This window comes from Syngnathus leptorhynchus, chromosome 2 (genome assembly GCF_054491065.1).
Source record: "Syngnathus leptorhynchus isolate UIUO chromosome 2, UIUO_Slep, whole genome shotgun sequence".
Taxonomy (NCBI): Eukaryota; Metazoa; Chordata; class Actinopteri; order Syngnathiformes; family Syngnathidae; genus Syngnathus; species Syngnathus leptorhynchus.
The window spans coordinates 7651664-7795842 of NC_141196.1; the positions used below are offsets into that span (position 1 = coordinate 7651664).

Below are 144179 nucleotides of genomic sequence, written 5' to 3' on the forward strand. Positions count from 1 at the left end.
TCAGCAGGTCTGTGTGAACAAAAACTTTCTTCAAATTAGGTAAACTTGGTCTTCTCTTTCCTTTCTGCTCCCCTGTATGTATGTATGTCTATAGTTGCCCTAGCCACCCAGTGCTCTATGCAGTGAGAAAGTCATTAGTGATAGTAGTTTGTCCAGGGATTAGGGGGCTAAAATGGTAAATACAGCGAGGCTTTCAGCTGGCAGTCAAAGTGGAGAAGAAAGAAAGTGAGCGGCACAAAGGCAGACAGTAAAAAAGAAAGTGAGACGGCGGATCCGGTCAGTTTAAAGGGGAAAAGAAGAAGAATGCGACCTCCCTGGCTGCTCATTAAAAGTTGAAGCAATTCAAACAGAACTGGTGGCAGCTTGCGCTCGTTTCGGCGGGAAACCAAACACGGAATAAACGCGCTGACTTTTCCCACTTGCGTTGTTGTCCGACTCCAGAGGAGCTAACAAAGGGCGGTAGAGACATTGTGGGGAAGGTGGATATGCGTGAACACAGGAATTCCATTCATAAAATAAGAAAATAAAAAAATTCAGATAATAAAGCAAAATATAGTGGGCAAATAAAATCTATTGTTGGATGTTGCATCCAGTGTTACACAAATGGAAGAAAAGCAATTATCTCAAACACTATAGATCCGGTGTCCTTAAAAATCTATATTTGTTTACCTCACTCTATCTTTGCATACTTTTCAACTTTAGTAACCATTTTGTTCTACTTTTGGTCTATCTTTTCAATTTGTCATTTTAAATGACTATACGAATAAAACTCAGCCTATTCATTCAATATTGTCATTTAAAAATGTTGTGTAGCATACTGTGCACGATTACTGCTCCCGTACTTTGCCCATTTAGAACATTTTATTCTGCATGTCATGCATGTCATGTTATTATAATCACACTCGGCAGTACAGTTTATCTGTAGTACGTAATTGAATTAGCTGTTATTTTATTTGCTTTGAATTCAGAAATAGTTTCATGAATGTGAAAGTAGGTGGAAGTGCTTAACCAAAAACCAAAGAAAACTTACCAGAAAAATCTAGCAATGAGAAATTCATGAAAATCAGCCAAGCGTTTTTTATTTTTTTATTTTTTTAAATCAACTCTACTTGAACATATCGAATAAAACCTTGGTTTAGCAGAAGAAAGATGGTGATGAGGAGGAGTGGATGAAGGAGGGTGTGAAGTCAACTAAGTAGCCTGAAAAGACTTTTGTGTACACAGACAAGTGGGGGGCCTCCAGCCTAAACGAAATGAACTCCGACAGACTGAAAGCTTTTAAACAAACTGACGTGCGACGCGTCAAAGTTGGGCTCAGACCGACTCCTAAATCCCCCAAATAAAGATTTATGAGCTGTGTTTTTCCTTTCTCTCGTTAGATGACGTCCGAAGCAGCTAGCTTTCATTAGCTTGATGCTTTTACTTGAAAGAGAGGCAGCTCAATTGGCCTGATGGCTCGCTATTAGGTTTGATGTCGGGCCGCTGACCCGAGCCGAGGCGGTCCAAACGGTGCCCGGTCGGCCATTACGATAAGTGGAGTCAAAGGCATGGCGGTTAAACGGAGGTACTGCCCCATTAGCCACTGCGGCGGGAATGTTAATGGTCAGTATGAGAAGGGAAAGACTTTTGGTGGTTACGTCCATTAGATGATTGAAAGCACACTGTTTTTGCACACTTAATTGTGGAACTCGTTAAGGGAAACAAAGACAAGAGCGAGTTTTAAGGCAAAAGTGCTTATTTTGCTTTAGGGGCTATAAAAGTTTTCAGCCATCTTTTTTTGGACAGATTTTTACTGCCTATTACTGGAAGATGGCCCCAAACTGACTTGGGATGAAAGACCGGGTTCACCTTGGACTAGTCGCAAATCTGTCTGTTTGGGAGAAAGCCTGGGGAGAACACACAAAACGCCACATGAGCAGTTGAACGACTGCTAGATTCTAGACGCTAAGGTGATGACAGCGGAGAAGACGTCGGATTAATCGGTTAATTGTCATTGAATTTATTTTCCAGTTGCCACTTTGGACATGAAACTGCAAACCTTGACCAGTCAAAAATTTCTCTTCAAGGTTCAAGTTGCGACCGTTCTGCGTGTTCAAGTTTAGCATAGCGGACAGTCCAAAAAGGAGAAGGAAGTTGCGGGCGATCGGTTCCTCGCTGTATTCTCAAGGCGGTTTGGTTTTGTCTTGTTCTGATCACGGGTTAGCAAAGGGGCAAGCTTACAACCCAGCGGTTGTGTGTACGTGCGTGCACATGCACATGTCCGTACATTACCCTTAGATTATGAGAGCGTGGGTGGTTAAAAAAATGTGAAATAAAGGCAGCTGAATGTATGCCAAAATGTTGATACGGTACGGTAGAAGACTGCGTGTATCTCAAAGGCCTATTTACAGTTGAAGGAAAACGATGATTAAAGAGAGAGAGAGAGAGAGAGAGAGACGTGACCTCGGTGGTGAGCATGCCGCAAAGCACACACGCACGCACGCAAGCCGCCTCGATGCTTTTGTTATGTCGTCGTCTCATTCCGAGTCGTCAACAACAATACCTCACACGCGCTCGTCGATATGCATTTGAGCAAAGACGTAAAATGCTACTCGGGTGTAACATTGTCACCACAAGAGAGTCCATTAGTGGAAAAAGAGTCGAATTGACGGCGTCGCCACAACAGGGTCTTTTAGATCGAAACCCGGACCCCCCACATCCCCCGGCATCAACCTCAACACTTTTATGATCGAACTACAAAAGAGACTGACGAATAAAAAAAAGGGCCAACTTTTTTTTCCCCTTACTTTTTGTCCAGCTTTATTTGTCTACACAGTCTGGCACTGGTTGCGACTCGTAAGTAAATAAAAAAAAAAGGAAAAAGGGACAACTTTTTTTTTTTCTTTACTTTTTGTCCAGCTTCATTTGTCTACACAGTCTGGCACTGGCTGGGACTCGTAAGTGCGCTCATATTGTTTTATTAAACGTCCTTACATCAGATCCAGTTTCATGTGTTCCCAATTAGCCATTTCATTTGTTTCATATTGCAAAATACACCGGTGGCAATTGGGCTAACAAAACAAAACAAAACAATGATGTAATTGCGGTCGCAATGAAAGCGAGGAGGCAAAAAGGGCATAATCGTGCACGCACTCGATGTTTTTAATCAGTTCTTTTACCTCAAAGTCTCTGACCGTGAGACGCAATGAGCCAAAAAGTGACATAGTCTCGCCGTGTTGTTTGATTGTTGCCAAGCAACCACATCGAAACAAGGTTCCTTAGCATTTTACAGTTTTTTTTTCATTGTAAAGTCTGCTTTACACATAGGTATCTGTCAGTTTTGTTGATTCTCTCTAGACTCAGTTGCTGTGTAAAGAAGCATTTGGGGGAAAATTGGGCTAAGCCTAATTAGAGACGGCACCCTTATTGAATTATGGAGGCTAATAATCAGAATCTCATTCAAACACAAAACCTAGTTTGAAATTTGAGGGAATTCTGATTATTTTTATTCAACATCCAGTGTGACGTCTTCTTTCTATTGCAAAAGGTCCTTCGAGAAGTTTTCACAAAGACTCACAAAATTGACCCCCCCCATAAAAAAAATATATATATCACAACTCTGGTTATAGAAAGGGAAGCACTGTAACGATTGTCCGGATACATCGCAGAATTGCCCCCGCCCCCGCCCAAATGCAACAGTGACCACAAGAACGTCGTCCGTAATTGCTTGTTTTTCTATATTGAAAAGCAAACACACTTCATATGGTGAAACGCTTCCGATCCCACGCTAACCCCGATTAGCCGTCAAGCCCGCATCTGCTTTGCTGCTCAATGGTTGCTAATCGTGGCCAGGATGATCTTAGCAGGCAGGTCCTGTTGAGAGCTTTCCCGCCGGGCTGTTAATGCACGGGTCAGCCACCGTGAAAAGTGCCGTAAAGGACTTGAAGGAATGACAAAGTTGATCTCTGCCGGGAGAGGAAATCGACAGGAAAGGAAAGTCTCCAACACACTCTCGTAATAACGCAGCACATATATTGTATATGTTTTTCATATATAACAATCACTCACTCACACAGACACACAAAATACACACACCCCTGTACACACTCATGTCATTGAGCGTGCACATCAAAGATAAACAATCCAACACGTCTGGAGGAGCACTTTGTTCGGCCTTGACATGCATGCTCGCCTCATGTCACACGCCAGCAGCACTCAAAGCAAAGCATCATGAGATTCATACGCCGCTACGTGTCTGGCATCTGCTGCGTACGACGCTTGCTCTTGACCCTCGACAATGAACCGAGTGTCATTACGTCAGCTCCAGAAAAAGTGTGTGAGGGTTATTGCTGTGACATTGAACTACAGTAACAGGAAGCAAACATGACTGCAAATCGTGACGAATTGTAATCATTTACAACCACTTACAAATAGATTACAGATCATTTGATTGATAAAAAAAAAAATAATGCACCAGAAGTGCCGCAACCTTTGTGTAATTTCCCCTAACAACCCAGGCTAAACTAAGTTCCTTCCAACGTATAACTAGATGTCCTCAAAATACCTCCTTGACAGCATCTTAGTGTAGAGATTTGAACCCAGAACCTCTCAACTGTGAAGCAGGAGTGAGAACCACTATTTGCCATGCCGCCTAGCTTAAAAAGTTTTGCTTGAGGGGAAAAAAAACACAACACAACCAAAGTAGTAGAAAGTGAAAATACACAACCGTAGCAATGACTACAGAGATGTTATTATCCGAATGACCTTTTATTGATTTTTTTATTATTATGATAGAAATGATGGGTCTCAAATGTTGGCTGTTACCACGAGTTTTTTACTTCATTGGCTTATTATGGGATGCAATGCAATGCAACCAGTGGCTGTATTACACACACACACACACACACACACACACACACACACACACACCTGCATGCACACCTGCACACACACACAAACGCGCGCACACACACACACACATGAAAGGAGGCCCATACTTGTCTTTACATTACTGCTGTTCATCGAGCCATTCAAGTCCAATGCTCCACAACAAAGTGTATGTGCTTGTGTGTGCGCATGTGCGTATGCGCGCGTGATACATATCGAAATTAAAAGGGGTCAGTCCCGTTTCCGTGTGCCCGGCGCGTGTTTGCAGGTATTAGACCTTCCCACCGGGTTCAGCTTTCACTCAGCACATTTGATTAAAGCACCTCCTCCGAGCACTCTTTCATCTCAAAGGAATTTTTTTTTTTTTAATTCCTGTTCCAGAACGCTCCGAGCGGGGCTCTTTACCTACAGACGGCAAGAAGCCGCTACTATTACTTAGGTCTTCCTCAGGAATTAAACGAGTGATTAATTGAGTGCCAGTGTGCCGTGGAAGTGATTTAAAGTAGTACAAAGACCAGGAAACACTTAAGGAGGATTACAGGGGAGGAAGGAAGACATTTTTTTTTTTTTATTGTCCATTAAGTCGCATCCCAAAGTGAGCCATTAAGTGTTCGGAGTTAAAACAAACAGATCCTGATTTACAGATTATTGCCATGCAGTGGCCACCAATGGTCAAACTACATTGGAGTATTTATTTTGAAACAAACCATTCTAAATTATGACATAAACAAGTCTTATCACACACTACATGTTCTGTCCACACACAGAGCTGGAATGAATGTGGCTGAAACTTCACGACCAGTTTGGAGTTTTCAAAGCCAAGCCGGACGAGTGTTGGTAGCTTTGCTCTCTGCGAGCGTATCAATTCTGAGAGCTCATGCTGACATGTTAAAGTCCCGTTTACGCTTGTCAAGGCGGTACATGGAGGCGGCTTGACGGGAACTCGAATCATCCCAAATATTTGCAGAGGAGACAAGTGAGAGGATTGTGGCCTCCGGTTGGCTGCATGACCACACGCTTGTTTGTGGTGTGGCTCGCAAAGTCTTCAACTGGGAGGCAGGAAAGACAAAGGGACTATCTGAGGTCCAATGCGATTTAAGAAAAGTTGACATTTTTGGAACTGTTATACTGACCAATAGTGTGTATGTGTGTGTGTGTGTGTGTGTGTGTGTGTGTGTGTGTGTGCGTGTGTGTGTGTGTGAGAAGAAGAATGAAAAGAAAGAAAGAAAGAAAGAAAGAAAGAAAGAAAGAAAGAAAGAAAGAAAGAAAGAAAGAAAGAAAGAAAGAAAGAAAGAAAGAAAGAAAGAAAGAAAGAAAGAAAGAAGGCTGCCTCCTGAGATGGATACATTTTCAAATGATCACGTCTGAAACATTCCTAGGAAATCACAATTTCCCATCGCTGCTTAGCAATTTTTTTTTTTTAGAACAGGCTAGTGGGCTACTCAAGTGACCCCTTTAGTCGACACTCACCTAAACAGACACACACCTGCACAAAGCTATACTTCCACACTTTCATTCACAAGCCTACAAAGTCAAATTCACACTTGACAAGATGCCTTCGTAACTGTACGCCTGCACAAACAACTTTATTAGTGTACAACTTCACGGCATCATACTGAGAGCTGATTCTCCTCTTTCCATTCTTTCATAATAACCCAAATGTTGCGTGTTTGTTGATCTATCACCAAAAATATGCTCATCTGAAAAGCACAAGACAACCAAGATTTTTTTAGAACCATTGCGGGATGATTCGAGCCACATGAAGAGCATTCAACTACTATATCTTATCTTAGCCGCCACTCGGATTTTTCCGGGACATTTCAAACCTTCCTCATGATGTTTCGACGCCAGCCAGACGTCGTGAAACCGCCACTGTATATCTACAAACGCATGACTTCCAGCTTGAGACTAACACGCATTCTTTTCCGCACAGCGGGGCATCTGAGGTCAAACGCAAATCCAACTCTCCTCATACGAAAGCCTGAATGGCAAAAAGTGTAATGAAAGGTGAGACGCTTTTATAAAAAAAAAAAAAAAAAAAAAAAAAAAAAAAAAAAATGCATACGGCTTCTTTTTGAATGTCACCAAAAATCCCAAAGATTTGCCCAAATTTGCGAATGTAATTTTCAGATGCTTATTGAATGAAATGAGGTCCAAAAGTTATCCTGATGTCACCGCACGAGATACACACTAACAAACTCAAATCAACACACACATGCACACGCCTGATTCGAAAAACAGTTTAAAGTAAGACGGGTACGTATTAGCGTGCGCCATTCCTAATCTAATCCATATAAACGCGCGGTCGCTCGCTCCACAAAGTGCCAGGAATAAGTGTGTGTTACTGTAGGACCGCCTGTGTGGGTTCGAGAGTTCTAACGAGATGGTGTTCATTAAAATCAGAGCAGCCGAAGAATGCAGCGGCAGTTGCCATTCATAACATTATTGCATTTCTCATACACGCACACATTGTCAGATCACACACACTGCAAAGCAAAAACACACACACACTTTCCAGGAATTATTCGTCCCGCATCAGTGACGCCTCTTAAAGTAATAAACTAATCCAATTTAAGGTAACAATGAAGTTTTCTGCTTTTTAATGACTTGTGAATGATGATCTTGTTATTGCTGTATTAAATATACTTTGTTCACTATGTGGATACAATAAAATCAGCATCTCAATCCAAACCCCCAAAAACATGCTCAAACGTATGCCAAAGAGACAGGCTGCACCCAAAACTACAACCGCCTTAGCCAATCAGAAGCCAGCAGAAAGTCAAGATCACATGATCAAATTCATGGAAGAATACAAATACACAAGACAGCTTATTACCGCTGATTATGATTGCTTATTGTTGCCGATAAAACACGCATATTCTTGTCTCGTATCAAAGGTGCCGAATCATATCTCGTTAAAACCGGCCACATGTTCCGCAGATTCCTGAGGATGAGAGTCCTCGTCTCAATTCTAATTACAGCCACGTGGGTCTCTCAATGTTTGCATGTGTGTAAAGTTGAGTCAAGAGGGGCAAATATGGAAGAAATGCAAACTATGCCACAGAGAGGCTGCAATGACTAGCAATTATTCTAGACTTACGTTATAATCACAGCAGTGTCCATGTATACTTCTTGCGTGTACCCGATCAGTTAACCTGACACACACACACACACAAACACAACCGCACACACACTTCAATATATCTGCGTATACATACTATGCTCATTCATACAAACTGACACACACAACTAAATATTTACAGATTTCAATGCACACAAACAGACGAACACAAGCTCACCACACGTTGACACAAACACACAAACACACACATTGAAGCAGGTGCGCACACATTCCTTTAACACGTAACATTTAAGACACACACACACACGTGCATTGTTACACACACAATGAGGAAATAAAACACTGACAAACACAATAAGGGAGAAACATTCACATACAAATACCTAAACACACACTGAGACACATGCACACACACAATGACATGGTCATCATCCGGCGCCTTGTCACTGAGGTGAGGCGCAAGCGTTTACATGCCTACATCTCGTTGTACGTGCACGCATGTGTTCAGAGATCTCGATGGTCTGATCTGCCAACACGCCCTCCACAGCCAACTCTGCACCTTGTAAAGCACACACGTGTTGTCCATTGGCAGGGATGACTCGCCCACCCACTCTCCCCAACATTGTCTCCTTTGCCTCACAAAATCCAAACCTAAACTCATTAACAGAATTCAAAAAGCATCTGCCCCATCCCCCACCAAAAATATAAAAAATAGAACCCTTAATTTTAAGAGCAGTTTGCAATTTACTGTAAACAAAAGGGCATTAAAAAAAAAGATGAAATAGCACAATATGGATAAAGATAAGTATGCAAAGTAATGTCGTAAAATATCATGCTGCTCTCTCTTCTGGTAGGCCTGCCTTGGCCACCTGAAGGCAGTATAATACAAGCGTGCGGTTACAAATGAAGACAGCACAGACATTAAAACTTGTTCTTCGCAGAGGATAGAGAATACATGCCTATCCATTTTTGCCTAAAAAGAATTCTAACACTGTCAGACACATAGATGCTATTTCTTTGGCACAGCTATGTCCCCACCCCCCGTTATGTGCTAGCATTAAGCTAGCGGATTCAAAAGCTAATATATACCGTTCTTTTAAAAATACATGCAATTCTCTTTAGTTTGTACTTTCAAGTCAAATGCAAAAAAATTGCCCGAAAGTTATCATTTCTGGTCCCTTAATGCTTACAACAATAAAGGTATGAATTACTGGTTGACTATTTATTTATCAAGTGAGGCCCAACTTGTTCTTTTTTTATTTGTTATTCTTGAGGATTCTTCGACGAGCATGCTAATTGGTCAGGAGTAGACAAGCACCTTCTGCCCCAGATGGCATTTTCTCGTTCTTTTTATTCTCCCACACATTCAGCTTGTCAACGCCGATAATGATGACGATGAAGATGCCTTCGGGAGATGCGTTAATTAGCAAGGATGGGGAAAAAACAAAAGCGAGCAAAGTTAAAGGGGTTTTGTTTCAAGAAAATAGAAGGTTTCAGCTCATGTGTCCACATCAACTAAAAAGTATAATTGCTGTTTATTTATGAGGAGACAGCCGTTGCACGATTGCAAAGATAATGGCGTTGACTTTACTGGAGAAGGTGGACGTGTACAGCAAAGTGGCAAACTGGTTGATTGTCTGGAGCGACGACGGAAGCCTTTAAAGTATAATAACAAATAATTTTTGAAAAACTGCTAAATACAAATATAAAATTGATTATCATACAAAAAAGTGCATTTATTTAATAATACAATTAACCTTAACCAAATTTTATTTTAAAAAAATGAAAAGCTCAACTTTATGTTTATTGTATCTTAATGTTTTTTTTAGAGTAACATTAGCCAATTATAAAATGAAATAGGCGAAAAACGTTAAATTAACATTGCAGGGGTCGATTCCCCCTATCTCAACCCTTGAAGGAGCAACTAAACAAGCAACTGTTCCTTATGGTTCTTTAATCTCCTTTCAAGTGTTTTCTGTAGACGACTAGTTTACGTGACTCACCTGATTTGAATAACGTACACAAACCGACAACTTTTTAAACATCTTTAATTATCTCGCTCCACCTATTAGTTCAGCCAAATTATGTGGCTGGTACGTGAGGCTTGTATACGTCGATTTGGCTTGACGCAAATTCTCCAATTATAAGAAACGCTATTTTTGACTATTTTTCCTTGGGCCGGTAAATGTTTAGCAAACGTGAAATGTCTTTTAATAACTTGGGCAGGTAGAGTCACCCCAGAAGTTGCATAATAGAACCCCCACCACCACCAAAGAAAGTCAAAGTTGTGTTTGCGGCGATGTGGGCTCCGGCGTGTTTATGTGTCGGCAAAGTCCGCGGTACACGCTCTCACTGTACGTTTGCCAGCGTGTGTATAAATACATCGCGTCAGGATTTCAAGTGGCTTTGCGGTGCTCTGTATTTAGAGGTCAGATCCGCTCTCCCGCTCCATTCATGTGGCCCAACTCTCGCTTAGTGGCTCGCTCGCTTTGGTTCGTCTTCCAATGTCTCATGTTCTACCTACGGCACATCACAGTCTTTTGGATGTAAGATCATGTCAGACGACGTTTGAATACTTGGAGATTCCAGCGACTCGTCTGCTGAGCATGATCTGCACCAGTGTTGGTTCCATGCTGTGTATTTTTGGCGTGCAGGGATGGGTTGGCTTGGGAGGAAAATTACTTCCTTAAGGAAAATGGTTATCAAACAGCAGCCCTACCAATGATGGGGACAAAAGCAGCCTCAAAGCAAGAGTCACGTGGTGGACTCCAGTTAGACTTATAGGTTGGTAATTTGAGGACTTGGGACTTGCTCGGGTAAGACATGAATTTCAAAGGTCTTAGAGCCATGTGGGTTGCAATAAAAAAATTATATGAGATGCTTATGCAGTGTAAGTCACTTACACACTGATTTATTTATTTTTTCAATATTTTTTCATATTTTGGAGTTTGTATCATTGTCATTTTCTTGACCATTGCCCGCTTGTTTTTAATTTTTTACAGACAATTCATAGGTAATGTTTCTTCATGTCTTTTGAATATGTTTTGGAATTTATTTATTTTTATTTATAGTATTAAGTGGTATTCATTAAGATTTTTTTTTTTTTTATTAATTTGTCAACTAATTTAATTTTCAAAACCTGCCGAGTTTAGTTAAGCTTCAAACAGGATGTAAAGTATGCTGCAATTGTAATTGTAATTCTATCCAAGGGGGTATTTGGATGAAAACTTGTCCCAGATGTGTTATGAAGACATCTGGGAACTGTTGCAAATTGCGGAAAAAGAAACAAAAAAAAAAAAAAACCCACTGCAAAATAAAATTGGGTGTCAAACATCAAAACATGTTGAGGTAATGAGGCAAAAATGTGTCTTGAAAGTCCCAGCAAAGACACTTTGGCCTGGCTTTATTATTACTTTTTTTCATCCATTTGTGATGGATGAATGTGGATTGCTGATTGGTTTTCCCGCCATGTTTTTGTAAAAAAACATTTGCACACAGCAGCGGAATCGTGACAGATCGGCCTCATTTGTAGCAGTCGGACTCGACTTAAACAGAATCAATCATACGTCGACATTTGGACAAATACGCGTTTATGCACAAACACACGCGACGGTCCAAACACCTCAAGGGTCCTCTTTAGCGCCAACACTACCCAGTGTCGTCTGAAGCCGTAATGATGCCGGACAGCCTCCCGAAACAATCCCACTGGCTGGAGTCAAATTAAAACGACAACACGCAATATATCAGCCGGCAACGTGGAGAACAAACACACGAGAGGTTTCAGTGTCCACTTTTGGAGTCACATGAGTTTAAGAGACGATTTATAAACGCTTCGGAGGAAAGGCGCAGACAGTTTCCAGGAACGGAGCGCAAGGTCTGACAGCCTCCGATGTCATCATTACATTATTAGTACTCGTCTTGGCAAAGCAAAAGCGTTCACGCAACATGTCTAGCTGCGTCGAAATGAGTCATAAATGTTTTGAAGTGATCACGACTCAAATCAAATGAAAAATTTCAGGTACTTTTCCAGTTTGTGTTGCTTCATGTTGACATCAGTTGGAAAACATTTTGCAGGATCGAAAAGAACATGTAGTGCGCAATGACCACTAGAAATCAGATTCGGAAACCATATGTCGATACTTCCGATACCAACTCTTGGCTAGAAAATAAATGTTTGACACATGGACGATTTAAGTTAATTACCAACTTTATGGGGGATGGGTTGTTTGCGTAAAAGAAAGAGAAGAAAAAGTTGAATCCAATTGACCAAAGGAATGTGGTCCATTTTCTCAAAATCAAGTTATTTTTGACCCTATTCTTTTAGAGTGTCAATATATTTCATTGTGCTTCATTTATGTACCATATTTTGTTATAGTTATTTGATACGTATATAGTTTATATATAGTTATATAGGCCTGTGGAATAATTGGAACTGCAACTGACGACGAGTCTGACATCAGCGCCGCATTTACTTACGGAGTCAGCTGAGTTGTTCATAAGTGACTCAGAGGACAAAGATTTCGATGGATTTAATGATTTGAGGTGACACAGATGGTTCGATAAACTTATTTACGTTATAGTTATTTGAATAACTGTTAATATGTTAGTTCCTCTTTGATGTGTTTATGTAAAGTTAGCATACCGTACCGTTCACTGTTGCCTATTAATGTCTGTTACTGGTGTTGGATTTTGACATATCAATTTTTTCCCCCTTTATTGTGCATTTTATGGCTGGTGTGATTTATACTCCTGTGCGACTTAAACTCTGAAAAATACGACGGTACTTCATAAAAAAAGGCTAAATCCAGGGCAAATTTAGACACTCCAAAATGTATTCTATTTTTTTTAAAAACATAAATCATGGAATAAGGACTACACATTTATTTTTGTGTTTGTGTTCATTTTTATGTCTTGTAAGACTGATAATGATTGATAATATATAACAGCATTGAATCACTTGGATATGGAATGGGAATATATTGCTGTCAGTTAATTTCTTATATGTAAATTAAACATGTTTTTGTGTGTTTTATTATTAATGAGATCCTTTTAGAAGTATTTTTCTATGTTTGTCCCTTTTTAATTTTTGTAGTACATGTTCATCATAAAAATTGCAAACTAAATTGTAGTAATTTTATTTGTTTCCATTTTAGTTTGTTAAATTTTTATTAATTCCATAATATTACTTTAAAAAAAAAATTGTAAATGTATTTTGTTTTGGGGGGGGTTACTTTTTTTTGCTCACTGGCATAGTGATCCTCACGTTCCTGGAAAACAATCCAATCTTGTATCATTTCTGCTGTGTTGAAAGATGACTGGGCAACGAGGTGTTGTCAGGTCATGTTCAATCTCAATCCATGAGTAAACCAGATCATGAGTCTGTTCTGTTGAGCAACATATTATCAAATGTTTTCTGTTGTGTTCTTTCCCCTGGTCTGCCTCTCAATTGCTTGTTCCCTTCTTACACGATCCCTCCCCATTCATCTGCCCTCGATCTTCCAGGCAGCAGGGTCTGCTTTCGATTAGCCTCCTCGTGTAAACCCAAATTGTGATTAAACAAACGCTACGTGAGTGCATTTGGCTTGGTACCAAGTTGTTCTCTCTGGCGTTTACACGCGCACACAAAATGCACACGAACATGCATGGATATTAGGATACGTGTTGAAACGACATGACGTGCGCAAACATAAGCAAATATGTACATGCCGGGCCCAGACACAAATTATGTACATGGCTGTGTCATCAGTGAGCAGCCTAAAAATACACATTGAACAGACACTCGCTTGTAAACAGATTAATTTGAACCTGACTTTTTATTTATTACAAGAAAAAAAAAAAGTTGTCTCCAACGACCCCCCCCCACACACACACCATCCCGCTCACCTATATTTGTGCGCCTAAATCACAACCACATGCCGCCTCTGCGCTATTTCACAGCAAACATAAAAATTCTTTGACATTGGAAAGGAAAAGAACCCCCGTACAACGCCTCTGGACTGAAGACAAGCTGGTTTGTTTTAGTCACACGTTGCAAACGGACAAATTGACAAGTGGCACACAAGATGTTTAACTTTTAGCCTCCGGGTTACTTTTGCCTGTAAATGTGGACAAAGTAGAAAGTGCATCGGGGCTCGCAAACAGGCTGCCAACTGGCCAAAGGATGAGGTTTTCCTTTGGCTCGTGCTCCAACACTACCCAAATTTCATTTAAATCTTACTGGCAGCGTCACCAGAAGGCAACATGGCCAAGTCTGATCTCAATAGACCTGAGGGGCGTCTGCAAGGATTGTTTTTTAGACAATGATTGAGTCAAAAATCACCATAAGGTGTTTCGGTGATTTGCTAATTTAACCACAAGAAGGATTATATGTGAACTTCAGATTTATTCTATTCAGTAGATGTGATGCTGTTCGAAATATTTGCCATATATCTTTAAATTAAACGTAACGGACATGCAAACCAAATATATAAACTTGCTGACAGGGTGGATAATGTCAGGGGGGACATTTTTGGCTAATGTTGACATTTAGTGATGAACTTTAACTTAGCAACATGATTCGACAACCTGCTGATATTGCAATTTGAATTTCTGAATTTCTTTATATAGCAACGATAATTCACTATAACAGAGTGGACAAAAACCAACTCCACACATGATGACAATTAAGTGTAAATATGTATTATGCAACAGTTTTACTCTCTGTTCAGAAAGACAAACTGCTGGGTCATAAACCGCAGCACATTAGGGGCATGAAAGAGTAAAGTGCTCAGGATGTCCATTTCTAGCTTTCTGTTGCATCACGGACGATCGAAGCTAAGGCCTTCTCTACACATATCCTTTTTTTTTTTTTTTTTTTTAACTAAATGAGCCAAATACTTCCCAATCAGAAGAAACATCAGATTCCTGACGTTAGTCTCTGGTTACGACAAACGCAAATCTGCAAATCTCCACTGTGGTCGGAGTTTTCGGAAACCTTCCTTTCTAATGCAATAAACTCTCCGGGGATGTGTGGACAAAAAATATGTCCCGTTTAAAAAAAAATAAAAAACAGTGACGTGTAAACAGGGTCTTAGCGGTCAAGTGTTTGCCGATGATTTGTTTCTTACAGCTGGAGAACACAGTGTGAAATGCAAACACAATGGCGCAAGGCAAACGCAAACAACAAAAAGCTTCCTGTTGTCTTTACATGGGTGTGTGTGTGTGGAGCTAAGGGTGCTTCAGAAAGCAAAGTAGGCAAATGTCAAATGAGGGGATGCATTCCCTCTCACCAATCGAGTCATCGGTCCTGGCCAATTGCAGGATGTGCAGTTAACACCCACTTCCTGTAACACTAACCGATGCATTCCAGCAGGTAAACTGCAGCAGCGGCGGCCTCTGAATGGATAATCAGACCAGATTAAAAGCAGTTTCCTCGACTTTGCCCATTAAATTAATTAGGAGGAAAAGACATCTCAAGTGACCCTGACGTGCTTCCATCACGCTCTCATTCTTCTCTCCGCTTGACTCGTGTGTTTACAGTAAAATGGAGGTTCCCCGCGTTCACATCTGGAGGCTCAACTGAAGTCCACCGGCCGGACTTGCTCAAAATAATTCTGGGAAATCACGCCGAGCTCTGGGATTCACGACAAGGTTGACATATGTACATTGAGTATAAAATTGTAATTTACCAAATTTACTAATATAAAGCAGTACAAAAAATGGATGGATGTCAATAAATGGGTAAGACTTTTTTAATTGGGGATCGTGTCACAGCATGTGATTTTTTATCACAGCCTACGAAGACAATATTTTATTGTAGGGCCGTTACAAGTACCGACACTAAATGGCCCGCAGATGTGTACCAATTCATTTCATTCCTTATATCTTGTAGTGGACATCTGACTATTTTTCTGCTAATTATCGGATCATCCATCAGCCTAAGAAAAATAAATAAAAATCAGTCAGGATGAAAATTATTGTTAATATAAAGTAAGGGTCATAAACACTCTTTGCAAATATTGGATGAAATCCCCACACAGCCAAAACCACAGATTCCGGTCCACAATTCATCTTTATCACCATGTCCATTTTCAGTTGACCCCCCCGCTGAGCACCACATGGGGCAACTGATCCCCCCGCCATCCATCAACTCGCCACCACCCACTGCCCCCCACCCCAATTCGAAGATTCCCGCCCCAGCCCCCGATTCTTATCATCAATCATCACCACAGTAAACCAGGCATGTCCTATAAATAGAGACGACTAAACTTTTTTTGCTTCTTTCTAAGGACCGCCCACCCACACCGGCCCATGCTTGGTTTATTTCCCAAACCCAACTCTGGTATTAATCTGGCATGATAGCTGAAGAGCAAAGACAGAATTTCCCCTTCATACGTCCTGCCCCGCCCGCCGTCTCTGAACCTCAGACCGCAGGGCTTCAACAGGAGGATTGCGAGGTAAATCATATCACGCTGCCGTCGTTTGACATTCAAACCAGAAAGCCACCAGCGTGTGACTTTTTCATTGGCATCTTCTAGAATCCTACTTCACCTTTCAAGACCTTCATCAAATCTATCAATGTTTCCTTCTTTCAAAGTCAACAAGTGTGGTTGAAATTCTACTGCTTGCACCTCTCAACCTTCATGACATAATCACTGATCTGATTTGTTTGGACTGGTAGCCAAGTCGTAATTTCAATTTTATTGTTGTGAAATTACGATATTTGTTCAGCATTATAATGATGCAAATAGATTTTGATTTACAATTTGGGATTTATAATTTGGGATTTATATATATATATATATATATATATATATATATATATATATATATATATATATATATATATATATATATATATATATATATATATATATATATATTACATAAATGTCTTTGTATTATAATACAGTACTGGAAGAATATTTTTCTGATTTAGAAACACATTTTCATTCATTTCCAATGGTGAAAGATTGGTCCCACCTACAAAAAGGCAAATAGGTGTGTTTTCACTGAAATCATCTGAGATTCCAAAAGAGCCTTGGCAGTGGTACCGGTACTCGGACCCTAATAACGGATCATAAAAGAACATTCCAATGCAACCGTTATGCAGTAGCAGCAGAATTCTGGCTCGAAGACAAAAAACATCGGCGGGATAAAAGGCTCGGTCAAATGGCAGCAAAAGACGGGGAAAAAGCCGAGAGAAAGAAAATAAAGGGCAGTAGAAACAGTCCAGACACTGTAATTTACTTTGTGCTGATGGCAACTTCGGGATATAAAGAACGTGAAATTTATAATGTTAAGTTTGGAAGTGTGCTCTCTACTCGCTCCACCTTTTCCACTCCTGCAGCCGTTCATGTTTGACCTGTGACAAATGGAGGCCTTTCCACTTCAATTAAGGCTTTTAGGGCCAACGCTAAGCAAAATCACACTGTCACTCATGAAGAACAAGCGAGCCCGAAAAAAAGCAACACGCTGAGCGCACGTGAGCGAGCCAGCGTGTGTTTATGCGGAAGCCGCAATTGACGTAAATGACAGTTTCCCGCCCGCCGGAACGCTCAGGTTTGCCGCCCCGGGCAATAGATCACACCTCACCGCAAATCTGCCGTACGGCATCGGCGCGGCCAGAGTTTTCGTCTTTCTGGGGCCTTCGCACACACGCTGGGGATTACTTGGATGAAGCGCAGAGACGGGGATAAATCTTTGAATGAGAGCAGCACTTCCATGTATTTGAATTTACTGCTTTGTGAACAGCTCTGCGCTATAAATACAGGAGTAGAATTAGCATTTTCAGAATAAAAGTCATCTAACGGAGACTTACGATGCTTTGTTTGGGTGGGACTCAAAATGAAAGTCCACCTTCATGTCTGCATACTTGGAGTGAAAAACTCTACTTACCAGTAAAAATGTTTTCTCTGAAAGTCTCAAAAAGACTGGAATAGTCTCAACTAGTTAAAAAATGATAGTATGGAGGAAAGAAAGGGAATTAGTTGATTAATTAATCACTTGGAATTCGCATCTGTGCGCAATTGTGGGAAGCTGGAGTGCAGTACCGACTTTGGCCTGCAGAGGTGCCACTGAGTTTGATTTCTGATCAAGAATGACAGGTCAGCTATGCAGTTTGTTACATTTTATACGAGCAAAAACTTTGAAAAATGAAAAATGTCGTTTTTTACTTTTAAAATGTAAAGATGCGTAAAACTTTCTCTAAAAAAACAATTACATAAAAAAGGTTTTTATAATATATCAGTAAAAATATACTGCATATTGAAAAGAATACTTTTTTTCTCCAAATATCTCAAATATATATTATCATGTAAATCTTGTAAAAGTTCATCTTTGACTTTTTTTTTTCAAAACCTAGAGTGATAATAATTGGATGAAAACAGGAAAAATGTACACAAAAGAAAAATAAGAACTTATCAAATAAGAACTTATATTAAAGCAACCACTTTTGTGCAGTTTTCCTGTTACATGCAGTCCAATTTGGCTTTTATGTTGGAAATCCACAAACATGTCACAGCTGCAGTGGTTCTTCCAGATTTATTTGAATGACGTAAAGACTAACTGTCAAGTTGAAGTTGTCCCATGGAATAAAAGATATCTCGTCTCTTCTCAAAGCAAAAAAACACAAGGTGAGAAGTTCAGCATCATGCCAGTGGTGGTATTTCCTTTCCCCACCACTCCTAACACTCATACATGGACAGTATATCACCATATGTGTGCAATCTAAAATGATTGCAGACACACAATCAAAAGCAGGACCAAAAAATGTAAGCAGCTCTAATGTTTGCCTCAACCTTCATCATTCCCAGGATGGAGGCTAAAATAAATAGAATTCCGGAAAGGAAGAAAAGATGGATGGAGCGCAGAGGGGAGGAAGTACACCTTTGGGATGAAACACAGGGAGGACGTGTCGCAGTCTGACCTGAACGTACACTCCCATCGCTCCATATTGCCCAACCAAACAGAAAAAGGCTTTCTATGACACGATCCAACATCTGAACCGAGCGGTGGAAAAGCACGAGAAGGTTTAAATGTGCGTACTCACAGTCGGCCCAGTTTGGGATTGGACTGGAAAAGAAGTTCTGGGAGCAGCGTGAGTCTGTTCCTGTTTAGTCGGCTGTGGGGGGAAATGGAAGAAGATGGATCAATGAATAATGGATAAACAAGGCAATGGAGAAATCATTTCAGTGGAGACGACGTGGGAATAAATCAGTCCTACTTGCTGTGGTTGAAAGGTCAGCCTGACTGTATGTGTCTTGTGTGTGTGTGTTCGTGTTAATATGCCATTGTGCACAATATAACGGATAAATATTTTGCATCAAAGCTTCAAACGTAACAAGTGTATTAGAGTCAGGCCCGTAAATATTGGGACACCGTTATATTTTTGTCTCGAAATCAAAACCTGGTGAGAAGTTCAAAATCGTAGCCAGTATGTTCGATTCTATCATGGTGTGTTAAAACTACAGCGGCGTCAACTGTTTACAAACAGCAGCTTCTCGTTGTTGTCGACTAGGAGATAGTGTGTGTTATCTAGACACCAAAGCCTTTGGCAGAGGAAGGAGGCGAGAGGATGTTAAAGGGCACAAGGTCATAAAGTACTTTGCAGGCTCAGCACTGGAGAAGACACAGACAACAACCTTTGAACCTGTGTCAACGTGATAACAAGACCCCTTTCTTTCACCCCTAAGTTAGTTTCCAAACCTTCTGGGAGTCAAACAAACAAAAACTCAATCCATGCAGGAATACATGATCAGTAAGTAATCGGTTTTAGGGCTTCAGTTATGGAATGAATTTAAGGCCTAACTGATGAGTGACAATGAGAATGTAGTCAGCTGAGTGTACTCTGAACTGCCAAGGCGTAGGGTCGTAACAGCTCGTGTATCAATTTGCTCATTATGTGCTCATTTTGTTACCGTTTGTTCCATCAAGCGATTGAAAGTGCAATCACGATTAATTGATTCAGCCCGAATAGATTTAGTTCTAATTTATTGATTGGCATTCGTAGGTATGCATTTTTTTTAAACTGTACAAATGTTTCCTGTAAAGTATTTTGCCGAGAAACTGCCTTCTTCACAATGTGGAAGTCGTGGCAGTTGGTTATAAGTTGATTTTCTTTAGGCCACCGCCAACTCTGCAATGTGCTTGAATGATGTTACTTTCATGTGCGGACAAAGACGGATGCGCTCGCCCGCGGTGAAGACAAGATAGCACCCCACCTCCCTGCCCTGATGCCGCCATTAATCATCCGTCCCTACCACGATGTTCACCTTTCACCCCCGTGGGGCATCACATCAGAGCGGCTATCAGTGAGGTTTTTTGATTACCGTTTCCAGGAAATTTTGGCATCTGGTGTGGTAAGCAGTTCTGGGATGGTGGCCTATCTTACAAAATGTCTTTGCCTATAATTGCTGTTTATATTTTGTATTCACATATAGGAAGCATACTAAAAGAATTGTATTTGTATATGATTCTTGTATAGTAATCAAAACACTTTTTACTGCCGTCAGTTTATTGTTGAGCAGAAAAATTGGTTGACTCAAAAAGTACTTCGAAATTATAATGAATCCCCTTTCATCCATATTTGCTGCACCCAGAACCCATGATTGGTCACTTTTTATTTGTTTCTGTTCGTGAATTTGTTGACAGTTTCAGTAAAACTATTTCCGAGTAAAAAAAAGAATGTTTCCAGTTAAATTTGTGCCCTCCCTTGGCCTACTCCTTCCATGAACTCTGACCTTGGCCTGACCCAACACATTAGGGGAGCCTTTTAAAGTGCTACTCAGCGCCGGCTCACCGAAACAAACACTATCACGACGTGCCATCTCCACTTGAGCACACATGTTGCTACCACTCAACTGACATGCGGTAAAGACATTTTTTCCCTCCTCTTCAGATCTGCAGATTAGATGTCAATCAAATCTTTTTTTCTTTGTATTTGTCATATCCTCATATGGTTCGAAACGGTAGTGCACAATTCTGAGGAGAACACTTGTAACAAGCCGCATGACTTAATCGTCGAGTAACAAACTGCAGAAGGGAGGTTATTTTTAAACTCACTGTGACTCACAGGCAAATTTTAAAACCAAAGCCTGGGTAATGGGGTCAATGAGCTAAGCTAACCAATTAGCCCATTACATATGTTTTGAGAACATTGCTGAAAAAGAAGCCGGCCGCAATTAGTTATTTTTCCAAGGCAGCAAGTAGTTTTCTTTAAAAATAAGGTCGAGTTAGAGAAATGGAAAGGTTTGGTGGATCAAAGTGATTTTTTTTTTTTTTTTTATTGCACTACAGTTCTTTGAAATTGGGTACAATTTGTCAATAGAGTATGAGGCACAATTATTTTTATTTTTTTAATTACAACTACCATTTTATTACTTAATGCTTGTCAGAGTCGGCCCATTCAAAGTAACTTTTTAGAGTCGAATGTCTTGGGTATGAATGAGATTGGGCTCCTTACAGTCTCTCCAGCAGTCGCAGGTCTTGGAAGGCTCCTCTTTCGACGACACTGATTTGATTGTCCTCCAGGTGACTGCAAAAACACACAAACACAGTGAACAACAAAACATTATTGAAATTCAGCATAAGCACACAAAAAAATGAGTGTAGATATCATATGACGACTCATCTTGCATCTGGATACAATTGATTAATTTAATTTATTCCAACTAAGTAGTTTGGAAGGATTTCATTCATGGACAGATGTTCTCAGCTGAGCCGAGGAAGAGGGAAACAGGTTGAATTTCTTCCTTCCGCCAACACAAATAGAAAAGTCAATCCGGTGCCAAATCGAAATGGAGACATTTCCAAGGAGGCGATTGCACTTTTACGACCAAAGAATGCTTGGAAAAACAAAAATAAGACGACGCAGTGATTGAAAAATGAATCTGACATAACGCAAAGGTCGACCGTGTTCAATGTCACAAGGCGGCGAGCCAAAACAAGCAAATATCAGCTCATCCCTCTTTTGGATATGTTCAATCTTCTTTCATCCCGCCCTCGATCCATCCATCTTTCAACCGATTGCCGCTAACGTGTATTCCCGTCATCTACATTCAGAAAGTGCTCACTGTCCTTTTTTGTGATGAACACAAATACTTTGCATTCCGAGGAGACTGGGTTAAACACCAATCACTTTGCAATTTAATCTCATTCGAATCATTTACTGTGCTGTCTTTGTGACTCCGCCGAGTGTTTAGAGAATTGTGCAGCTGGATTTGGATTAGATGGACAACGGCGGGACCTCCATTTGTACAATAATGAATTTGCTGTAAAAAAAAAGAAAAGAAAAATGGGCCTTAAAATTCAAAAACAACTTGGCAGTTAGACAACTAGCAGAGCCTACGTTTGTGAAAATTAGGAATGTTATTGTCGTCTGTGGACAAAGTGGAGCACATTTATAAACGCTAATGCTGGACGCTAGAACGCTTTCTGACTGCAATAACTTTCTTAAAGCGACCACCGATGAATGTGTTTCACCTGATGTGCCAGAGGAAAAAAAAAAATCTGATTTGGAATCAACACCAAAAATGGATCTATAACAATAGGTGACTTGAGGCTCTGGTTAAAAGATTAAAAAAAAATTGGCTGACCCGTGTTATGTGACTGATAATCAGTACAATTGAAAAGCAAAGTGAAATGCGGGGGGCCTCGGACACCACCTAGAAGAACTGAACTTTTTTGGGGAGGCACTGTCATGTGTATGTTTCCTACTCACATTCGATGTGAGGGCTGACTAAAGACAATCAAGGGGGGGGACAATTCTGCAACCTCAATAATGGTTCTTAAATTTTCTTTCACAAAAAGATTTCAATAATTGTCTTGTACGTTATAGGTCATAAATCAAACAAACGTAGCACTTGAACATGGATGTGTAGACGTTTTAGATATTTTTCTGTGTCGGCCTCATAGCTGCAAATGTGTCGCAAATGTCAAATTACAGCGCACATATGCACAGATTCTATAAAAATGATATACTAAAAAAAAAAAATCTCTCAAAAATTCAATTGACCAACTAAGTGCAATGTTTAAAAAAAGATATGCAGTGATGTCACACTCCAGAACACGGGAGACCCAGAAAGGAATTTGACCAACACTTGAGGGCATATTTATCTTGTTTTCACTAAATGGGTTCAATGTGAAGCACACACTTTTACCGACAAATCCAACATGCTTTGGAGTTAGTCATTTCCTCCGCAATCTGGAGCAAGTCTGTTGCCTTCTAGTATGGCAAGTGCTGCTTTGTTGACACACAGCCTTTGTACTTTTTGACTCTTCAAATTAATTGGAATGTTTGTATTTCTGTAATTATTTTTGCACAGCACACCAATTGCCAATCAATTTAATTTGGCATCTTGGCGATGAAGTGCTACTTCCACCAGTGAAAATACAAGCCATGCTTTTACAGTCTTTCGGGGTGTTTCTTCCGCAACTAGTAACCGCTCGCCTTTTCTCAACTCCCAAGCTCCGCCCCTGGCCGTCACGGCAACAAAAGCACATGTCTACGTATTTGTGACATTGTGGATTGTTTTGCGCCGCGTCTATTTCAATCAATATCTTAGTGGAAAAACACGAGAAACAATCTTATAATGCATCAATGCTCTAACGTTGTGGAAACGCTCGAAGGATATTTGGGTATTCCAGTCAGGAACGTCTGCCATCAACAAGCACGTTTAATGGTCACGATCACACAACGATTTAAAGTCAGCGGGGGAAAAAGCCACACTTGTTTTATCTCTCCATGCGTACAAATGGTAGTGTTCATTAAGTGCATAACATGTCGTGTGTGTGAGTGTGTGTGTTTTTGAGGTAGCACTTTTCTCAGACTATCTTCACTTCCACAAACCATCTCCTGGCCAATTTGCAGAGATTTACAGTGGGGAAATGTCACAGCAGTTTCTACCCAACCACATGAAAAAAAAAACCCGCCAAGCCATCTCTCTCTCGCTCGCTTGCTTGCTCTGTCTCGTTCTCTCAATCTCTCTCACAGACACACACACAGGCTTGTCCACATCGAGTCCCGCCATTCGTTGCAGATATGCAGGGGCATACGAAAATGGCTCGCACACAAGTTGTCACACTGGCCGACGTGAGTGCCAAAAGCCGCAGTGGTCAACAAATGTGCTTACAAATGAAAACACACACATGCATCGACTTATTTCCACTTCTCAACCCAGCTTGTGCAGCGGGTGTATTTTTATCTGCCGGCCTGTGGAGTGCGCCTCTGTGATTATAGTTATTATAGGCCCGCGTGCACACACACACAAGCACGCACACACACACACACACACACACACACACACACACACACACACATCTAATAGGGTAAAAGAAGCTCATTCAAGCATTTGTCTTTCATGGAAAAGCCAATGTGTTCTTGTACAGCCCAAATTCCTTGAAATAAAAAGTAATGATGGCAAAGGTTAAGATAAGACAAGATCTCTTAGACACAAAACACACACATGCTGGAGTGTGATAGAAAGTGGGAAAGTTGGATGGATGGATGGATGGATGGATGGATGGATGGATGGATGGATGGATGGATGGATGGATGGATGGATGGATGGATGGATGGATGGATGGATGGATGGATGGATGGATGGATGGATAAACTCACAGAATTCGAAGGTTCTTGATGCCGGAGAAGTCCACTTTGGTGATCCGGGTGATGTTGTTTCTGTTCAGATCCCTGCAGGCCAAGAAAGAAAGAAAAAAAATCTGTCATTAAACAGCAAACATCAAAAGCACATTGAACAGGCAAAAATTAAAGGTTGATCAGGTTCAACGAGCACCAACAAACAGTAAACGTCTTACAAAATGGAGGCCGGCGGAGCGTGAGAATGCCCGGCGGCCGTGGAGCCCACACACATGCATACCATCGCACGTGCAAACAAAGTCCAGCCCTAACCCAAAAAATGTTCATTAAACACTAAAAAAGGCAATAAGACTTTTTTTTCCGCTGCACAACTTCAAAGCTGCTCATGTTTCCTGCCTGTCAGTCAATCACGTTCCGACGTATACATCGTGTAGAATCAAGTGTGTGCGTGTTCATCGGCTCCCTTTTTACGTCCGACTGTTTACTGAAACGCCGTCGCACGGAAAGAATTAGGCCACATCCAGACAACAAAAGCAAATTTTCCCTCTTGTTTCACATACATACACACACTCACACTGTGTGTATGCATGTGTGTGTTTTGTGTGTGTTGTATATTGCCGTAAACAGTCTGGCTTTGGCCGAGGCAGCTCCCTGCCATGTGTGCTTTTCATAACACACCTAAACATTTATAAATCTGATTTAAGCCCCGTCTTAGGTTTCAAGGCAGCTAATAGGAGCCATACTGAAATCTCAGACGTAGGCCACTGGTCCAAAGTGAAGTCCAGGGGGGTCCGCCGCGAGATTGCCGCACAAACGTACCCCAAGTGTGGGCGGACAACAATGAGAGGTAGAGGGGATTGGACTCAAGCATGCCTTCTCAATTTTTTGGGAGCAAAGCCACACATTAGATTGATGTCCCACCATCAAACAAATATGTAACTAAAAAGATGTACAGCGTGCTCATTCTATGACTCATAAACAAAGAAGAGTTTCACAACTACTATTAAGTGACTCAGTATGCTGCAGTAGTATTTGTCATTCTTCACAGAGAATGAAAAAAATATTTTCTCTTCATGCACTGAATTTGTTGAAATACTTGATAATACTGCTACACTTTGGCATTTTGTGGTGATCGTTAGCATTACGCTACGTGGTCTGCTTTCATACAACATGTATTTCTTTTTAAATTTTTATTGCGACTAACTGACTTCAACTTAGAGCGGCAATAAATAGGTGGAAGTCTCTTTTGTCAAACTGCTGTTTGAAATGAGTTTCACTGCCACCATACAGTATCTGAGTCCCAGCGTGCCGTGGTTCTAATGTGCCTAATGGTACAGACAGTGATGGAAATCTGGAAAGAATCACAGAGGAGGTTGAAGGTGAGGCCTGGGGAGCATTGTGCCCCTGAAAAGGTCAAATGTGGTGAAGCTGAAAGTATGACATGAACGCCGCGGGAGGGAACTTGCAATACACACACACACACACACACAAGATTTACTTTTGCTATTTGTTACAAGGCAATAAAAGCAGACCGCTTATTAAAACACTTTTAAATTCTGCAAGAAAATGTGCTCTTTAAACTAACATTTTGTTCCGACAATAGATACCCCTCCGCCCGTTTTGATCATGTCTATCTTTCGCTCGTCCTTACTTGACTAAACACTTTGTCCTTGCTTTTTTCCTTCCTCTCTAATCTGGTTTGCGTTATCTCAATCTCTCACTTTTGGATTTACAGTTGGCTACGTTTTCCCCTTTCTTGTCTTTCATCATCACTCCATCCTTATCTCCATCTTGCTTGCTATGGAAACTTGTGCTCCGCCGCTTTGCCACATTCAAACAAACACACGAGGCCAGGTGGAAAGTGGCATAATAAATAGAGTCGTGGAAAGACAGGATCTGACCTAGAATCTCGGAAGATATTCTTATGGCTGTGTTGTTTTTTTTCCTTTAGAAGCACTGATACATAATTTCATGTGCATCATTAAAGGTAGCTTGACTTATTGGAGGGCGCCTAGAGTTCACAAGCCAATAACACAATTATTATTTTTTTTAATTCAGACCTTAACTGATGATGCATTCAAAGGCAGTTTGGAGAAAATTTGAGGGGGTGCCAGTCTTAAGTCTAAAAAATAACGACATCAAATAATAGAATAAATGAATTAATAAATGATGACTCCCCATCTTATTTGTGCACTGTGAATTAATTAATGAACAAAACAAAATTGGAATATGTAGCAAATCTCTGCCGGCCATCCAAAATATATTTTGAGATTTTCAGCAATGTCTGGAATTAGTTTTCAAATACTTTTATCATTGGGAAATAAATATCAATAAAACACAAATAGAATGCTAATCATTTAAATTAAATATAATGAAGTATTACCGCTCAACTTTTACAATGACATGTTGATTAAAAAATTTTTAAAACTTTGCCTTTTTTGGAGTAGAACAGAACAGAAAAGAAATATGAAACGTGATGACGACCATAAAGACAGAATCGCAAAGGCGACAATAATATGCTGCACAATCATTTTTAATGTCAAAGCTGACTTCATTGGTTAAGAAAGAACCCAGACTGGACGATTCTCTTCAATTATTTTAGGGACAATTTGTTTCAAAATTGGAACAATTGTTGCACAGTATAGGCAAGAAGCATGCTGGTGTTGTGGCTACTGTGTATTTGTGACCCGCCCTGCAGTAAAGCTTCACTCTCACTTGAACTTGACCAGCTGGCTGTGTGACAGCGCTAACAACTACTTGTTCACATTCATGTGTGTGCGTTTATAACAAGAGGTGGGAGTCAAACGGCAGGTGCTCTCGAGAAGTAGAAACTTCACGACCCAACCACCAGTTGAGTGGCGCGCACATGGAAAGAAAGAATGGCAACAAATGGCAACACAGGCGACAAAATCTCCCAAGAGAAGGGGAGATGGTTTGATGTTGTGTCTCATCTCCAACATGTGTTTGCCTTTTCTTGACCTTTGAGCCCCTTTGCTTCCTTTCTGTCTGAGACAAGTTTCCTCTCTTGGATATTTCACTCTTCTGAGGAGCACAAAAAAAAGTAAGAGGAGAAAAAAAAAATGAGATTCTGGACTTCCTGCACTAATCTCTTGTTATTTTTTCCACAAAGCACTTTTAATCGTTCCTCCTTTTCTTGCCCTCAGATAGGTATGCTCAATTTCGCCCGGGACAACTTGGAACCAGGCAAAGGAATCCTAATTGCCCACTTCCTCCCCCTCAATCCCCTCGACCGGTTCTCCGACATGTCCGTCACCAGAGAAGAAAGGGCTGATGTCGGGCATGAAAGTTCAACTGGCGGGTTTTGTGATGTAACATTAGCTACTCACGCTAATGGTAAAGTGTTCAGGAGAGGAGAATAAGTTGATACACGAGGTCTCTATAACATCAATTCACTCTGACAATTAATCAAGTCAGATGAAAACAATCCAACTAAATTATATCAAACTGTAGAAGAACAAATGCAAAGTCCCACTGGAAGTTTGAAAACATTTCCCTTTACATTTGATTATAAGTGGAATTAATTGTATCATAATTTCAATAGTTTCCCTTTTAGTGTAAAACGGGTAAATCACATCTTGGTGCAAGTGGACTGGATCACAAGTATTCTAATCAGAGTGTCATATAATTGAAGTGAACAATATTAAATTATCACTCGAAGTAATCATATCGTAATTAGAGTGAAGTGAATTGTAATGCACTTGAGGTCTATATAAATGAATTGTCTGCTGCAAATAAACCCTAAGCAATGGAAAATGTATGATTAACTTTTGAAGAGAATAAAATACTACTGCACGACATCGTGGATGTGCAGACAATTCAGAAGACAGTTTCAAAGGGACCATTGCTAGAATCTGAGATTGAAAACAGATGGAACTGTTTGTGACGGCCAGAAGTAAGGATCTGAACGATTTCAGCCACCCGTTCAACAAGAGTAAAACAAATGGTGGAAATGCTCCTCCAATCTGCCAAGACAACCTAAGAACAATCAGTTGGGAAGTTTGGAATTTCAAACGTCAGCATTGAGTAGATGAAACGAGTCTCAAAGACAAAAACCAAGCAGAGGTGCAGTCTTAGCTTTGATAATCATTACATGCTTAAATGTTGGGAGACGTTTGGATGAACACCTATGATTTGTTTGTAAAGAAATGCATATTTGGCTCCAATGGAGAAAAAAAACATTGTAGCCAGGTTCACAGTGTCTCTCACATTAAGCACGATCGCGTCCTACTTCTTCCAAAACAACCATCCATAAAGGCCAGCGAAGATGAATTAATTCATCAAAGCGATTTTGTCATTCATATAATTCAACGTGCAGATCAACCACCATCACTTGGCCTGGTAGAATATACAGCGCGAGAGTAAACATTTGCAAACACCACTGAGAGGGATCTGCTCTGCGGTTTATTGCCGTCACAGCACGACGGCAAGATTGTTCCTTGTGTCGCCTTTGAACATTTCTCAGAAGACGTCTGCCGTGGACCCTTTCAGCTGAACGGTCTCGGTGCTTTGTCACTGGCCGGAATGCCAAAGGAAACGAACGCAAACCCGAGTTGACCTTACATACAAAAACAGATGAAAGGCAAGACGGGACATGAAAAAGATGTAAAAAGTCGGTCATACTGTATTTTTGGGGACTGCAGTGTAAAGGCCGCTAACATATTTCCTTAAAGGGACAATCCAGTCCTGGGTTGTTTTCACACTTGGTTGAGTGGAAACGAAAGCTGGTTGATTGCCTTGCTAATGTAGTTTACTTCAAGTCAAGCGTGAATAAAGGAACTGGGACAACTCTTTCACGAAGATATAAATGGCAAATGGACATCTGACAACTGCTTGTGTCCATTTCAATTCCTGAAACGCTACATTCAATCGGGAAAATTAGAAGAACCAACTGGAAGAGTTGCAGTGTGTGAAGCAGTGTTGTTTCGCACTGCAATTTCTACAATATCGTGCATTTAAAATACGCTGAAAAAATTTGCGGTCCATGATCAAACCGCGTTAGACATAAACTCGCAAAGAATCGAAGCGCGTAAAATCGAGACTTAGCTGTAGTTGGCAGCTTGTGTCAACACACATTCTTAACTGGGAGCCCGATCAGGATTAAGCAGAACAAATCAAACCCGTCAACTGTTTTGTGGAAACATCACTTCACTGCCCAATTTCCAATTGGTGTTGACTTCCCTTACTCTGTCACTTGAACGCATCTTGCACATTCAGCGTCTTTGTTCCATCACGGTTTACAGCATGATTTTTATTTTTTTTATTTTTTTATTGTTATTGCCCTCAAGCTCCCGCCCTTTTGCCAACACCAATCCTGCTCTGCCTGAAGAAAAATAAAGTCATCGTTTGTTGACAAGAACGACGGTTGTACCACTTGAAAAGAGATCAACCCTGGCTAGTGTCCCTTTCTTTGAGGTTGGCGAGCTAAACAAGCTTGTAAAGTGTCGCTGTGATTGGTTAGCGCCGTCAGAATTTATTGGGTGACTCGCTTCTGTCTGGGTTTACACGACACCGACGTGGTGGTGTTTGGACTGATGGGAGACTACTCAACACAAACGTTTGCTCAGTGCAGACAAACAATGAATGAATTGCCAAGGCGATAATCAAATAATTGATGACTAACAATCAATTGGGATTAATTGATTAGTAGTGTATTGAAGCGTTGAGTTCCGACAGAATGCAATTCTCGGTTGCTACCTGCAGAGGCACTGTTGATTCAGGTTGCACTAGTTTGCAAAAATCCATGGCATCATGTAAACTACTGTATCAGATTTTCATGTAGCATTTAAATGAATAATTAAAATAATCTAGAGGCCATTTTTATCATTCTAATGTATAAATACATTTATGTATTCATTTTTGAAAATAACAAAGATAATAAAATACAATTAGGACAGCAGTTAATGTGACATCTATTTCATATATGGCTAATACTGTGTGATAAAATGAAACAAAATGGATAATCTAAAAGGCAATAAAAAATTAATACTAATCAAAAAAGGTATATTTTCTGTATGAACCTCGAATAAAAACAGCTAAAAAAAAGCAACAGTAATCTGTACAGAAGCTATTTTTTTAAAATAGGGTTGGTTTTACAAATTCTCTGAATCAACACAGTCGATCTGCAGACAGTGCAATTCTACCATGTTTTTAAAAAGACTGACTTAAAAATAGAAAAAGCTCAACATCGCAAGGTGTTGACAAGAAACATTTCCCTATCTGAATTGACCCTTGACCTCAGCTACCTAAAACATTTTGAGAAATCTCTTGCACTTCCTGTGATCCAGACCATTAATTAATACCCACCGGCAGCTGCAGAAAATGAAAGCGAATGAGCAGAGGGGAAAAGAGGACGTGTTGCTTTGGTGACAGCCGCCAAACACAACAGTGGCTTGTTAATGTCATATAAATTCAAACACACACATTCAAAACAAAGACTTCAATTATTTTCACTTCCTGACAACTTTTCCATCAAAAAAATATATTTTTTGAGCCATGATAATCCGTGTCCATATATGTAAACAGTGTGTGGTTGAGATATATTTTGGCCGTCTCTTCTATTTGTACTGTAAATGACGCTTACACCTAATCATGTGATCTCAATGCGATCAGGAAAAAGTTTAGTCAAAATAAGGTAGAATTTGGAAAACGTTTGTTATCACAATTTACAACTGGTCATATTTTAGATTACGGAACAGGTCAATAAATAAAAAAACAGTAGCTTATTTCTTTCATTATTTTAAATTCTGTATCGGTAACTTTATACGAATCGCCATCAAATTTTATGAGCTCTCCTCTGGTAGGTTGTTTTTGCAGAGTCCTGCTAAACTGCTCACAGAAATAAGAGCAATTAAATCAACAGCATTTATATTTCTCCTAGTGGAGAAAAAAAAAACACAGTACCTGCTATTTTGATTGGCCGTGGCGTCAAATCATTCACTCGCAATTTAAATTTCAAATCTTACATCTGCGCCAGTACGTGGGAGTCTCATACTCATGTGTGTTACGGTTTCCCAGAAAGCCTGAAAACCAAAGTGCTTAAGCCAGCTGGCCACCCGAGCGGTGCAACAAGTCATGAAAGAGAAGGTCAGCTGGAGCGTCACCCACTGACCTACAAGCGCAAAGCCAAACTTTTTGTTTTGGCTTCTGTGCATCAAACCATTTGTGACCAAGGGATGATCAGCGGGGTAATGAATAAGTAGCTTGTGGCTTTTTATGTCGTAGTACTTAAAAAAATAAAATGTCTGCAATAGCAATAAGGCTCAGCGATGACATCAGCGCCACCCTGCCCGGGTTCTCGCTGAGGCGTCCCACAGACACGCAGAAGTGCAGCACAAACAAAAACATGGCCAACGCTTCCAAAACTCAAAGTGAACACATTGCGGTCAGATGACATACTCTGTTAAAAAGTCTAAACGGTCCGTGTGGTTGTTTAACTTAATCGAGTCTCGCACAGATTCCGCTCGCCACCGTTGGAATGTTGCCGCCGCCGAGCTCGGAGGAGGGCGTGGCGCTGATGGAGGCTGATCACAGTTAAGTGGAAATAGTAGCAGGATGGATGTTTATGGTAAACTGAAGGTGTGCAATGTAAAGAGTGCTTGGAAAATAAATAATTCCAAGATATTTCTGGGCAACTATTTTCAATTTGGATTTATTCCTCTCCTATCCAGGCAGTCGATCTGGTCTCCCGTGGTTTTCAATATTCCACGGCAGGTTATTCAGGGGTTATTTTCACCACCATTGACTTTCATTCCCACTTCCCTCCCCCTCTCAACTTGTGTCTTGAACTTGCAACCACTTCTGGGACTTTTTCTTTTTTTACATTAGTATTCTCCAAGTGCATACATATGGTTTGAACTAGCAATAAAAAGGAGCGTAAAAATAGTAGTAGTTGTAGAGGTAGTAGTAGAAGTAGCCCCGACAAATAATTTTTCCACTGGGGGTTACATGAGAGTCTCCTTCTCAAATGTCATATTGTAGTATTGAATTGGGAGGGGGTGTGGACTATTGCGACCCAACAATGTGACCCTCATTTCCACGTTCTAGAAGTTGCCCGATTGTTGGCTGTCTCAAGTATACTAAGAGATTGATTTTTTCTGATGATACACAAGATGACAGCCATAAACCGTACAGTAGTGATGGGTCCATGAGGCGTCGTGTGTCATCCCGACACATTGGAAAACTGGATTGACACTGTGCCCCGACACCCGCTGGACCTTAAAAATACTACAGGCATCGTAGTTGACAGTAGTGTTGGCTCGTGAATGAACGATTCGTTTAAAAGAACAACTCCTTTCAGTGAACGTGCACATTACCAAAAAGGTTAAGGTTAACTCTAGCCCTAACCCTATCCCCAACCCTAACCCAACCCAAACCCTTGCTCTAACCCAAACCCTAGCTCTAACCCTAGCCCTAACCCCTAACCCTAGCTATAACCCTAACCCTAGTGCTAACCCTAACCCAAACCCTAACCCTAGCTCTAACCCTAGCCCTAACCCCTAACCCTAGCTATAACCCTAACCCTAACCATAACCCTAGCTATAACCCTAACCCTAGTCCTAACCCTAACCCTAGTATTAAACCTAACCCTAGTGCTAACCCTAGCCCCAGCTCTAACCGTAACCCCTAACATTAACCCCAACCCTCACCCTGTGTTGAAATTTTCCCGTGATAAAAGAGTTCATGGGTCCCATTGGGATTTGAACTCAGGGTTGCTGAGGTGGGAGTCAGGAAAACTAATCACTACACCATAGATCCATGTTGCTGATACTGAAAGATTCAGTTCACTTAAAAGAACTGGAATGCACATCACTGATTTGATGTCCTAGTATATACATTAATTCATTTAAGTAATTATAAAAATATATATATATATTGAGATTTAAAATATTTTATTTCTTTGTTACAGTCAATCAATAATGCGAACATGTAAGAGGACGCTTGTGCACTGGGATTTGTGTTTTACAATTTTTTATTAAAAAAGAATACGTTTTGCCAATGTCTTAAAAGTAAGCCTGTTGCGTTTTTTTGGACACAATTTCTCCCACCGTTAAAAACACCCACTCACACGGGACAGATGAGGCTGGAGTGCAGTGTGGTGGGTCTTTTGATTGTCCCACTCTCTACCTTGGGGACGGCAAAAGATCAGATATTGTTTTAGCAGACCCATCCCATTGACAATATGCTTCCTTTAACAGAGCTTTGGCACGCTTTCTTGACAGACTATACTGCTGCTCGTTCGGTCACGTGACTGTTTTTAAAGCTTGATACTACAATTGTTTTGGATTTGAAATCATACTTTTGCACTTAAGTCCCTGGTACAAAATCCATTAGGTGTTGTGTTATCTATTATTAAGGCAATTCATCCCAGTTAAGATGTTCAAAATCTTTTAAACAATAACCAGCTCATGACATACTAAATTTAAAAATCGCAAACAAAGCCTCTTCGGATCATGTTCTTAATTAAAATATGCTCAAAATTAGAAACAAGTGTTGCTGGAAGCACATCGGGTGACAATAAGCTGATGCCTCGATGTTTTCCATTCACCGTTGCAAATAAACAGCCACCAGGGGACCAAAACCACTAAACATCTTGTGTGCTTAAGCAGGATTTTGTGCCAGGCTGTGAGCAAATATGACAAACGTCGTCATCCAACGCTATTTGCGGGAAGGTGGAATGAGATGGGACAGCTTTGGTACTTTCTTACCACTGATTCGGGATGATCACATCTAGTTGCTCTCTTTGTTTGTCATGTGCGATCTTCTCTTTTGTACTATTTTAGTGTGAGCTACGAGAACCAGAATTTCCTGAGGGAGCAATCCCAAGGGATGAATGAAGTTGAATATAAATTATCAAATTGTGGAATAAATATTGTGGGTGACTGCAACGGATTAATGGCATTACCATTCATTTGAATAATGAAAGATGATCTGAGTTTTGAATTACACTGATAATTGACGCCATCCCCATTTTTTTTTTTTTTTTTTTAAATAGCGACGAAGGACAACTTTTGTCTAAATACAGCTACATTTCTTCGGCACCAGATGGTGCCAAAACAATCCTGTTATTTCACAAAAAATCTGCGAGTAGACAAATGAGTGCAGAGAAGCAAAAATGCGGAGTTTTAATTCATAAGGAATAAATAAGACAACACACATTCAACCAGCACTACAAACAGCCTTGGACGACGAGAAGTGTTAATGCATCATTTCAGAAGGGAGAACTGGTTGCTACAACACTCCTTAATATCCCCCCCCCCCCCCACCCCGGGGGGGATGTAGGACCCTCAAATCCCACCTTTCATCACAGCCTGCTCTAATTATTTATTTTGTTAGAGTGTAAAATGACTTCAGGGGATTGCTGTGTAAAAGCCTACAGGTCCCGAAAGGTCACCAAACAAAAAAAGGAGGGCCTCCAGGCTGGTGCTTTTATTATTACGTTATTTGGTACACCTGCACAAAATCATGGAATGAAGGTGTATTACAAAAGTCTCAAGTTTTAAAATGCGTTTATGAGAACAAGTTAGATAAATGCTTTTTTGGTGGCCTCATCAGCACCTAAATGTAGTTTTTTTCTTTTGTTTTATGTTTAATCACCGCCCAAAGCTTACTCAATAGCACTTTCTGGAAAGTTAAAATAAAAAAAAAAACTGAGCCAGGCACACATCAAGCAGCCTCAAAGATCCAAGCTCAAAACTGAACAGGAAGTCAGCCATTTTGCTTTCAAGCTGCCATTTGGCAAAATTTCAAAACACGATTTTTGACAATTCCAACAACAGCATTTATCCTACTGATCTCCAATCGGAATGTTAAATGTTAAATTATCACAAATCCCAGATTTACAAAAACCCATGATGGCTGTTTGCACAAAAAACAGCACATCATCTTTGCACAATATTTTTTTTTGAACCCAGCTCTTGTATTCCCTTAATAATGCCTAATAAAGTGTCCAGTGTTTGCTCATGCATCACAGCATGCAAATCATATCAGTGCCTCACTCGAAACTCTTGCACTGATTGTGTTTGTTGTCTCTGGCTGTGTTGTGGATCGCCTGCAGGGGCTTTCGAAGAGGGGGGGGGGGTCTCGACCATTAGCATGGATAATCACTTCCATATAGCTTTGCAGCATAGGTGTACGTCTGTGCATGCAAGTGTTGCATCATCGCCCTTGGGCTCAACAGGTTGGGAAGGTTTCCAACTTTTTTCACCCGTTAACAAAACCTGCTATAACACAACCATGCAAAACAAGTGTTTTAATACATTTTTTTTACAAACAAAAACTCTCCAAAATAGTGACTGGTTGATAATGACTAGAATAAATAAATTAAGCAGGTTGTTCTAATAACTGGGTCCATTTGGGTTTCAACTATGACAGCTCGGAGAACCCTGAAGACAAAATTATTATATCATCATTATTTTCTTATATTTAAAATATATAAGTTATATAAGTTGGACAAACTTTCAAATCTTTTTTCAGCCAAGCAACAAAATGAAAAAACAAATACAATCCAAGTCAACCCTGTTTCATTGACTCTAAATTAGAATAAAAATACTTTGAAAACTTGTTTCCACTTGCTTTTGCAAGAAAAAGCCTTTTTTTTTTAATGTTAGGTTTAGAACAGTTGGAAAATGTTTACTATTACATGGCATTTTCGGTTTTCACCAAATGACACCCTAAACGTTCTTCCTAAAAATTAAAACCTGGCCTTAATCTTAATGTTTGATTCCTAAAAATAAAAGAAAACAACAAAACTTCGCAACTGTTTCATTGACTTCAAATTGCAATGAGCGATTGCACTCATGATTTGTCCATCACTCCATTCTAAGCACAATTGAATTCTGGGGGTGCACATAACTTTTACGTACCAAATCTATTTCTAAGCCTCCTAAATTCAAATGTAAAATTAAAGGGGACCTTTCAGTTTCACAATCGTGTGAAGTAATACATGGTGATTTGCGCAAATTTCAAAGACTTAATACTTTGGATGCAAACTTACAGGCGCTCAGCCCCACGCGGGATCCCCTTCGGTACCGTCTTGAGCCCCAGACCCTGACAGTCCACATGGGATCCGGAGCAGCTGCACTTGTGCGGACATGTGTGCACGCTCGACACGATGCACAGAACCAGGACCAAGGCCGAAGAGAGAGCCCAAAGCCGGTTCGGTTCGGCCCCCCGAGACATTTTATCCACTCAGATTGAATTAAAACAAGAAATCCCCACGGCTCAAACTTCGCTCTCCAAGCGTTTAAAAATGATCAAAAGTTCCACCTAAAGATCGGAATGTGTGGAACAAACACACTCCTTTTTTGTAGACAAAGTTAAATCGTGTTAAAAAGGAGCAAAACGCAACAAAAACGTGCTGTAAAGAAGTTCAAATTCATCCCTCAAGTCGATGCGTAAAGTCTCCAAAAGCGATTTCCTCCATCCAATCCGGTAAGTCATCCAAAACGTCTCCTTCGGGGGAGGTAAAATGTTTAGTTGGGGAGGGGAAATAATAGCCAGTAGCATCCCATCCACTGACAGCAAATAAAAGAAGTGATGTCATGAAAAAAAAAAACATAAAAGAATGAGAAAGAAAGAAGAAGCAGTCACCCGGAGTGAAGTCGAGAGGGAAGTGGCGCAGCGCAGACTGGTGCGCGCTGAAGGTTTGGAGAGCGCCCCCCCCCCCCCCCCCCCTAACACACACACACACACACACACACACACACACACACACACACCAAACATCTTTATGCCCCCCCCCAAATATAATGTCGTAACTCCTTTCTGTTTTTCTCCCTCACAACACAAATCTTTTCTACCCCTCGATCTATTCTAGGCGCATTTTGTGCGCCATTCGGCTTTTGTTTTTCAGACCATTTTAGCCACATGTCAAAATGAAATTATTTAAAATGGCATAGACATAATGTGTTGTTTGTATGAAAAAGCACTGAACATGTCCATTTGCATTCCACATTGAGCTCAAAATACCGATTCATCGTTGACGTCTTTCACATTTTTAATCTATATTTGTCCACTAGATGGTACTCATTCCCCCTCAAAGCATGCAGCCTAATTATAAGGATATTTTGCAACTGGAATGATTGATAACATAATTACTGAAAACAAATTGGATAAAACAGCATTTAAATATGAGATAACTTGGATTACTTATTATTCTACAATAGATGCAACTGTAATATCTTTTTGATACAAGAAGACTCACATTTTCGTCACCATTATTGACTGGCTGAAACTTCTGCCTTCTAAGAAACCAAGTAGTTTACCTCTAAAAAAAAAAAAAAAATAAGCTTTTGAATATGACTTCTAACTTTGGAAAATCTATCCACTTCGTCAATGTTGGTGAGCACAAATTAAATCTATTGCCAAATTTAATTAGATCCAGTACATAAAAATGTCAGAAGTGGTGTGATAACCAGATGGAGGCTATTAAATGTTTAAAAAAATTGTCCGAGTCAAATTAAATATTTAAAATGCCAGCGTTCAATATGAAACACGTTAAACTATCATTAATATTTTCAACAAAATCCTGCTGCCCCCTATTGGTCATTCCTCCATAGGCACACGCCAAGATGTTGAGCTGCTCATTCAAATTAAAGTTGTGTGTGTGTGTGTGTGTGTGTGTGTGTGTGTGTGTGTGTGTGTGTGTGTGTGTGTGTGTGTGTGTGTGTGTGTGTGTGTGTGTGTGTGTGTGTGTGTGTGTGTGTGTGTGTGTGAGGGGGGGGGGGGGGGGGCGTTAAACCTGACTTGCCTAATGAAATCTCATTAATACTGCAAAGCCCGCAAGCAACAAAGTCAGTCATTGAGTGCATCACGGCCAGTGCAAGGCTAATTAAAACATTTGTTTCTCTGATGTGTGGACGACTGATGAAACCCGTTGCAGCCCCCATTACGCTACCGGTTAAATTGCTTCAATCATAGATTACACAACAATTACTGATTGGGTACAACTTTCAATAAAGCAATGACTTTTCCAAGTCATTTATAGTGCAAAACGTGGGATTTCAGAAGCACGAACAAATAAAAGTTACACTTTGTAGACATGACAGGGAAAAGAAAGAGCACTGGAAGTTGACTTTGCTGCCACTAGTCGCCCCCCTGTGGTGACATCACAAAAAAAGTCCAAACTCGCTCATGACATACTTTGTCATACACTATGATTGATTCAACTGCAAATTTTTTGCCTCCAAAATGTGGTTGAATTTCAAATTTAATGACTTTCCAAGTGTCCAATGTATTATTAGATACCTTTGGGACCATGTCAGTCAAACCCAAGCATGCCTTTTTTCTTGACAGATCAGCCAGCCTTTTACCCACAAAATCTGCAACTATTTTCTTAACTGCATGCCGTCCCTCCAACATTTGATTAAAATTTCCCCCTTGCACCACAGCCACTTTTATTATTTCAGGCACATGTGAAAATTTAGTCAGAGCTCAGCAGCAGGGGGACTGCAGAAGCGGTTGACTTGTATTCCCTCAACATCCAACCCGAACCTCCCTGCTGCCCCCTGGCATGATGAGGAGATTAAAGCCGCTCGGAGTCAACCGGCTCTGCCCCTGAGGTTGCCCCCCCCCCGCCACTCCTACCCACCCTCCTAAAGGGCAGCTTGCCAACAAGTGCGAACCTTCCAATTTAGCATCTGAGTACGTCGTGTGGCCTGCTAAAGTTTGTAAATCAGACCATTTTAATACTTCACAGAAAAACACTATATCCCTTACAGATATTCAGAAATTAGGCTTAGGCACATGCACAAACCTCCCGCAAGTAAATCTCACGTGGCCCATACTTGAATTTGCATGTAAAAAAAATTAAAATAAAAGACATGTTTTTATGTTTTAGCTTGAACACTTGTGATCAGGCATCACATTGTTTCATTATCTTAAGAAATGTAAGATGTAGGCCGAAATTAAGATAAAAAGTAACAAATTAAAGCAGCACTGGCACCTGATAGGCTAAAAAAATGACACCTCTGCAAAGGAAGTTCTACAAACATTAATCAATGCTATTCCAAACAAACACATCAGGCTCTTTCCGTGCAAATTGGCTGGAAGGGATGTAGCAGGGAGAGGAAGTGTGTAGCTGGTTTCAACACAACGTGAAAGTCCATTTACTTACTGGATCTGCATGGTGGTCTATGCTCTCAGAGTGCCCCTGGAAATAATGTTGTTAACTCCACTCTGTCTGCGCTTTGGTTTCATTTAGCTGATTTATCTTGCAATTATTGTGCGCTACCTCTGTAAACACAATGTGTGGAGAAACAGTGCTGATTTGCAAGCTAACTCAAACTCAGAAAGCAGATTTGAAATGTTGGTTGACCAGCTGATTGGCTCTGGAAAGAAGGCGGGGCACAAATAAGTCACAAGACCAAGGTAACAGGTGTGATGAATATATTAAAAAATATCATAAATATTAGATACATATATATATATATATATATATCTTTGTGTGCCTGGCATGTGAAGAAATTGACAATAAAGCGGACTTTGACTTTGATATGTCATCTTTATGATATTCATATTAGCATTAGCAAATATTTATGATATTTGTGCGAGAGCCTATCCCAGCCGTCATCGGGCAGTAGGCATTGGATGGATGGAATACTGGTTTTAGAGACTGAAAAACCAGATTTACTCAAATGAAGGAAGAATTGATAATACTTCCATCCGCAAGGTCAAAGATGTCGGATAAATGTGGTCTTTAAAAGCAAACAAGAAATGAATGATGGTAACCGCCAAAAAAACAAGTGGATATGAACCATTCCTTCTTTATTCTGACACAAACCGCACCTCGGTGTTTTGCGCACATGAAACCACTCGCTTGAACACACATGTCATTAACTTTTGAGGCTTTGTAAAATATTCGCTCAGAACCTTTTGATTCATGATCACGACATGTACACTTTGGCCTGCCAAAACCAAAAACATGTCGAGTTCTTGACCGGATGACACAAGTAATCATTTGTGACGCTGCGGCTCTCCCATTTCTTTCTTCTTCTTAGAGACTTGATTAGCGGTGATACAAAAAAAACAAAAAACGGTGATCTAAAATGGACAAAGAATTGAACCGGAGTTCTGTCACGTACAAATGATCCAAGGCTCACTCGGACAACCTGTACAGTAACTCAACTTACAATTGACCCGATGAACAACTTTTTGGAGATACAAGCTATTATTTGGACATTTTTTTGTCTTGAGCTCACAGCAAAACTTGGAGTTTCGGGGTGGGGGGGGTTATTTGCTAGGTTTGGCATCAAAAGCCTGGAAGAGCAACGCAGCTGTAATATTCCAAATGACCCATTTTAGGCTCTTGTCAATCACAATAACATGCCAAAATTGTCCCAATGTCTCAATAAGATACAATCATTGTCCTTGAAGGATCGACATCTTGGCACTTTTTTGTCATAAAGAAAGAGAAATATTATGATATGTGCAACAGTTAATTACAACTAGAGCTGCATTTGGAGTATTCTACCCTCTATCCCATGGATAAATCGAGGACAGTAATCGGATTAAAAATTATTTGCATTATGACTGTAAGGACAATGTGCAGTCGCCACCCTCTCAATCTCGTGTTGTATCAGTGAAATTGTTCATTTCAATTTATTATGTGTTTTGATTTATGACAATTTGTTTTCTAATGGATCAGTCATTATAATCCAATTAAATAAATCTTGACGGGAAGATAAAAAAAATAGTGCCTACTTTGAAGTCTGTGAAGCAGGGTGGCAATAGTTTGGGATTTTTTTTATTTTTATTGCAGTTATAGTTTTTATTTCATGTTTGACTTTTGTTGTTTAATTAAATTTGTTTTAACTAATGAATAAAATGGTTTTCACTTTTAGTTATTCCATTATTTTTTGTAACTCACAGTAACCTTGCTGTGACGGTGTAACTCATTTTTCTTCCATTTGATTATCCTATTACAATTTTAGTTTGTACGGAAATGTATATGGACATCAATGATTCAAAGAGATGCTTGTCGTGTGGCGCATTGTACATTTCTCGCTTAAGATTCTAACCAGTCGACACACATGCACAAACATACGCAAGAACACACACTCACATTAATGTCTAGAGGGCCAGTTAAATCATGGAAAATGCATCCGCTGGGCCTCTGTTTTATTAAAAGGATATTATTTTTGCCGCTGCACCGTGTCCTGTTTGATTAATATTCTCATTTACGAGAAGAATATGACACACTCAACAAGTCGACATGCTGATTACATTGACATCTACGAAGCTAATAACGTTACGCTTTTTGGCTGATTTTTATCCTATTCCATCCTTGAATGTAAATAAAAATATATGTTTTTTTGAAAAGGAATGTCATTTTGAATCATTTGTATGTCTGGTACATGGGAAGGAATTGACAATGAAAAGCCTCCCCTTACACTTAAATATACGTAGTCTGAGTTGTTAGTGGTAGTTATGGAGTCATTTCTAAAAAGTCATTTATCTTAAAATGTCATGTTTTAAAATGAGTTTGAAATGATATCGATATGTTTTAGGATCATAGTTTTTTATGATTAATATAGGGAATAGTAGGTGGTTATAATTGCGCAATTGACCCTAACAAATGACAACCAGCACAATCTTTCCTTCCCAGTGAAGGCCTGCAAGCACATAGAAGTAAATATTGGTGATATTTGTGCAGGTCCATTTTGACTAATGTCTAACGAGCCGTGTGTTCGGTGATTCAACTTTATATTGAGAAAAGACACGTCAATGAATTTCTCGCAATTTGTATGCATTGCAACACAAGAATGAAGCAGAAACTTGAGAGAGAAACAGCCACTGTGTGACTTTTTGAGCTTGTTGAGTGGCAAGTATCCAAGAACAATATTTCTGTTCGCATTGGCAAGTTTCACTCCCATGCAGAAAAACACACACATGCATTGAGAACACGGTTTTGCACAAGGGAAATTATAATGTACTTATGGAGAGAGACAGAAAATAAACAAGAGTTTGTGGCCTACAGTGACGGGAAAGACAAGCTAATGTGCTGACTTGTTGAACACTAATGATGTCTGTGTGTGTGTGCGTGCGTGCGTGCGTTTAGTGCAGAGGTTAAGGGGTTAGCCAATAAACGCAGAACACTATAAAAAGACAATGAATAATTAATTAGCTGATGGATGAAGTTTGTGTACAACACTTATGAATCTGACTTCATTCAAAACTATGGTAGGAATTCTATGGAGAGCGAAACTCTTATTGCTTCTCATGGCACAGTGAAAAATTCCAAAGTATCCTGTTTTGTATCACACACACGGAATGTAAGATTTGGACACAAATAGTGGGATCTGATGGGAAACGTTCCCTTAGCAAAAACCGATGCTTATGTCAAGAACAACTAAACAGATATGAAGTTAAGCACAGACAGTTATCGGGAGGAGGTGGTTGTTTTTTAACATGTTTAGACTACACAGGAGAGAAATATTTGGGAACGTCATACAGAATGGAAAGGAAGGAAAAGACGTCATTTATCAACGATATAACTTCACCAGTCTGCAAGCTTAATGCTAACACACAAAGCAAAATTCCATTGGCGATGCAGTGGAACTAGAAATCTTACAGGTTAGTCTATTTGTCAAATTTTTACTGTAGATGTCTTCTTTGTGTTACACCATCAAAAGTGTCTGTATTATACTGCCCCCCTGTGGTCAAGTCAAAAGAAAGGGTTGCATCAATTTACCTTGTCTCGTTCTGTTAGTGTCTGCTGATGCTTTTTGAATAGAGCTGCTAACTGGCTTTTTGTTTCCTTGCTCTTTTTTTTATTTCTTTTTTAGAGGGAGGCCCATTGAATCAAAGCAAGAAATCATGAAGCAAAAATTCTTTTCTATTTGATTGTGTACAATATTATGTAGTACAATAATAAATATTCATTTTTTGTTGGTGTTTTTTTTCCTGAAGGGCTCAGTGTTGAGTTGCAGGGCTAATTTTAGAATAAATCAACTCATAAGTCAAGGCATTACTGTATTTGAAGTTTGGCAAAATGTCCATTGCATCTGCCAGTTCAACGGATCGCCTTCACTAATCAGAAAATTTAAACCCAGCGTCCCGGTTATGTGGTGATGCTTCCATGAGTGGGAAAACGATCAATGTTTTTACTCTTTTGTATCAGTGCTTGTACTTTTTCTTGTATGCTGCAATATTTAATTGAACGTCACAGATGTATTGTTACTAATTAACTTTGCTTTACTGGCAAACTGTCTATAATGTCTCCCTAAATGGAATGGGATTGGCTCCTATTAAAAGTCTTCTAGAAAATGGATGGATTGAACCTTTTTTAATTTTCAGAAGATATTCTCTTTTAACCTCTCAATTATTCAAATCCCACAATTCTTCATTCGACTTTGGCATTCTCCAAAGTTCTATCCCGGGACCTTTCCGCTTGGCTGTTTTTCCCCCACAAATTCCACTTTGGAGTTTACGCTTAGGAATGGTTTGAGAAGCACCTGACAACTACGGCAGCACAAACTTGAGTTATTGCTGGATTGCTGTGACTTTTACTTTCATCGCTAGAGACACATCGGATGTCAAATTTGAACCACTTTGTCACAGCAAAAACATTAAAGTCTCAAGTAGTCAGAAAGTCCTTGAGCAATTTTGGACTGAATGAAAAGTTTTGAAAGCTAAATATTTGCATGTGTCCTCGAAACGACTTCCATCCGGCTACTGCGTATCCAGCACATGACTTAGCAAGGGTGTGACACTGTTGAATGCGATACTGTCCTCTGTGTGTGTTTGTCAGTCAGTCTATGAACAAAAAAATACAACATCTGCCAGTGGGACACTTGGGGAAAAAATATTTCAGAAAAAAACACATGAATTGTTTTGTCATATTCTGTTTTCAATATGATGGAATTGAATTTGACAAAAACGTTGGTTGCATCAAGATTATCATTGAAGGCATCAAGCGGGAATAAAACCAGATGGGTTTTTGCCTTGCTATCCCAAATCCTTGAAGGTTTGAGAAAAATCTCTTTTACTAGCACGTTCTCAGCCCATTAAAAACAAAAACAGGCCTATTGAATGAAGGCAAAGAATCACAATGCAAACCTTTCTTGGTCATCGAAATTGTGAAAACATTATTAAAAAAAAAAAGACAACTTGGACTGTGGCTTTTCATTTTTCTGTGCACTTTTGCTGGCTAAAACTTTGTGAATAACTGACATTCGACTCGGCACACTCGAGGCAGAACACCGCCTCCGGAAGTGGCGAGCTACCTCGGGATCAAACCAGGAGATGAACGGGATTGAAAAGTCCCTGGGTAGGATTGGAATCTTGGCGAGGAAGGGATCAAATGTTTTCAAGAAGAGATCGCCGTGATCAGATAAAGCCAAGTCAAAGTACAAACTGTGAGTGGGAATAAGGAACAGGGGATTTTAGGTGTCAGGAGGGAAGGGATGAAGAGGATGAGGAGGAAGTGGTTGCGGGAAACTCCCTGACACTGTCAAGAGTTGAGGTTTAAAGTTGTTTTGGGAACATGTTGACAATTGTTTAAGTGGAAAAGGGGCACAATAGTGATCAAAATTGAAAAAGCTTCAACCCAAGTCATTACCTTAAAATGGAAGCATGTGGAGCATCTAAAGCTTCAATCATAATTGTGGAAGAAATATCTGTTTTTTTTATTCAAACTGGATGACACACCCTAACCTTCTTCAAAGGGTCCTGGCATTTATTAGGGTGAAGGCAACTTGAAAAAATAAATTGGGGGAAATATGAAGACTTGACTGTCAAGATTGTCCATTTTAGATGCAGTGTTTATGTTTTTTTTTTTTCTTTCCTTCGAATCAAGTGAGGGCCATGACTCGTCTAACAATTAATTTGGGCTCGGCAGCTATCAGATTGGAGGGCACGATTTGAACAAAAACGGTGATCCGAGACAGTGAGATCGCAATCGTCTGATTGTAATTGCATGTTTATTTTTCAAGTCGATGAAGCCCCAAGTCATTACGTTACGGCATTTGTTAGAGCAGAGACCCCCAAATGAGGAATAAGACATACTGTATTTGTGTTATTAAAATCGTCTTGAATTTAGTGCAGTCTTAAGTCTAAAGATTTGAGGAAATAATGTAAAGTTACATCAATATTATGTACTATTTTAAGTGAAATTTCTTTCCTCAAGTCATGGATGCACCTGCTGACTAACTGCCGCGTGGTATCTGAGCGCAGGATGCTTTTAAAAAGAAAAATGTAACGTGTCAAAGGTGCAGTGTTCCTTGATTCAAGTCAATTCATGACGATTCAACGTCGATGACAGCACTTTTTCTTCCTAATGCTTCGAGTACATCACATAACCATATACTATTTAAAGGGATGAACATTTGGAGAATAAACCAAAATCAGCTCGGGATTTAGTTCTAAACATTAAGACATCCATAAGTCATGTTCAAAACACCCAAAAGTGCTTTAGCGTGTCAAAAGTGTCCACGTTTAAGGAAAATATGAGAATTAACATGATGTGAAAGTGTGTTCCCGGAATTAATATTGTTTCCCCCCCCCCCCCCCCCAACACACACACGCACAGTGGTCTTATTAGGCAACTACAGCTGTGTAACAGGAGTGTTTGTCCTTGGCGCGGCCGAGAGGAGATGACTGATAGCGTCGCACATCAACGCAAGTTCAGGAGTCAGCGCCTCAACTAATCGAGGCGATGAAACAAATGCGCGCAAGTCCAAATGTTTTCCGCTGTTAGCTTGTTGCGCCGCTGACTTTTAAGAGCAAAACGTGAAAGAAAGAAAGAAAAAAGCTCCAGATTGTTGCTTAATAAGAAGCATTTCAACTGAGCAGCTAAATGGTGTTTTTGTAAATGGGCCGTGCATTTTGGGACTTGGGCCTTCAGTGTGGACCTGCTCAATTTACCGAAATTGTCAACCCTTGCGTATTTGCATTCTGAATTTTTGGAAGCAAACCACCGTATCCTTCGATTTTACTGTTGAGCTTAGGGCCAAAGTCATCTCAAATATGAAAATATTGCTTTCACACCATCTTGCGTCATCTTGAGAACAATTAATTAAAGAAATAGTGAAAGGCGGTTCATACCCATATCAAAATGAAAGGTAGCGCTTTGTCACCATCTAGTGGCATCTACAGATAATTACAAACCTTTATGGGTGGACACAACTACGTACTCTCCGCAGGGTTATGGCGCACGTTGTAATATATTTTACAAATATTCCACCGAAAAACAACATAACAGCACGTAACCGTGCCAGGTACATCATCTGGATCAGTTCAGAATGCTACCCCTGTGTTGAGATCAGATTGGGTAAATGAAAAAACAAAAACAAATGTTGTACATTGTAAGTGCCGGTCAGTGCTTCTGATAGTGTTTTGAACATTGTACTTGTTACGTTTCACAGGATTTTGTTTTTTAAGGAAGACATACAGCGCTGCATTGGCACAATGACATTTTTAAGAGGAAAAATAGATGAGTGTAATGCTGCGGGCCATTCATTGAGTGCACAAACGCATGTACTAATCAATTACAAATACAAAATACAATAAACTCAATTTGTGGCTGTAATGTGACGCCATTCTTCAAGGCTACAAATCACAATGCTCAAGAGTTTGACTCTACTACGAGGTCCCATGTCCATTTCAAACTCAACATTTAAATCAAATTATCCAAACATGTTTGCAGGGCCAAAGGTGGTGTCCGGGGGGTTGGTTACAAAGGCCTTGCCGGCTTTTCCTCTCCCAGGATATTAATGAGGAAATGACGCATACAAGGAAAAGAAGCAATGAGCGATGGCAATTTCAGGCGAACGAGGGTCAGTGATTAATCCCGCAAAGAGTCTACTCCGCTGGGAATTCCATCAAAAGAAGCGGGGGAGGGCGGGGGCAAGAGGGTTTTAATTGCCGATCCCCTCTCCTTTCCCAAATTGCTTACCTACCTTCATGATCCTGCCTTCCCGGTTGTTGTTTGTGGTGGGGGGGACGGGGGGCTCCAATGGAATCCAGCAGGCCTCACGCACACATTCACACACCAAAAATGACTTTCAGATGTGGAGTAAAAAGCAATGCTATAGGTGTCTATCCATGGTCTTAAAATCCCCCTTAAGTCTTAAGTGCATTGTTATTATTCTTGCATTTCGACATACGGTACCAGCGGTGTTTAAGTGGAAGGTGTTTTTTTTCATCAGGGATTATGCGTTGTTGCAATGACTCCCACTGAAGCCTGCTGTGTTTTTTTTCAATAATAGTTAAAGGCAATTACACTGCCTGTTATTCGATCTTGGGAGCGGAGAAAAGAGGTGTCTATTTGAGGCGAGGTATTTATTTATTCAAGTGAACCTGATAATTCATAGCGGACAGCTTTTATTAGAGGGGTGGCCACAATGGTATAGGAAATACAGCATCTGTGATTTTCTTTGTGATTGTGTTGATATTTTTTTAGTTGGCAATACAACCGAAATATTACAAATGTAGGTCAGTGCTTCTGGTAGTGTTTTGCCCTTTCTAAACCCCACCGGAAGCTGGTGATAACTCATGACATCATTATCATCCAATAAATCTGTTTTTCAACAAGGTACACCCAAAGCGACATCAAGGTATATGACGAGACGGACTATCAATAACCACGCGTCCTAGGTCAAAGGTGATGTCATGTTGCTTTCTCTTCAGATCAAACAGAAGAGAGGTAGGGGGTCTTCCATGGGGAAGATAAGATGCGGGTGTTTGATTTCACATTCTGGATGGATGACTTTTACAAACAAAAAAAAAATGCACGGCTGAGACGTACCTCCTCAGACGCCGTCATATGGCCTTTGTTAGGACTGTTTGATGTCTAGAAAAAGATGTGCAAGACACTGCTGTTGAAGAAGGAAAAATGATTGTTGAAAAAGGTACGATACATCTTTCTCACATGATAAAGTACTGCAAACATTCATAGTCACTCGTCAGCATTCCATTTGATTTTTGTATTTCTTGGAACGTCGGAGCCACAAGTTGTTATCTGAGCCTTTTGGGAGGGCGATATCATCAGCTATGGAACGTTGAAAATCACATTCCAAACATAGATCAAAGGAGAACAGGGAAGGAAAAGTGTTATGAGTGTAACGTATTGCTTGATGTTAAGATAGACATTCCAGATAATGTTGCGGGATGGGTGGGGACTGACAGGGCTGAGCTTTTATTTTTTTATTTTTATTTTTTCAACGGGCAGAAATGTGGAAACATGCTCCTATGAGAATTTTGTAGGAAGTAGCACTTAACGGTATCATTTTCTATTTTCCAGTGCAAAAAGTTGGACTCTACGGACCGATGGCAATAACGCTTGTCAATGACGTTATTGTATCTGGCTATGTGCAAAAATGTCTTCATGCATATCTTCAAGCATTTCTGCAAGCTGGTTGAAAAATTGTAACCCATTCTCCCTGGTTCTCCAGCTGCTTTGAAACAACCAGGGGAATGCTAGGAGCTGCGCTAACTTTTCATGGAGTGGAGGAGTCAGTCCTCTAATCTTCTATGGAGGGAATCATTTTCACAAAAGGACAACAAGAAATGAGTTACATGTGAAAATGTTGAGGCCATGATAACCATTTAACTTCTCCATCATACATATATTATGAATTACAAGATTACAATTACAAATGAGTTGAAACACAACATTTATGAGGGGCACTGAAACTCGGTGTGATGGTGTTTATTATGAAAATTAGCCACAACATAATAACAAAAGTGAGGTAGGAATGTCAAGTTCACAAGCATATTTTCAAAAATAAGCATATTAAGATTTATTTTGTTGTTTTTTGGGGGATTTTACTCTTGATGGCTTGGCTGGAAAATCCAACTATCTGTCTACAAAATGTTAAAAAGTCTCAGTTGCCTTGGTTACTTTAATTAATCGAAGTTTTCACAAGGTTCAACGTATCCGCAGTCTGCTGTGCATCTTGCATTTGGTATGCTTCTCATTAGCATTAAGTCATAATCAAGGCGACACCCGCTGGGTTTATCCGGGAGCCCCAGATTTCACACGAGCTTCTTTTGCGGCCTCTTTAATTGTCCTGACTCCCTTGTGAGAGATGTGCTGTGATTGGTGGAGCAACACTTTTAGCTAATCAGATGTGTTTTATAAGTCTAACAATGGCAACTAAGCGGTACATGTATACATACCACATTCTCGTTTGCCTTTAAGAGGTTGTGGGAAAGAATCTTTAAAGAAAACGTTGAAACCTTGAGATCAGTTTTTTAACGGGCAGAGTGGATTTCGGGGGTATGTAGCACCTTATTAGCATGTGTTGTATTTACATCACATTTTGGTGATGAATATGGAGTCTCAATTTGCGTTCCTATCCTAGTGTAGCTCCTGTTCGCAAGTCACGTGGTCTCTGGTCTGAAGCCTTCTTAACTCACGGTTATTGGAGTAACCTAAGCTAACAAGTTAACTCTTATACTCAGCCAGACCAGCTTAAATTTTTTTTAACCTCTCAAACACATTGTATTGCTGGCAGGACATTTTGCTGCTCCACAAAGCATGATAGGTGGTTGGCTAGTCGAACGTTTTCGGTAAATTGGCTGATTGGAAGAAACTCCTGTGTCCTCATCAATCGTTAAAAGTTGACGCGACGTAGTAAAATCATTGATGTGCAAACAAATCAAAATTTACTTCTCCAACTCTAAAAATATGTCTTTAACCGTTTCCTGTTTTCGAAGGTTTGTGTTTTATTTACTTTTCCACCATATCTTCACCCAAATTGTAGGTCTTATTGTTTCACCACCAAATGATTCAACAAGTCTTACCGTACACAAGAAATGGCAATAAAAGACTTTCAGGATGCTCTCAAGAGAGGAATTGACAGACTTTCTTCTTGTTCTCACTCCTGAATAATGCCCAACACTTAAAAGTTCAACTACTTTGACTCTACTCTGCATGCATACGTGTGTCCATATGTGCCTTGTGTGCACCTTCACAGTGAGTTGCAACAATCCGGGGCACCATTATGTTCTCTGGTAGCCGGCAGCGAGTGCAGGAATGGTTTGAGTTAGGGGGATGGAAACAGCGTGACCCAAGAACTACAAGAGAATAAAAACTCTGTGACAGCAGAGGCCAGAGTGCGTTTGCATAAGACTCATTTCCACCCCCTAAAACCTCCCTGCTTACAAAGTGCGTTTAATGCAAAACTTCTGGCATTTTTTAACTAATCAAACTTTGCTTTGCTACGCCAGAAGAATCCTAGAAAATCATGAATGACTCCATTGAACACTGGACTCCATTGAACACCATGTGCACAAGGAGAGTGAAACAATTGAAACACAATGGCAGAAACTGTAAAGTGGCATTTAAGGAGATTATTACACACATTTGTTTCCGATGCTTGCATGTGAATATTTACAAGTAAAATTAGATTTTTGAGGGTTATTTTTTGGGCCCGATTCCAATATTTAACAGAATTAAAATTACAATGACCGATTAATTGTCAGATTAATTAAAAATTAATAAAGTAATGTATTTAATGTTTACCCGACATTTGCAATGATAAAGTCATGAATTACGGGGAGAATTTATGTGAATGATGCCCTTTAGTTTTTTTTTTAACTTGTGGTCGGACTGAATAATTTTTCTAAACCAATTTTATGCAGAAGCCACTAAAATGTTTGCTGTTGTTTCTGTACAATGTGAACAGCAACAATTCAATTTGAGCTTGTTTTTGCTATTCATCATATTTAGATTTAGGAATGTCGACAGGGTGGGCGGGAGAAAAGGGTCGATGGACCAAACAATAAAAAGATGGGAAAACGGTGGAGTACAGAGACCGTCAAGATAAACGAGGAGCAATGGGAGGAGGAGGTTTTGTTGTACTCTAGCTGAAATTGTGAATCGGCTCTTCCTAGGAGGGTTTCAATGCGGACGCACTTGTGGCCATAGACCACCTGTTTCCTCTGAATGCATTTCAACATTCTGACCTCATAACTGGTTCCAGCCTTTTGCTTTGTGTCCAAACGGTGTCATTGTTTATCACAGCTGGGTTGTATCACCCACTTGAATGTAAATTACCTTCCAGGTCAAGAGGAGTGAATTGGGTTTGTCTTCACCAGCCTATTTGTCTCTCTCTGGAAGTTCAGGCAGTGGGTTATTTGCCGGAAGGTAAAAGTGAGGACTAGCCGGGTGGTGTAACGTAGCAGTGGGGGCATGAAGAATGTGTGTAAGGACACAAAAATGGTTTCTCCCAAACCCAAACATTCCAGCTATGAAGCAGGAAATGGCTTGTGGGACAAAAATATTCCACAAAAGCACTTTTTTTATGTATTTTCTGTACCGCCTTGCATATTTCAACAGCAACTCACTGATTTGTGAGTGTCTCCAATGGACAATATTGACAAGGTTGAATTGCATTTGATGGGTTTTTTTTGCCTTAACTGTAAAAATAGCTCCATTTTACCTCTGTGACTTGCCAATCCAGCCATCCATTTTCCATATGGTTCAGCTTTTTACAATATTTATAAATCATCTGTGGCTGAGCTTCATCATGGTGTTTTCTCCCTTTGAAATAACAATAAGAATGGCATTATAAATTATGAAAAGACAAATATTTGTCTTTATGTCAAGACACTTGTGAAGATCCAAACAACTTCTATTTGAAGAAAATGAGAAGAAGCAAACCCTTGAAAAGCTCTTGGACCCAAATTCCGAGGTTAGGACACTACAAATGAGTTTGATGTGATGTCAGGTTAATCAGTATTGGATGAAGCATTTTTGAAAAGCGTAATGAGGAGGCGCTGGCTGAATCAATTCGGTGAGCTGGAAGAGATATTAATGGGAAATAGGTATTTCCAAGTAGTACGTGAGTGGTGAGGTGAAAAACTAAACATGCATGTCTGGTCTCCCTCTTTGGTGTTGTACCTTGCCATATGTCATAAAGAAGTAAAAAATACTGACAAAAAGTTTTTAAGGAACTTTATGTGTGTTTGCCATCTTGCATGTCTTGGATTTTGCAGTCCTTCATCGTACAAATCGGCGTAAAGCAACCTTTTGTTCATTCACTGGAGGGAAGGACTTGGCTGTTTCAAATGACGGTGCTTTAAATGTTTGAATAAAACCTCTTGACCGCAGAATGACACCAAACAATAGTGTGTGTGTGCGTGTGTGTGTGTGTGTGTGTGTGTGTGTGTGTGTGTGTGTGTGTGTGTGTGTGTGTGTGTGTGTGTGTGTGTGTGTGTGTGTGTGTGTGTGTGTGTGTGTGTGCGTGTGCACGTGTTTTTAACTATTAATTGACTTTAAATGTATCTGACATGTATTTAGAATTGGGGGACATGATCTTGGTTTAATGTGTCGTTGCATTGATCTGGCTCACTTTACGCCTCTTTCTTGGCAAGTAATAACACATTATTGGAAACACTGTTTTGCACAAAGCGATTTGTTTGTGTTTCTACGCGCCGTGCTGCTCTTTACGTGATTTATTTGACTGCATTGCAGGGCTCGGCTCCAGTTTCCAGGCAGTTGAGCCAACATAAACCTTGTCACAACTCTGAATTCCTGCCTAGGCTACAGCTTCCAGGCAAAGCTACAGAGGATCAATGCCAGATAAATACGAGAGATAAGCTCTGGCAGCGCCCTACATAGCACACGAGTTGGGCAAAGAGCGCCAAAATCATCACTCGGGTATGCCACTTGAAACAAGTCGGAATTTGATTATATGACAGTTATCTTCGATTCTTTCCAATGTCCGTTTTAATAAATGTCCTCCCAAGCCCCAGCCGTGTCATACCAAAGACCCCAAAAAAATGGGACCCATTGCCTCCCTGCTTGGCACTAAGCATTAAGGGTTAGAATTGTGGGGTTAGATCACCAAATGATTCCCGAGCGCGGCACCGCTGCTGCTCACTGCTCCCCTCTTCCCCAGGAGATGGATCAAAATCACACGGGGATGGGTTAAATGCAGAAGACAAATTTCACCACACCCATATGTGTGTGTGACGATCATTGGGACTTTAACTTTTTAACTTTAACTTTATTGACTCAACTGCAAAGGGACCAGGCATCTATTAAAGACAAGATCAAGTCAAAACTGTTTTGTACGGGGCATCCAGAACATTTAGTAGTCTAGTCTGAGCATTGTATTGTGACTGATACTGTTTTTGTGGAATATGGATGAAGCAGAAAGACCCACCTGTTTTTATTCATCTCAGGGGGCTGCCATTTTTCTACTAGTTTAGTGAAAATGGCACCACAGTGACAGTAAAAAAGCAAATGACTGCCCCTGAGATGGACAAAAACAGGTGGCTTTTTCTGTTGAATTAATTAATTCAACAAATGAAATATTAATCAGAACACATCATATTGTAGAGAAAATGTTGACTTGACCCTAACCCTAGGTCTAACCCTAGGTCTAACCCTAACACCAGCCCTAGCCCCAACACTAGCCCTAGCCCTAACCCCAACCTTAGCTCTAACCCCAATCCCAGCCCTAAACCTACCTCTAACCCTCAGCCCAACCCCAACCCTAGTCCCGACTCTAACTCCAGCCATAGGTCTAACCCTTACTCCAGCTCTAACCCTAACCCCCAGCCCTAGCTCTAACCCTAACTTTAGGTCTAACCTTAATCCCAGGTCTAACCCTTACCCCATGTCTAACCCCAACCCTTGCTCTAACCCTAACCCTAGCTTCAATCCTAACCCTAACCCCAGCCTCAACCCTCACCTTAACTCCAGCCCTAGCTTTTACCCCAACCCTAACCCTAACCTCAACCCCAGCCTCAACCCTAACCTCAAACCTAACCCTAACCTTAACGTCAAACCTAACCCTAACCCCACACGTAACCTTTGCAAATTTTCCCATCATCAAGTATTTTATGTCCTACTGGGATTTGAACCCGCTGCGGTGAGAGTCCAGTACACTAACCACTACACTACCTGTAATGCATAGTTTATGTGATGTATGTGTTAGTATCAGGGGCCCTGATACTAACACATCACTGATTCAGGGGCCATCCATTATTTTATTTTTTTAAGTCATGAATGGCTCCACAAAGGAAACCATAACTACGCTGTGGGACTGGGCCACAACAAAAAAGAATTTAACACATCTGCTCTAAATGGAGTTGTATAGAACAAAATATGGTAAATAATATTGGGGTTTTTAGGCCAATTAAATTAGTTTGAGTCGCATGGTTTCACAACATCATTGCTAGCAATATCTAGCTAGCTAGCTATCTAGCTATTTCCCAATTGACATGAGGTTTCAGTAGGTCAGATGCTGTTCCGCCATTTGAGACATGCTTCCCCTGATAAGCCTAATTGCCATCCTCGGCTTTCCCCCAAATTCTGCTGTGCCTGCCTGGATCCTCCATTTGTCTTTGTGTAATGAAAACCCCTGAGCCCTACAAGCTGCAGTTGCCCTAACCCTAACCCTATGTAAGTAGTTACATATCCACTCTGTAAGTGGGAGCGTTTATGCCAGAGTGAATTTTAGAGGCTGCTCAAATGTTTGGCAGATGCCGAGCAGTTGATCTCAATGTCGCTCCGCATCACAGCGTTCACATTGTGCCGAATTGCAGACACAATGAAGTCGTCGGGAGGGAAGAAGATGCCAGCTGGACTGAGGAGTCACTATCTTAACTTTGCAAATATGATCCAAAACACTAATACTGATATAAGTCTTACTGCTATCCGCTTATGTAACTTAATCAATTCATAACCGGTGCCCACTCTTGGCGATGGTCTTTTTGATTGAAAATTTCCACTGACTATCTCCCGGTAATCCTCAACTCCGTGTGTATGTAGTGAAAATGTTTGGACTTTGCTCCCCGCCAAGATAAACCGCGTCCTTTTAGTTGTTTAGCTCAGCTGTGGTGTAAAGCGACCTGGGTTACTTACACCGAGCAATTTTAGAATGCCGGTTTGTAGCGCGTGTAATCAAGGCTGTGGTCGCATTGTCATCAATCTAAACGTGACGGCACCAGATGCGGCGTGGGTCCCGGGGACGAGCTCACGTCATCATTGGACATTGAACATTTCCCACAATTCTGTTCTTAAAAATAAAGTCAGGCACATTCATTCATCATTGGCGATACATCATTAAGAGGAATGTGTCAACTTGATCGTACCCAGTGAAATACACGTTTGGCGGTTCCCATTTCTGCCCTACATTAAAAACTGTGATATGTCAAGAATCCTGTGGGCGGATATGGAATGCCTACATTTTTCATTGCCTTGTGGGACAGATCTATACTTAATGTAAAGTATACATCTAGGATGGCATGGAATCTACACAGCTCAAAAGTTCATGAAAGATTGTAAGGGAAGAACAAGACCACTGCAGCCTCAGTACTACCCATGGCAAACTGTGATGCTCATATTTATAGCCAAGAACCTAAAATCAAGAATTCCATCCATACATTTTCTTGGTCGTGGAAAGTAATTATTTGCAAATACTTTGTTCCTGCAGTTACTTACGTAAAGACCCCGTAAAGTGAATCTGGCACAATTGTGACGTGCACTTAGCTAGCTAGCTATGCTGACTCCGCCATAATAAACCTTCCTTCAGATAATCTCATAGCATGGCTGCTTTTTGTCAGCCATGAGTGAGCAGGAAGAGTAAGACTCGGTAGAAACATTTAAAAAAAAAAAAAAAAAGTTTAACTTGACAGCAAACATGGACAGCGTCTTTGCGTTGGCATGGCTGTTTTAGAAATTACAAAAGGACTCGGGTGAGATACAGTATATGCCATCCGTTTTAAGATGTGGTATCACTGTGGTTCAAACAGCAATGTGTAGACAAAAGGAGGACCCTGAACGACATATTTCCAAGTTGAATGACAGCTGGTTGAACCAGGAATGGTATGGCACCAGACATGCCCACAGCCTTTAAGAGCAGAGACAAAGGCTTGATTGTTTTCCACAATTTTAAAGCCCCTGCACTTTTACCACACAATTTTTTAAAAAGGTATCTATACTTTTCTTTGAGTACAGTGAGCGAGTACTTTTGCCACGTGGTTTTTTTTTCTATACTGCTTATCCTGTTCAGCATTGCACTGAGCTGGAGTCTATCCCAGCCCAAAAGCAAACCCAATCACAGGGCATATCCAGAAAATGACAACAATTCAGACATTTTTACTATCACTAAATTGGAAGTGAACCCACGTAAGATACACAAATGAACCGCTACAGCAAATAGAGAATTGTCTACTCCCATTTTACATTCCCTGAAAGAGAGAAAGTCTGGCTACAAGCTATGCTAAACTCCCAAAGCAACTTTTATTATCCAATACTGAACTGCTAAGATTGCGGTGAATGCATATTTTCAACCAGACAGTGCGGTTGGAACCCGTGTGCTGTTTTTTACATTGGAAATATAGTCTTAAATATCGAAACAGAACCATGCAACTTTTCAGCACCTCTTTGCTAAGTTACTGGTGTGCGATAGGACTAGGGCAAATTGTGTGACAAATTTCTTGTTTGAGTTGTTTTGATCTAAATCATACGATAGAAAATGGCTTGGAAAAGTGTCTTGATAACATCCAAGTAGTAAGTTAAAACTAAAGTGGTACTATCAGTTACTGCTTCTGGGTCGACTTGACCAAACCATCAGTATTTTCACATTGCTTATGCATGAGACAGGATCATTTTAAGGTTGAGGTATTTTTGTATTGGGGTGGTACTGAGTCCACAATGGCCCACTTAAGTCCAGACATTTGGGATTTGGCCAAGAAATACTTAGGTGACTCACCATTAAAAGACCGGGGCGGGGACCAGTCCAGGTCAACTGAGTTGAAAATGTGCATTTGGGTGGTTCCCCTTGTAAAACAGAGATGAACCCGACTATTTAAATAGCAAATGACATGTAGCAAGCTCAGACAACAAAATGTCCCACTGCATTTTGCACCGCGCATGTATTGCTCAGCTTTACTCATTCTTAGTAAATACGTGGCAGAAAATATGGAACTCAAGTACAAATTGTAAAATTCTCAATTACATACTTCTTCAAATTTATTAGATTTCGCCATTGCCTGAATCCAACAACTGATTCCAAGTATCAAGCAACAAATGAGACACCAATCGACCCGAAACCGTGCGGTTTGGTCGTGTTGGGATAGCCTTTCCCAGAAAAAAAAAACATCATTGGTCCAGACCAGTCGGGTCCAAAGTAAAAGTGTTGCGCGGTTTGGAAGCAGGCCGCTTTCCAGCTTAACTTTTCCCCCGTTTGCTGTCACAAAGTGAGGCGAAGCCAGCGTACGTCTAATAAGCCGAGCTGTCAAATTAGCAGCGACTGAGCAATTTTTCGCTGAGGTAAACATGTACGTCTTAATATCATAACAATGCTAAGAGAAATGAGAGCATTACTCATTCTTTCCCCGAGCCAGACGTCCATCACGAGGATGGGGATTTTTTGTCGGCACACATCCAGGTACAAACCACAAAGGCGTCAGAACAATGGTACTCAAGTTGGCCACACATACTGAACCGTAGCGGTACTTGTAGCATTTGGGTTTTTCAAAATTGAGACCATGTTTCCCCATAAAGCAGTTGCTTCCTGTGGCATGCAAATGTGTTTTTGAAAAATAATGACAGTTTGCGAGAGCCAGCCGTTGGCCCCTGACAACAGCAGAAAGCCACACCAAGAGGTTTTCATTTGGAGCCATGGTAGCGGCGGTGAGAGCATTTTTATGATCTACATTGGACACTTTTTGGGCGAGAGGGAAACTTTGCCGTGCCTCCATCCAGCTTCAATTGATCTTAAAGGGAAGCTAATAACATTTGTAGAACCTAACACATTTCTGCTGGTGATTAACGCAGAAGGATTTACATGATGTGGCGTATCGTACGCAGGTGTCTAGCTCAAGGCCCGCCTAAAATAACAAATACAAGAAAAGACAAAACAGATCGATGTTGCTCTATGGTTGAAAAAAAATAAAAAATACTGTTATGTTTGTACAAATGTATTTGTTCTGCGACTCATTCTTTTACTGTCTGACCCGAGCAATTCATTTAAAGTCAAGTTACAGAATATATGGACCTGTGATTTTCTTTCCATACTTATTTTTATTCCACCTTGCGATCACACATTTTTGTGCTGTCACTATTATTATCTGCGAGCTGAGAGAAACTATCAATACGATGCAGCCATTTATAATTAAAAAAAAAACTCTTGGTAGAGTACAACGTTAAAATAAGGATACTCAAAAGCTTGTATAATTTGGAAAATAACACATTGAGAAGTGGCAAATGCCAAAGGTTTGTGTTTATTATCTGCTTATAATTCATAACGCTTTATCTTGGAAATTATACAGAAGCACTGAACAAAACCAACATTTATCTTTTCAAAACATTGCTGTCTAAATCAAACAAATGTCAATGTATTCCCATCCATTATATTCCATTTATTTTCCAGGTTTTTTTTTTTTAAATCAGCTAAATACTCATGAGGCTCAACTCTTGTTGTGGCAGTGATATATATATATATATATATATATATATATATATATATATATATATATATATATATATATATATATATATATATATATATATATATTTATTTATTTTTATTTATTTATTTTTTTTTCTGCTTAAGTGAGGTCATGTTGGAGTAAATTATAGGAATGCAAATGGTAATTTCCAACACAGTGCATGCATGTGCACACCTCCTCATGTTTCCCGGCATTACCTGAGAGCATGCCTGAAGCCTGATTAAAGGACACCTGATACAACGACATCAGTGGTTGCCATGACGGCTAACTAGGGCAAATTAACCGTAGTGTAGTGGTCATTTCCCCCGTTAAGTGCTCGGAGAGGTCACGGGAGCTAACGTTACACTAACCACACGGAGCAGTCGTCAAGTGTTGAGATTCCCGAGAGAACTGCCACAGAGGGAGAATAGATTTGTTTTGTTTTTCTTCCTTTTTATAACTTCTTTTTTTAAGTCACACGCATGCACACCGTCATTTGTGGGAATCAAACTCATGGTGCCTGCACACAAGACAGGCGAGTGTACCACTACAACATCAGCCTTTTCAGCCTCCTTTTCATTATCTTATTCTTTGTGATTAATTAAATGTTTCTAATTGATCTTTGTGCAACCAGCATACCACATGTGTTATTGACTTCCTCCATTCCCTTCCTAAATCCTCCTCATCCCACTCCTCTGTATTCCATTTTGTAATTTATGCACCAGGAAGCACGGTGGGCCTGCGATCCCGGGTTGTATTCTTGGTCATGGTCAGCCGGGACAAACTCTAAATCGTCTGTGAAAGGCGCTGTTAAAAAAGGATGGATGGACAAGCAATATTGGCTATTTTACAATGGGTGTGCCACAAGGCTCAATTCTGAGACCACTGTTTTTACACACGAGAATTTTGTCAAAGCTGGGAGGACAAGCTCTGTTGAAAATGTTGATGAAAATAAAATGTGATTTTATTGTGTGCACTGGAGTCAATATTTTTCGACATCATTTTTATTTCATTTGATACTTCGCTTGACATTTTTCAATTTACCATTATTATTGTTTAATATTGTTTCGAAATACCTATCAGAACTGTTTGATGTTTCTAATATTCTTTATGAGGACTGTAAATTGATAAAGGGAGGAAAAGCAGGTATTTGTAGGAGAGAAAACATTTGGGGACATAGTGTACAAGGAGAAATGGTAAAAGGTCCACCAACAGACTTCCCCACCTCAAAAAAATATATATTTAAGCCTCTGTGGTATTAAAAACAAGCTGAAAATTGCATGGTTGTCATAACATTTGTGGAAGAAAATGTTTTAATGAGTGATGGTGCTTCCACCCGCCTCTCCCAAGGAAAGATTTAATGTTCACTGACGTCTGGATGACTAATGGCCTTCCTATTGAAGCTGCAATTATTATTCCAAACTGCTTTTTCCCCTTTTTTTGTTATTGTTTCTTTGTGTTTTTGGATTGGGCTCAAACTTTTATCACCATAGACTGAAATGAAGCCAACACAGATACAGATATAGATATAGATATTTTTAAGGAAGGGGGGTGGGCAGATGGGTGGAAGGGCAGGCGGGCGAGCAGAGGAATGGATACATAATAGCCGATCCCACAACGTGTTTCTCTGCCTATGACTAAACCAGCAGGTAGGGGAAGATCAGAGCCATTTCCAGTGATGCAGAAAAAGGGCATTCACTTTTTAACATGCTCTCGTAAGTAGAAGAACCCAATAAGTTCAGCAGAATCCAGTCAGAAATCTAACAAATGTTGAACACTTAACAGAAGCGATGGCAAAGTGACCAGAGTAACTTCACAGCTGCCACGAAACCCCCAGGAGAACCCACCCCCCTCCGACACACAATACTTTACACATTAAATTAACGACAGGTATTCCATCCCAAGATTGTGGATGTGAAAAAGGGTCACGAAGGCAGCTGAGCAAGCACATAGATCAGGGAGAAATACAACAGGATGACAACACATAATTATGATCCCCTTCCATCACCTCTCACCCACACGTCACCAAAATAACTCAACCACCCCCAAAAACACAATTATTTGTATAGAGGCAGTTCCTCTTAATATACCCTGTTCTGGAGTGTTTCATTAAAAACCTCTAAAATAGCAACTCTCTTATTTACCACATTTCTCATTGGCCCCTGTTTCTGAGGTCATGCAGAGCAAAGAGACATTTTACAAGCATTAATGTTACAGTCATGAGCTCACCATATTTTACAGACTAAGCTTATGTGTTGCCCCTTTTCCTCTCTCCTCTCGCACTGTATAGGTGATTTTTAGTTTTTTTTTTTATGATCGCCTCAAGCAGTGAATACCCATAACGAATGAGGCACTGCCAGTGTGCACCGTTGATTATCCCAAACATTTTTTACAATGGTCTTAACGCGAGGCCACATGTGCAGTGGGGTCTAGCAGCATTTCGTCACATTGTATAGAACTTACTTGGCAATAATTTACACGCACGTGAAAGTGTTTGAATGGGAGGTGAGGTCATGCGCAAGCCCCACGCGGAGAGGGCCGTTAACTGCGATGCCCTTTATTGCTGCAGAGGGTCCCTAAACTGCCATGCATTGCGGGGTTCTGTCTTTTATATGACATGCAGCTCTTTGTTTTTATAGGTCAATTATGGAACATTAAACTGGAACATGTTACAAAAAGCTGCCTTAGGTTAGTCCTTCAAAGGTCTTGATTACTATTATCAGATTTTTTTACACTTTAGCGTCAGTAAGCACATTTTTGCACTGAATTGTGTAAGCCGCTATTACATGACGCTAAGTTTTTCATACAGTGACATATTATATCAAGACGTTTTCCACCGATAATGCGACCCTTAAACTCTACAACTCAATTGAGAAAAAAAAAAAAAAAAACTTTTCAAGAGAGGTGGTCAAAATAATGCAATTGAGACAATGTGGACAGAAATGACCACTCACATTCAACATAAACCTGCCAGTCTTTGAGTTGCCTTTAATTAACTCCAAATTAAACAGATGTACCAGTAAGGTTTTTTTTCTTTAAATAATATATGAATGGATAATATGTAATAGAAGTAGTGGTGTACACAGCCCCACACACTGTCAAGTGACTGCTTACATTGACCACAAGAGGTCACTAAATGTCAAAATTATCAAGGTTTTTGTCATTAATTGTAACACAGATTATAATTTCCCTGTACCTGAAACTTCCAGGTGACACATTAAAACATGTTACAAATGAAACTGTAAAAAAAAAAGATTAAAAACATAAACATGTGAATGCCTTGTATTATAATGGTATTCTTTCCTCATTGTTGGTTTTGTGATCTCACGTAATGTAATGTAATGTAATGTAATGTAATGTAATGTAATACCTTTGTTGTGCGGAAGATGGCAGGATACAACTAAACTGGTGTACGGGTCAAACGGAATACAGGCGTCGTATTTCAAAAATCATAAAAGGGTTCCAGTAATGGGCACTAATGTTCATCTGTATGATTTTCAATCACTTTTGAAAAGTAAGGGTGTTATATTGAAAAAAAAAACATCTTGTCGGATTTCAATAGTGAGGGTGTTTCAGTTTTCAATTGAAAGCTTTACATTCCGATTGTCATGGAACGCACCGAAAGGACCAGCAGGAGACGGTGAAGGCTTGTCAACATCCTGTCCGCGGCTCTCCCGAACCTTACTCATCTTGCGCACTGACTGACCCAACTCAAACCCGGGTGTTCGTTTACTATCTGAGGCCTCTCCGACAGCGGAACGTACGCTTCGGGCTGCTCGGCGCCGAGTGACACTCATGTGATTTTTTTATTTTTGGGAGGGGGGACCCAGCAGTGTATCTGTGAGGTCGGGAGGGCCGCCGAAGTGATGTCTACACAAGCGAACGGCTACTTGGGCTACGGTCAGACCCCTGCGCCGAACGGTGGAGTTGCTCCCCCTCGACAGAATGGTAAAGCAGGCCAGATGATGCGATTAGCCAGCTTCTTTGGCTTTTAGCCTGCTAATGCTAATGGAATAGTTGAATATTCGTCACTTTCAGCCTTCGTGTATTTACTTCAACTTAGCTTGGAAATAAAAATAACACAACCAAAGGGTATTAAGTGTTACATTTGGGATGTGTCGTAATGTAAGCCAATTTAAGGACTATTTTGATGCTAACAACTTGAACGAGGATGCTAACATTAGCCTAGCGTCAATGGGCAAGCAAGCTGTTAACTTTGCGCCATATAAAGAAGCACAATTGAACAATTTGTCCCAGACATCAATGTAACCAGTGTGTCGATAAGTATTTACTCTTATTGGAGACATGTTTGGATTAGTAGTACATCGAGCTGCTGAGCTAACAGCGTGCAGCTAAGTACGTTCACAGATATTTAGCATCTCCTTTGTAATTTAACACACTATCAAAGCAGCTGAAAGAAGAAATGAAAGGCAATATAAGCATTGGGAGCAGGTGCAGGACTTCCATACGAGGCGTTCAAACTACCTGACTACAGGGTTTCCAAACCTTTAAGCTAGGGAGGTAAGAGCTAAGGCTGCTCAATTAATCAAAATTGTATTCATAATCACGATATTAGCTACAGACAACCTCAAAATTGATCTCATCGAGGATAAACGATTATTTGGCGTTTCCGTTTTGAGACGTGCATGCGCAAATCCACCGCCCCGCCCCCACGTGTGTGGAGATCCAGGTCAGGTTGTGGTACCTTAACGCTTACAAAGAACGAAAATTTATTAACTGGTTGATAGTTTGGACGAACGTGAACTGATCGTAGCGCATTTTTGCTCCGTGGACGTTTCTTGTGAACGCGTTCATTTTGGGGACATTGAACCACTACCGTTTACTTTCGTTCAAGGATGCCAGGTTTTCCTCTTCTTTGACATCCAAATAAAACCCTGTTAAACACAAGACCTATAAAAGTTTCATATATGGAATCATAAACTTAGTTCATAACATTTCAATTATGAACTATGAACTGACAAGTTCATTTTAAAATTTGTGAACTGAACTTTGGATGAGTTTGTGTAGAAAAAGAACTTTTCCATAGGAGTGTTTTTTAAAACATTGTTCAACAAATACTGTTCCAAACATGTGCAATAAATGCTTATCCATTTGAAAAACATAATTGTGTAAATAATCGGGATTTCAATATTGAACAGAATAATGGTGATTTAGATTTTTACCCATAATTGAGCAGCCCTAGTAATATAAATGTTTTCCATGAAACAAATCTCAAGGAACACTATCAAAGACATATATCCAAAAATGCTTAATATTAGCCAAAAATAATGATTTTTGTATCAAGTTACTCATAAATTGGATCATACTGTGAAATCAAAGGCATGATAATGTGCAATTAATTCAGTTAAATAGTTTATGTACAATTAACCTGCGAAACCTGTTGCCAGTTGTATGAAACCGGAAGTCATGGTTTCATGTATGTACTTTATGAATGCTTTATGTTCAATTAACTGGAGCAGATTTGATGCTAAAATGTGTGAGTGAAATGAGACAAGATCACTGTTTCTGTGTGTAGTATTTACATGAATGTGAAATTTGTGCCTTGACTCAATAAAGATTGGGAAACATTTAACTACTATCACAAGAGCTGCTGTATTTGGTATTTCTTTTTATATGACTGCTACAAATAATACAAAAAATATATATATTTTTTATTTTATTATCTTCTCCCACTACATTTAATTGTGCTTTTTATCTCCTAGGTCCAATTCAGACATACACCGCCACACATCCTACCATGGTTTACTATGGAGCCCCACTTCAGCAACAGAACTACCCCACCATCCCGTCACACTGCACCGCTGTGTCCAGCAAACCCCCCGCCACAAACAGTACTCAACATGTGAACAACTGCTACCCGAATCACCGTCATGTACCACCCCCGTGCTTGACACCCCAGCAAGACACCGTCGCCATACACTCCTCGGCGCCGCCGCCAAGCGGCCACTACGCCCGGTTCCAGGAGCAGCTTCCATCCTGTGCCACTCCAGCAGGTTATTACAGACAGACATCATACCATGCACCGTCAGCTCAATATCAGCAGCAGCAGCAGCAGCCTACATTGTTGCCGGCACCACCTAGTGGTCCTGAGTCTCCTGTCTACCCTATCGTTTCTTACCCATCTGCGTCGGGGACGAGCCAGTATGGCACTCTTGTCTCTAGCCAGACTTCCACTACGCCGGAAGTGACGCTGTACAGCAACCTCCAACCAGGTCCCGTTACAACAACAGCAGCAGCAGCACCTGCTGCAATGCACCCTGGGTACAAAGAGACTCCTCCCACTCAAATGGCACCAGCTGTTAATGGTCAAGGAAGCACAGGTAGGAGCTGGTCTTTTAAATTTGTTGTTCTGCTTTGTGACTTGATTTATTATGGAATAGTTTGTGAAGCTTAAAGCAGGGCACATTAAAACAAGCAATCGTTCACGCGCACGTTCACAACTATGGACTATTTAGAGTGTCAGTGAACTTGACATTCACGTCTTTGATGGGTCGAAACAGGAATATCCAGACAAAACAAATGCGTGCAAACTACACTCACACACAGGAAGCCCTCACAGATTGTTATGAGTTCTTTAACAGCCCACACCACTGTATCCATTTCGTCCGCTTCCAAACTTTCAACGACGACAAAAAACAGGAATTTAAAATACGCTTTCAAATCATTTTCTCTTGTCCTTTTTCTCATCGCAGTCGCAAACACAGCTCACCAAAACTACGACCATCATGCCTCTCTAAACTACCATTCCTATACAAAGGGAACGCAACCGTCCTCAGGAACACCGGCCACATCGCTGCATTCCTCACCAAGCCACCATGACGGTAAATAACACATTGTCACCAAATAATCCAAAAAAGGCTTATTGCTTTAACATTGTTGCTGGCCAATCAAAAAAGTTTTTCTGAATTTATTTTACTTTAACATTGCCACCTTCTTAAAATTTTCTTTGAAATTTGTCAAAGTAATCTTGAGGGCCTTTTTCTTGACCTTGGCCAAGATACCTTACAAGTTGTTTCAAAGTCATGTATTCATGTAAGTGTAAGAAGACATCACTCCTGCTTGCTTTCTTTGCTCTCTTCCCATTTTCATCAGGCATGCAGTATGGATATGGCGCTAATAGTGGCGCTAGCTCGGCCTCGGGTCCAACCGCAGCCGCCTCGTCATCCAGCTCGGAGGACGATGAGGATGACGATGAGGAAGAAGAGGATGAGGAAGCAGGTGTGCTTTTGATGTAACATTTTGCCATTCACTTTCCAGCCAACTAACCTCCATTGTTCACGTTCCTCCATTCAGGTGTCTTAAGTATACCAACCAGATCAGATAATCCCCCAGTTTATAAATCCGGTTTAGTCGCCACTAATTGGATCCCTTGAGTTTGTCTGGCCTGCAGCTGGGATTTGTTGTGGAACAAAACCATCTTTTCTTTCCTTTTCATATTTCACATTTCTTTTTCATATTCCAAACGACACACATCCATAACCCAAGCAGTAAAACTAATAAATAATCTATTCCCTGCTCCCCCTGTTCCTGACAATGCCACCATCCTTCACACCTTGTATTTCCATTTCCTGATGTAATTTCCTGTGTCACTGATGCTTTTTCAGGAGGTGACACATCGTCGTCCACCACCGGCAGTGCGTCGCCGGTGCCAAACAGCTATGACTCCCTGGAAGGAGGCAGTTATCCAGGTATGGGGGGGGTAGAGTAGTCCTCTGTGAATTTGACATGATATTTTTTTAAAGAAATGTATATATTACTGTCATAATGTCATTGCTAAAATAACAGGATCTAATTCAGAAAATGTTTAGTCATTATTTGATGGCAAACTGAACTCTCGTGCAGATTCTGTACCAGCTTCCGCCAATATGACCAATCACTACAGTAGCTATGGTTACCCCGGTGCACAGCCGGTTTATCAGCATGGACCAACCTCACTCGCAGACTCGCCAGCTTCTCAGGACCTTCTTGGACCGACGAGCTACCAGCCGTACTCCCAGGTTCAAATTTAGTCAAATGAGTTAGACAGCACAAAAAATTCCCATACTCACTTCCTTGAGTTGCCTGCAGCCTTTTCCGAGCATGTCTCAGCTGTCTGCGGCCCTTGGAGGTCTGAGTGGGGTCCCAGAGCTGGAGGTTGAGGCGCTCAGGCCTCTCAACCTGCTGCAGGAGAGGAATCTCCTCCCCCCAAGACCTCTGGAGGCCCCTGAACCCAACCTGAGTTCCGAGCTGAAAAAGGTCAACTGCAGCCCACAGTACGTAAAGGTTTTAACCGCCTCTTAAATTTTTTAAATTAAAGGATGCAAATAAACTTCATGTTACTCTTCTGTAAGGACGTTCCGGTGTACTCTGACAAGCATTCCTCAAACGCAGGCTCTGCTCAATAAGGCCAGACTGCCTCTTGGCCTCCTCCTTCACCCCTTCAGAGATCTACAGGTGGGATCGGAGCTCTAAATTAGAAAGGCTACCGCAAAAAAAAAAACGATAACCAATAGCCGAGAAGTTGTATAATTTAGAATTTACATTAGAAGCAGCAAATCTTTCGAGCTAACTTAATCAGTATCAAAACTATCAGTTAAAAACGTGTAGGTTTAGTATCATATTTTTATTATCCCAGTTAACCCTTTTTGTAATGTACTTATACACCAGATAGTATTAGTTCATAATTGATCAAAATGTTGTCCGTAGCGTTCATAAAGGTTTTAGAATGGCTCTGGTTTGACTCTTAACATGTTAATTCTCTTCACATTGTTGCCAATGGAAAAGATGAGAAGATGCTGTTGTGCTTGACTTTGGAGGTTCTATAGTACAAGAATGACATCAATTGAAGCTTGTGAACTTTAGTCATACTAACTGTGACCTGCTGCAAAAGTAGAAGGTTTGGCTTTCTCTCCAAGACTGAGTGGCAGCAGCAATGAAAGCAGGACAATGTGAAGAAGCGCTTTTTTTTTTTCTCCCCACAAGACAAGAGAACTACAATATGCGGGAGTGTTTATTATGCAAATTAGCAACATTGTTATGAAACAGGACAGAGACCAGATGTCCCTTTCAGCATTACCTCACATTTGACCAAATAACATCATTTTAATGAAAGTCTTTTTGCAGCAACTACCAGTCATCACGTCTAACACCATTGTGCGCTGTCGCCACTGCCGCACCTACATCAACCCCTTTGTTACCTTCCTGGACCAGCACCGGTGGAAGTGTAACCTCTGCTATCGGGTCAACGATGGTACGAAAACGTGCATGCAACTTTGCTTCATTAATTTAGCTCAGCTACCTTTCACGCTGAATTCATGTTCTGTCTTTTATATTCTAGTACCTGATGAGTTCATGTACAACCCGGTAACGAGGTCATACGGCGAACCCCACAAGAGACCTGAAGTCCAGAACGCCACTGTGGAATTCATCGCCTCCTCAGACTACATGGTGAGGACCGCCTCCTTGCTTTGAGTGCATTTGTCCACTAGATGGTTGTCTCGTTTCGCTTCATACAGCTAATGGGATGCAAAGCGAGAGCTGCTGATGCTGCTTTTGATACACTGTTATGAGGGCTGTACCAAGTTTTTTGGCTACTGAGTGTAATTTGATACTAATTTGATACACAGTTCTAATAATAAACTTGTCAACAGCTACGCCCCCCTCAGCCAGCAGTCTACCTGTTCGTGCTGGATGTTTCACAGAGTGCAGTGGAAAGCGGTTACCTGAAATATTTCTGCGAGTCGCTCCTAGACAATCTGGATAAGTGAGTGCCAGGATCATTAATAAAATCAAATAGAAATAGCTTTTTGACCTAAAAACAGATCATAGGGGTTAAAAACTAGTTGTGGTGTTTCTTAGGTTGCCCGGAGACTCTCGTACCAAAGTGGGATTCCTCACTTTTGACAGCAGCGTCCATTTCTACAACCTCCAGGAGGGATTGTCTCAGCCTCAGATGCTGGTGGTGACTGATATTGACGGTACTGAGCGATTGGCTTTTCATTATCAGCATTTTTTTTGCTTTATGACATTGAACTCTGTGTTTAAAGGAGACATTCGAAAACGTTTAAAACTTCCAGTTTTCGAATGACTTCTTTGTACCATGCTTTCAACTATCCTCTTCAAGAACAAAGAATTTTACCACAGTCCCCACCCACCAGGTTATCACTAATTAGGTAACACTTGACAAGTAGCTGTCACGTGATATCACATTATAGCAAAATACAGAATGTCTCATTTAAAAAGATTTTTGGAAATAGGTAGCGCACTACTCCTCCCTACCTTTGTAGTTCCACATTTGATGGCAGGTAGTCTCGAGACCAAACTGGTATTTGTAGGCAAGCCAATAAAAAAAGTCCCCTAATTGGAATATTGTATTGACGTTTTTCAGATGTATTCATACCATCTCATGACAGTCTAATGGTGAACTGGAAGGAGAGTAAAGAGGTAGGTAGCTCACTTATTCAAATCTTCCATTACATTTGTGTTTGCGTGCGTGTTCTTTTACTAAGGGTGAATTATATTCTTGCGTCCCCTTTACGCAGCTTATCAAAGACCTGCTGACCTCCCTCCCTGCCATGTTCAGCCAGAGCAGGGAGATGCACAGCGCGCTGGGCCCTGCCCTGCAAGCCGCCTTCATGCTCATGTCACCCACCGGCGGACGGGTCAGCGTGTTCCAGACAAAGCTTCCCACGTTGGGCGTCGGCTCACTGCAGTCCAGGGAGGACCCTAGCCAGCGCTCCAGTGCCAAGGTAGAGCAAGGAGGCAAGAGAAGGATGCTGGCACGTGACTGATCGATCAGCGGTTAGGCTTATTTTTAGCCCCCACCCCACATACACACTTGTGTTTGCAGGGAGTGCAGCATCTTGGACCCGCCACAGACTTCTATAAGAAATTTGCACTGGATTGCTCAGGACAACAGATAGGTGTTGATCTTTTTCTTCTCAGCTCACAGTACGCTGACCTGGCTACGCTTGGTAAGGTTCTGAACTTTCCACAATGGTCTGAGGCGTGTCAAACACTTGTTCATTTTTATTATTTTTTTTCCCCCAATACTTTTTGTTTCCAGCGTGCATCTCCAAGTACTCTGCGGGCAGCATCTTCTACTACCCTTCCTTTCATCACATCCACAACCCAGCCCAGTTGGAGAAGTTCCAAAAGGATCTTGAGCGCTACCTCAGCAGGAAGTTGGGCTTTGAGGCAGTCATGAGAATACGATGCACAAAAGGTAGCCCTCCAATATATATATATATATATATGTATATTAACCACTGTGCCGCTTGAAACAGTTGATGATCGTTTATTTTATTTACTTTTTTTTTTGCCCTGAGGTTTATCTATCCACACATTCCACGGCAATTTCTTTGTGCGCTCCACCGACTTGCTGTCCCTCGCTAACGTCAACCCGGACTCGGCCTTCGCTGTCCAGATGTCGATCGACGACTCGCTGGTTGACTCTTCTCTGGCGTGTTTTCAGGCGGCGCTGCTTTACACGTCCAGTAAAGGTAAGAGTGTCTTGAAGTCCAAAATTCATTTTGCGATGGCCATCATGAGTCACATGCTTAAACCTGTTTGAGCTCCAACGTTTTGGCGTTTTGCTCTCTCATAATGGACATGGAAAAAGGTCGATGGCTAGATGTCAAATGGCTGCGTTATCGCATCTTACCGAGCATCCGTGTATTATTGCAGGCAAACGGCGTATCCGGGTCCACACTCTTTGTCTACCTGTGGTCAACCAGTTGAGCGACGTGTACGCCGGCGCCGATATCCAGGCCATTACTTGCCTGCTGGCAAACATGGGTGCGTCACCTTTGGACATCCGCTGACCTTTTGTGGGCTAAATGTTTGGTATTAATCTCAATGTTGTTGTTTTTTTTTTTAATAAGCGATCGACCGCTCCGTTTCATCCAGCCTGCTGGATGCTCGGGACGCCTTGACAAACGCAGCGGTGGACTTCTTGAGCGCCTACAAAAACAACGTGTCCAATCTGCAGCAGTCTGGCCTTGTGGTGCCCGCTGGAATGCGCCTTTTCCCGCTTTACATCCTCTCTCTGCTCAAACAGGTGTTGCTGGCTTTTTCGCAAACTTCATTTTGGTGTCCTGTCACGGCACTGCTTAGATTCACAGCGGCCAATTTTTTTTTTTCCTCACAGATAGCATTTCGTACGGGAACGAGCACACGCCTGGACGAGCGTGTCTTCGCCATGTGCGAGTTCAAGACGCAGCCGCTCCAGCAGCTGATGCGGATGGTACACCCTGACCTGTATCGTCTGGACAACATGTCTGATCAGGTGAGGAAGCCAACAAAGCGGAAACAGGAATTATCCTTCAGCAAGTTGATTGTAATCGCTGTGTTGTACCTGCAGGGAGCGCTTCACCTCAACGACACGCTGGTCCCGCAGCCTCCGCTCCTCCACCTGTCTGCCGAGAGGCTGAGCAGAGATGGCGCTTTCCTCATGGACTGCGGCAGCGTACGTATTCATCTAAAGCAGTGGTTCTTAACCTGGGTTCGATGGAACCCTAGGGGTTTGGTGAGTCGGTCTCGGGGATTCGGCAGAGCCTCCGCTGCGGAGGTCCGAACGCACCTGAATGTTGTGTAAATCCGTGATGACGCATATTTGAACTGGTCTCGCTAAAGCACAAGTTACATTGATTTGCAGGTATGTCATTTGTTGTGAGTTTGTGCGTTGGGTTGGCTTTGTTCTTTCAACAAGGTGATGTTCATGCATGGCTCATTTTGTGCACCAGTAAAAAAACGTCTATGTCTTGAATTTGAAAAAAAAAAAAATTTATTTCTCACTAAAGAGGGGTTCGGTGAATGCGCATATGAAACTGGTGGGGTTTGGTACCTCCAACAAGGTTAAGAACCATAAATTTAAAGAGTCCTTTTACTGCTCAACAGTGATGCCTTCAAAGACTTAGTTTGTCACTGTTCATTTCAGCTTTTGCATCCTTTTGCTGAGACAAGGATTTACCTGCTTTTTATTCCTGACACAGAAAGTGGATATCATATTATACCAATGCCATTATACTGCAGACAGTGCTTAGTAACGTACCAATTGTGTGTCATGCATTTTTCATCTTCATCCTTAAAACGTTTGCTTATCTCTTACATCTGTGCAGGTGTTTTACCTTTGGGTTGGAAAATGCTGCAATGAGATGTTCATCCGAGATGTTCTGAACTACCCTAACTACGCTTCAATCCCCCCTAATATGGTGAGTCAGACCAGCTCTTTACAAACTACTCTAAAAAGGAAGCCTGCTGAGTTGGTGTCAAAAAAAAGAGATCGTGACCAGGCCCTGCCGTTAAAAGCAAAAGCTATGTAGGTGAGCTCTTGTGAACATGAGTTTTACTGGAAGGTGCTCTATGTTTGTGTGTGTGTGTGTGTGGGGGGGGGGGGTCAAGAGAAAAATAAGCAAGTGCAGCAAATCAGACCTGCTGTTGTTGCTTTTTTTACCTCTAGAATGTTCCGGCCAACTGGGTGGACCCCATTTGTCAGCGTATTTGTCTCTTTTTTTTCACAAGGCAGGTTGATGCCTTCCAGAACCACCTACATGCCAAACATTCCAAACTTCCTTTTTACCCTCTACACCGCATTGTGCGGCTGAATCCCATTTGCAGCATTGAGAAGCGTGTTTTTGTTGTTGTTGATTTTTATTGCTGTTTGTGGTGATGCTGTTTCTGGCAGAGTTGCATTCCTGAGCTGCGCACGCCGTTGTCTGAGAGGGTGCGAGCGTTCCTCGACTGGCTGCAGGACAACAGAGCTTTCAGCTCCATCGTGCATGTCGTCAAGTAAGTGGTCAAACGTGATGTCACTTGGTATTGTCCACCTTTTTTTTCCTACTTGGTACGTGCCACATAAAGTCCTGTGTCACACCACATAGGACCCAGTACTTTTGTCTCATTGTGGGAGACGTGCTTGACATAACTTATACAGAATTGCTTGCAAAACAAAAAGGGCGACTGATGAATCTCACCGCGTGTGTTCCCGTCATCTTTTTATCACAATCGCAGTGATTACTTCAGAGGAAGTTCTTGTCCGTGAACGGGGGCGACTGCTTCCTCGGTAGTCTATTGTTTGGGCCGCCGCCTCCTCCTTCTCCTTCCAGAGCAATCATTGTTGTCGTTTTGCTCACCAATGTCGTGGTCTAAAACTTGGACAGATAAATACCATGCAGGTTTACAGTATCTTGGACATGTTCAATTATTTTGTGTAAATCCAAAAGTACAACATGGACTGATATAAGTTCCTATTAACAATCAATGACGGATGAGATTTGACACAGGTTTACTCTTGTGAACTTTTATCTTTATTGAAGGGACTTGATTTCGTAATCGTGAACCATGGTAAAAAGAGGCTATTGGTTTGATGCTTGATCCGCCGTTTTCGAACTCTTAAAATCTACGGCATTTCTCGACTTGTTTCAGAAACACCCATTGTGTGTGTTTCAAAGACTCACACTCACTATACAAAAGCTTTCATAAATATTCCAATGAACGCGCGCTGCGCTGGGTGTGGCTCACTCAAGAAGTAAACACTCATAGTTGCGCCTAGTCATGTGAGGTGTTGTGTGGAGGGGTGTATTTGAGGAAATAAGACAAGGAGGCGCAACTTTATGTTCGGTATACATATATTTTCATATTCACGTATTTTCGGCTGACATTTTATGCACACTCAATGTGCTTCACATAATTTAAGGTACACAGTATTTGAAAGCATTTACAAACAGATAATGGTAATGGCATCTATAGGCAAAGTAGGGATCAAATGTGGTCAATTAAAATAAAGTTTAGTGGCAAGAAGTGTGTTTTGGGCAAAAAAAATATTTGGAAGTTAAAAGACCGAATTTTTAACCTAGATTTAAATGCAAGACAGATAAGTTCAGTATGGCCCATCTTCATTTGAATGAAACTGAAGTATACGTATAAAAATGAAGAAAGAAAAAATGGCAATATTCAAAATCCGACCAAATCAAACCTTAACCAAATTCCAGGTACACTTCTATTCTGACTAGGTAGTGAAACGTCTGACTATTTCTCAACCTTTAGGGATGATGCTTCAGCGAAAGCGACGTTCTTCCAGCACCTGGTGGAAGATTGCTCTGAGTCAGCACCCTCCTACTGTGAGTTCCTGCAGCATATCCAGCAGCAGGTATCCTAGTCACCAGCACAGGATTGTTGAAGAAACTAGTATGATTGGACCACGCTAGGGGAGCTGAGCAAGGGGGGGTAACGAAACCCCACGAAGAAACCTCTCCCGCTGTTTCGTAGCTTCTCCAAATGGGACTAGAAGGGAAAACGGAGCCAAGAAGATGCCACTTTTGTCGTAGCGCTGTCGTGCTGTCCTTTATTGTTTATCGTTTTCACAAAATTTGACTGAGTCTGGATTGAAAACACTGAAGATGAAGCGCATTTTACTGACTTGCACTATGGAAGATTATTTTCCTGTCGGGAAGAACTGGTAGCGATGTGATGTTGGTTACCTGTCACTGACCTATCATGGGAGGTGGTGGGGGCGACAGAAAATTCCTTTGTCAGCAAACAAGTGCCCTCCCACCCATTCCAGCGCTAAGCGTACTATCCTCTTTGTAACTACTGAAAAGAAATCTTTTACGAGCGATAATTTATGAAGCAGCTTAAAATAAAAATGGCAAAACCAACCCTGGCAGACTTTTAATCACGACCATTCTCATTGACAAAAAGCACCCATGGCTGCATGCGCTATCTGCCACAGCTGCCATTATCTCATCACTTTAGCAGCCATTTTAATAGCAAGTTTAACATGATGACAAACAGCTCGTTTGTGCTGTTCAAACCTCCTAAAAGCTTGTTAAGAGTCATTTTAGCTTTTTTCATTGTCAAAATAGGTCAATGTAGCAACCCCCCCCCCCCGAACAAAAATAAAAATGCAACAGCCCAAGTCCAGCACAAGCAATAACCTACCAATGGCGTGATCACTTTGCATCAAATAGAAAAGTTTTAGTTTATTTTAAATTAATTATTTTTATCATTTAATATTTTTATTATTCATACATACATATTATAATTCATTTACTTGAATTGAAAAGATTAATATAGTTTTATAATCACTGAAGGGAATTTGTATGTTATTAGATTTTATGTAATTGGACTTAGAAATGTATCAATCGTGCCAATTTCCAGTGCCAAAGATGAAAAATTATTGTTTTAATGTTACTTTATGCAAACTTAATTTTACAAACAAAATCACTTAAGTCAGCAAATCAACAACAGCAAGTGGTGGCTAAATAAACTAAAATTTGAAAAATGTGAGAAAATCGAAAATGGCGAAGGGGTGTGACCACTCATGCGTATAACAGTCTCTAACCATTTTGAAGTAGTAAAAAATGATGGAAAACTGGAAGACGATGTCGAAATCCATCTGGGAATGCGTCGTAATAGTTGTGTAAATCTCAAACTTGGGCCTCTCCTTTGCATATTTTTACCCCAAAATCGGATTTGTTCAGGTCCTCTTAGTAAGTTTCATTGTTTCCAGCATGCTGTGCTGTCAGCTATATTTAACATTACCACTGACTGGTCCAATCCTCGACACGCCTCAAATCTTCACGCACACCCCAAAACCTGTCTGCTGCCCTGTCTTTTCTTTCCTACAAAACCCTCTTTGACAAGATCAAGAAATTACAGTGCTCATACAAGACACCTTTATTTATTTTTTTCTTCAAACCCCCTTTGAAAGGAACTCTCAGGTTTTTATATTTGCTTCTCAGACAAGTGTGAATGAAGTGAACTGACATGAAATGAACAAAATAGGAAAAGACAGTTTCATCTCTGTGCTAATAAACCCAAAAATGTTAACATTGATGCTACGACATATTGATACCAGAAGTGTTTTCAACTATTTATATGGTTGGACATGTTAACATACAGTTATTTGCACCCAATTCAAATGAAACCAAAGACATTGGAAATACACCTAGCTAAACCTGCCAATGTCGCTAGCACTGTCAGTCGAGAGGTGTTCAAAATTGTTAATTTAGCCCAAGTCGAAAAGGTGATGATGACACCAAAGCTAACATAACAAGTAAGGTCTCCTGGCCCATCCAATAATATTACACTGGTAGGCCCCCCGCCAAATTGAAAAGTCCAATTTCCACTAAATTGTAACTAGGTTGTTATATAATTATTTCACCATATATCATCCCAAAATAGTTTTGACACGGTAATTTGTAGCTGACGACATAGAACAACACAGAAAAATGTGATAGAAGCACAACGCTGCTAAGTTTGCCGTTTGCTAGATTTAGCTTGCGTAACAGTGTCTTTTGCTTCTACAAATTCTAAATCGGGGCCAGCGGGAACTGATGTGCTAATCCTGCTTATTGTTCATCGGATTTATGGTCAAGACAGTCAGTCAGTGCTGTGTTAATGTAAAATTCACAAGAAATCAGAGGACAATTGTGTTGAAATTCACGAGTCACACGCGGAGAATTTTCATCAGTGACTTGTAAGCTATAAACCTTCCATTTGAACATACCAGCTATCCGTATCATTCTACCATCCTTCCTTTTTAGCACAATGACTTACTTTCATGTGAATTTGTTCAGGATTCTCAAAAGCATTTGTTTTTACTTCTCAATGCACAGAAGGAGCACTCTATTTTTTTTCAGAGGAAAGATAAACAGCATGGGCCTTGTTACCATCCTCGAGGGCCATCATTGGGCTTTTCTAAATGCGCCGGTGTTTTGTCTTGAGATTTCACCACAACATCATTGTCTCTCGTTCCGCTTTCATAATTATGCCTGTTTTTCGTCACTCCTTACTTATCGCTGCTGTTTGTTCAGCTTCCCTGTGGCCTGACGGCGGCCCCGCCCCGTCGCTCCCCCCCCTTGACTTTCCTGGGGGGGCAGTCTCGGCCTGAGTTTGTTTGCCTCTGCTTTCCTCCCAAAACCGACCGCAGGCGGGAACCACTTCACAAGGATCAATTGCGAGCATGGCGCCGCTGGTGGAGACCTCAGAACCCCCAGCGGAGGTTTTCATTGCCGCTTTTCTCCTCTCATTGGCTTTGACTTCCACCACACGGTCATGTCCTCAATTCCGAAGCATGTCAAACTAAAAACAGGCTATTGCATGTTACTGTAGAACACACTGGTTGACTTCCAAGTTGTTCTTATCTGAGGAGAAATTGTTCCATTGACTTCTAATGTTGAATGGATTGTTTTTTTGACCAATTAAAACACACTGTAAATGTTCATGACGTCAGTAGTAAGCTTGTAAATTGACTTGTGAAGTAGTAGAAATCAAGGCCAATGACATGATTTCGGGTGGAAATGATCGGATATGAGAATTGTATGATTTTATTTTCTGCTGAAGTCAAGAAAAAGTAGGTGTTCACTTGTTTCGAACCACTGCCTATTTTCAGCCATATAAGAAATGATGTTGGCAATCTTTTATTCAACTAAAATATTTGGTTCTTCGGTTTTCTTTGTAATGTATTGCCGTGGTATTGGATCAAAACTGTATTAGCAGATACTCGAAAACAAGTGACTAGGACTTGGGTGCAAAACAAAATGCGATTGGGAATAAATATTCACATTTCCTGTCATTTTTCATGCAATACAAACATGCAGCCACTCACCCCGACGACCAAATTACTTGCCTGTTTATTTAATCATGCATTTATTCAATCATTTATTCATTTATTTTATTACTGTGACAGATCCCCCCCCCCCCCCCAAAAAAAACAACCTGTGAATTGAAACCAAGACCCGCCTCTTTTCACATTAGCCAATCACAGTGGTAGGCACAAGAATCACATGCTCATTACAGTTCTGTACTATTTAACTTTTAAGTTCACTATATTTGCATTTGATTTATGTGATCTGTTGGATTTTAATCTACTTTTTCCCATATGAAGTATTTTTTAGTTAGTTTGAGAAACATTGTCTTAGATGCTGAAATCTCAATATTTCTTAAGATGACATGAGGCATATTGTTGAATTTTGGTTCAAGTTCAAATGGGAATGCTTAGAGCTTTAAATTTTAGAGCTTGTTTACAACAATAAGTGGAGGTAATGTTGTGGGACATTGGGGGTAAGAGTAGGCCAAATGAAAGGAATGGGGGAAAAAAAAAAAAAGCTCCAGCACTCCCACTGAAAGTCCACTGAGACAATGTGGTCACACAATTTCCAGCCACTCAAAACAAGGGTTGAACCTTGGCTAGCAAAAGTTACGTACCTAGTGAGGGGCTTTCCTCCTCCACCTTGTCTGACGTGGAACATTCTTTTTTCAGCCAAGTTGTGGAGGTTCTGGTCTTTGTACAGCGACTTTGTGAAGGCTTCCTCTGTTTTGTTTTGGAATCTGGGCTTTAGGCTCAGGAAGTCTTTGCTTCCTTCTCAGCCTGCTCCATACATATTTAGAACTTCCTTAGAGGCCCAGTGAACATCCTGTGGCCCAAGAACCAACATGTCCTTTGAATAATGTGTGTGTGCGTAGAAAAATGATAGAATACTTTACATCTTATAGAAATTTGCCCGTTTTGAAGTGAGCAAATCCTTGCAAGCTATATCCGTTCAAGTTTAGATTTTTCTCCGTTACAACACATTGAAAAAATTCAAATATCTCCAAAATTAAAATTGACCAGCGTCATTTAAGATCTCAAAAGTCACGGCACTTCTATATTGTACATTATTCCACGTCCATATAAGTTTGTTGCTAATGCTAAACACACGTGGAATCTGCTTCTGCATTCCCAGATGGTTTTGCTTGAGTGAGTGGGAGGGTGGGCAACCTGGAATGGAGACAAGGGAGGACCAGGATTGGGCGATTATGTAATGTCAATGTGCTGCACTCCTTCGTGGAACATAATGAGTCACTGGGGGGGGGGCTCACCCAATGGCTTCCCCCATTTCCCACAGCAACCACAGTTGTGCCCGTATCATAATATGAGTACATCATGAAAACAAGCCCAATGTGTGCCTCAGATTTATTAGCTGTTTCCTTCTGATCAACAGCAGATTGTTTGATATCATCATGGGCTCGCATGACAAATGATTGCTTTGGCCTTGTTTTGCTAGCTTCTGTTTGCCAGGTCCACTGGGAGGCAAATTAGCAGTTAACTTTGCATGAGGAAAAAAGTAGCGGTGGGAAAATAATCGGCCCACTGTAATTAGGGAAACACATTGTGAATACAAATAGTTGACTCACTAAGTTTGCGTTTTCAATTCAAATGACATTTGGGTGGACCAGATATGCGTATGTGACCTTGAACAATCGAATTTAATCTTTTTTAAACACATTTTAAAAGCAGTCAAATATTATTCGTCAAAGCCAGTAGTGTACTGAAAGCTGCGTCTACTATATTGGATGAAAAAAAAAAAAAACTTGCAGGAGTATAACAATGCGCTTACATGATGTTGTGAAAAAGTTGCCACTTGTCCAGGTGTGACAACAAACCGTGTTTGAGATGACGTCTTGCACGTCGGAAATATTGTGACTCAGGCACACTCTGTCGTCATGACGACCATCTCACAGGTTGTTTTATTTTCCTTGTACAAAACCATGAACTGCAGAATGCAGTTTATTTCGAAATTAAATGTAAACGTTGAGGCGCTTTTGCTAAACTTAAATGCTATGGAAATAAATTGTTGAAATTTGGAACGTGACAAAGTTGTTGGAATTGGTGGAATGAGGATGATCATATGTAAAATATCTCTTCATATAGGTCTTCAGCTTTCAAGTTATAAATATGAAATGTACATGTATCAGATTTTAGATTCTTGTGCAATTCCCCAAAATGTGCGAGTGAATCACATCAGATAAGTGTGTTCAATACACGCGTCGTTTCTTATCGGGTGTCTCGCTAATGAGTAAGAATGCCGCAGTTGACAGTAGTTCGTATGGGTTAAGTTGAATTTTAAACAGAAAAATGGCAAAAACAACTTGCAATTAAACAACTACCAATTAAAGTTCCGCTTTCTTATGATTGTGCTTTTCACTTGGGTCACAATGCCTCAATATTTTTAAAAGCGGCTGATCGGAATTTGTCAAAAATTATTTTCTTATATTTGCCCCTCTTTTTTTATTAAATAGGAATGTTTTGGGATTATTTTTTATATTTGTTGATTACACACAGGAAATGGCAACACACACGCACAAAATACCAAGCCATCTCCTGGGATTGTTTCCCAAATTGAGTGTACAGTGCAGAAAGTGAAGGGTCACGACCTGTGTTATTTTTACTCAGGCAGCCTTGTCATGTGCACTGTCCATTGTGGACTCTCACACACTTGAGCTCTTATCATCACGATTCCTTTTTTGAACTTCTGGCTTCATCAGCAACACAGTCGCTAGCAAAATCAGTAATTGGTTTGGGAGCATTTTATGTCTTTTTTTATTTATTTATTTTTTATTCGGCTAGTCCTCTATTCGGCACCTTGAAAATGACTTGTCAGTCTGCATATTTTATGCGATACAGTTTCTTTTGTCATTAAATGTCAAAACTCTAGTTCCTCATAGTGACTGTCAGAGAAATGATGACATCACGAGCCGGGTTTCATTTATAAGTGACACTATATTCAGTTACGTCATAGCTCCGCCTCCACCGGAGGCGCGCTCCTACCGACGGACAGCAGTCAGTTTGCTGGACGCCTGCGGGCGGCGGAGACACGTCCGTGAACACACAGCAGATCACGTAGCTTTCCTCCCTCTCTCCTGGCGGCAGCGACCTGCTCCACCAGTCTGGGCTGAACCTCCGGAGCACACAACATGGAGTGCATGAAGCTGTCCGAGTACCAGATCAAAGTTTTGGAGGAGAATTTTAAGGGCAAGTATCCTGACGACACGACGCTCATGCTGGTCGCCGCCGAGTGTGGACTATCGGAGGAGGAAACGCAGGTGAGTCCTTCTCCAACCACTCAGATGAATGCGTGGAATACGTTCTGTTTATACAATACGTCAATATATTTGATTCTAGCATTTAGCTGAAATTATTTATCTATTTCATCATGACAAAAACTTTACTTTTCTACTTTTAATTTAAAAAAATGGAAATATCGAATATTAATGTTTTTTTCTATCAACACATTGCTCGAATATATGAAATAGAAAAAAAAAACTTATGTTACACACATGATGTGCCTTTAATGTACGTAATCTCATTGACTAACTATCCCTGTTTAATTTTGACTACCACTTGAATTTAAGCAGTTATTTAATCGTGCATAATGTTTGTTTTTATTGTATTTTATACATATGATACATTATGTGTCATTTTAGAACAAGACACTCCATCTTAGATTGAAAATATTTTTGGTTTATAGAACGCAAGCATTTGGCCCCTCTGAGCGCCCTTGTGGTCAGTTTTGGAATTGAGTCAGAGCCTGTACTATGTTTTAGTTCACAAATTTGAAATTATTCTAGTCAGCAAGTATGAATCAGAAAACTAAATAGGGGTATTAATAAAATCGAAAGCTGATTACAAAAGTATTATCACAGGAAAAACATGCCTAAATGTTGGGAGACCAAAAAAAAAAAAAGCTTTTAACAGGCTCTGGAGGTGTAAATGCTCTTTATCTTCACAAAGTGCTGCGGGCATGTTCGGTGTCACTCACCATCAACTTCATCTCCTATGTAAATAATCAAGTTTACATACACGCAAGATTTTGCTGGATGGATAACACCCGCTGTTTCGCTTTTACCTCGGGTTTTTAAAACACTTTCATTCATCTGCAAGTTATGCATTTTGTTTTTTTCCATCTTAAGCCAACAAACCAGTTCGCCCGGGTTTGACAGCATCGCACCGGCATGAAGCTGCAGCGTAAATACGTAAACCTGATCAGTCAGACACTTGACACTTTTATAAGACACTGTTATGACATCGGCATGCAGTAAATTGTCACTTGATAAAAATTGACCTGCAGTCCACTTGTTGACTACTGGTTTGTAGTCATAATTGTGGCATTGTGTATCATAATGATGATACTGTCACTGCCAGATTAGACATTACATTCACGCTGAAGTTATTGGTTAGCCCATCTATAACATTTACCATTATGTATTAGCATTAAGCTAGCAACGTTTAGGCCTCTTCATGTTTGTTGAATTTGTCGTGTTTTTCTTCTTGTTTCTTGAATTAGTCGTGTTTTTTTCTTTTTACAAAACAATTAGAGATGGCTTGAGCAACTATGCCTTTTAAGCTAATGTTTCGGAAAGCATTCAATAAGTTCTATTGCCTTCAGTGACAATAAGAAATCATTTATTTCCACCGACAATTGAGTGATGTCTACTTATAGCTTTCTCTGTGTATCTGCATGTTTTGGTGAGCGTGTGTAATCTACTATTGTAAGAAGAAGGAAAAAAAAAAAAGGCACACAGGTGTTTACGACTGCTTCTATTCTTTGTGCGCGGGAAAGGTTTGGTGCGTTCTGGGTGGGGTGCAAGATTCACATGTGGCACCTGATCAAAAGACTTGACTTCATTTCCTCTCCAGTGTTTTTGGATTGTTAACAAAGCTTTCATTGGGGAAGGTTCAACTCCACAAATGCGCACAGTAACAGGCAGGCTGCGCACCACTCCCCGTTTCACATAAACAGCCTTTAACAATGTGCCACAGCCTCTGTGCGCCGCGTACACTTGCTTGTTCAGAGTGGACGCTGCAAGTCAACCTTGGCTTAGTTATTTCATGGCATGTGAGCCAGGAACATATATGACATACAAGTAGTCAATCAAAAAGAAGAATGAGAAAAATGTACACAAAATAAACTGCCGCTGAATTAGTTCCTGGAAATTTATTTCCACGTACGGTACAGTGATCCCTCACTACTTCGCGTTTCATTTATCGCGGCTTCACTACATCGCGGATTTTGTTTCCAAATAAATAAATAAAAAAACATTTAGAAGTCAAAATAAAACTTTGAAATTGAGGAAACGTGTTAAACCTTTAGGACAATGTAGTATTGCTCCAAATGTTCGTTTACATTCTTGTAGAAGTCCGTTTTCGTGTGTTAGCACGATCGCGAATTAGCATCTTTCCGCTAACTCGTTAGCCTGCCCAGTACTTCTTGTCGTTGACCGTACTTCGCGGATTTCACTTATCGTGGGTGGTTTTTGGAACCAATTATCTGCGATAAATGAGGGATTACTGTATTTATATATGTATATAAGTACGTAGAGTGTAATGTTCCAAAATAGAATGAAGCCAACATGAGCAAAAAATTCACTAATAACAGAAAATGGTGTGCGTGTGTGCATGCCAATTTAAGAGCTTCAAGAAACGAATTGTTGTTTTATGATATAAATCCGACTTTCAACCAGTCTTTGGACCCACAGATTCAGTCCACACTACGTAGAGTTTCTGGTGCGTGTTTACAGAAGCCGCTGTTTTGTTTGAAAACTTTTTGGAGGCAATGACAAGTGCACCTGTTCTCAGGACTGTTCATTTACTATTCAGTTCGTTACATCACCACTTCTCGTCCATCAGGTTTTGCCCAGGATTTTGCGGCCAAACGGGTAAAGAAATACCACCATTGTTCTAAAACTTTCCTCCTTCCGTGTTCCATCCAGAAATGGTTCAAGCTGCGCACGGCTCTGTGGCGCCAATCTGAGGGTCTTCCAGCTGAACTGGGTTCTGTGTTGGATTGAGGCCCATCCCCAAATGGTCATTCCAGCCCTACCAATTCCCTTTTTGGACTTATCTTCTGGAACTTTATCTCTTTCTTCTGCCTCTTTTTATTTTGTGTATGAAGCTGTTTGAACTTACATCAATGTATAGGTGCTCGAGTGACTATGTATAACTGACGCATTTACGTGAAGTGACAGATTGTTAATAAATTTGGCATTAAAATGTCTAGCCTGTGTCATGTTTTGGGAAGGAACAAAAAAAAGTACAAATACTTACCTTGTACAGTACTTTCCAAGCGCATTCGTTTTTCTTCAAGTGGAGGAAAGTCCTGAAAAAGAAATCTTTCCGCGGATTTCTTTTTCATAGTGGGAGTACTTTTCTCGCTTTAAATGTGTTATTTGTCGCCTAGCGGGCCCAACTCAAAGTTGGGACGCACAGAAACACGAGTCGGAAACGCGGCTCTGGATCACGAGACAGACAAGTGACAGGTGATGTCATTCCATTGTCCACCAGTCTGTAAATGGGATGTGAGCTCATAGCTGTGCTTTGTGTACAGTTGATAAGCAAAATATACAACAATGAGCGTCTTTGGCAGCTAATTTGCTGTCTCAATACCACTGATTGGTTGTAAAAAGAATATTTACGTATCAGGAAAGTCAAGAAGTCATGAAGAATGCCTAGAGGGGGCACATCACTTATTTGATGCTGTGAAGTAAAGCCAGAGATTTTATTGTTATTATCCAGTTCTTTCTATTTGTACAATGGATGCACGCCAATACTGTTCATCTGTACTTGTAGAGTACTCAGAAATGGTATGACACTATATGACCGATACCACCTGACACATTTGCGTGAGCAGAGATGTTGCCGTGTCTAAAAGAGTTTCTGAAGTGTCTACAGGAAGGAAGGTCAGGTGGAGGTTGAGGTCCCCTGCGGTGAGCGCATGTGCTGAGAAAGAGAACCTGCTTGACTGAAACCATCCAACGAGTGTTTCTGGTGGTATGTTGCTCATCAGGTATGCTAAATTGCACTCCTGTGTCAATGCCACAAATATGCATGGAGTACTCAGGAAATGACGCCTGTTGTAATCAGGAGGAAAGATGAGGGCAGTTTATGGAGTAAATGGAAATGAATGAAAACTTTCTCTGTCTAACTTTTGCTGTTTTAGGGTTAAGGTCTCAAAAAAGCAAACACAAATGTCTAAGTCAAAGTTCTGCTTGAGGTGTTTTAGCACAAAAAAAAAACTTGTTTGCTCTGCTTTTTGGTCAGAAACTTGTTTTGGGAGAAACTAATCCATATTCGGTGGGTCTTGGAATGATCAGACAAAATGCTGTTAAATGGCTGGCAATATGGTTAATGATTTGATATTATTACATTTTTAAAATATAAATGCAGTAATACCTATATATTTCAATGTTCAGGGTACATTTTCTTCCAGCAGCCTACTGCCAAATTGTGGTCAGTATTTTCCTCAATATGCAGGTATACTATTTAAATGAATGTATTTTATATGTGATTTAAAAATTATCTGATGATGTACTAAGGTGCCTAAAGTATACTATTTTTGAAAGTATATCATTAAAGACATTTCACCACCTTAACAACTTAAATAGATGCATACGTATCTTTTAATGACAAATTGATACACACACGTCATAAAACAATGTTAAATGTCTTTTTAAGGCCAAGCATGACTTCTAACAAAATGTCCTGAGTGAGCATGTTGTGATGTTTAGGAGCAAAAAAAAAAAAATGCAAACGGGATTCAAACAGCGCCTTGTTTATGTTTGTTGCTAAGAGGAGCAAGCGGAGCTGTGAGGAATTTCTCACTTGGAGGCAGCTTTTTTTTTTTTGCACTTGACTTCTACCCACTCTCTTTTGGAGGATGTATTTTATGATTTATAAATACAAACAAAACCCAATGTAATCCAATTTGATTACAGCCATCTCTCCTTATGCTCAAGCCGACATGTGGAGAAGGAAAGCGAGGGTTTACTGATTGGATTATTTCAATGTGTAATTTAAAGCCACAATGTTTTATCATAGTTTTATCGTAAGCCTGTCAGCTATCATGCTAATACGTTTGATCACAGTGAGGAAGGTTCGGTCCTGAGACCTGCGCTTCCTGTATTGATCTAATTCGAAGGACGGGCGGACGCACTGGGGTGCTTTTAATGTGTCTGATTGACAGAGGGAGTAAAACCTTTTGTCAGATTCAGAATCCCTTTTATTGTCATTATACATAGTACAACGAGATAAGAGCTGCCCCAACAATATAAAGCTATAAAGTATATTTAAAAAAAAAAAAAAAAAAAAAAAGTGACAACTGCACAGTTGTGGTGGTTGAAGTATAAATACATAAATAAATTGTACGTAGAAGAATAGTAGACCATAAGTGATCAAACTTAGTGTCTGTTAGAGTTGAGACAAGATATGGCTCTTGGAAAAAAAGCTATTTTTAAGTCTGTTTGTCCTTGTCCTGATGTTCCTGTAGCGCCTCCTAGAGGGCAATAGGTCAAACAGGTCAGAGCCAGGGTGGGAGCTGTCTTCTGAGATTGCCTTGGCTCTGCTGAGACAGCGGGAAGTGTAAATGTCCAACAGGGAGGGCAAAGGTCAGCCGATGATCTTCTGTGCTGTCTCATCCTGTCAGCAACGATAGAGCTGGCGAACCAGACTGTGATGCAATATGTCAGCAAGCTCTCGATGGATGAGCGGTAGAAGGTCAGCAGCAGGTTGGAGTTGTGCTTCCTGAAAACTCTCAGGAAGTGTAGCTGCTGCTGAGCCTTCTTGGTGATGGAGGTGATGTTCTCCTGGTCAGAGATCTTATGTATCTTGATATGCATGAATCAATTTCACATAAGTAGTCTCCCTCGCTACAAAACTGCTGTAAAAAAACAACAACAACATTGAGTCGTTGTAGCTACCGTTTCCCGCAAATCTTTCATTGAACTTTGGCGACGTCTAGTGGTTGAAAGGGGTCATGCTCTATGGCAGGGCCCTGGGTGAAGGTGTGGGGCTGGGTGGGTAGGTGTCTTTCCATCGGTCAGTCAATCAGTCAGTCACCTGATCTCTGACTCCTCAGCCCTGGGCTTTGTGGCTCCTGGCCTACTTAAATTTGAATGAAGGTGCAGATTTCATAAAGTTAATAAAACGAGATTAGAAGCGCTTAAGACAGAAGTACAAGAGTATTCCTAAGAAGTGACTACAAAAAGAGTTTTTGAAGTGTTTGTCATCATGAGCAATTGGGAACATATAAACAATTCATGTAGCACATGCCTGGAAATGTCTCAGAGTAACAATTTTGATGAATGTTCTCAACAGATGCAAAACAAACAAAGTAACAGTTTGAAGGTAAAATGGCGAGAGGGAGGGAGGGGGGGGGGGGCACACAATCTCATTTGGGCACGTGTTGCACCTGTACATGCAAGACATTCAAGTTCATATCTGGGGACAGCTTGTTCCTGTCCTGTCCTTTTAATTGTATTTAAAAGTATCAAAGTATCGGTCTTTGCGTCTGAAGTCAAATGTCTCACTGTGACCTTGAATCGGCGGCAATGTGGAAAAACAGGAGCGTTCCTCGTGAGCCACACTTGGAAACATTGTAGTGACCTGTCAACGTCTCCGCACGCAGGCAACTTTTCAAAGAGGCATGCCACCTCCTCTTCCCAGTACAATTGCAGTTTGTGAGACGCGTCCATATTGACAAACTTGGTTGGGAAGTTTTTACAAATGGTCCCTCGAGTCTTTCAAAGCCTCGCAGAAATCCAAAGACAGTTCTGAGCCCAGACTCCCACGTCCAACTGTTGAGATGCTGGGATGTGCGCACTTTTGTGCTCAAGGCCTTTGTACGGCCCCTTTGGACAGGAGGTGTCCCGGTTGTTCACTCCTCGTCCGACTTGCTGTCATTTTTATTTGAAGGAAATGAAATAGAAATGAAATCCTGAAATGATGAATGTGACTTTCTGGCCTTGTTTTAGTGCAGTGGTGCTCAACCTATTTTCAGCCACGTGTGAAATCGGCCAATAAACAATGTCCTCCGTTGGGTTCATGGTACAAATAAAAAAAAAAAAAAATCATTCACTTCACTAAGATATATCATCTGAAAATATAGTGAGAAAGAAAATGGACAAGATGACCTTTATTGTCTTTTGGCACGTCGTGGAGATGTTTCCGAGAGACACTTAATTCGGCTTGTGCTTGACTGACCATCTTTGTCATTCACGGTGGCAACAAGTGAACTTTTGGCACCAAGGTCTTTTTTTGTTTCTTTCAATCTTTCATTGCTTGGATGCTACGTTTAAATTGTATTTTAAACTCTCACGTAGCCACTGAGATGCTTTCACTATCCAACGCCTACACTTTCAAAGCCTGCTACTGTTTGGATTTTAGTCCAGGCAGCAGAGGTATTTTCACTTTAGAGTTGTACTTTTTTGTGTACAAAACTTGTATAAGTCTACTTTTCCAGGTCAAGCACAGCACAGTTTTTTTTTCAGTTCAAAGTTTTACTTTTATATGTACAAAACTTGTATAATGTCACGCAAAGCGCAAAGAGCATCATCTCGACATCCTTTGTGGCGTGCGTGGTGTGTGTGTGCGTGCGGGGGGGGGGGGGGGAGGGGCGACTTGGGAGGAGCTGGCTTGCACATGCTTCAAGTGCAGTTTAGCAGGCAGGCAGGCGCCAGATGAGTCGACGCCGCACCAGCATCCTCCCGATTCCTCGGCTGCTGTGTTGGGTCCTCACATCCCGAACATGGCTCCGTCATTCGCCGCTTTGCTCATGATGGCCCTTGCACTGCGTCCCACCTGTATCGGTGAGCATTTATTCACTTCTTCTATTCGGACGGAAATGCCCCCTTCACTTTTTGTATGTCAGGTGTAGAATTGCATATATTATTCTATGGTCGAATGTAACGTAACTTAATTTTGTAAATTTTGTAATATTTAAATAAGCACGACCTAGTTGTAAAGTTCAACTGCGACAACCATCAAAAAATGTCTTCAAAGGCACAGCTTTGAAAGAACGGACCATTTCACAAAAGCATGCTCTCAGGACAAGTATGCTAGCCCTTTAAAAAACATTTGATGAAGTTCGTTTCTTTACCGTCAGTGGGGGTGGGCAATTGTTACTGTGCAGAAAGCGGCGTTTTTTCCCCCCGTCCGTAGGCAAATGCCCTTTGATACAGTTCCAGACCGAAAAATGGGCTAAATAAAATTATGATTCATTTTTATTGTTGTTGTTGTTTTATTATTACTTGTTTTACTCGCTACCTTATCCTTTCCTGAGAACGAGCAATTCAATTCATTTTTGTTTTCTGTATGTTTTTGGTCCGTATCTCTCAAACCATACATGCTGCCATTGTGTTAGTTCCCGGTGGCCCTAACAGAGGACATCCTAGGCTTTTTTTATATTTGCCGTAACCGAGTCCCGATGGACACGCGTGCCGTGCCCTTTGACGCCCACCAAAGTTGCTCCTTGCAGAAATGTTGACCATGTTGCAAGACAAGCCACTCCACCTTTTCTTCTTGCTGCATGTGGAGACATCTGCTGGATGCTGGCACAGCTCTCATCTGATTTTTTTGTTCTCGTTCCAGCGGTGTCCGTGTGTCCTACCGGATGGCTGGAATACAACAATCACTGTTTCTTCTTCGGAACAAACGATCTGGACTGGGACCAGGCTGAGCACTACTGTGTGTCCAAGGGAGGCCACCTGGCGAGCATTGGTGACCGACAGGAGCAGGTACCTCGACTCACTCACTCACTCACTCACTCACTCACTCACTCACTCACTCACTCACTCACTCACTCACTCACTCACTCACTCACTCACTCACTCACTCACTCTTTGCCTTGCAGGAGTGGCTGGGGCAGAAAATATCGAGTCGTAACTGGATTGGCCTACGACGTGCGGCGCCTGGGAGCACTGTGTGGAAGTGGACAGACGGAACACCTTTCTCCTTCTCGTGAGTTTCCTCAAGTGAGAAAGCGCGACAAGCCTGTGAGAATTGCTTCAAGTCGTGCGCACTTGTTGCTTTAAATGATGATGGTGATGATGATGACTCAACTTGATACCTCAATTCACAATCAAGATTTCTGAAAGACTTGAAAACATGACTGAAATAGTTACTTTCAAGTCCTTGCGTGTGTCCACCACATTTGCTTTCTTGCAGGGCTTGGGAACCCAGACAGCCAGACGACCACAAAGGACAGGAAAGCTGCGGTGAGATGAGGCAGAATTATGGTGATCGCTGGAACGACTGGCGATGTGACGGTTACCGGGACTACATCTGCAAGATGCCCAGGGGTAATTGCACACCTTGTTTTGCGGCTGCAGCGTTCATGTGTCATGACACTGAAAAATATTTGGTGCAGCTTATATTTTAAGAAAGGAAGTCACGTTTTTTGACAAACAAATTGGAACTCAAAGTTTATGAGAGCAATCGAGTGAGTTTCTTAAAAGAGGGTTGCGCAACACCGCCACGAGCCGCGTTCCTCCTCCACAAAAAGTGGGAGCAAGCCCAGGCCTTCAGTCAGGCCGCCTGCCGAGCAGGGCAGACTTCCCGCGTGCAGAAGATGTCGCCGCCTACTGGCCAAGTAGGGAGGGTCATCCTCCGTTGCAACGACCATCAAAGCTGCACATTTTCAACGCTCAGATTTGGTCATATATGACTGGACTCGAGAGCCCTCAAGAAATTGACCTGTGTGTAGTCACTTTTTAGCCTGAATGTATTTCACTTTTGGCATTTTCAGATAAGGGCATGTGCGCAAATGCCACCAATGGAGCGTCGTGTTCCTCTCGGGATGTGGCGTGCCAGTGCCAGCTCTACATGAAATACAGCGATGTGAGTTTGTGCTGTGGATGCCCACAAGCATTTTTACTCTCCCGTGGCAATCGTGTGAAGCTTTCTCAACACCTTCAGTGGGCATTGTTCAAGACATGCAACCAAATGCCTTTGTTTGTCCACTCGCACTGACCCCAAACCGCGTGCATGGTCTACTTGTTCCCATCTTTCTCCGTTGTGTGTGCGCGCAGACGGGCGGCTTCCAAGGTGGCTTGGGCGGTCTCAGCGTGGGCCGTACGCTCGTCATCAAGGGACAATCCATTCCCCGAGCAACCAGGCAATGACCCCCCCCCACACACACACACACAGCCAAAGAAGGCAGCTGACACATTGGTGCTTGCAGACTGGTGATCAACCTGGACGTGCGTGACAGCAGCGGCAAGGAGACGGGCAACAATGCGCTGCACCTGAACATCGACTTTGGCACCAAGAGCTTCACCATGAACGCCAAACTCAGCGGCAAATTGGGCGAGAAGCTGACCGGGAGCCTTCCCCAACAAAACCCCTTTGGACCAGGACTCCCCTTCGAGGTGACGTCCGTCGCTAAGTCGGCGTTCAATCATCACTCAAATTCTAAACCCGTAGAAAGTAACTTGCACTCTGCCTTCCGCCGTCTAGATTGTCATCGAGTGTGGCAGTGGTGCTTTCCAGCTGACTTTCAACGGCGGGTCCCAGCAGGACTTTGCTTATCAACTTCAGGATCTGCAAGCCATCAACTTGCTGTTGGTGTGGCAAGTGGAGCAGATCCACGTCCAGCTGAAGTGACCACACGGCTTTCCCAGCGCCGCTTCCTGTCTGGGCGTCGTCAGCCGACGGCAATCAGCTCCATTCTGACGTGTTTTTTTTTCCTTATTGTTTCTTTAGCCGTCGCCACCTACTGTTGTTCACTTTAGACTAAGTGTACAAGATAATGTCACGGTACGGCATTTTCGCATTATGTAGAAAAATATAGTACGAGTATAAACACACTTTAAATGAATCCGCATGTTCTGATGAATTCTTTGAATATATTCAAGTGATGATTTTCTTTCAACTATGCAAACGTGTTAGAACCAGAATAAAGGCGTTGGCTCTTAAACTTGGTTTGTATCTGTCAGTTTCGTATACAGTCTAGACTCTCATTGCTTTGGATGCTGGAGAGTTAATGCGGCCGGACACATGATGTTCCGGAGCCATTTTGCAGTCCAGCGCTCAATGTCGACGGTGTGGAATTCCAACTGTGTTTGCTACTCTGCCGTCAACTTGCCTCAGCCACACCCCTTTCGTCACCGTAATGTCTGTCACCTGCTTTCTCTTGTTACCCTGTGAATTTAAGCCCTGTCCGTGTGTTTTTCCCAGGCCCAGTGGTCCTGGCGTTTGGTTTTCCCTCGGTCTCTCTGGAGGCTCACGGTCAGTATTTTAAGCTTGTCCAAGTGGACAGCCAGTGGTTTGCTGGCTGTGAGTCTCTATCCCGTGTGTGTCTTCGGTTCCCCACCTACCTCCCATCTAACTACCTTTTACCCCAATAGGTCCAAGTTGCATTTGGTCACTATGCTCCATTCCATTCCTGACAGGTACATCTAAAGCAGGGATGGGCAATTCCGGTCCTACATGATTTAAATGTCTCCCTGCTGCAACACACCTGATTCAAACGTTAATGATAGTTATCCAGGTTCTTTTTGCAATGTCGTTTTAAAAAGACATCTTCAAAAAGAGTTTTCACAATGTTTCTTATTGCATAATGGATGTCACCTACTTAGTTTTTTATATTATCTCTTGTGGCTCTTCTAATTGGTGTTTAGGTAGATGACACACACTTGCAATTAATTGGGGCATAGCCTCAATTAGAGCTGAGGTCACTTAGTTGGTAAGACTTGCACTGTTTGACCCTTATAATAAATCTTAAAATGATAAATACTGCCACACATATATTATAAGATAAGCGGATGCCACTTCACTTGACCTCAGATGTAACTGGAAGAAGTTGGGAAGTTGCTGCGCTTATCGGTCTTTGTTGCCATGGAGATGCGTAGCAACCGCGCACACAAAACCTGAGCTAATTTGACACAAGGATGCCAATTCAACAATAACATCAAAACCAGCCCAAAAAATAAATATACACATATATATTGTGTAAATACACAACAATCTTTAATTTTAACTGATCAAAAATCTGTTTTCAGACAACGTTTTGTTTTTGGAGATACCAGAAAAGAGATCAAAAAAGTTGACATTAGTTTAAAATACAGCAAAAACACAAAGGTCTTTATGGCCATACAGTTAGAAAAAAAATATTTGAAGGAAACATCGACTTTTCTAACTTTAGTAACTTAATAACCATAAGTGAAATTCACACGCAATAGTCTCCCACCTTTTCAGGAGTGCGATTAAAAAAAGAAAAGTACATTTAGTTCTTGTTTTGCCGTATCCTGCAAAACTTTCATTCAACTTGGAGCTGACGGTTGAAAGGAGTTTGGCTCCAAGTTGGAAAGGAACTGCAACACTGAAAGATGGTTATATTAAAAGCCATCTTTTTATGTAATACAAGCTTATTAATCGCATTTCCAGAATGATATATTATGAGGGGAAAGTCACAATATAACATGGGGAAAAAAAGTCATCATTATAAAACAATACAATCAGAATATTTTAACTTGGAAAATTGTCATTTTTATCAACTTTTTCTATTAGTTGGTAAGATTATGAATTGACCCTTTTAGGCTCAAAAACGTTACAAACTGTACATTAATTTTTTTTCCCTTGTAACATTACAACTTGTCCAGTTGGTCTTTAACCTGTTCTTCTCAGTAATGGCTATGTATTAAAGTTACTTGGAAAATCACAATGTTATATAAAAGTAGTATTATTACTCATAAAACGTGGTGCAAAAATATTCCCCATTGACTACAAAAACATTGAGAACATCTTTGGTTAACTTTCATTTCGTTTCAGTTGCGCTGATTTCGCGGACCCGAGTGAACATTGGAACTTGCTGCCGTTTACTTGTCGCCGGCCAGCTGGATGATGAGCTCCCGGGCATCCCGCACACCAGAGGTGACTTCCGCTTCACCCTTCTTGACGCATGTGCCGATGAGAAACATTTTGCGCTCTCCCACCTCGGAAAGCTCCAGCGCCTCGTGCAGGTCGGTGATGCTGCAGGCGCCCGGAAGGTCCTGTAAGACAACACTTGTTTGTGTGCCTTTTTACAGAAAAGCTTTCATTCTTACTTATGACTGTCCAGTAATTAAATAATTACATTGCTCTTTTTGTGCTCATCAATAAGATGCCACAAGATGGCGCCAAAGGTATTTGTCAAAGAAGTACAGTGTATTTTAAACCCCACAACGCACGCTTGGCAATTTGGTCAAGCCTTACAAATAATCATGTTCGAAGATATTTCTGCAAGCATAAAAAGTAGGATTGATTCTGATTAAAAAGAATTTCACATTCAACAGTATTTATTATAAGCTACAAATACTTCTTGTTTATTTTAAATTTAGAATGTCAAACCATAATAAGCTGCTATTGATTGGTCCACAGTGGAATTACAGCCAAGATATTTAGAATTTTAACAGTTGATTTGCGAGTTAGCCTGTTTGTCCAGTCCACTTAACAAATAAAAGGCAACTGTGCCTGCAAAGGACATGACTTTTTGCAACATAGCTTAAACTCATAATGCAAATTTTGACTTGCAACGCAAAGAAAAAAAAAAGTTTTTGTTTTTTTTTTCTCCCAAGTTTGACTGTCTAAAAACACAGCAATTGTCCTTATGGTCTAATCTCAGGTGAAGGACCAAAGAGTCTTTTTGTATATGTTGAGTGTTTCTGTCAACCTCACCTGCTTGTTGGCCAGTACCATTAGAGGCAGGCAGGGGTCGTCATTGAGCAGCTTGTGCAGCTGTGCCTTGGCAACACCAAAGAGCTGCGGCGCCGACGAGTCCACCACAAACACCAGCAGCAGAGCCTTGGACATGTACCTTGGCCAATAAGGTCTCAGCTCTGCCTTGCCGCCGACTGATGAAATCCAAAGACAGCAAGCTTTACAGAAGGTAACTTCTGGCTGAGCTGAGGGATTTAAGAGCTATCGCTCAAGAAAATCAGGCATTGAGCCGCTTGCTGAATGAACTTACTCTCGAGGAATTCAACGTGCAGGTCTTCTTTGTTGATGGAGACGGCATTGAAGCCCTGCGTCGGCTCAATGTCCACGTCCAGGTTGCCAATGGCCAAACAGTACAGCAGACTGGATTTTCCGGCTCCATCCAGACCCAGAACCAGCACTTGGGTCCCTTCTGGCTTCAACGACTTTGACTGCTGCACAAACAGGATTAAATGTGAAGGTCACGAATGAGATATAAACTCTGCCCTGGCCATTTAGAAGATGTTCTTCGGATTCAGAGTGGAGATTTTCGTACTTGCACTGAAAGTAGTCATCCTTAACAACTTGTAATCCCACTTAGGGCAGTACCTTAAGTTATGAAAGTGTATTCAATCATTTCATATGAATCATCTTTAACAACTTGCAATCCCGGTTTACCATTAGGCGATACACCTTTAAAGTTTGTATGGGCGCCTCAAGTGAATGGTTAGAAAGTGTCATATTGTTTCCAAATGCAGTTGCATTGTGCAACTACGTATATTACGAAAAAGTTGTGTGACTCTTCGGTGCTTTTGAAACATCACCGAGTTGTTCATGAAAGTGTGCCCGCCAGAGACGATGCTTACCTCAGATACTTTCTGCGCTTTCTCGCCGGTGCAAACAGCCTCAACACGGGCTTCGGCGACAGTTTCCTCGACGTCTTTTCCATTCGCGTCTACCTCCTCTTTCTTCGGCTTTTCTCCGGTGGGCCTTCGCCTCTCAGCCTCGTCCCCCGGGCGACTTTCACCGGATTCCCGGGAGTTGATCGTGTAGTTCCAAAGGATGTAAGCCAATCCTCCAGCCAGAGCCACGGAGAAACCGACAACGCCGGCTTCCCTCAAGCCCAACATAGCGCTTACTCAAAGAAAACTGGACTAATTATTTAAATTAACATGTTCGTTTAACTTGAAACACACCGTCTGGCACCGTCTCTGTCGTCAACAAGTGGATTACTAGGCCGGAAGCGCGAGGGGGACTTCTGTACCTCATTTCCGTCTCGTCTTTTGTTGATGTAGTTACTCAGTTTGGCCAACAGACGGCGCTAAAAACACAATACAAACTATTGAAGAAGCAGCTCAAAATGAAACTTTAAAGGTATTAAAGAGTGTCTTATTTAGAATTTATTTTGTAATATTTCTCAAATCCCTTTCCACATACCGTTGACGGGTTGTTAAATAGGTCGTCTTCAAAAAAAGCCCGTTTTTTATGTCTTTGAGGACTATGGCGCTCGTTTCCCGAAAAACAACATGGAAGGGTGGGAGGAGGGACCTGCGCATGCGCAGTAGCCAAAAGTATTCTGAGCTGTCGGAGTTTGTAATGTCTTTATTTCATTCTGTACCAAAAAAAAATAATAAATAAAAAATACAAGTAATCATTTAAGATAAGTGCACATAACCCTCCTTCTCTTGCTTGTAGCGCTCTTGACTGTTCTTCCGTCTCAATGACACTCCCTCCTGGTCTGGGCCGTTCATAAGCCAAGTCTACAAGTCCGACTTCTCCGTGTTTTTCCCAAGAGTCTTCCACGTGCGGGCCCTCAGTGACAGGGGCCTTTCCTTCTTATCGGGAGCTTGGTGCTTGGGAAAAGATCTGTAAGAATCCTCTGCCTCCTCCTGGCAGGACTTCCCCGACTTGGAGTCACACAAGCTTTGCCCATAGCCTCTCTTCTTGATGGAGGCCAGCAGGACAGCCCGGCTTCGGCAGTCCTCCTGCTCAGTGGTCTTGGTCTCATCCTTGCAGGCATTGTTTGTTTGCTTGAAAGTCTTCTGCTGCCATGTGTGGAACTCATTCAAAGTGTCTTTAAGACGAGAGGCAAAGTCTGCATGGGTCATGGTGGCCTGGAGGCGAACCTACAATGGCCAAAAAGCAACATAATTAGACCACGGTACTATTTTTAAACATCTATATTTCTGTGGACAGAAGCCAGGATGTTTCATGCATGTGATCAATGTCATAAATGTGTCACTTCACCAGTTTTCCTTGACACACAAGACTACTTAAAAAAAAAAATATTGTCAATAAATAATCATGCCTTCTACTTCTTTTGAGCATGAAAGTTGTGCCCAACGACGCAATTTATTGACACTATTTTTCCTTCATTTAATTAAAAAATATATATAACCATATAACTTTTTTCTATTCATGTTCCTCAATGTACATCTAAGCCAGGGGTGTCAAACTCTTTTTTTTTTTGTAAATGTACGAGCACCTCATATTATATACATTACAAGCTTCAAAACATAGACAAATAACTCATTTTCAAATCAGATGTGTAAAATCTGGTCAAATATATTTAAAAAAAAAGATATTAAAAGTGAAGACAATTTGCAATTCTAGTAATGACACGAATTTGATACACAATTTGTCTTCGCGGGCCACATAAAATTAAGTGGCGGGCCATATCTGCCCTCCCGGGCCTTGAGTTTGACACCTGTGATCTAGGCCATCGTAGTATTTTAGCTGCGGTACGGACCTCTACCAGCTCGTTCTTAATCTTATGGTAGTAGTTTTGGACGTTGGAAAGCTCTTCCAGGTAGTCCTCGGTTAGGAGCTCTTGTACCCCGTTGGCCCTGGCCAGCATCCCGGCGCACACTTCCTGCCCTTTGGCCTTCTTGGGCCGCTGGAAGACGAGCAAATGCGGCATGGCGGTGTAGACTACAGCTTTGGCAGCGACCAGCTTTCGGTAGACAAAAACCACGTCCAGGTGTCCGCAGGCGATGGAGTCCCGCAAGAACTTCTGCACGTCGTCCCAGTCCCGGAGAGCCAGGCGGATCTGCACTCGAGGGACGGCGAGCTGCGTGTAGTAGAAAGCGTGCATCAAGTAGAGACCGCCGACCCGCACCTGATAGCAGTAAGGCGGCAGGAAGTATTTGACGGCCGTGGCCATAGCCACCCGGCAGAAGCGCCTCATTTCGCTCATGCAGGTCATGCCCAGGAAGACGTCCGAAAAGCGGGCGTTCTTCCACAGGGCCGTGAAGCGCACCAGGCGGATCGAGTCGGCGTGCTGGAAACAGCCGAGGAAGTCTTCTACGTCCTCGGTCAGAGGTTCGTAGAAGGTGTTGGTGTTTTTGGGAGGCATCGTGAACCAAATTGTGTGAGGGTGAATGATTCCAAGAGAGGGATTGCGTTGCGTTAACGTTCAAGCAATTTCCGGAACGAGCGCGGCCCAATTAGGACAACTCCAACCCTTTTTCAAGACTAAAGTACTAGAATAAAGTTGCATATTCTTTATTTTAAAAAAAATAATAATAATACGGATTGAATTATAGTATTTCTGAGGAAAAGTTGCATCATTTTATGATTAAAGTCACCACTAAAAGATATATGACCTACATATTTCCCCCCTCCTTAAATGTATAACAGCCACGGTTGACAAACATTACATGTAGAACCTGTTAAATACATACACGTAAATTATTGTATGCGGTCAACCCACTAAGTCATGATTGTTACTTTTAAGATTTTGAGTCATACATAATTTCCCCTTCTATGCTAATAATTGCATAATGCTTCAATTCGGCCTCAATTATCAATGTCAGTGACACTTTTAAAGTACATGAAGAAAGTGACATAGACCAAAACATGAGCCGAGGGCAGTTCATTTTGTACTTTTTAATTCAATTGAACAGTTTGTCTTGTAAAGGTCACAAGACCAGAACAGAATGAATGCTCATAAAGACATCCACTCTCATTTCAGAACTGCCTTTGAGTCCATCTTGTGCCGTTTCCTGTACGGTAAAAATAAGACAAAGCAGAGGGAAAATGGAGGTGATTTCTGTAAATTAAAAGAGGGGGAAAAAATAGGACCCAAAATAAAGGGGAAAAAATCTTTTTGAATGTTCCTTTCTTCCGAGGCTACCAGCCTCCTTTGCCACCCTTTTTCTTCTTCTGCGGTGCCTTCTTGCGTGTGGCTCCGGACGACGCGGGTTTCTGCTGTCGCGGAGGGACCACGTTAGTGGAGGCCGAGCCGGACGCCGAACCTGGTCGAGGGGACGTCGGCGGGCTGCTTGCGGTCTTGCTGGCATCCCTGGCACAGAGGGAGGAAGACAAAATGGACATAATTTTAAGCTTTCTGGTTCTGATCAATACCGCAAAAGATTTTAAAATAAATGAAGGCAGAGGGTTTGGTTTGACATTTTTTTGTTCCGGAATGTTTTGATCAACATTTCAATTACTCACAGGTCTGACGAGGCCCCTGCCGTGGCCCCCTGCGTGCCCTTTCCGATCTGCTCCTTCTTCTTCCCTTTCTTTTTGCCTCGGTAGTATGAGCGTTCCCTCATGGGTAGCCATCTCTCAGGGTCTGGGGTGGCTTTGGGGTCACAATTCTTCGGAAGTTTACCTGGAGGGAGGAAAAAGAGGAGGTGGGGACTTAAGCCCAAATGGTTGTTAGGTTTATCAGTGAGTAAAACGTACCTTTCTTTTTCTTCTTCTTCTTTTTGATTTCTCCTTGTCTGGCAAAAGATAAATGTAAATTATGAATTAAATGTTATTTGTGTTGCTAATTGTCCCATGACACTTTACATATGGGGAGGATCACTAATTTGCTTTTTTTTTTTTTTTTTAAATCTGGCAACTTTCAAGCTATTCACCAAAAACTTCATTCCATAACATTAAGAAATTCCACAAGATGGCACCAAAGCCTTCTTTGGGGAAAAAAAAAAATCAGAGTGGCTGTTAGAAAACTTTTTATGTCAGGGAGGAGGACAAATTGAATAAAATAAAGCCTGTTAGAAAGAGAGGAATAAATTACCCTTCTTCTTTCGGAGGATTTTCTCCCACAACTTTGGCTGCCTTCTTCCGGACGTACGTGGCTCCGTGCGAGTTCTCCAGCTCATCAACATCTACTTTGAAAGACATGGTGTCAGCTGAAGGGAGGTGCTTGCTTAAGCTGGAGGGGAACGCTGAGGAAATTGCAACCGTTTTCAAATGCTGACATATAAGACATGCCTGCTAAACCGAAAGACCCAATTTGCTTTTAAAGGATACGATTTGGCTTTGTCTGTGTCCACAAGAGAGTAGGCGGAGATGAGCTGCGCCAGCGTGTGAATATCCTTTGGGTTTTGCCTGTTTGAAGAAATAAAAGTTTATTAACACAAGTAACCAAAGATCAAATTTAACCATTACGATAAGAAGAAAAAAAATCCCAAACATTTTGTACTCACCAGTTTGGTCATAAAATGGTGATGGGAAAATAAAAACTATACATGCATGGCCTTTGACAAGTGCAATGTATACAATTTGAATATTGATGTAATGCGTTTCTAGTGAGTTAGGCATTTGGCATAGTTCAGCGACAACATAATTGGATTTTAGAGTTTCATGTTTGTACATAGGATTAAAGGTTCAGGTATAGATCTTTTTTGTCATGTCTAAAACATAGTAAAACCTTCCCAGTGCAACTTAAAGGAGTCTTTTACCAACATAGATTTGAAGCCGAGGTGCTAAATTTGAGTAATACATGACTGATAGCCAAGTGATTGTCCCCTAACACACACGTGCACACGGAGTAAACTCACTTCCACAGTTGCTCCAGATCACTAATGGCTTCCTTTTTCCGCCCGTACTTCAGTTTGAAATTGGCAGCTTCTCGCACCAGAGCCAGGTGAGCCGCGGCTCCTGGCTGGGTAGTGACAGGTGAGCAAATATGACATTACCTTAAGTTACGCTGCTTTTACACGGCCGAGGAATTAAAACAGGCGACAAGAAACAAACCTGTTCCGACTGATAGTGCTGAATAGCTTGTCTAAAAACGTCAATGGCACCATCAATGTCTTCTTCGTGCGAGTACATGGACACCAGAGCGGACACCTGAGACGTCAACAGCGCCGTTTTGTTTAGGCGAATATTTTGACAACTAACTCCACCAAGCCCATCACTGTTAGAAAGCAGAAGTGACAATGCTGTCCATCAATGCACACTCACCATGCCTGCTTTATGCTTGAACTCTTCAATGGACCTTAGGACATCACAGCCTTTTGTGACATGACCTGAAGACGAAAAAAAAAAAAAAAAGACCATCATACACTGAAACAAACCAACTTAAAAATAAATATTCATACCTTGAACTAAATAGAGCTGTGCCATCGTCAGTTTGATGCTCGAAGCGCTCTCCGGATGCTTATCTGAAAATTGCTGAAGATGGAACAAAAAATAAAATAAAAAAATAACTGCACAGGTGTCATAAATGTCTGTTGCCAGCTGTCCTACCTGGAGCAACTCGACGGCTTTGCTGTACTGCTTCTCCCTGCACAGTTGAGCCACCTGGATCAGGACAGGTCGCGGGTGACCTGGGTTCTGAGACTGAAGACTGGAGGACAGCTTTCTGCACTGGTCTGCCTGTTGAATAACAGACATAACAAAAAATAGTAAATGTTAAAAGACAAACAAAGCATGAACATGTCTCATTGGGATTACTCTCAACTCACCTGGTTAGTGTACATGGCCAGCAAAGCTTTGTTGAATTCGATGGCCCGTAGCTGCTTTTTGGCCAGCTTATGTTCCACCCCTTCAGCGTTTGTCAGCTTCACCTTCTTCTTGGAGTCAAAAACGTTTTGGTCCTGGGGAGGAACGCTTTAATTAGTGGAATTATCATCATTATTATCATCATCATTCCTACACAAGCTTGCCATTGCCCACCTTGTTTATTGTAATGATGTTGTTGGCAGTCACAGCCAGCAGGCCCACATCTGAAGGCCTGAAACAAGCAACGATCAAAGCGTTTTATGTAAAATGAATAAATGACACCCATACGTTCGCACATAAGCTTCTACTTCTGATAGAAAATGACAGAAAATTCCTCTCACTTGAGCTTGATGACCTGATTGTAGAGCTGGAGCGCCTCGTCCGTTCGACCTTGCAACTGCATCACGTAAGCCATCTGAGAATGGATGACGGCCAGCTCCGACTCTATGTCCTCTTCGGTTATGTCCTGCAGAAGATGCCACAATTATGGGGGAAAAGGGGCGGGGCAAAGCAGATGGTATAAAATTTGATCAATAACGTCGTCAAAATCCTTTACAGTTTGATAATTTTATGAATTAAAACAACCTAAATTCCAGGACACATAGATTTATTGCTAGCATTGAATTTCGACACCATGACAAGTAACGGTGGCTCTACAGGTACAGCAGATGTACAGACAAACTTACTGAATCATCAGCCATTGACAGCCGGCAAAGCTCTGAAACACATGAAAATAAAAAACATTGTTTATATATAAATCATGATCCATTTTTTTGTGAGGGGAGGCGCCCTCAGTTCAAAAAAGGTTGGCCAAAAATTTGGATGAGAACTGAAACAGTTGGACTGCGAACGGGAATACGTCTGACCTTCAGCTTGTTGAAGCTTATTATAGGCCGCAGTCAGCTGACCCTGGCCAATCAGCATGCAGGAAGCATTGTAGCACAGCTCGTACGTCGATTGGGGAAGGCCTAAATCTTCCTGCCAAGTGAAGCAGCAAAAATTAACTAAGTTGAGTATCTGGGTTCATTAAGGCAATGCTTACCAACGGCGCCTTCTCCCACTGGCTCATGGCGGCCATGACAGCCCCAAGGTTGGTCTTGCGCTCCTCTTCATACTCATCCTGAGAGTTCCTGATCAGATCCGTGTAGACAGACTTGCACTCATCATAGCGCTCCAGTCTGTACAACTGCATAAAGGGAGAAACAAAACATAAACATGTTTGGATTGTTTGTTTCCTTTACAGTAAAATAAATAGCAGCTGCATGTTGAGCACAATGACCTGACTCATTATAGGTAAATACAACTATTGGTGTCTTCAGCTGGTGATTATTTTTACTTTACGTCACCTTTACTATATAGTAGGGGAGTTCTTGTTACACATCTATGACAGTGAAGGCCATATAAACAAAAGTTGAAATTCCCGCCTATTGCTGGGACAAGTGGTATAGAAGATGGATGGATGGATGGATGGATGGATGGATGGATGGATGGATGGATGGATGGATGGATGGATGGATGATTGGACGGACGGACGAAGTAACTGGGAATGATGTACACCTCGATTCAAATCAAATGGATACATTCTTTCTTTCGTCTCACCACTTGACCGTAGAGCTCCTTTAGCTTGTCCGTCTGCTCGGGAGCACTTTCGATGGTCTTCAGCGAGTTCTCCACTCTGTTCAACCGGTACTCGCAATATGCTTTCTCAAACACAAGCTCACTGGGAGAATAGGAGAAGCACCAACGGGGAAGTTTCAAAAGCAAGGGTAGATGAGATACAGTCTTTCTATGTAATCATGATTTACCTTCCAAGGACCTTGTTGTGTATATTCATGAAATTTAAAGCCTCCTTAAAGGTGCCATTCTGGATAAGGCACACAATTTTACAGTGAAGGGCCGTGACATCCTCCCTGTTTGCTTGCAAAACTGTGACAAGAGGAGGAGAAAGAAGGACACATCTTACAAAACACAATCGAACCTATTTATTAGAACGCGAGCAACATTTACATTTGGCAAAAATAAAACAAGATGAACACACTGTCAGGAAAAGGACACGTCACAAATCGCGGGAAGGCGGTGCAGAATACACCACAACATCGCATAATACACATGTACTACGTATGTCACAACTATATTATGAAATACTATATGGAAATACATCAGAGAAAAAAAAGCAAAGGCGAACAAAAAGTGACATTTTGCTAACTTAGGGCCTAGAGACTAGCCACATGCTAACAGCTGTCCGGGTAGTTAACCATAGCTTAGCCACGATGCACCGTTGACAGGAGTAACAAGTTAGCGCAGGTGCAAAACACAGACGTCGACAACATGTCCGGCTTCACTATCGGCAAGGACACCTACTTTTTGTAAGAGCTTTCAAGGCTCTCGTGTAGTCCCCGTTCTGTCCGCAGCGGTTCACTTCTGTCCACAGTGACGCCGTGGACGGCCCCCCGCTCGCCATCTTTGCTGAGTGGAGTACTGGGTGACAGTCGGAAGTACAAACGTGTACATCCGGATTAACATCAAACGCGATCTAGTTTCATATTAAATATGTTATAATTGCTGTATTTTATTTTCTTGTTCTCCAAATCGTCGCTACAGAGTTTTTATGATGAATATACCAGCAGGGTCCTCGGTTTACGAAGTTCCATTGCTACGCAGTCGACGGAACACGAATATGTAAGTAAATCTTGTTTCCGAATTCCGTAAAGACTTTTAAACATAATTAAGGTTTTATTTAATCATGTGATTTTGTTGTGCTTTTTTTTCTTTCAAACGACCGCTTTGCTATGTTCGCGTACACTGGTTAAATGTGGGTCAACATTTTTTCAATCAAAGCAACAAGCTGTCTCTACTCAGTTGCAGACGTTAATGGCACACTTTTACATCCATTGACAAAGGCCATTATCACTTATTTGACCTGTTAATACAATAAACAGACCTACCATGATTTTTTTTAGAGCAATCGCACAAACTATTTAATTCCGACATTCGTGCGAGTCTTTGAAAGCATCTCGAGCGACACCAAAATGCTCCCGGTTCCGACGCAGTCCTCAGCGGATGCGAGGGAGCTGTTGTGATCTGGCTTGGCTGTTGTGTGACGTTCCTTTGTCCAGTGGAGATGGCGGGGATTAAAGGTGCAACTAAATGACGTTATTATACATGACATAACTACAAATGAACACAAAAAAAAATAAAAATAAAACGGCTTCCGCTACGTTAGCTTGACGCAATCCTTACGCACGCGTTTGGCGTTTTTCAGGCTAGCTAATGGAAAAGTATCGCCACAAGGCCGACCGTAGTCTTTAGCTTTAGCTCAACATATAACACCGCCATGTGCTTGAATGCTGTCTCTTTTCATGTCATCAATCGGTTTGTGCATTACAACTTTTGACAGCATGACCTCCTATGACGTTGTCAGTTTTGGGGAAGACCAATATTATGTTATAGCATCTCTCATAGGCTAAGGCTAACCAAAGCGAAAGTTGGGCGATTACGCGCTACTAATCACGTAAAAGATAAATAGGGCGTTTTACGTGTTAAAATGTCTTGGTAGCCTTGTTTGCGTTATTATTGACAAAAAGCTAATGAGTCACATGGTATGTAGCTTGGGGCTCTGCCCATTGTTGTAATTGGTTGTGTGTGTGTGTGTGTGTGTGTGTGTGTGTGTGTGTGTGTGTGTGTGTGTGTGTGTGTGTGTGTGTGTGCGCGTGCGCGCGTGCGTGCATGTGAGAGTGAGGTGGGTAGGTCATCACGGCAACATAAAATATTTGGATTTCTTTTTAAAAAACGTTGCATAGTTTTAAGACCCAGTTATTGATCATTAAAATGTCTCTAAAGAAAGCACTGTTAAAAAGCATTTACTGTTACCCCATTAAAATTCGTGACCATAGGTAATACTGTCACAGCGCATAGTTTCGACATGGAGGCAATTGCAACATTTTCTTAACAATAACATATTCTGAGCACCCCGCCCAGTCAAAACATGATAATCTGAGTTTGATCTTGTTTTGCGACTGTCACATGACCAAACCCAGCAAACAGGTGAGCTCCTAGGCACTGCAATGTCATTTTCAGTCATAAGGAAGTGGTAGCACAAATGTATTCACTTTGCTGTTTTCCTTGCCACATGTTTAACATCAGAAAATATAGGTCAAACAAAAAAGGATTGATACAAACTACAAATTAGGTTGATATGTAGTGCAACGGTCAGAATCAATCATTGCTTTTTCCTGATACCACTTTTTTAAGACCGATAACCATTACATGTCTTTGCTCTTTGAGTACTCACCACTACAGATTACCAAGAGTACTTTTGATGTGTGAAGGTTAAATGCCATGAAACACAATGACAACAATTTAACAAAGACCTTCCTTTCTGAAGCATATGATGCTGATTCACCAAAATGTCAAAGTACTAATGCATAACTAACCAAGTACCGCTGAAGAAGATTTAATATCAGATTTTTCCTCATCCTCAGTCTCAGTGGATGGCCTTCACTTAAAAGAAGTCGATACTATTGGTACAAATACCGATACTTGCTTATCTCAAGTTATTTCATCAAGTAATTTCATGTCCCTGACATGAGATGAAAAATGTGACAGAGCCTTGCAGTCTGCCGCCCTCAAATTGTTGAATGCACTTTTGTTAAAAGTTGCCACGTGTACAGACGTATTTAAAAAGCATTTCAAAACAAAATAGTTTGGGCAGATCGTCCCATAAGACTGTTGTCTTTGTGATTCTATTTGAACCATGCTACATGAAATACAACTTAATTACTGACTTATAGTTGTCTCTAATCAATTGTCCTTGCTGTCTTCCAGCTCTAATTGCGCTGTCTTTCGGAGGGGCCATCGGCCTCATGTTCCTCATGCTGGGATGTGCCCTCCCCGTCTATGAGTAAGGAAGCTGTAATTTTTTGGGGAAAATATGTTTTATACCATTAAGTTAATGGAGCTTACGGTTGAAACTTCAGGCAATGAAGAAAATTATTGAATTAGAGCCTTCAGCTTGTCTAGTTATGGTTCACAAAATTAGGGTTAGGGTTTCCGACCAAGGTTTCAAACTACTTTTAGGGTTTCTAAGATTAGGGTTTCCGACTAGGCTTTCAAACTAGGGTTAGGGTTTCCGACTAGGGTTTCCAAAGAGTTTTAGGATCGCTAATTAGGGTTTCAAACTAGGGTTAGGGTTTCCGACTAGGGTTTTAAAACAAGGTTAGGGTTTCAAACTAGGTTTTAAAACTAGGGTTAGGGTTCCCAACGAGGGTTTCAAACTTCTTTTCGGCTTCTAAGATTAGGGTTTCTAACTAGGCTTTCAGACTAGGGTTAGGGTTTCCGACTAGGGTTTCCTACGAGTTTTAGGATCGCTAATTAGGGTTTCAAACTAGGGTTAGGGTTTTAAAACAGGGTTAGGGTTTTAAACTAGGTCTTAAAACTAGGGTTAGGGTTTCCGACGAGGGTTTCAAACTACTTTTAGGGTTTCTAAGATTAGGGTTTCCGACTAGGCTTTCAAACCCCTTGAGTTGTCGTGTCCGTTTTTCTCTGGTCGCAACAACACATCAGCTGTTGCAATTCACCTGTTGTCTCCTTCTGCGCGCAGCAAATACTGGCCACTCTTCCTCCTCTTCTTCTACATCCTCTCACCCCTCCCATACTGCATCTCGCGGCGGGTCGTAGACGATACCGACTCGGCCAGCAACGCCTGCAAGGAGTTGGCTATATTCCTCACGACCGGCATCGTCATCTCAGCTTTTGGCCTGCCCATCGTCTTTGCGCGAGCTGAAGTGGTAAGTCACCACAATTGTGCAAATGTTGAAAATAGCCACCAAACAAGGTCTTTAGCGTTACGGCGGAATGGCCGCTTACGTTTGCAGATCGCTTGGGGCGCGTGCGCGCTCGTCTCGACGGGCAATATCGTCATCTTTGTCACCATCTTGGGCTTCTTCCTCGTCTTCGGATCCAATGATGACTTCAGCTGGCAGCAGTGGTAAACCGGCAAAACGAAGAAGGGTCTGAACCATTTTTATTATAGTTAATGTTATTATCATCTTTATTATTATGTTATTATCATCATTGTTATTATTATTATTATTATTAGCATCATTATTGATGGTCTTATTTGATCTTTGTTGTTATTATTATTTATAGTAGTCTCTCTGAAGCCGTGCAATAGCTTTTGTTTTTCACTGGCCTGCTTCGCAACAAACTGACATAAAGTGGGTTTATTTGTTCCGCTTATTTTGGGGAATTATTTTCCATTACCTTCCATGACTAATGTTGTGATATTTGATTGTTCGGAGCCAAACTGACATGGAGAACAGCTTGCAATTCTGTGAAAACGATAAAAAACATCACCTGAAAGTCTCAGAAGACCTCCATGTCAATTCAATTCTGTTATTTCCAATGCATTTAATCCAGTCCACAAAGTGGCGCTCGATAATATCCTTCTTTGCTGATTTGCCAATTCCTAACTGACATTCAACAGTCTACATACCGAGAGGCAGGGGTGGGAATCACAGAATATCTTGCACAATTATATTGCAACATTATGCCTACAACAACTTACACAATCATCAATATACACCATTGGTTGCATCAACTTTTATCTTAACTTGAACTCGTGTGGTGTTATTAGTTCTGCATGGAAAAATACGTTCCGCATCAAGAATGTAGATGACTGGCGCTAATTGAACCATTTTGCACTTGCATAACAGGCAATTACTTGCATGGAGACGGAACGATAAGATATGGATTGATATTTTGTCCCATCCCTGCCTGGACTTGATGTGTTTGCAGATACCCCAGAGAACATAATTACCTGCATAATTGGCGGTTGAGTACTTGTATGGATACAGAACGATAAGATACTGATATTTTGTCCCATCCCTGCTTTAAGAGGCTTTTAAATGAAAATGTGGTGCCATATCACGTGAGGTTGTTTTGTTGCTCATGATGAAAACACAATAAAAATGATTTTTTCAGTCATCTCACTGACATCCATCTAATCCTATGATGCATTTTTTTTTTAACGTTATCCTGAGATCATCACTTCAGTGAAGGCATTGATTGTACAAAGCACTGGAATGAAGGCAGCTCTGAAAAACTACTGACATCATTTGTGTGTTTTCTTCTGTAATGCTAATGCTTTTAAGTCAGTGACAAAACAAACCCGCTGATGATGATGATGATGTTTTAAAAGAAAAAACAAACAAACCTAAAAGTGAGCGAAAGAGAACTCTGAGAATTTCTTGTTAAATCTGTCCGACATGGTCTGACCTATGACCTACTGTGTTACGCAGTTGACTTTTCGGCGTCTCTCTCTCCTTGGCAGTTTGCTCCCACACTGGCAGTTGTGTCATTTCCATTTTATTTTGTTGAATAGAACGTGTTCAATGGCAGTAGTCAGCATGGCGGGTTTATGTTTTCAAATAAATACAATTTTGGGACATTCTCTTTGAGCCATTCAGTCATTTAAGTTGATTTGACAGATGATCTTTGTAGCTTTTTTATATATTATATTATTTATATATATTAGTTTTTTGGGGGGGGTGCAGGGGCGACATTTTTAAATTCGAAATTCTATGTATATATACATACTTAAAATCATTGACTAATAATGTGTGATTGATTAAAATGATATATTTTTCAAAAGTGAGGCACGATGGGGGCACTGGTCAGCACGTCCGCCTCACGAATCGGAGGGTACGGGTTTCATTCCACCTCGCTTTCAATTTGGGATTAATCTCTCCAAATGAATGCAGTCACTGTTTGCATTTTTCACTATTTAAAGCACAATTGACTTTTCTTCAAGTTTAGTAGATGCCATTGCTTCCTTACCTAAGTGAACATCAGAATCAGGATGTGTTATTACCTGCCATCTATATTTGCCTCAGGCGTGAATTTGAATTTTTACCATGGAATTAAGCTCACTGTAAAGACTATATTCGACACCACATGTCCCGACCTATAATAAATTTGCAAAGCACCTTAGATATCATTAGTCACTTCTTAAGTATGTTCTAAAATGAATAGATAGATAAAGCAATGGGCCTTAACACGTCTCGCCTCGCCTCAACAGCTCACCCAGACTAACACTGGTATGCCCTCAGTCGACATGCTCTAGTGCTGCTTTAAGATTTTATTCGACGAGGTCTGATATGTGTTGACCTCACAGGGTGATTTCAACTGTAGAATCATGTGAGGTGGCAACAGAAGTAAACCAAAAAGACAGGCCATGAGGAGGTTTTTCCAGGCGCAGAGGGATGAAGACTTTGGTCAGATCCATTACCTGACAGCCAAGTGTACGCGTTTGACTCGAGACAAAGGTAAGCAGATATTTGTGTGCCTGTAAATGTTAAATGAGATTTTAAGCGGGGCATTGTTTTAGTGTGAATATGCAAACATGATTTTAATGTTTAAATCTAAGTACAATCTGGTTAAGGAGGATTTCATGTGGTTGCAGCTGTGTTAGATAGGGAGGTCCTGTTGTCCAGGGAAAGGGAAAAGAAGCTGCAGGGAGACTTTCAAGCTGTGGCTGCTCAACTTTTCAACCTGGAGAAGACCAATGTGGAGATGAGGAGGACACAAGACCGGCTTCTTAGCACCATCCACCAGCAGCAGGTGCAGACCGCTTTCTTAAAATAGGCTAAATTTACATTCACGGGACCAAGTTGTCAGTGTAGGGATAATTTTGCCATATTGGTCACTGAAATATTAAGGCAAGGTCCAATATTATTGGTTATTACTTAATCAGTAAATCAGTGATGTGCTTTTAGAATTTTAGTAGAATGCTGACCAATATATTTATTGGTTTGAATGTTTATAGATGTTTTTAATGTCGCTGGTTTTAAACCAGCTTTAATTTTATTTTTTTGTTTCCCTACTAGAAAAAACAAAAACATGTTTTTTTGGTTTAACAGATACAATGGAACTAGTATTGGACCTAGGACAGAGCCTTGGGGTATAAATAATGGTTATCAAAAAAGCACTCTCTCGGAATTGCGATATTCATACCAGAATGAGTGCCATGAAGCGTTAACGGTGTGTAAATCCAAATGTTTGGCAATAAAAAAATCAATATCATAGTACACATTCCACAGAATATGATAGTTTTATCTGATTTCAAGGATTTCAGTTGTAATATTCAGATCATTTTTGACTTGTTCTGAAGTAGAAATGAGCTGTTTTATGAAACCCGTTTTCAATTTGGCACTTTAGGAGTTCTTATAAACAATTCAGTTTGACAGGAATTCGGGCCGGCATGATCGACTCACTCGTTTAGGCTCGCCTCGAACTCTTTGACCTCGAGGCGTGTTCTCAACAAGTTCATTTTGAAATTGTGCGACATCAAGGTATTGAGATTCTAAAACGTGTATCTACTGTATCCATCTGTTTATCAATCGTATCCATCATCAGTCCATCTGATGTTCTTGCATATAGGAGTTGGTGGAGTTGCTCCAGCAGCGTGTGATCATCCTGGCAGGGGAGAGCGAGCGCGACGCACAACTGCTGCGTCAAACGTGCTCGGAGCTGCTGTGCCTGCAAAGCTCCGAGATGTGGTTGGAGGGCCTGGTGGAAGAGCTGCAGGTCGAAGCCCAGATGCAACGCAGCAGGGAGGCCGACTGCGGTGACGCAGTAACGGAGGGCCTCCGTGTGCAGCTGCAAATGTAAACTATTACTGTGGTTGCAGTTTCTGCACCGCATTATACTGCGAGCAGTTTCGAATATTCCCCCCCGCCTGTAATGCGGTTATCGTATTATTAGAAACAGATCAAATAAAAGAATGTGAATACTGTATGTACTAATAGGTTCGTCATGTCTTGACGCCAACAGTAAGACGGCGGAGTTGGAGGAGCTTCGTGACGCCAACAAGATGCTGACGGAGGAGTTGATGGATTTGCGTTTTGTTCATGAGGAACAGGTGAGCAATAATAACTGTTGTAATCATCAATAAATAATGACTTTTAAATGACCTATCATATAAAGGCAGAATTCTGGGTGTCGCATTGTGTAGGCATACAGACTATTGTCCATAATATGAATTGAATGACCAATCTAGAGTAAAGCATTTCCATCATGTCAATGCAAAATAAAGCTATCAAATAATAAATTTGCTTGACTTTGCTAACCATTATTAGCGTAATAAAAGCATACCTTGGAGATTTGTTATGATCATATAAATTCAATTATCAAAATACAAATAAAAATTTTGAAGGCAAAATTGATCATTTTTCCTCTCATGTATATATAATGATAAAACATGTTATGTGCTCAATTTAGCACAATAATTCAAAACAATATATACATTTAGAATCATTTGTTGACGATGAGATAATCTGTATTACCTCTTTTGACCAGCAGGTGTCAGGTTTGCTCAACACTACTGCCCTTGTCTTCACAGACAAGCTGAACTAGAGGTTTAAAGTCGGTTGTTTGTCAAACATTTAGTTCCTCCATGAATGATGAAACGCTACATTAACAATCGGAGAACTCATGAAACATTCCTCCCCGTCAAAATATTCTTCTTCATCTATCTTTTTAAATTTACATTTGTCTTAAACAACTCTCTAACCCAAATCCACAATTACCTTTCATTACGTATCCACGAATCAAAGTCACGCGCCTAAAAAAAAAAGCCTAGTGTGAATTATGGATTGCTTTCTGGTTATTCCTGCAGATATTAATAACAATATCGTTGTTTGCAAGGTGAGAGCTTTGCGATGGGAGAATGACAGTGGTTCGAGGAAACTCCAGGAAACACTGCAGCAGTTTGAAAGGCTGTGTCAGCAACAGCGCTACTGGATGGTGTGCGTCAAAAGGTGGGACATAGTCAAATGTTGACAGTTTGGACACAGTTCCAACTTGGAACTTCCAAATACTATACAACTTCCAACTTTGGATTTAGATGAACTGGTAGGTTTGGTGTCAAAATGAGACACCACACTGGGTTACATTCGGAGAAAAGTTTTAGTCACACAGCTGAGTGAAATGTGATAATAATGATAAAAATACTGCCTGAAAGCTGTCATTTATATCTCAGATTTAAAAACAGCTTTTTGGAGGAGAGAGAAGGTCTGCTTCAGAAAGTCCGCACTTTGGAAAGTTCGGCGAAACAGTTCAAGACGTCATGCGATCATGTTTCCCAGCAAACGCAACACTGCCCCCTACAGTATGACAGCTGCTGTAACAGGTTAGCAGAAAAATGCAATCGACTCTTATTTGCACTATTCTATTGTAATTGTTCAAGCATGACAGCAGACAACAGTCAGTCACATCCTGTACCACTTTATTAGTGTGAAGGCGAAGGTGAATGTTATTCTATAACATTTACTTTATTATTATTATTATTAGTGTGAAGGTGAAGGCAAAATTTCGCCCATTCATTTCTAATGGCACATTTCTCATTCACATCATTCCCGTTTGAAATTCCCATCATTCAGCACATTCAAATGACTTTGGGGAGGATTTTCAACATTCCCAGAATTGCCACGTTTCAAAAAATTTCACAATTTCACCTTAAAATTGGCCGTACAATTTTACAAAATGTCATTTCTGACTTCTAATTTCAACATTTTTTGAACCAATTCAATCCGTTCCAACTTTAAACTGTTCAAAACTTTCCACGATTCAAAAAATAACATTTTCACTTTTAGAATTCACGCAAAATTCCGTAACATTTTTTTCCTTTCTAATTTCTACATTTTCCAACCGATTCAACCCGTTCCAATTTTTAACTGTTCATCATATTCCAAAACTTCCCACTTACTTAATTCTCAATTTTAAAATTCACGCCAAATTGTACAAAATGTTATTTTTCCCCTTCTAATTATTTGACCAATTGACCCTGTTCCAACTTTAAACATTATTCTCTAGCATTCCCCAAATATTCATTCACCTTGACCGCCTTCACACGCAATTTCTCCAGAAATAGCAAAAATCTAGCTGACTAATGTGAGACAAAAAAACATTTCTAAAATGATCTCACTTCTAAAATTAATAAACCTACGAATTTTCTCCTCAGATGCGATCTGTCGTCATGGGACACTGATTAGGAGATGAAGATCAGCTATGAGGATTGCCCACAACAGGTATCTAAAGCTGAGATTTACTGCATCCTTGGTTAATTCAGAATTTTATGAGTCAGCCTACAAAACATAAAATGATGCTGTGTCTTCTTGGACAACTAAGATTGAAGGCCAGTAGCCAAAAAAAAAAAAAATAAAATAAATAAATGACATAAAACTGCTGTGTTGACCCAAATGAATGATGATTGTCTTTTGGAAGACTTTTAACAACTTTAAAAGGATTTTTATTTGGACAATCATTACGATTTGTACTTTTTTCCAGACGCATATAAAAACATGGTGGAATATCCAAAGAGAGAAATGTTCAAGTATTTAGTATTCTAGGACAATTAATGCCAAAGACCAGAAACAAACCCCAAAACCTGAGCTCAAATGGAAGATGATTGTCTTTTGGAAGACTTTTACAATTGTGAAACGACTTTAACTTGGAAAATCCAAACACGCCCGTTGTTTAGACATGGGGAAAAAACATTCAAAAACACGGCAAAAGACCCAAAGAGAGAAATGTTCCAAAATATTAAAAAAAAAGTCTTCAAAGACAACAGACCGGTGGGGAATGTCTGGGTTTTGGTTGCGGGAATGAAATAGAAGAAAACAGAGCTAATATTCCGAGATGGCGTATTTCCTAACCTAAAAGTCTTTTTTGATACTTTGTGGCCACTGGAATCACTTCACAGCTTTTATGCTAATCATGGTTTAGGATTAGACGAGCAGTGGTGGTAAGTAACAAAGTATATATAGATATATACACGCAAAACCAATGAAATGGGGCACCGTCCCATCTCTCTTGCTGTTTTTATTCTGTCTCGTATATTTATGAAGAAACAACTCTGAAGTCTAAACTGTCTTCAGTTCATGATGCAACCATGCAAGCGCTACTTGATGAGTTTTTTGTAATGTCACTGGTGGGGAAGTAACTCTGGAGTAAATCAAGGATGACACATAAAAGACGCTCAATGCATTCAATGCTTTTGGAGTAGTACAAATATCTGATTTTAAATGTCAGAAGTCATTCGAAACAATATATTCCAATCCAGATACCTTTTGTACTTGGTTACTTCACCACATCTATAGTGGAATGTTCCTTTTGGTTCCCCCTACTGTTATGATGCAATTAACTTCCATTAGTTGTAAATATAAATAGACAACAGTGATAAATGTGCATTTGATCAGTGACAAACATGGAGTCAGAAGCAAAGGAAGGCCAAGCCAAACGCTAATAGAACGCATCTGTGTTATATCATGTCTGGAAATAAACATTCTCTTATTTCTTTAGTATACACACACGGCACACAACTGTGAACTGGAACGTTAGCACTGACGCTAATGCTATCAAACAAGAGTGCTAGAGTAGGTGATCTGAGGTCACGTCGCATCGGACTTAGTATATCGCAAGCCAAGTTATGATTTTTCAAAGTGTTATCTTAAGGTCACATTACGACACCACGTTCCTTTGAAGGTCGATACGTAAATAAAGACGAGGAGTCTAGGAGGACTTTGGATTATTTTCTTTTTTTTCAGGGACCATCCTTTAACTACAAAGGGGCTTTTTGGAGACGTCTGGAATGCGACGACGCGCAATTCTCGGGGGTGAAGTTGAAATTTAAAACACCGAGACATTCATCAAAGGACGGCTGTCGGCCGTCTCGGGGATTTGTCGCGAAGTTGAGGCCCTGGAGTCCAATCGGGTCCTTTAATTTAGTTGAATCTGGCATAAAAAACTCATTGGAGGCATTCACACTCAGACAACAATTTAAAAAGCAGGATTTGTTTTTCTTTTTTGCTAATGTTAAAATGGTTAAATAAAAAGGCATTTTGGTCAACATCAGACTTTGATTTTGGGGCATTGGAGTCACATCAGCTTGAAAGCCTCTTTCCAAGGCAGCAGAGATGACTAATAACAAGCACTGGCTTCTGATTTGCTTCCGTGCTCCATTTCTCCGCACCTCTTTCCCTGGCTCTGCTTTGCATTTGCTCAGGATAATTTCAGATTGAGTGCAGATGATTTTTCTTTTTTTTTTTGGAAGATAGAGTGAAAGACAATCTTGCTGGAGGAACAGGGACCACTGGAGGGAAAATGTTAGGATGTGAGAAAGGATGGCTCATCGGAAGTTCAATTTTGTTCATGATAATCTTGCTGGAGAAAAAGGGACCACTGGAAAAAAAAAAAGTTAGGTTGTGAGAATGTGATGATGAGGATGTGAGATGAACCATCGCTCGTCGGATGTTCAACGCAATCTATTCCACGGTATATATGTTTTTTTGAAATCTGTAATTGGAAAACAAACAAATCACTGAGGGGTTGTTTGAGGCTTTAGTGTGCTGGGAGAGATCATCAGGTACGCTGCAGGAAATCATCCAATTTCAGGTCAATTGATCAAAAAAATGACTCCCCACTTCAAATGATTTTTTCATCTTTTTATGCCAGTGACCTGCAAAACAATGAAATGAGCACAATTAATCTGTGAATGTACCTGTTGCTATATATCAGAGGTGTTAAATCCAGATCCAGAAAGTAGCAAGCCAAACACAGTTTTGCTTCAGCTACAAGTGTTTCGTACCAAACAAGGAGCCTGTTTACAAGCCGTTGATTAGAAAACACCTTGCAGCTAACACCAAACTGTGGCTGCTTTGCTACTTTGGACCTGTATTTGACACCTTTGACCTTTGTGTTCAAATAAACTTGTCCACATTTCACACCGAATAAGCAACTGTTTTTGTAAATTGGGACAAATCCTTATTTCAATGTTCAATTTTTTGGAGCGTGTTGTTTGGAGAATTTTTACCAAATTCAATATGTGACATGTCTTGATAAAGGTTGGCAAGCACTGGGTGGTCACATTCTATACAGCCGTATAATATAGTTAAATCATGGGGTGTAATGGTCCTGGGGAGAAAAAGCAATAAAATGTAACACCTGTTTTTTGAGTTTGGTTACGTATGGGAATTAAACTCGCAAGGTCGCTTGGAACATATTGTAAAGAACATTTTAGACTTTACGTCCCCTTAAAAGCATAGTACAATATCTACAAAAATAACTATGTCTTAAATATAGTTAGTCTTTTTTATTTATTTACATTTTCTGATTTTGAACCCTGTTTCTTCAATATTTAACATATAATTAAGTAGAAAGTCATGTTAGGGACATTAAAAAACATGTTTTCAAATCGACATCTAGGTAATATTTATAATAGTCATTGCGAAGCAACGTGATAATAGCTCTATCGAGGACACCGGCCTGGGACATATTGGTGACTGTAGGGAACACGTTAGCTCGTATCTCCCCTAACCCTAAACTCCCTGACTTGAACATCTTCTGTCTGTCTGCAGCTTCAAGCGGGTGAAACGAGAAATTGACTTTGACACGAATACTGTCTCGCATTCAGGTGCTTACATGCCAAAGAGTTGTAACCCCGCTTCTGAGCGCAACCTCGACCCTACTGTGAACTTGCGAGTGGGATTTATGCTTGCGCCATCATTTAGACTTCATGAAGTTTTCGCCACATTAAAGTCCTCGTTGACATCACAGCTGACATCAGTAAATCTCAGTGATGTTTACCGACTAGAGAGGAGTGTAAGTAATTACCTCTGGGTTGGGGGATTTGTTTTCTTGATGTTTTTTTTTTTTAACTTTAAGGTCTGTCTGACATTGTGGAAATTTTTGCTTGATAAGACGGTCTCTTAGTTTGGCCAGACGCTTGATGCTGCTACTCATCTGATGCCAAGAATGGGTTAGGCGGACAGATCAATCCAGATTGCGACGATGTTGACTCCAGCAGTGGTGTTGATTGATGATTCATGAGTAGTTACCGATACCAAGCACCAATACCACAAGTACTTCTGATACAAAGAAATTCCCCATCATAAAACAATGCCATAGAATTTTTAAATAAAGTGTACCTCAATATAGCAGTCTTCCTTAAAATATTATGAAATGAACGGCAATTTTTTTTCTTCTAATTTATAATTTTCTAGTTTATAAAACAAAATATTTACCAAATATTTCATCCTCTACTGTTGTGGTTTTTAAATTCACGTTCGCTACTGGAAGTTGTTACAAACCAGAACTTTTCCTGCTATAAAGTCTTTTGGAAGCCGGTATCGATCAGTGATTCCAGGTTGTAAAATACACTATTTTCCTAACCCGGTCACACACCGGACTTTTTCCGTCTGCTTCACACTGGTTATTTATCGAAATGTTGCACGTAAAGCAAAAATATGTTTTGCTGGAATCCTAAATGAGGAAGCTGTTTGCTTTTTATGGGTACGTAAATTTGTGAGAAGAGGCCGCTTCGGCACGTCTTCCCAGCGCCTGCTGGCACATATCTGATGCGCGCATGTTTCTTATTCGGAGTTCCCGTCACGCACATATTTTCTGTTTATTGATTTTGATCATCCTCACTCAGTTTATTTTTTTGCCCTCAGGCATCATCAGATACCAAAAACCTCCTTGAAGATTAAAAAGTCTGCAGCCGGGATGCCTCTTCCTTTTGCAAACCACAGTGGAAGCGATAGGTGAACAAAAGTGCTGGTTTGGAGTTTACTCACAGTTTTGTGGTAAAAAGCAGCCTCAAAAGTCAAATAAAATGATCGTATTATGGAATTAGCAAATCAAAAAGCGTGTTTTGGATTTGGCTTATAAATGTACTAAATAGAGCCAATTTTAAACTGATTGACATATGAAGCCACTTGCTTGGTTTGATTTTTATGATGCAGTGTTTAATTTCTTTCTACAAATCAAAGAGAAAATATGGAGAAATATATAAATATATATCGAAAACATTTACGAGTATGTCAATGTCGATGAAGACTTTTTTTTGTTTATGGCGAAAATAATTTCATGCTTTTCTGAAATGATCATTAAAAATAATAGATATCTATTTTCTTTAAAGTAGATGAATAAAGTTCTATTTTTGGGTAAGAAAAAGGTCCTAATACTATGAGAACAATGACACAAATCTTTCAGAAAAAAGTCCTCTTGAGAGAAAAATATCAAATTTAAAAAAACAATGATATAATGGCTTTTAATAATAGTTAACTAGTTTAATTATAGTTATTTTCTCAAGAAAAAAATAGAATGGAATGACATATATTTTCTGTAACCTTTTGATCATGTCTACTAAACACATAACTGATATGAAGGCCAACTTGTGGTTGAGCATTCATGAGTTAACTAAACTGTAAAGTTAACGTCGTTGTAGGTTTAGTGATGGCTATACTTGCCAGATGTGGTATAGATCAGATTGATATCAGATTCTTAAAATTGGCAAGTTAATTCTGACCCAAGTCCCACTCTTTCCTGAACACACTTATCATCTAAAGACCTTGCCATCTGTCGTAGCACAATGCTGTGCACATGGATGTGGGTGAACCCGAACTGGCTCAGCCCATGGGTAACGGTGGGGGCCCCCAGACATGCGCTCGGATGGTCGTGTGAGCAGGTGATGCGCGGTGTGGAGGTCGTTCCAGTTTTTAAACTGGAAAAGTCTGTTACTGTTATACAAAGGCCAACGTCAGCCGCCGGCCTGCGAGACAGATGTGTTCCACGTGGAGAGTTCCCGTCTACGGACTGTTTACACTGGCTGCTTAAGATGGGCTCCTAGCAGTATTCCAGTGAAAGTATGACTAGTATTCTCAGTAGTTGTTCCCAGGATAATTTTTCTAATTCACACAGACTAGCGGTTAAACTTTTAGAAGGCAAAGAATTTAAAATGGAATAGACTATTCCTTTGCTATTTTCCTTTAACTGTATTGTGATTCTACGACAAAACGAGACATGAAATTGATCTTTATATGACACAGGTACGGTTAACATCATCTATTTGCGGTTTTTGTTTTACAAATTTTCTTCTTTCTTTTGCGGAGCTTATTCTCAGCTATTTGTGTAATCCCTGCACATTTTTGGGACCCTTCTGTAATTCTCTAAAATGGCACAAGATGGCTCCAAAGTCATGGCTAACAGGTTAGTTGGCTAATTGGTGTAAAGGACTTAAATACGTCTTGGTTGTTCTTAGATATTTTGTATGTCTGAAAGGAGCTACTTTTTTTTGGGAAAACCAAATCTCTTTTATTTTTACCATTAATACAATAAGATCAAGATATTTGAATGCTTTAGATCATATTTTTTTGTGTATTCAATTCATGTAAACTATCCACATAGGCCCTGTAAAGCATTTTTTATGAGAGGTGTCAATTATGCTAATACACAGCACAGTTTTCTTCACTGTGTGAAGAAAACTTAAGCAAAACAATGTGGCCAAATTATGTCTAAAACAGCAAATTGCTAATAAAAAGTCATTCATTAGCATTCCTGCTAACAACTCAAGTATGCCTTGAGTACTAGATAAGGATGCTAGTACAAGTCATTATATTTTCAATTCACTGCTTTAGACACATTATTATTAGTAGACAAACATGTTTTTGGGCCTATCTAGTGAAACTGGAAAACAATGGTTGGGAATCACTGACTTCAAGCATTGCCTGTACAGTTAAGAATGTTTTTTCTGATGCTTTTCAATAGCTGGATCGCTAGCAGACTTTAATGATGCAGTACTTGTCAACTTATTTCATGTGTAGTCAAATACAGGTTGTAAACAGTCTCTCCACTGTTTTATTTGTGTGTGTGTGTGTGTGTGTGTGTGTGTGTGTGTGTGTGTGTGTGTGTGTGTGTGTGTGTGTGTGTGTGTGTGTGTGTGTGTGTGTGCGTGCGTGCGTGCGCGCGCGTGCGTGCGTGCGTGTGTGTGCGTGCGTGCGTGCGTGCAAAAACATCTGCAATCTATTTTCTCTCAGAACTGAAATGGCTGTTGGGTGCCAGGGCACGACTGTTTCCGGCCCCATTACCCCCACCTCCATTTTGATTTTTTTTTTTCTTGAGGCAGATTGGTCACACTTTGTCACTTTAAAGACAGCGGAGGACATGTAAGGGACACTGAGTGGTCTTCATGGTTTGACTGAAGGACAATTGAAGACTTATCTATTGAGGACTTCATCACAGGCTTCATTTCCATTCATTAATGGCACGAGATGTATACTACACCGAATGGTGAAATTGATGGCTCTATTGTTTTACTTGTTTCTCAATGTGTCATTGACACATCCTAGACATCCCTAAGTTCCTGGTGTGGAGCACACACACATATTTAAACTGATTTAAATGAACATTACATTATTATTTACCATTTTATTCCGTTATTTATTAAATTGCAAAATATTACACCAAATAAAGTTTAAACGAAGTTGAAAATCGATTTACCACTTTATTTAGTTAGTTATTAAATTGCTAAATATTACACCAACTGAAGTTAAAACGAAGTTGAAAATCAATATTCAAACAATACTGTACATCTAAATGTATGCATTAAGCACCTCGTTGTTCCATTGTTATATGTGCTGTGCTTTGTTACAGCTCCAGCTGTTATTAAATGCTCTATATAGTAAATAAAGTTGTATTGTATTGTATTGTATTGTATTGTATTGTATTGTATTGTATTGTATTTTATAATTAGAATGAAAAGGTGGAGTTTTCTAAATAAGTGGGGGAAAAAATGAATCAAGAGAAACTGCTGTTTTACCTCAATTGGCCTCTTAATGTCGCTGTTGCACCACGATTTGGCCCCTAAAAATGAGGGCCAGCTTGGTATGCTCTGAAAGACCCAGAGACCAAATGTGTATTCAATTAGCAGCCCAGTCAACACCATTGTCTCAATTGGAATGTCGGTCCGGTTTTAAGATAAGCGTTTTCCTTCTTTTATCTCACATTTGAAATCCCACTCAGGAAAGCAAAGACATAATGACAACAGCTTCACTTTCTTTTGTCGCTCTTTGAATTGATAGCAACTTTTTTACATCGTGTTTTTCTTTCCATCCTTTAATCCTAACACAACAAAACCTAACAATAAAAGAAAAACAGATGGACAATTTATTTTGAAAACACCAGAGAACACAAATGTAAATGTTGTTTAATTGCTAATTGTGGCAAATTCACAGTTAAGTGCATCCAGAGGCAAACACGCAGGAACCCTTTTAATGAAAGCTAACAGCAAATAACAATACCAATACAACTTGAAGAAAAAGCAAAACAGATGACCAGTGTAAGAGTAAATAAAGCAGAAGGCAGACTACTAACTTTGGCCAATTCACTGCTAACACACATCTAAAGGCGAACACATGAGATAACACACCAAAGTGAGAGTAGCAGTAGCTAATGATTAAAACTCCTCCAAAGTAATGCCCTTTAAGATGGGAAAGGATCACATGATTATTTCCATCATTGCATAACCATGTTCAAGATCAAATGTACAATTGCTAATGTCACAACCAACAGTCACTTGAAGTGCTCTGATATCAAATATTATTATTCGAACAAACTGCCAAGACTGGCTACTTTACGGTAATGTACATCCAGCGGCGAACACGCTGTTAGCTTGCGGGAAACTCGAGCTAATAGTGGCAAACAGTATCAATATAACAGAATAAAATAATCTAAACAAAACAAAAACAAATAAAAAATAAATCATTGATTTGTAAAACAGCAAATAACACTAATTACAGTCCCAACAAGCTTCTAATGCAGGCCAGTTCATGCCAAACACATACGTCGAGGCTAACACATGGTAGCACATAACAAATCTAGGCTAATTCACTGTTAACGTGCAGCTAACAGTGGCTAATAAAAATAAAAACAACACAGATAATCCATCCATCAAACCACGTATGTCTAAAACAGCAATCTGCTAACATTGCCCAACTTGCTGCTAACACACAACCAGAGGCAAACAAGCGGTTGAAGCTAGAAGATGAATATAGTTAACCCCAAATTTAATTAATATAGGAACTATTTTTCCCTAACTATATACAAATTAACCAGGGCTTGGACGGTTTTTGTTCCATCTTATGGCATAACAGAAAGAGTACAAAAATACTGAAAGTTGCGAATAGGTAAATTCTGCAAATCGCTGAGGATAGTTTCAACAGATAAAAAATGCAATTTGGTGAATTTGTTTGGTTTGCCCTGGCTCATATCTTTTAGCGTTAAATCAGCAGTGCTTGGGTGTTCCCTCGCCTTTTCCTTCGTTATCAATGTGTTTGCAGTGTGTTAGCCATCTCTTAATGTGTGTTTACTCACTGTAGACTTCTGTTTGCTGTGTACGTGTGTAATGTAATAGATCTTCTTGTGGGTGTGTGTCGACAATTTGTTAGCTTAAGCGATCTGTCCGCTTTCAATTTCTCTATTTGTGGTGTTTGCAGTGTTTTAGCCTTTGGATAGGTCCAAGTTGTGAAATGACCAGTGTTTGCACAGCGCTACCTCCTATTTTAGATGGAAATTGGAATTCTGTTTTGCTTCTATTATGAGTGTTGGTGTTTTTGCTGGCCACTGTTAGTCGTGCATTAGAGGTGCCTTAGCCTTTTTATTCCACCCACCTAAACCCTTTGAGCCATTGTGTGAAATGTGGGAGGCACTTCTGGTGTAGCGAAACTGGCTTTTTATTTCTACGGGAGTTGTTGGCGCGACTCCATTTTCTATGACAGTTACAGACTTGAACAATGTGCAAACGCCAGTTGTTGTAGCTTGTAAGAGAAAACATTTCAATCAGCAACAAGTTGAGTCATGTCTAACAACAATGGGAACTCTGTTGATAAAGACGTGAGGAATTGGAAAAGATCTGAGCTGTTTTAATACCGACACATTATAAAGTTAGTCGCGTGTAGTTAAAAGAGGGTGGACATTTTAGTGAAGCAGACGTAGTAACTATTTGCAGACAAACGACATGGTAACCACATGACCGCGACGTTTCTTGTAAACAAATCTCACGTCAGTTGATGTCATACAGCTGCAATCATTCTTCAAAATCTATGTCAACTTCAAACGCCCGCGGCACATATTAGAACTATTGGCTTCAATATTTTGAAATTTATGAGCAAAATGTTTTCCTCGACACACAGCAGATACAGTCAATAAAATTCAAAATATTGTGCCAATCCTAATAATTTTGTTCGACAAATACTAGTCCCCCACATATTTATACAATACCGATTGTAATGAAAGCATTCATTTCTGTTTAGACCTAATTTGGCCATCTATTTAGCTTGCATTAAAAAAAAAAAGATTATTTTAGTCATTTTTAGCCTCAGTTTGCTGAGTGCCATTGCATACCTGGAAGATAGTACTGTATTCTAAAAACTATTGTGTTGTAAGAGAGGGACACACACTCACACAAGTGCGCAAACACACACACACACACACACACACACACACACACACACACACACACACACACACACACACACATACACACACTCCCCCCCCCCCCACACACACACACGGTAGGCTCCTGCAGTGTGGGGTTGAGGTCATGTTCTTTGTGCATCCTATAAACCTTTGCTTTAACTTTGGCATGGCACTATGACACAATAAAACAAAATCCCTCCAGCAAATCCCCCCCACAGCATTTTTTTTTGGTCTCCAAAGTCATTTCCAGGCTTTTCCAAAAAACACTCCCATCTTGCCTCGGCTCATCCAAAAGTATGTTTTTAATAAAACTCAAGCATGGTGCGTGGCACACACAGGGCGGCCGCTATGGTGAGGAATATGTTTGCAATTAAAGAAATATTAATGCGCTGGTGAGTCAATGTTATGTGCTGATGTTGTCATGGGCTTTGTGCACGTTGCCTGGTAGCACCACTGTGAGAACGCGAGCGATTGGTTGGAAACAATAGTACAATTTAAATTTGTTTATCAAGATTAAATTAACATCAGTATCTAGATTGATTAAAAACACATTTATTAAAATCAAAACCTGAAGAAACTGATTTCAATTTCTAGCAGTATAGGTCTTTTCAGTTTTGATCATCTCAAGCCAGAAATACCTTTCTTGAAATTTCTCACCCCCCGACCGCCGTGGGGACAAGCGATACAGATAATGGCTGGATGGATGGATGGATGGAATTTTGTCACGCTATGTTAGGTGATGTTACATTATGTTACTTTATTTCAAACATTTTGCTATCTTGTGTGATTATGTTAGCTATATTTCAACACAATATGTTAAATAGCTGTTGTGTTACATTCAGTTGTGTTATGTTATTTCATGCGGCATTATGTTATATGCTGTTATATTATGAACTCATCTTGATGTACTTTCGAGTAAAACAATTAGACTTGTTTTGATTTGATGCATTTTAATCTTTTAACCAATTGTCCGATTAAATCTTTTTGTTTTGACTCCACAAAATTCAATTGTATTTTAATTGTCCCGTAGTATTCATTATTTAAATATCATAGTGCTAGGATGCTATTTCTACGTATTTCTAATTGAATGTACGCTCATAAATTTGTTAACTTCCTGCGTTTTATTAAAAAGGTACTAACGATTACCAAATGATTATCTGTAAATGTTATCACAATGTGTAGATTTCTACTGTAGATTTGTGATACCTTCCGTGTTCTTGTGTATACGGTGTTGCTTCCTGTCTCTGTCGACGAGAGTGCGAATCCAAAGTCCACGCAGCAAATGGAAACAACGTGTGTGAAAACATTCCACATGTGATGTGCGTGACTTAGTATGAAGGAGAGCTTATTAGCGTGTACCTTTTTGTATATGTACACATGTTCTGTGCGAGAGTAAATCCATCTCCACTAGCTGGCTGAGGTCCGGGCCAAGAAGACGCGGGTGACATGGGAATCGAACCATCTGCATCTCCTTCTGCTGCTCTGCCGCCGTTGAGTAACTTGCTCCAGCTGCCTCCCTCTCTATGGAAAAGAAAGTCCAGGGATGCTCCCCGACGCACGGCCGTATAAAACAATGAGAGACAGTGGGAAAAGTCAGGGCTGGGTCAGACTGCGCACATGTCTGGCCTCTTGTTTGATTTACCATTCCGTACTTTAGAGAATCACTTGGGATGTTAAGCAATCGAGATGCTGAAAATCAAGTTCACAATTCTAATTGTCTGACACAGAGTTACGTACACTACGTAATGCTATGACATTACGTTACTCTAGGTTAGTTTTTTGCGCTTAGTTGTGTTAGGCTGAGTTATGTTACGATATGTTAGATTAGGCTAGATTATGTTACGCTGACTAATGTTACGATATGTTGCGTTAAACTAGGTTATGTTATGATGGGTCATATTAGGCTGGGTTAGGTTATGCTAGGTAATATAAATGATTCTAATTTATGGGCCGAGCATCTGTTTTGGGTGGGTCGTGGACACCTATCCAAAAAAAAAAAAACAACATACATAAATTGTATCATGTTTTTTGGGATGCAATAACGAGGCGTTCGTACATGGAACATATCTAGTAAGCGGCAGGAAGTGCTACTCACGTTTCACTAGTTTACTATGTTAATATTAAACACGGTGGCTCAGCCTTTGGCTTGTGGACATCAACGCGAGCAATACGCTTTTGCGTTTTAAAATATAACCTACTGAATGTCTTCTCAGAGGTTAGTATTCCATGATTCAGCAACTACACAATGTCCAAATTCATTGACAACTATTTTGAACATTGATTAATTGTTTAGCATCATTGTTCAACTAAACATTCCTCTGATTTCATCTTAAATGCTTTTTCTTAGAGGTAGTCACGCATTATTACCATTCCCTTCACCATTAAGATTTTTTTTGGAATGAGTCATTTGATCATCAAAAAGTTCACATTTTGCTCCCACATTTCTGGTCAGACCACAGTCATGGCTCAAGGAGGGTTCTCTTCCATACTTCCACATCAAAACTATTATATAATCATATACATAAAGTTTTAACAAATATTTGTATTAGTTATATTCATACACTGATTGATACTGTGTGAAACAAAAGGTTTGAAGAGGCTCATTTTAGTCAAGGTATTTTGGTACATAGAGCACTGGCCATAAATTTGTACGGACAAGGCAAACCAAATTCTAGGTTGTAGCATCTCTTTCATTTTGGGGTTTCTTTATTTAACAACACCATACTTTTTCAACTTGTTTTTTCGAGTAAGAACATACAGTAGTCAGCATCTGGTTCAGCTTCAAACATCATAAATCTGCCGCCATGTTTCCTGGCTACAGAAACGCTCCTCGGCGATTTGCAGAAAATTGCCAGGGCAAGTGCTGCCTTGGACCTTGTTCATGGGGGCTCGGGGCCAAGAGCGTCACCCTTGTAAGTCGCAATGGCAGACAGGTTAAACACACTTTACACTGAACACGGATGATTACCGTATCCAAAAACAAGCAAAAGATTACCTTGCTCCCGTGCTATTTTCTGCATCAAATTGCCGAAAGGCAGCGTGCCAAAGCACTTTAGGACCACAAGCTCCCTGAAGAAAAACAATGTATTCAGGTGGAATAAAGAGCATCTATTCATTGCTTTTTGAGTTTCTGCATTAAAATTACTCTGGCACAGGCAAATCCAGGTACTTTGAGTGTCAATTAACCCGGGTGGCGCGGTGTCAATGGCTTGCGGTTGAGCCTGCGACCGCAGAGGGGCTTTTGGAAAATGTCTGGCTGTGAAAGACAGGACGAGTCTTGTGGGCAAGCAGATGGGCGGTGTGGGTTCTGGTGTTTTTTCCACAGTGTCTAATGAAGGATCCTTCTCCAGATCTACGCAGTGTCACGGATCATTCAATATCTTCATTTAGCGATAAACAATGGGCGTTCATAGTTATCAGAAATCGGCTTCAGGATTAGAGGCCGGCTGGTTCATGATATTTTAAAATGCTAACCTAGCAGTGAATCCATCTTCTGACATCAAAGTGGTGCTCAGGTCTTAAGTCATGTCCTGAAAAACTGACACCTCAAGCCAATCCTACTTCTAACACCAGGGTTGGGAATGGCCTTTTGAATGAATGATTCTTTCCTAGAAAGAGTTGAATGTTGATCCTACTTCTGACTGCTTCGCCATCTGCCTCCTCGATTAGATGTTCTCAAATTTGTATCGTGCTGGTAATCCTACATCTGACACCATTGCGCCCCACTAGAATAGAAGACTTTGTGTCCAAAATTTCTTCACTTTGATCCAAAGTCATGTCCTAAAAAACTTCGGCTCGAAGATAGATGGACAGCGGGCCGCATGTGGCCCCCGGGCCAAAGTTTGGAACTCATAGATGAGGAGCTACTTTCTTTGTGTCATCTTGTTTTGATTATATTAAAATGTGAGTAGAATATTGAAGAGGAGAGTTGAGCTACCCATTCTAATTAAACCTGGATATGTAAGGGTCTATTCTTGCTTCAAACACGTGTTGTTAATTTTGATGCTCAACTCCTTGTCAGAGAACAGCGAGTCGTCCTGAAATTTCACCCGAAAGCCAAATATTCTCAACTGTGTTTGTTTTCTTGCCATGTAATCAATCAATACGGAACTTGTTATGGACTGTACACGTTAGAAATTTTACTCCCTGCTTGCTGAACTTCGACACATCTGTTTCGTTTGATGACTCCGTAGATTTGTTTGCACAGTTGCCCAAGGAACAAAGTGTTTCCAAACAAAAGCTTCTTCTCCGCATAAGCTTTGGAGGTACGCTGCAATGGTTTTTGAGGCCGGGCCAGCAAATCTCAGATGCGAGCGCTCTGGCAAGGTGCAAGCGAGGATGAAACGCAGGTTGGGGCGGCTTAAAAGGTAGCCTAATATGAAATAAAATGAAATAAAATATGATGTGACCTCTATAAGGAATGTGTCATTCAATCTGCGCTGAGATCAGTTCTTAGATGGTTGGTCCACAGACACCACACACACTCCGCTGTTATGACTAATAACGCCAAAAAAATCCATTTCTACTTAGGCCCAGCGAGTTTGAATTTACTGTCAGCTGATGTATGAAGTTATTATGACAAGTTTTGGAAGAGCTGGCATGTACCAGCCTGAATTAAAATACAGAGAGCACATTTTTTTGATTGTTCTCTTGTTGGCAAAATGAATCGACGCATAAACAATGATGTGATTTACTTTTCCAGACGCTTTCTCGCTGAGCAGAAAAATGAGCTGCCGGCGAAAAGGTTTCCCACAGAACGCACCACACATTTTCTATGCCAAACACTTGGTGTGTAGTTACGACAAGTCTACTTTGATGACGTAGTTAAACATTTGTCAACGATGTGATTCGGTTTCTAACGTTTCAGAAAATAGGAAAAAATGTTCATGATTGTACCCCAAAATAAAATCTGATGATTGTCACCGTCCTATTTATGACATTCTAAGGATTTGGACAGTTTTAGGTTTCGATCATCATAATTATCTATTAATTTGATTGTCACTTCGTTGATGATTATTCATTGCACCGTGACTCATATCTTGTAGGTCAAATAGATACATTTTAATATGAAATTGTTGCCACAAATGTATAATTAATTATTACATTTCTAACAAATATCCCTTTATTGGACTATCAATTGTTAAAATGAAAAAAAAAGTTGAAAAACAAAACTTTTTTGACAACAAAAACATGTCAGTAAAATACAAGGCTATAGTTTGACTATGGCCTTCCAAAGACTACATGAACACAAGGCTATAGTTTGACTATGGCCTTCTAAGACGACACCATTTTTTTTTTACATTGACGACGGTTTCACTGTCAGACTACACGATGAATACTGTTCTGTGTCTCAGACCACGTACATCATGTCACACCCGTGGGGACAAGCAGTACAGATGATGGATGGATGGATTATTTTCTTCTTTTGTGAATAGCAACCATAATTGTTGAAAACTAAATGTAACATGGATAACTATGCTTATGTGAACATTGTCTTGGTAGTATTTCTGCCTCTTAAAATAAATTTTGGGAAAATTGAACACACTACCAGCTTGATCATGAAATTGATTAAATTCACAAGTCAGTACACCACTGTAATGGAAATGCATCGGAGTAGTTGAATTTTTCTCTCTCTTCCTGTAGAGAAAATTATTCACTAGCAGTCATTCTTCTTCTTTGCACATGTTTAGTTAAAGCGACCCCGCAGTTGTGAATCAGAGTTTTGGAATGCCTCCTGTTCGATCGGAAGTTACTGGAAAAATAAATGTTGGTGCACTGTTTCCTCTTCACGTTTTACAAAGGAAAGTACCGAATGAAAGTTTTCCAAATATGACACTTTCAACTCTTTTTAGCCCCATTTAACGTGTTAATTAGATTTATTAAATATGTCGCAAAGTAACGCGCTATATGTACAAATTGACGCAATTAATCGCGCGCGCCAAATCAATTAAGTCATTTTACACTTTTGACCCAGAGACCTACCCGTAGTATTTAATGGCTCATCACTTCCGTGTTGCATTGCGTTACTAAGCTTTTCCCAGAGTCCCTTGCGTTTTTAATTTGTACCACTCACCTCAGGTGAGCACTCTCTACCTGGTCACAAATACGTACGTATTCATTAAGTTATAATTATGTTTTGCATTGTAGTTGGAGGAAGGCATCATTCACTAGAGTGCATGTTGCAGTAGGGAGAAAAAAAACTAATGCAGGAGGGAAAAAAAACAACGAATTAAGGAGATCCCTGGATTTTGCATTGCTGTATTGAGTCAGCTCTATCTTTTATTTCAGTCTTTTTGCATTGCATTTTTTAATAATGCACCTGGCTTAATGAGTTTGCTGATGTTTTTTTCTTTTGAATATCATTTACCAAGCACACTAAAAATCTTCTCTTCTTGGTGTATTTAACCGATTAGTCATGCACTACAGTTTTGTAATGTCCTAGAATTCAAAATCTTTGTTTGGGGACCTTTAGATATGAGATTAAAATAATAAAATGAAATTAAAATGTAAGTAATTAGATTACTTAAATACAAATCCTGTCATGATTTGGATATTTTTTAATCACCTGACACCACTAATTCTTTTGTTTTCAGGGTCCATCTTGTCGTGCCTGAGCATTGGCCCTGGTGAAGCAAGTCAAACCCAGAGCGGCGTGACCAAGATCAACAAACGCAGTTAAATACGCCATGGAGGAAGAAGCAAAATAAGCTCGGACGTCGTTTGCAATGGCGTGGATCGGCCTTGGGAGTAATCCCGGGAAATTGATTAGTCAAGGAAAACAGCGGCAATGTAGGTAAAAGCTTTTGGAAGGCAGTTTATCTAAGATGTGGCTGGCTCGCTCATAATATGTTAATTAGATCAATATGTTATTCTTTTTAACAATTTGCTATGAAATGAGAGACCCGTGGTGGCCCCGCCATGGATGTGATAGCGAAAAAATTGTTTTTGTCTTTTTCAAACACACAATCAAGGGCAGGTTTGTACTCTTTTAAGCCCAAGGAATTCTGCTTGCTGAAGAATTTGTCACGTTTATCTTTTTGACTAGTTACTGAAAATACTTCACAAAAAAGGTACATCTATTAGTACTTGATTGGTTGATGATTTGCAAAGCTCACATATAGTAATGAAATTCTCATAGTGTTTATTTTTGTTTTATTTCTTCTCCGTGAAGTTAGCTTCACTGGAGCTTCGAGAAATACTGCTACGGTTGTAAGACTCTAAGCTAATGTTCTGGAATTGCACACCTTATTTGACTGATTGAACATGCACTTTTGAAAAACCATCCAGAAAGAATTAAAATGATGTGCTACAATTATCATCATACACAATTATAATGTTTGACAGTGGGTATACATAGCCAGCAGGTTGCAAATGTTTTATGATTTAAGATGACCTCAGTAAAAGCAAGGCCTTTTAAGAAATTATAATTACAGTGATTTTACAAATGTTTGCCTGAAAAGCTTGTCTTGAAAGTTGCCAACTTGTATTGGGTAATTAGCCACCATTGTTTAGTTTAACAATGAGTAACTGAGCAAGCGCTACATGGCTAGCGTTTTACGACAGTTTGCAGGCTAAAAAAATATACATTTCTAAGACTCTTCTGAGTTTTGAAGAAAATAAGTATTTTCAAATGTGTATTGGTTTTTTTATTGAACCAATACTGACTGTTCTGGTTGTTTTAAACATTTAATAAGGCATATGTTTGAGAGAGACATACTGAGGTCAAATTCTGTCGATTGTAGTATATTCACAAAACTTAAGGAGATGTAGCTTATCGCCAACTACTGGCTTGGCATGCTCATTACAGCACTATCAAAACAGTTGCTCACATGTCATGTAATTTACAGATTAATATAGGTCTACTGTATCTACCAAGCACGCCTCGCAGGCATGTTAGCTCTGCCTGAATTTAATTCATGCTGCCATGATTTATGCTTTCTTGTCCGAATGTGGTCATTATCTTACAAACACACGTTTAACTCTCATTATTTTCTTTTTATGGGCACTTTTGCTTTGCTGTGCCAAAAAATGCCAGCTAGTCTCTCTCTGCACATGTGAAAAAATAGCCAGCGGTACATATCAATTGTCAGTGTGTATTTTTGAAAGTGCCGTATAATATCATCCACAGGGCAAATTACGGCGAGAGGGTTCTGACTCCAAAACCGCCTTTTGAATGTTGCCTCTACAAATAGATTAGAGTACGAGCGGTTTATGGAAGCGCGCCACTTTGGATAATTTATCAAACCTTTCTCTGTGTTGTAGATAATTTAAGGCATACTGCAAGGATCATAACTTTATTCCTGACTATTTATTCACCACTATGTCTAACAGCCATTCATTCTTCATTTTGTTGTGTTTCTCTTGGCTGCACTGATTCAGTATTGTGTGTGGATGTTCTATTTGTTTGTCCAATCAGATTTCAGCCATTGTGTTGCCATGACAATCGAGCCGACCCAAGGTCCATCCGAATCAGCAGTGCAGGGCTATTTATTTAATCAGTCAGAATTCTCATTTCCCCCTCAAAGAGCCAGAGCGCTAGCCCTCAATGACCTCAACGTTTTTCTGTCTTCTGATTGGATGGTCGGATGGAAATCTTTACAGTTCAGTGGCACGGGTGGCTGCAAAGTATATTTCCAGGGTCAATTTGACCCGCAACATCACACAAGGGCTTCAATTGAAAAGGACCAGATTGTCTGTTTCGTCCCTGTAAAATTGTTAAAGCAAGAGCACCACAGTTGAGTAGCAGCTCATAAAGGCGAACAAGAAAGCTCCCTTTCAAAACCCAAATTTTGCCAACGTGCAAACACTTGGATTGGATTACGGTGATTAGGCGTAATGTCTGTTTGGCTCTGCTCATCGGATGTGATCTAAGAATGTGAAGCGGGGGGATGGTTCTTGATAAAAGGACTTCGTAACTTCTCCTCAGTTGAACAAAAAATTCGAGAATTTAAGCCATGGGGTTGTTGACGCATGAGTGAATATTTCCAATAAGCGGTGGAGAAGATGAGATGCAGCTGCTTCTTGTTGGGAAAGATATGCCGAAGAATGCCTGGCGACTGGGCTTGTGTGAGGTCTTGATCGCCAAGCTTCCTCACTTCAATCCGCAGCCACTTTCTGTCCAAGATGCAATATTATGCTGCTAGCGATGACATGTACAAATGCAGGTGGCAAATGAACTCACACTCTGTACTTATGTTGCTGTAGATGGATACTTGCAAAACAAAAGTTTGAGGGTTTGTTTTTTTCCTCATGTATTTTGTATGTCGTGGAAGTAAAATGTTCTCTGTAAAATCAAGTCACTTTTTTTTTATTTTTTTTATATAGCCCTAAATAACAGACAAGTCTCCAAGGGCTTTACGTGTACTAAAATTGACAATTATTCTCAACATCCCTTGATCCTAAACTTCCAGCAGGGCATGAAAAACAAAAAAAAACCCTACTTGGGAAAATAAGACACCTTGAGAAGAGACCACAAATGGGAGGATCCCCCTTCCAGGATGACCTGGCTGCAATGGATGCAGAGAGGACATGTAGAACAAGTTCAATTTACTAAAATCTGCGAGTACTTGTACCGGCAACTGACGTCACAGGCAAAAAGGTTTTTCATTGCCTATAGTTGCTAGAAGATGGTGGCAAAGCACTATATTTGTCCAAATAGAGCCCCTTAATGCATTTCAACTTAGTAGTTCTCAAGATGCCACGAGATGGTGACAAAGTATTGCTATTGGTTTAAATTAATGTCAACAGCTCTCTCTTCAACGTAGTTCTTTGTCACCAAGATATCTAAGATGGTACCAAAGAGCAAGTTCTGTCCAAATCTAATTCTTTAGCTCATTTTAACTATTATAGTCAAGTCAAGTTATTTATATTATATTCAACAAAACGGTGGCAAAAAGCAACCCTTGCCCACATGACATTGCTCAGTTCACTTCAGTATTCCACCAGATGATCGCAAACCATTTCTTTTGTCTGGATGAAACTCTTCATCTCCCTTCAACATTATTCCTTGCTGCCAAATGACACACAATGCGTAAAAGCACTACTTATGTCTAATTGAAATCCTTCAAGTCACTTCATCTTATTTCCTGGGCACCAACATGCTGAAAGGTGGCGTCAGAGCACTACATCTGTCTAAATCAAGCTCATCATGTTAAATAGCTCATTGTCACAAATATGCTACAAGAAAGTAATACTGTGCACAAAAACTGAATAAAAAAAAAAAATCGTTGAATTTGAAAATGCCGGAGCCCAACTGTTTCAGGTTCTTTGTACCTGCAGTAACAAAGTATACCACATGGCTAATACAACAACCCCAGGCACATTTCATCCAACGTCAGTCGTGCATGGCGAGTATCAGTGCCTTCCCCTCGTGTTGTGTGGGCTCAAGAAGGCCCTGAAAGGGGGGGCAGCGCCCATTCAGGATGAGACTGAGGGGCTTGCGGTCACGAGTCAATGTGTCCCATATGAGATAAAGCTCAAGGGATGAATTCAGCAGTGGTTATTTTCTGTTCATGGCATCCAAGCTGTTCGGCAACACTTAAAAATTAGAACAAAAAGTCACGTCATTTGATATCACTGCAGTGTTTAGACGGCTGTCATCTACATTTTAATGAATTTAAATATAAGGTGAATTTAAAATCAAATTTGTTTACACACATACGTATATCTTATTGCAAATATAGTTGAAGTTATATAGGACAGCACTTATGATTCTGAAGGTGCTGGGCAGATTAGATTTGAATTTAGTTTCGAAGCTTTTCAGTTGACACTAATCATTTCAACAGTCTTGACACCAATTACACCCAAGAGGGTAATTGGTGAATTGTGACTATAATGACCAGCGGTACTCAGTGCTACCAGAAGCAACTCACTTTGTCACGTCATGGTAACAAAAACTATCCTCGTTATTGGCAATTAGTGCGAAAAAATGCTAAACCCTACAGTGTTTTAACGGTATTTCAAATTACAATTCATTTGATGCGCCTAATGAGAGTAGTGTCAAATTTGAGATCCGCATTGGTATTACTTTCTCACATTGAAGAGGGCACAAGGAGGTTCAAGAGCTTCACATGGATAAACATGAGGTCTGGAAGAGAAAATGACTTCGCCGTCCAAGAGCTCCGTGTTCTGCCACGTTGGCGACTTTTGAATTCAAAAAGGAAACGTTGCCATTACAAAGCATATGGGAAGTGAAAATTGAATTAAGACCCTGCCAGCCCTCAGACATAAAGTAAAACATTAACTCTTCACCATATTTTACTTTTGAGAGTTAGATATTCCGTTTTGAGATTTGGAACAAATTTACTCGAGCAATCATCTTATTGTTTTACACCTAAAAGAAACACAAATCCAATCCAACAAAATATGTCAAATCAAAGCAGAATATGCTTGTTCTTTATCTGCCAAACTATGTCTTCTTAGAGAAGATGATATAATTTGTGTGAAGCATTTTTTCGCTTGATTTCAAATTTAATAGGGTATGATGATTTTTTATTGAGATTCTTATTTGAAATTTATTTAAATTAGCATTAAAATAAATACCATAATTCTATGACAATATTATTGGCTCAAAGTTAAGGTAGGGAAGCAGAATCAGTGCCAGGTAATACACTTTTTTTTTCTGCTGCTTTTTGGTGACACGGTTCCAGTGTGGGTTTGTATTTAAGGAACATTGAAAATCTATTTTCAGGGTCACCAGGTTGCTAGCGCCTATCCCAGTTTACATCAGACGAAAGGCAGATTAAACCCTGATCTTGTCGCCAGCCGGTCACAGGGCACGTATTGTCTGATACTGCATTTTTAGAATGGACATGCAATAATTAGTTTTCACTTAAAATAATGTAACTAAATTATAACTATAAAAATATTAAATTAAAATATACTTTAATAGAGTAGTGTTATTTTATTTAAATAAAATACATTTTATCACCCACAACAGAAAATTATACACACAAATGTACTGTACAAAATAATAAAATTTCTAAGTGACCCTGAGCTTTTGAACAGTATACATTTGAATTATCCAATTTCCAGGAGAATAAACCCTGCTAAATTAATTAATTAATTTCCATAACTATTGATCATAAAAAATGCTTGTTGGGTTGGATTAAAGAATGGAGCCCACGGGTCGTATTTTGCCCGCCCCTGCACTGTACAGTACTGTTTGTGATTAACCCCCCCCCCCCCCCCCACGTCCTCGTTATGTCACCGAGTTCTCGGCTGCTATCAGTGCTCGGCGCTCCGGCGTGGATGAATCATGGAAAATTGCATCAATTATCTCAGGACCGGATCCTCTTCATGTTTATAACCTTTAAACCCGTGTTGTTGTTCCTCGTACTCATTTCCACAAGAGGAAATATCAATATGGTTTGAATCAGGCCTGAGAATACATTATTCTTAATGGCTTGCAGAAACTTTTCATGCCAGCAGCAAAGTGTGGTAAAGACTTCAAAGTGATGTGTGATGTCTGACAGCAGTAAGTGAGAGCGTTTCCGCTGTGTATTTTTCTTGAGAATTTGTTTTTTATAATTTTTGTATTTTTCTTGAGAATTTGGTTTTATTTTGTGTAGAATTTATGTAATTCATTAATTTAATTCAGTTTTAGATATTTGAAGCAAGTTTGTGAATAATTTTTGTTTGTTATTTACATTCTTAATTTTTGTCGAGATTTTATTACTTTTAGTCTTAGTTTTAGTTGTTTTTTCATGTTTAGTTTTAGTTACGTCATTAGTAACTATAATGACCAATGGTAAGAGGTCTGGGTGAATTATTTTCCTGACCACCTCACCTAGTGTTGCACTATTTCTCACTGTAGGAAGTTCCGTATTGCATCGTCAAAAAAACGTTAACAAATGGAGAACAGACCACCGCGGCGTTTTCAGATAGTGGGTGTTCTCGTGTTTGACCAATTTATTGCTCTCTACCACAATATGGGAATTTTACTTTACCTCCCAAACATTCAGCGTTCCAACCCTCGCCGCTTCCTACCCGAGAGTTTCTTTTTCTTAAGATTTGCCAGAAGATGCAAATATACGTTGATGAATGCACTTTTTCCCTCATTTTAAAGCTTGCCGTTCTTGTGTCGGCTCCTCCCATCCTCCCCAGGCCAGTTTGTTCTTTCAAGGTCTCGTGAGGGCCTGCTAATGCAATCAGGTCGATGCTCGCTCAGACATAAAATATAATAGACGGGGAGAGCGTAAAGAGTTATTGGATCGGGATGAACGCTTTCCTCTCGTTTCCGTTTTGGTTCAATTTATTGGCCCGTCTGACCTCCTGATAGTTTGCTTTGTTTGCCATCCAAGCTGACGTCGTCGCAAAGTGGCCACGTGTTCACATGCTGACGTCACCTTGGTCGCCTACCGGCAGACAAATGAGATTTAAAGTAGGGCTATTACGTCGTGACAGGTGGACCCAAACACAAGGAGCAGCTGTTGGTCTAGCGATTTGCATGAAATGGACATTTAATAGGAAAACAAACAAACAATGATGAGTTGATAAATTTCCACGGGAATGAACGGCAGCTGGAACAGCAGACAAAAGGAAACAACGTCCATAAGGATTTTTAATTTTTTTTTTTTTTTTTTAAACAAACTCACAATATCCATCAGTAAGATGTACCTTGTAAAATGAGTAAAACCTGTCGGCTTCAAAAGCAGGAATAACTGAATTGGACATTGAATGTTAGGCTGAGCCTGAAATACTACAGCCTGTTTTTGCTCTTCGTCATTCAAATTTACAACAATAGTGACGTCATCTGGTGACCAAAGGTGAAATTACACCAAAAATAAACTTCAGTACAAATTAAATTTAGTTATCATTCTGTACGCCCCCCCCCCTCAAAAAAAAATCATGAAATTATTTGGATTATGTGCCATTCCATGTGACTTTCTAATGATGGAAACAAGCAGTCGAACTGAAAAAGCTCACAATGTGGCCAAAGAAGGCCTTGAATACATTGATGAAACTGTGCCTTTCCCAGACATCTTTAAGAGCGGAAAATGTCTTCCATTTCCCAAGAAATAGAAACCGGTCCTTTCTGGACTTTCCCCCTAATATAGTCAAGAATGATGGTTTTGGATGGCTCTGGCGTGGACAGTGAATGACATCAACACGGTCATTTTGAAAGTCTGCTTCTGATCTCGACCCAGGAACATTGTTTCGCCACATAAAATAAAATATGACACAGTGGGTGACTAGATCCTGATTATTTACCTACGACGCAATACGTTTGAACTAAGTCGCAAGCAGGAAAAAGTAACTTACTTTAGAAGGACAGTTGAACCTTGACTTATCAATTTTAGTCATTTGGTTGGATTTTTGCTTTTCTATTGCCTGCCAAAACGTAAGCTAGTAGCAAGCTTCACATATGTGCGTGAAGTGGAATTTATTAAACTGAACCAAATGTGAAACACACAAATACAAAATGACAACATTCACATGGAGCTGCTGTAGGCTACAACTTACAGCCAGACGCTCTCATGCAGACACATGATGGTAAATAATGATCTCCATAGATCTATAGATGATCGCTTTAAAAAAAGATTTCAACATGGTCTTTCTGGAAATTCAGTCAGGCCCATCATGCAGTTACCCCACCCCTAAATCTATGTGAAAAATGACTTTGAGGAAAACCAATTGTGATGGAAATTTCCCCAAAAAGTTGAAAAATTCCTGCGGCTCTGCTTTGTCTCATGGAGTCAGGCTTTTATTACTTTGCTTTGTGTCACTCCTCTTAGTGACCGCTTCCATTTGTTTCAATCCTTCAAGTAGAGTCCCTGCTTTAGGGTGGATGTGTTGCACTTGGTATGAGGGTTTTATTGACGTTTGCATGACCACACACGCACACACACACCCATACAGGCTCCTCCAGATTGGATGTAATTACCTCATGCTAATATTGTCATCTAGGTACCGTGAGTGATTCACCTCTTATACTCATGTCACTTGACTTTTATTGCTTAGGACCACACCTGTAACCTTTGGTTTTGAAAATGGAACAATCCAATAATTAGTCCCATTGGGTAAATTTATGAAGTTTGGAGACTGAGGGATTTTTTACTTTACTAGGATTACACATGGACAAAAAGTGCCCATAAAGACTCTTTAAGGTGTTGATTGTAATTTTACTAATGGAGGCCGCACTTCATTACCAAGTTCCTTCAAATGAACTGAAATTTAAGTTTACTGTGAAAAGCAATCCTCAGAAGCATTTGAACAAACATTATTATATTTCATTATTGTATAGTTGGATGTGTGTCTTTAAGGGGCATGCTCTCATAAGTTACATCATAAATGTGGCTGGTTATTGGTTGTTTGAATGCCTTGGAAGAAGCGTGATGTTTGCAAGCTGAGCCCATTTTGATGTCCAATTCAGTCGACCGAATTGCCTGGTGAGCGTACACCATGTTGTACAATATAGACAACATCTGTCATTGTTTTCTAAGATTCCACAAGTCCCAGCAATTTGCATCGGAATTCAAAGCGTGTACATGTCGAAACTGAACAAAAGGCTCCTAATAGGCCTCATGAGATGCAACCGCATGCACATCCGCTAATAACCACAAAAAACATAGATTGGCATAAAAAAAAAAAAACTACAGACTTAAATAGAAGTGGTACTAACGGATTATGGGAAATTGTTTGACAAAACCTCACACTTCTCAAAAAGAAAGAGGAAAGGCGCGTCAGGTTCAATTGTTTCCAAAACAGACAAAGTATATTTTGGTAACAGATTCTTCAATGGAGATTTCCTCGGCAATGTTTGACACCTAACGTGATAATTAGGAGGAACTCCGCGGGGGCTCAACCTCCCCACTTCCTTTTGACCTTCATCAGACTCACTTGGCTAATGACGCAACCCCTCCGCTTGACAACTGACGTTGGCTTTTCGGCTCGAACCATCTGTCCTCATCTCCCCGGGACACAGTTTGGCCTGGAAACTCATTGACTTCCTCTCCAAAACGTCCTTCAGACAAGTCCAAGTTGGTGTGGGAAACTTGATTCATATGTCATCATCTATTTACTGCTCAGTCTATTACTATAAGCAGTTTGAATGTTTTTTTTAATGGTGTTATTTACTAGTGCTTTTCCACAAACTTGTATCAAAGTCACGGTATGTCACTTAAATTTTCTTCCCTGGACCAACTGCACTACTTTCCTATTTAGTCAGGGCTTTGGTGCAATCTTATTTGTTTTAGAAAGAGCTAAAGTATTGCCAATATGTACAAATAGTAAATCCTAGACATGAAGCATTTGACCACGATGGTAATATTTCTAAAATGTTGTCGTTATAACCCAATGCAATAAACAATAATAATGTATTGTAATAGATCTGCTCGATAATTTAAAAAAACTATTCTAGTGGAAATTAAAAGCAAGACTTCTATAAATAATTTGTGTCTACTCATAGCAACAATGAAGTACAGTGCGACTAAACATGGATTTAAAAAAATCGTGTATGGTTCTTGGCATCGAACCGATCTCAAGACTGGAAGTCAAAACATGGTGGCGCCGCTCATTCATTTAACACAGAACCAAAATGGCTCTTCCAGACATTGAGTGCAAGTCTTTAGGTCAGGGTGAGAGTGAGTTTTCTAGCGGGCCACAGCCGTAAGTGTCAAACGTCCAGAGAGCCAGCCTGGTGGTTACTTGAACTTTATACGAGCCCACAGTTGAGCGCGTCGGCCAACTTGCGGATGGGATCTGACACCGTCTTGCCTGGTCAGGGCAACAATGATGTGAAAAGTTTGTCCTCAGTAAGGTCAAAGTGAGGAAAAAAAAAAAGTGTTTCCACTGACAGGATTATGACCGAGACTCTAGTGCGACAGTGATCTTGACGTCACCTCTCCTGTCTCCGGAAATGTTCCATTTGTTTCATTAGCACAAATTTATTAACCAAGCCAGTGTTAGTGCAGACCTTCAAGTTCACCCAGGTTATTAATTCAAAGATCTATAAGAAGAACTTTAACCCTTAAATATCTGTAAAAAAATGATTATTTGCTTTCTTAATGTAATCAACAGATTAGTCTTATGGGCACAGGGAGAACATGCAAACTCCACATAGGAAGGCCGGACCCATTCGAACCCAAAACCTCTGCATTGTGAGGCGAAGGTGCTAACCAGTTGACTACCGTGCCACCATCAAAACAAGGCTGATTATACCTAGTAAAGGCAGTATGTTGGCTGAAAAACGTTTTTCACAATTCACAATAGGGTGTCCCAAAAGATTTGAAATATAAATACGGTAGTCACCTGCTATATCATTCACATGGCTTTACTCATCTGTATTAATACTTATGCATACTTATCTTCAAGCAGTATGATTTGACATAAAACTCAAACAATAGTTCCAGCAGTGAACTTTACCGATCAAAAGTTGTCTGCATAAAAAAGTGCAATGTAGCAGAGAGATTGAGGCAAAGTTACCTCAAGGTACTGGAATGTTGCGCCCCTTCTTGGCCCTGTCTATTGCATTGAAGAGGAACTACTACGCATGGTAAATAACAAGAGCCAGTCGGTAATAACCTTTGTTAATACAGATTGGGAGTGCGTCTATCAATATTTTTATAGAATTGTCATCTAGAGTGATTAAATGGTTTCTCGATATGGTGTTTTTTTCCATAATAAGCATGGTTGTGGACATGTACGCTGTTTATTTCTGTGTATAATCTAACATCCACTTCAACCTTTTTGACTATTTTAAATACGTTAAAATTATTCTGACTGGACCCCCACCCCTTCCACCCCTGGCTTCCATGCTGCGTTCCAAGTCTTTTGTGGAGAAAAAAAAAATAGCAGTCCAATCTTTTCTTATCCCTTCTGATTTTGGAGTCTCCACAAAAGCCACAAATCACAGGGACGTGCCTTCACCTCGGACCACCCGTCCTCTGCGTGTATCACACTTGAAAGGAGGCATGTTTTATCAGCGACGCGCCAGAGATAAAACTTCATTCGACCTCTTAATATTGTGAAGCAAAGTGTTTTTCTTGTATCCTGAACTCCCTATTAGGTCTGAAAAACAACAAGACCCAAAGGCGGGTGTAAATCATCACAACAGGCAGTCCCTAAATTGAAATTGCTGCCTTCTTGTTTGAACCCATAGGTGCGGATATTCGTCATGCGGCAGACGTTAAGCGCTCAACTGTCTTCAACACGTCATTTTAAGGGGGCAGGGGGGCCAGCCGTGGAGTTCTTAGTGGACGGCAGCCAAAAGGAATGGAAACAACCTCAACCAGCGAGAGAACAAAGCGCATAAACAATCATATTATAAAGAAGAAAAACAAGCAAAGACTATTTAGTCTGAGTTGAGTGATGGAGTACATACGCTGTATTTTTATAACACAACAGAGGGATAGAAATATTTACTTTGGCCAACTCAAATCCAACATTTGATGTCCAAGAAACTAACAAAGGCATGCACGTCAGAAACTACCTCCTGAATATTTGCTTTTCCCATTATGTCCAGACTAAAAACTAACGTAATTATTAAAATAAGTAAAGAAATTCAGGAGCGAAATACCCCCCCCCCCCCTCTCCAAAATGCTTTAAAAAATGAAAATTAATTAAAAACCACATGAAACTCATCAGTTTTGTGAAGCTGATCCATGATTGGTTGTGACCTAAGTGAGACCTGTTTATCTGTGATGTCATTTTCAGTCAACAATGAGCGGCAAAATGGCCGCACCATGAGGAGGATAAAAACTAGTTTATTTAGCTCTTTAACTCACATTTCTCAAACACAATATTAATCAGAATGATGTGATTAGACTAGTGGGGGCACACAACATATTTATTTATTAAGAATTTATTGGGGCAGATTTCCCTGTAACACCCCAGGTACAAGTATAAACTATGACGTTCTTCTATACACCAGGTACAAATGTAAACCGTGTTGAATGTTTCCTCAATTATTCCTTCAGCGCCTGATGGGTTGATATAGGCTTGGTTTTCTTGTCGCTCGTGTTTATTTGGCATGGAAACACCATATTCCATGCCAAAAGAATCAACAATTTGGCTCAGGGAACATGACAGGTCTCCGCCCTGGCCTTCCACAATGGCGACGTTGAGAGAGATTTTTGTGACTCAGCAATAGTGTATCCTTCAATTACGCACAGGAAAGAGGGATTTTTAAAAAAAAATCTTTCAGCATTTGAAGGAAAGATTTTTTGTTTCTTCATGTGAGCCACAGGTACGCCCCAAATCAGATTAAATGCGTGAATGCAGAATGTCTGCTGCTTAAGCCTCTCACCATCTTCATTATACACTCGCTAACAGATGAAGTGCTATGAAAAAAAAATAAAAGGAAGAGCGCTCAGCTGTCAGCATTGGCTTCCCGTTGCCCCCGCGTGGTCACGACCATTTCATTTCCTTTTCCGTGCAGGTAAATCCCCCGCTCCTCCTTTCCGTCATGTTATTACAGGTCAGGTTTTTAATATTCGCTCCTCAAGATAAGACAAAGTTTTTAGCTATATGTACTTATTATGGCTTGTGCGGGGGTTTTAAATGACATGGCACCCGGTGGACTGTGGGAAGAAAAACGTTATTAAAATATGTCACATATTTGTGTTCGGTTTCAGCGATCCCCATAGAGAAAAGCTTACTTAAAGATGGTTGGGGAGACTTCATTATGAATATTATAGGCTATATGTAACATACTGCATGTATAGCTGCTTTTAGACGATGTAGTGGAATGAAGAGAAGACCAATAATATGGAACCATATTGGTCGGAAACAAGGTTTTCCATAATAAGAGATGCAAATGCAAAATAGGAAAGTTAAGGGTATAAATAAGATTAACATTTTAATCCTTACAAGATATGATGCCATTCTGCCATTCAGGCTCTTGTAGGACTATAAGTAAAAAAAAAAAGTAGAACTGAAAGCCGTTTAAGAATTGAAACTGATTGGATTAGATTTTTTTGGGCTAAAATTTATCTCACCATAAACAAAGGCAAACATTAATTTTAGAATTGATACTTAGTGTTTTTTTTTGTAAAGCATACAGCGAAATGACACCCCTTTTTTCTGAAATAGTGCTTTGCTCCTGGAATAAGTGCTTTGATATTGACAAATTGTTATTGTTAGATTCCAATTTAGGTTACTATCTTTTTAATTTGCCCACCAGATTGCACAATTTCTCCCCATAATGCAAAATTTGACACCTGTTTCCTTATAAAAGCTTTCAATGTTAGCTAATGTTCTGAGGAATGCAAGCCTTTACGTTAAGATTGTCAATATAACTATTATGCTTTTCAATTAGTCCACCAAATGATGCTACTTGTTTCCAATTCCAAGCATGCAGCAAAAATCGTTTGGGCAACCACCCACCACCTTTTACTTTTACAGTAGTACTGTTGTACTGTTACTGTGATATTTTCCAAGCTAAATGCATTAAAAAAAAAAAACGTAGACATTTTGCATGTAGTATAAATGGTACGGTTTGTGCTCTAGGTCGGTTGGTGCACATTGTTGTTAGTGGCCACAAATTTCCACTGACTTCCTCCCAAGACCTAATCAAGGCTTCCCGCTTCCTTTGGAATTCACAGATAGGCCGCGTCGCTTGCACTGATTAGCAGTGACAATAAAAAAAAAAAAAAACGACAAAAAAAACAAAGGTTCCGCAAGGCGGTGGCTTTCGTCTCGAAGAGATATGATTCACATTGGCGGTTTGTGGTGGAAAAGCTCAGTCAGTGGTAATCACCTTTCACTTCCTTTACTTTCTCTCGCCTACTGCACTCAACGACACCAACAAGCTACAATTGTTCTGTTTTTCCAAGGAGCTGTTTTTCCCTTCATTATTGTTAGTTTTCACATAGGAAAGGTCTGAAAGAGTCAGTGCTGTCAGTCCTTTCCTTGCACAAAAATAGGGCACAACTTTAGCTATCTCATAGTTAAATTGCACGCTTTGGGGGGTTTGTAGCTCGATGCAACAG

General features: G+C 40.4%; 9 protein-coding genes across 13 annotated transcripts in view; 5 read left to right on the forward strand and 4 right to left on the reverse strand.

Moving 5' to 3' along the window:
- slit3 (slit homolog 3 (Drosophila)) overlaps positions 1-39858 on the reverse strand; it is a 168571-nt gene extending 128713 nt beyond the window's left edge. For 2 of the 3 annotated variants that reach the window (XM_085906614.1, XM_085906613.1), the window contains exons 1-4: positions 36538-37099; positions 24546-24617; positions 21390-21461; positions 18978-19049 (exon numbers count right to left, since the gene is read on the reverse strand). In XM_085906614.1, the coding sequence (XP_085762740.1) occupies positions 18978-19049; positions 21390-21461; positions 24546-24617; positions 36538-36722 (401 nt within the window). In that variant the 5' untranslated portion in view covers positions 36723-37099. Of the gene's footprint in view, positions 1-18977; positions 19050-21389; positions 21462-24545; positions 24618-36537; positions 37100-39657 lie in introns of those variants that run through there. The other variant, XM_085906615.1, reaches the window with a different exon arrangement.
- A 22675-nt stretch (positions 39859-62533) lies between these two features.
- sec24b (SEC24 homolog B, COPII coat complex component) lies at positions 62534-74590 on the forward strand. Its single transcript, XM_085905496.1, has 24 exons — positions 62534-62882; positions 64658-65275; positions 65648-65776; positions 66048-66173; positions 66560-66643; positions 66798-66952; positions 67023-67207; positions 67286-67388; positions 68058-68184; positions 68272-68381; positions 68585-68697; positions 68793-68911; positions 69322-69377; positions 69476-69682; positions 69784-69907; positions 70000-70158; positions 70262-70435; positions 70620-70730; positions 70817-70992; positions 71083-71220; positions 71296-71400; positions 72053-72145; positions 72619-72722; positions 73980-74590. The coding sequence occupies exons 1-24, from the start codon at positions 62801-62803 to the stop codon at positions 74089-74091; spliced, it is 3510 nt and encodes a 1169-aa protein (XP_085761622.1). The 5' UTR covers positions 62534-62800; the 3' UTR covers positions 74092-74590.
- Positions 74591-80535: 5945 nt separating this feature from the next.
- Positions 80536-83751, forward strand: hopx (HOP homeobox). Its single transcript, XM_085906384.1, has 2 exons — positions 80536-80801; positions 83469-83751. The coding sequence occupies exons 1-2, from the start codon at positions 80673-80675 to the stop codon at positions 83544-83546; spliced, it is 207 nt and encodes a 68-aa protein (XP_085762510.1). The 5' UTR covers positions 80536-80672; the 3' UTR covers positions 83547-83751.
- Positions 83752-88173: 4422 nt separating this feature from the next.
- On the forward strand, positions 88174-91448 carry LOC147060544 (uncharacterized). Its single transcript, XM_085935022.1, has 8 exons — positions 88174-88337; positions 89119-89264; positions 89381-89487; positions 89695-89828; positions 90275-90366; positions 90558-90643; positions 90710-90896; positions 90985-91448. Exons 1-8 carry the CDS (start codon positions 88277-88279, stop codon positions 91129-91131), a joined length of 960 nt encoding a protein of 319 aa, XP_085791148.1. The 5' UTR covers positions 88174-88276; the 3' UTR covers positions 91132-91448.
- A 1027-nt stretch (positions 91449-92475) lies between these two features.
- arl9 (ADP-ribosylation factor-like 9) lies at positions 92476-95361 on the reverse strand. Its single transcript, XM_085935023.1, has 4 exons — positions 95067-95361; positions 94475-94655; positions 94183-94358; positions 92476-93518 (listed from the first exon to the last, which is right to left on the reverse strand). The coding sequence occupies exons 1-4, from the start codon at positions 95328-95330 to the stop codon at positions 93345-93347; spliced, it is 795 nt and encodes a 264-aa protein (XP_085791149.1). The 5' UTR covers positions 95331-95361; the 3' UTR covers positions 92476-93344.
- A 484-nt stretch (positions 95362-95845) lies between these two features.
- LOC147060546 (snRNA-activating protein complex subunit 1-like) lies at positions 95846-97931 on the reverse strand. Its single transcript, XM_085935015.1, has 2 exons — positions 96950-97931; positions 95846-96326 (listed from the first exon to the last, which is right to left on the reverse strand). The coding sequence occupies exons 1-2, from the start codon at positions 97553-97555 to the stop codon at positions 95961-95963; spliced, it is 972 nt and encodes a 323-aa protein (XP_085791141.1). The 5' UTR covers positions 97556-97931; the 3' UTR covers positions 95846-95960.
- A 142-nt stretch (positions 97932-98073) lies between these two features.
- Positions 98074-104050, reverse strand: srp72 (signal recognition particle 72). Its single transcript, XM_085935004.1, has 20 exons — positions 103884-104050; positions 103300-103416; positions 102744-102864; positions 102538-102658; positions 101981-102124; positions 101805-101916; positions 101625-101656; positions 101280-101404; positions 101113-101170; positions 100902-101033; positions 100684-100812; positions 100536-100608; positions 100399-100463; positions 100189-100284; positions 99993-100096; positions 99463-99540; positions 99227-99364; positions 98890-98927; positions 98656-98815; positions 98074-98503 (listed from the first exon to the last, which is right to left on the reverse strand). Exons 1-20 carry the CDS (start codon positions 103927-103929, stop codon positions 98332-98334), a joined length of 2061 nt encoding a protein of 686 aa, XP_085791130.1. The 5' UTR covers positions 103930-104050; the 3' UTR covers positions 98074-98331.
- On the forward strand, positions 103336-108386 carry LOC147060548 (leptin receptor overlapping transcript-like 1). Of its 2 annotated transcripts, none has more exons than XM_085935025.1 (4): positions 103336-103617; positions 105763-105838; positions 106538-106724; positions 106812-108386. In XM_085935025.1, exons 2-4 carry the CDS (start codon positions 105801-105803, stop codon positions 106926-106928), a joined length of 342 nt encoding a protein of 113 aa, XP_085791151.1. In that variant the 5' UTR covers positions 103336-103617; positions 105763-105800; the 3' UTR covers positions 106929-108386. The 2 variants fall into 2 exon arrangements, with proteins under 2 accessions (XP_085791151.1, XP_085791150.1); XM_085935024.1 differs by lacking the exon at positions 103336-103617 and adding an exon at positions 103941-104075.
- A 707-nt stretch (positions 108387-109093) lies between these two features.
- LOC147060549 (uncharacterized) lies at positions 109094-120378 on the forward strand. Of its 2 annotated transcripts, XR_015065477.1 has the most exons (9): positions 109094-109262; positions 109400-109557; positions 110377-110603; positions 110770-110857; positions 111643-111755; positions 111977-112126; positions 112958-113024; positions 117447-117578; positions 119811-120378. XR_015065477.1 is itself a non-coding variant. In XM_085905544.1 (8 exons), exons 1-7 carry the CDS (start codon positions 109172-109174, stop codon positions 112986-112988), a joined length of 858 nt encoding a protein of 285 aa, XP_085761670.1. In that variant the 5' UTR covers positions 109094-109171; the 3' UTR covers positions 112989-113024; positions 117447-117771. The 2 variants fall into 2 exon arrangements, 1 of the variants encoding a protein (XP_085761670.1); XM_085905544.1 differs by lacking the exon at positions 119811-120378 and having other exon boundaries at positions 117447-117771.
- Positions 120379-144179: the final 23801 nt, after the last annotated feature.

Bases quoted from the DNA above. Each gene is read 5' to 3' on its own strand.
- srp72 (XM_085935004.1), bottom strand. From the start codon at position 103,929: ATGTCGGAATTAAATAGTTTGTGCGATTGCTCTAAAAAAAATCATG. The intron at 101,657-101,804 runs GTCAGACGTATT...CATGTGTTTCAG, and splicing joins TAAGCTTCAACAAGCTGAAG to AGCTTTGCCGGCTGTCAATG. The intron at 101,171-101,279 runs GTGAGAGGAATT...TGCTTGTTTCAG, and splicing joins AATCAGGTCATCAAGCTCAA to GCCTTCAGATGTGGGCCTGC.
- LOC147060544 (XM_085935022.1), top strand. From the start codon at position 88,277: ATGGCTCCGTCATTCGCCGCTTTGCTCATGATGGCCCTTGCACTGCGT. The intron at 89,265-89,380 runs GTACCTCGACTC...TTTGCCTTGCAG, and splicing joins TTGGTGACCGACAGGAGCAG to GAGTGGCTGGGGCAGAAAAT. The intron at 89,829-90,274 runs GTAATTGCACAC...TGGCATTTTCAG, and splicing joins CATCTGCAAGATGCCCAGGG to ATAAGGGCATGTGCGCAAAT.
- LOC147060548 (XM_085935024.1), top strand. The intron at 105,839-106,537 runs GTAAGGAAGCTG...TTCTGCGCGCAG, and splicing joins TGTGCCCTCCCCGTCTATGA to CAAATACTGGCCACTCTTCC. The intron at 106,725-106,811 runs GTAAGTCACCAC...TTACGTTTGCAG, and splicing joins TCTTTGCGCGAGCTGAAGTG to ATCGCTTGGGGCGCGTGCGC.
- LOC147060549 (XM_085905544.1), top strand. From the start codon at position 109,172: ATGAGGAGGTTTTTCCAGGCGCAGAGGGATGAAGACTTTGGTCAGATC. The intron at 109,558-110,376 runs GTGCAGACCGCT...TCTTGCATATAG, and splicing joins GCACCATCCACCAGCAGCAG to GAGTTGGTGGAGTTGCTCCA. The intron at 112,127-112,957 runs GTTAGCAGAAAA...TTTTCTCCTCAG, and splicing joins TATGACAGCTGCTGTAACAG to ATGCGATCTGTCGTCATGGG.
- sec24b (XM_085905496.1), top strand. From the start codon at position 62,801: ATGTCTACACAAGCGAACGGCTACTTGGGCTACGGTCAGACCCCTGCG. The intron at 70,436-70,619 runs GTAAGAGTGTCT...GTATTATTGCAG, and splicing joins GCTTTACACGTCCAGTAAAG to GCAAACGGCGTATCCGGGTC. The intron at 70,993-71,082 runs GTGTTGCTGGCT...TTTTCCTCACAG, and splicing joins TCCTCTCTCTGCTCAAACAG to ATAGCATTTCGTACGGGAAC.
- hopx (XM_085906384.1), top strand. From the start codon at position 80,673: ATGGAGTGCATGAAGCTGTCCGAGTACCAGATCAAAGTTTTGGAGGAG. The intron at 80,802-83,468 runs GTGAGTCCTTCT...TGTTCCATCCAG, and splicing joins TATCGGAGGAGGAAACGCAG to AAATGGTTCAAGCTGCGCAC.
- arl9 (XM_085935023.1), bottom strand. From the start codon at position 95,330: ATGTTGGGCTTGAGGGAAGCCGGCGTTGTCGGTTTCTCCGTGGCTCTG. The intron at 94,656-95,066 runs GTAAGCATCGTC...CTGTTTGTGCAG, and splicing joins AAGCGCAGAAAGTATCTGAG to CAGTCAAAGTCGTTGAAGCC. The intron at 93,519-94,182 runs GTGAGGTTGACA...GTTGTCTTACAG, and splicing joins TGGTACTGGCCAACAAGCAG to GACCTTCCGGGCGCCTGCAG.
- LOC147060546 (XM_085935015.1), bottom strand. From the start codon at position 97,555: ATGCCTCCCAAAAACACCAACACCTTCTACGAACCTCTGACCGAGGAC. The intron at 96,327-96,949 runs GTCCGTACCGCA...TGGCCATTGTAG, and splicing joins TTAAGAACGAGCTGGTAGAG to GTTCGCCTCCAGGCCACCAT.